This window comes from Microcaecilia unicolor, chromosome 6, assembly GCF_901765095.1.
Source record: "Microcaecilia unicolor chromosome 6, aMicUni1.1, whole genome shotgun sequence".
NCBI classification, from domain to species: Eukaryota; Metazoa; Chordata; class Amphibia; order Gymnophiona; family Siphonopidae; genus Microcaecilia; species Microcaecilia unicolor.
The window spans coordinates 297,480,086-297,624,264 of record NC_044036.1 but is presented as its reverse complement, the minus strand read 5'-3'; the positions used below and the strand labels follow the sequence as shown (position 1 = coordinate 297,624,264).

Sequence of the window (144,179 nt, the reverse complement as noted above, 5' to 3'; positions counted from 1 at the left end):
ATTGTAGTTTTACAAAACACACTGTGTTGGCAGAACAAGCAAAACGACCAAACATAAGCATAAACACAATAGGGATAGACTGCCACAATATCTGGTAAAGCTCTGTGAAGCTTTAAGTATTAGCCATGCAATGCTTACAATCACGTACTTTTTTTTTCATATCGCACAGAAGCAGCCCACACATCTTATTTTAAAAACAAAACGAAAAAAAACCTCCCACCCTAAGCTTTTAGAGCATACAGGGTATTCCATTGATATAGGAAAAAAACAAAACATCCTGATGCACTTACAGACTCCCACCAGCCCACCATTGTTTGAATTCAGGGAACACAGTGGTTCTGCCCCAGGGAAGGAGTTAGAAGCATCCTCCCAGAGACATGAATTCCACCTTTGGCTGCCTGTGGTATGGAGTGCTGATGCAGCTTCTAGCCCTACCTTCCCAATGAGGCCAATGGTTGCAGCTATGGAAGGGGTTGTTGGTGGAGAATTACCCAGTGAATCACAAGGAAGGGTGAAAACTAACTTGCAGTTAATGGTCATTAATACCAGCTATTCAAGGGACATTCTAGCTAGCCCAGTTTGGAGGTGATCTCAGGTAGTTGGGTTAACCAGTCATGAATGGGGAAAAATACTTGTTACACCAGGAGTTATCCAAATTCCAAATGGACTGCTATCACAACCCTTGAGATTTCTATTGCCAAACAATGGAGGCCTAACAGACCTGAACTGTCAAATCAAACCAGGATAACGTAATTATACAAATCTCCAACTGGATCACCAAAGTAGATGAGGAAAGCATGTTTGCTTACCTGTAACAGGGTTCTTCATAGGCAACAGGATAAAAATCAGAGTGTGTGTGTGTGTGTGTGTGGGGGGGCGGAGGAGAAAGAGGAGATATCCAATTGTGCTAACATAGACCAGCTCTCTCAGCAATTAGAAACACTAGTTTTTCTAAGCATGCGAGGAACTTCCTTTGTAACAATCATATTAGAAATCCCTTCAGTCATTCAGTCAACTGCAGAGCTTAGACATCAACTCTCAGGTGTATGTGAGTGTATTACATTAGAGGAGAAGTACAATTATGATCTCCTTATGTTAAGTGCTTTTCTCAAGTGAGTGACTGCAATATAAGACAAACCTTTTAGTACGGTATATGGGAAGGATTTGTGCTATCCTCATAGCAGGTACCATATTAGGTCAAGGTTGATCAGGCCTAGCATCCTGTCTCTGGCACTGGACAGTTCAAGCTAAAAAAAACCCCTAACCTGCTTAGCCTACCTTTATATGGAAGGCGTTCCATCTTTTATAATTTTGATTGCCCTTCTCTGTAAATTTCTCTAGTTCTAGTTTACCTTTTTTTGAGCTAGGACAGTTGCACCACAAATTGATAGAGGCAATAGACTGTTTTGGGTTTTTTTTTTCTGAAGAACTGATGAATTCTATTTGCCTTTCTGACCACCACCACACACAGGTCCCAAAAGTTCACTGTATTTGCTACAATGACTCCAAGTTCCTTTCCTGGGATTGACATTCCTAATACAGATCATGTACCTGTGTTTAACTTTGAATAATTTTCTGTCATCCTCATATTTAGTCACCTTACTCATTGCTTCTTTTTCCAGATCATTTATAACTACAATAGAAAGAGGCAGTTCAGACACAAATTTGTGAGGCTTCCACTATTTATATTTCTCCAGTGGAAGAGACTCACCATTTTGTCCTAATTTGTTTATTATCTTTTGGCCACTTCTCAATTCACAATAGGGCATTGCCTCCTATTCCAAAAAATTCTAAGGAATCTCTCAAGATTGGCTTTGTTGGTTATTAATATTGTCAAAAAAAATCCACGAGTCTGTTTGACTCTGCTTAACAAGCCACATCTGCCGATGTAACCAGTAACTGTTTTCCAGATTAGCGTCGACCCTGCACTAATATCAGATTCACCAGTCTAATTCCCTGAACACCCTTTTCTGAGCTTCTATTAGAAGCTTATTATTTTCTTACTAATTTTGCTTCAGATTTGATAGTTATCAGAATGGCTGTAACAGCACAACAAGGAATCTCTCTCTCTCTCTCTCTCTCAATTACTCAACCCCCAGGAGTATGTCTAAGTTGTCTCAGTTTGGCTAACCCTGGATTTTGTATAACTAGAAACAGCACTCTATGGTTTGCTTTTCTTTCTGTGGCAATAGGTTCCCTCTCCGTATTTTAAGGGAAGAAGCAATCTTTCTGGAAATGATTTTGGGGTTGTAGCTTTCTTCCTTTGAAGGATTCAATCAGGAACCTGGGGTGTTATAGGGCTTGGCTGTGTATAATGGAACTTTTTTGTGCAAGAAACACCATAAGGTGGAACTGAGGGTCAATGCATCTGTCAGTAAGTTTCCTATAAACAGATGTTTGTTGATGGCCATTGCTGTCAGAACTGTGACATCAAGAAAGTTGCCTCTTTCCATTTAGACTATTTTTAATCTAATTAAAGGACAAGATACATCATCATACCAACATCTGAACAGGTTATTCAGGTATTTATTAAAAAATGTCTCTTTCACTTTTGCCATACTATGCTGATATTCTGGTACCCAGGATAGATATCTTTACTCTGAAATGGCATAAGTCATGACAGAAAATTGTAAGCCACATTGAGCCTGCAAATAGGTGGGATATAAATGCAATAAATAAATAAAACCCACAATCTCTAGAAAGATGTCCCTGAAGTTCAAGTAGTTATGGGTTAGGATGTATTTCTGAAAGTGTGTTGGTGCTCCAGAGTTCTGTTTAGAAATTTGACCCACAGAGTCGTTATCTGCACAAGGCTCTTAAGGTCCAATTCTTCTGCATTATTTATATACAACAAGTTCCTCTAGAATGGGTACCTTTATAATTATAAAGGAGACACAAAATTCTAGCCCATGTTTCTGGTTCTATTGTCACTCTCTTCCTTTCTTCCATTTACAGCACGTATGCTTCCCTCACCCTCTACCAGCTTTCACCACTCACTCTTAGTTTACCAATTCTGCTTCATTATTACCACCCTTGCTACACTTACTTCATATTAGCAGACCTGCCACTACCTACATCTGGCTTAGCAAGAGACCTGGCAGAGTGTGAATATATGGGGAAGAAAAACAGAGTTAAAAAAGGGGGGCACTTAAATAATGACAGGAGGCTTATTTATGGGTGACAAAAGAGATGAATTCTCCCCACCCCAAACTATATTAAAAAAAATTTTTCAACAGAAGATAAGGAGCTGGGAACAGGGCTATAGGGGCAAATTCAGGTTGGAGGGGGACAAGCAAGCTGTCATGAGATCACACAGGATATTTGTGTTTTAAATTACTCTCATAACAAACCAGAGCTTAAAACAAGGGAGCAAACATACCTCAGAGGTATAGCTGCAGAGGGCAGTGTTTACAGGCAATTTCTTTTTGAAAAAGGTTAACAATATTCTGACATCTGAGGTATTATCTCAGGATACCTCTTATCACCAACAGAGCTAGCAACGTGTCTGTAAGCATGCTAACTGACAGGCTTTAAAATAAAGCAACAGGCACCAGAAAAGAACATGCTGCCTGGAACTACAAAAATGGGGCTAGATATACTAAACATTTTCATTAGACAAAAAAAAAAAAAAAAGTAAAGGGAAATCTATTAGTTTATGTAGCTCATAACCAGTACAACAGATAGCTCTCCTACCCCATTTAATCGGAGCTCACATCCTACAAGGCAGAACAGACAGCATGGTTCCAAAATTTAAAAAGAAATCTAAGCAGCACAATGATATAAGTTAAGAAGATTACTAAGATTTTTTTGGAAATGCTTCAGCAGTTGAGAGAAATATCTAGGTATTTGTGGTTTGCTTGGGAAAAAAACCAGTGCATGTATGTTGAGTGATGTGTTGGGGGTGGGGGGGGGGGGAGATTTGATCTGAGTAATGTTAATGCAGGTCAACAAACTTAACTCTGAGTTGTTAGCAGGAGTATGTTTGAAATGGTATTTATGGTATTTATTTACTTAAAATATTTAATTTATATCCCACATTATCCTAATAGATCAGGTTCAATGTGGCTAACAACTTATTGTCATTGACAGTACAAAAAGTGATGTGGGATAGTATACATTAAGTAATAATAAAGTAAATGAAGATTACAATATGTAAAATGGAAACAAATGCTAGATGCTAAAAAGGTAATTTATAGCATCCATTTATAATAACAATTAGACTAGAACTGAGAAGCTGAATTGTACAATTAGGTGTTTAAATTAATTATGATCATCTGTGAGAAACTGCTTAAACAGAAAGGCTGAAGTGAATGTGCCATACACAGAACAAGTTGGTATGGTAATGCAGTCGCAGCCTTGATCATGTTTCGAGCATTGTCTGTTCCAAGTGATGTTACTTTGTCTCGCAGGTTCCAATCATCTATCACCGAGATATCGTGATGTTCAACATTTTCCGATGTCGCTCACCGAAATTAAAAATTCCAAGCACAAATGACTGAAGAGTCCAATTCTTATCAATAAAGTGAGGGTAATCTCCCCTTCGTGCATGACTTTGGCAGAGTCTTTGGAAGGATGTTGAACCAGGTTTATTAGTCGATACCTTTCGTGAGCAACTTCTAGAGTAACTTGACAAATGCATTTCACTGACCTAAGAACTGACAGTCAACAATAGCGGAATATCAAAGTGCATCATTTCCTGCTACGTGGACTTACACAGATGTCAGTGAGTTTACTATTTGTTATCTCATTTATGTATAATTAGTTTATTTCATACCCATGTTCTCATTATTTGACTCCTCACTCTAATTCAGGTCATTTTAACACTGTAGTCTGACAGACAGTATTTCTTAGCATTCCTTGTCTGTTTTGGTTTACAAGAATCGATAGATACCTTTTAACATCACTAGGAATGAACACTGTTTCTTCATAATCTTTACCTCTCATTACATTATGCACAGTTACCAAAAACAAATAATAAAATCACTTTTCTCAATGCTGTATGTAATGAGTATGCTAAAAGTCTTGTTACACTGGTTACTTTACCTACTCTACCAAGACACACAAAAATCATTTCACCAATGCTTTTGAATTCATCTATAATATCCCTGTTATATACACCCCTAGGCACTATCCATATGGGTTACCTATCAGATACCAAAATAATTCATTTACTTTAGAATCTCAATACGTGGTTCATAATGCTCCAAGCATCACATTTCCCACTAAGTATCATAACAAAAAAACTTTCAAAAAAACTCATACAACAAATGCATACTTAAAGTCCCACTGTCAATTACTGATAAGCATTCCTACCTGCCCCTACCCATAGGTTATACCAATGCTCGCTAAGTTGTCAACAAAACCCAAATCATTAAATATTGGATAACTGAAGCTCAATTCGGTCTAGACCTTCTCTCCAAAACTTGGCAAAAGATGATCCAACCTGGATACTCTAAATCTTCATTTCCCCAGAGCCAAAAAGAGAGGAGGTGGCTTACCTATGCATTTTTTTTGCATCACGAACCCTAGCCAGTTGGACGGCTACTTCAGCTCAGCTCTTTTGCAACATTGAGGATTCAACAGACTGGATATTGACAATATTCTTTTGTTAGATGTTTTATCATAACTTTAGAGATTGACTAGACCCCTGAGGCAGGCCTTTGTGCTGAAACACGGCTGTGTCAGGTAGTTTTTCAGCTTTATTTTCAATAAAGATTCTTCAATATCCTCTTTGGACTCACCTCACTTTTTTGTTACACTGCTCATGGTTCCGTGAGGCATGCTCCTCCTTTGCTCTTGTCTTAGCTATTATAAATCTTTTCCTCCAGGTAAAAACTATTACTGAATTTCAATCCCCTAACCTAGAAATTGTTGCCAGCTCTAGAAGACGATTCCCTATCCAAATCTATCTGCCTCCTTTTACTCTATCATTCTCCCATTTGCTGGAACCTGTCCGAGGCTGAACGTACTGAATTTATATCAACATGTGTGTCAATAATGACAATATCATTATGATTGGAGATATCAACTTATATTTTGAAAATGAATGTCTTAATTCTCACTCTTCAATGGAATGTCCTCCCACATCAAAGGAAATCAGCTAGATTTATTAGCAACCAAATTTACAGACCTTATTAAACTTTCACATATCTGAACCACAATGGTCTATCCCCAATACCTTGGTCAGAACACAGCAGTCTTTCTTTCAAGCTAAACTAGAAAGAATTCACCCCTTCATCTAAGCCTACTAACACATCACATACTTCAAAACCAGAGGTAAAATTCACCCCTCAAACTTTTGGTCAAACGAACAATTTGGTAACTTACTTTACTCTAATCCATCTACTAATTTAATCTAATAATGGAATGACACTTGCAAAACTGTTCTTGATGAACTTGCACCAATTACAAACAAATCCTGGCCAAAAAAAGAAGTCTCTCTATGGTTTAACAAAGACCTACTAATGAAATGTAAATGTAGAAGAAAGAATTTGGATCAAAAACAAATCCAATGAACAATGGCGTAATTGGGAAAAACTCCTAAAATCATTCAAGAGCATGACTATCAAAGCAAAAACCACTTATTATTCAAAACTTATAGGCAAAGAAATAGTTCATCCACGAAAACTTACAGACTAGTAAACTACTACAAATGAACCCACTACAACAGCTGATCAACTGGTGTCATATTTCGAGCAGAAAATAACTAAAAATCAGGCAAGAACTAAATAACTCCCTAACATCAATAGATCATTTTCTTAATCTATATGATCCTTCACCACTACGATCCCAAGCAGACAGAATCTGGTTGGCCTTTCACCCACTTATAACTGATCAAGTCAAATGCACTCTTCACAAATACGCTAAATCACAATGCCTACTTGATAACTGCTCTAGTTACCTTCTCAAATCAGCCCCTAATTTTCTCATAAGCTATTTGCACTCAAATGTAACTTTAATTAATGCCATCTCAGGGCCTATTCCCATCTCAAAATGGCAACATTATTTTGACTCCCATACCGAAGAATACCCAAACCAGCCTAAGCGTAGTCTAAATACAAACCAGTGGCTTCAATCCCATTATTGCTAAAAGTAATGGAGAGGGATTAGTCACACTCCAACTAAAGGACCATCTCCAACTTCACTCCATTTTACATAGCTCACAATCCGGTTTTAGACCTTCTTACAGTACTGAAACTTCTCTCACCACCCTCCTAGCTAAATTTAGACAAAAACTTAGCTTTGGTAATATTAATATTCTAATTTGATATGTCCAATGCCTTTGACTCTGTTGATCATAATATCCTTCTAAACATCCTTGACCATTACAGAATCTGTGGAGCTGTGTTAAAATGGTTCTCAGGTTTCCTAATGTCTAGATCATATACCAAGTGAAGCAATCAGATACAATTTCATCAGCAGACCTAATTTCTCCTTCCACTACTTAGCTTCCCACTATTCCAGAACCTGTGGGAAGTTCAAAAGCAACCCTGGAGTGAGTGGGAGATCCTGGTGCTGCCACCCTGAGGACTGAAGCCCCAAAACTGGCTTCTGAGCATACCGCAACATCCACCCTGTAGTGCTTGGTAAAAGGTATGCAGTGTCAACCATGTCACCACCTTGCAAATATCTGCTGGTGAAAGTAATGTAGTCTCCACCCAGGATGTTGCTGTATGCCTCGTAGAATAAGCCTGCAAGGCCTGAGGAGCCTGCTTCCCCACAAGCAAATAAACTGACATGATAGTCTCCTTCAGCCACCTAGCAATTGTAGGCTTGAAAGCCATGAGGACAAGCCTCTGCTTACCAAAAGGCACAGTTTGTCCAATTTTCAAAACTCATTCGTGACTTCTGGATATTTAATGAGAACTCTATACACATCGAGAAGCCTCAAGAAAGAATTCTGAGTCTCTGCAAAAGGACAAAAGCTCAAAATTGGTTGAGATGAAATGCTGATAGCACTTTTGGAAGGAAGGAACCATATGCCTCCAAAAAGTGGCAAAAGGGATCCCAAGAGAGAGCCTGAAGCTCTGAAACCCTAAGTGCCGATGCAACAGCTACCATGAACCCTGTCTTTATCATAGGATCTTTCAAGGAGGCCATCCGGAGTGACTCAAAAAGAGGCTTCTGAACAGCCCAAGGAACTAAATTAAGGTTCCATTCTGGACATGGTGTGCAAGACAGAGGTGGGAAACGGCCCGCACCCCACAAGACATCAAACAATATCCAGAGACGTCTTTTGTAGTCAACTCCTGAAACAGGTCAAAGCCGCAACCTGAACTTTAGAGAACCCAACACCAATCTTTTCTGAAGACCTGCCTGGAGAAATGCTAGGATGTTCACGATCTGAGCAGAGAAGGGAGAACATCCATGCTCAAAACACCAGTCCTCTACACCCTCACATACACCATGGATGTAGAACATTTGCAAGCCTGAAGCAAGGTAGCAATGGCTGAATCAGAATAACCTTTTCATCTCAACTGAGCCCCTTTTAATAGCCTAGCCATAAAACCAAAGGGGCACAGATCGTTCATAAGCACCAGACTTATCTTCAAGTAGGCCGTGTACCTGCAGAAGACTGAGAGGATTCCATCTAGCAGTTGAATCAGGTCTACATACCATAGCCTTCACAGTATGTGAATTATTCGACCCCGGTACAATGCAATCCTTATCAACACAAGGCCTTCCATGGGCCAAGGAGAGAAGATATACAGTAGATGTGTCTGGCCAGGGCTGCAGTAGGGCATTGATCCCCATCAAGCCAAGTTCTTTCCAATGGCTGAAGAACTTGACCACTTTGGCATGCCATTTCGTTGCCATCAACTTCAGAAGCAGAGAATTCCATCAGTCCACCATCAGCTGAAAATCCTGGCTGAATAGTTCCCATTCTCCTGGGTGCAAGGTCTGCCTGCCAAGAAAGCTCACCTCCACAGTCAAGGACCCTGCAATGTGAGCTGCCAAAAAGTAGAGATGGCCACCTCCATTGCCACTGGATGGCTGCAGGTCCTGCCTTGCTTGTTGATATAAGTCACCACCATTGCTTATATCAGTGTTGGAGAAAACTCGGACCAGGGCCCCAACCAGTAAGGGAGCAAAGTTGCATAAGGCATACTGCACTGTAATGAGTTCTAAGCAATTTATGGACCACAGACTCCTGTCCCGTCCAGGTGCCCTGTGCCAGATGAAACTTGTAATAAGCTCCCAAACCAGTCTTCCTGGCGTTGGTTGTTCCCACCTCCCATTGTGTTATTGGAAAGGGAGCTCCAATTCTCAAATTCTTGGGCAACAACCACCACTGTATACTGTGTCTGGCTATCAGTGTCCAAGGAAGATGAAGGTCGTACTTCCGTTGCCAAGACTCCTGTAATGGTCGCGTATGAGCCCTTGTCCATGGTGCCATTACCATCACCGCTGTCACAGACCCCAGGACGGATGTAGTTCCAAACCGAGAAGACAGATCTGTTGAACCAGCTTCGACCTCCTGTGTTCTGTAAGGAACAGCCTCTCCTTTGCTATGTCTAACAGGACACCCAGGTACTCCAGTGCCTGTGATGAAGTTATATATTTGGATTTATTAACTGCCTTTATGAAGAGATTCACCCGAGGTGGTGTACAGAAAGTACAGTTTAACATAAAACTTACAATATTGTTAACAGTATAACAGTAAAAATGACCAAATACAATAAATAAGGTAAACTTGAGAACAGCATATTCAAACCTAATAACAGGACTACCATAAAACTATCAAATATAAACATATTTAACAGCAATGAAATTCAAATAACAGAGATATAATACAATGTCAGCATAATACTAATGAAACATCTAATAAACACACATTAGAATATTCAAATAGCATAGATATGATACTAATGCTTTTCCAAAATACAGCTTACCATGTAGCTGAGGGAACAAGTGCAGTTATATAGATGGGAACAAGATGGGTGGTATAGAGTCAGTCTGTCTCTCGAAATAGATTACCCAACCCGACAACGGCAGAATACAGACAACTCTGTCAGTTGCCGCCACACTATCCGAATAGGACGATGAAAAGATGAGCCAGTTGGAGATGAACTTTGATTTCATGGTCTGACGTGATTTTGGCCCACATCTCCCAAAACTCCTGAAGATGTCCTCCCACCAGAGGAAGAGAAGAGTTAACCAGCTTCACATCATTGTGAAGTTCTGGAGGCACTGGGTGCTCTAGCTGACAGAAGACTTTCTGTCCACACTAAAAGATTGGTGTGACTGAAAGTGGGACTTCTGATCATATTGCTGACGACCAGGCAGGTACCATCTACTGTCTAGAAATTAAGCGCCACCTGAAGATAGACAACCAGAGGCTTTCGGCTTATCCTCTGACAACTGTTGTGGCTTAGTTTCCTCCGGTTCTTTCACCAAGTTACTGAGAACTTCTCCAAATAATCACTTGCCCCGAAAGGGCAGTTAAACTAGATGTGACTGACACTGCATCCGCTGCCCAATGCTGCAAACAGAGCTGCCGACATTCTGTGACAGCTAAAGTCATACTGCAGGTCGTAACACATAACATGTCATAAATAGCATCTGCCAAGTAGGCCAACCCCACTTTCAGCTGAGCGTTATTGTGCCTATCTTGAGTCGCAGACTGTGATGCCACTTCGGGCATTCTCTTGCCACAAACGAGCTGCACACTCACTTGAAGGCCCAGAGGCCACTTCAAAGGCTTGTTTCAGTGAGTCTATCTTCCTATCCTGTAGATCTTTTAGGGCAATGCCTCCTTACCTCGGCAAGGTGGTGGTCTTGGTCACCACCGTAACAAAGGAGTCCACACTGGGAAGCTACAATTTTTTTTTTCTCCTCCAGAACCAATGGATAGAGGTGAGCAATAGCACTTCCCACTCTCAGTCCCATGTCCGGTGAGATCCATTCTGCCTTAATCAGGTCCTGAATGTCGAAGCAGAAGGCTATTCAACAGAAAGCACAGCCAGTGCCTCAGAAATAAGAGTACTTAGCTTCTCTTTAAGAAACCACCTCAGTACTTTTGGGTCATTCCCCTCCCTCTAACGGCTCCTTCAACAATGGCTTCTGTAAATAGACTGCGCCCAAATCAGATAGGGAGGGAGGGAGGAGCAGAGGGCCTCAATCTGCCCACTCCTGGAGATCTAAACGAGATCTCTTAGGAGCCGGACAGGTAGCAGGGAAAGAATACACCTTGCAGCAACTCTGACTGTCCCGGCTTCAGTAAATAAGCCTGGTGTAAGAGCAATATAAACTCCAGAGAAAACAGAGATCTCTATGCAGCTGAAAGCTCCGTCAGGCTCTGAGGTTGTAAAATGGCAACTGTGCTCTGTGAGTGATCAGACAGTATTCCTCACTGCCAGTTGGCCCTGATAAAATGGCGCCCGTTCCTGTGCTCTCCTGAATCAAACTGTGCACCAGCCCTGAAGGAGAGGCCAAAGTCCCTGGCATGTTTGGAATCTGCGCCAAATCCAAAGACATGCTGCTGCCGACCGATTCCCCCGCGTCCCGCTGAATTCCTGGCTTCCACGCACTGCAGCACTGACACTGGCCAGTGGGTCCCACAGCAGGAAAGCCACTTAACTGCCGCCGTATGATTTTTTTAAATATATTTTTTATATATACACATTTATTTTATGATGCATTATTATTACTCTATTTTTACTTTTATTAGGACACTAGCGTCACTTGTCTTCTTTCAGCACATATTTTTTTATTGTTCTTAAATTCTGGCATGTATAAATCTCACTTGCATTTTCCATTCACCTTGGTTGTGGTTTCAAACATACATTTTACCTGCCCTTTTCTTCCATTCACCTTGGTTGTGGTTTCAAACATACATTCTACCTGCCCTTTTCAGCACATTTTCATTCTTATTTGGATATTTTATTGATTCTTGGTCGGTGTTTCATATCTCATACACCCTTACACAAATGAAATTGCATGTGTGTTATTCAATTATATATATATATATATATATATATATATATATATATATAGCTTTTTCACCTTTTCTGTTACTCCTGCACTCGCACATCCTTTAGCACTGGTGTCCCTTTTAAGAATATTTGCTTGACATGACAATTTCACATTCATCCAACCTTTGTTTTGGTATATATTATGTTTATAAGGACTCCTAATGAAGGCATAGGCCGAAACACGGATCGTGTAGAGTCTATCCTTATGTGCAGCTTGCTGTTCTCTTTTAAAGTGCAGTTGTCAAGCAAAACATAAGTAATGCCATACTGGGAAAAGACCAAGGGTCCATCGAGCCCAGCATCCTGTCCACGACAGCGGCCAATCCAGGCCAAGGGCACCTGGCAAGCTTCCCAAACGTACAAACATTCTATACATGTTATTCCTGGAATTTTGGATTTTTCCAAGTCCGTTTAGTAGAGGTTTATGGACTTGCCCTTTAGGAAACCGTCCAACCCCTTTTTAAACTCTGCTAAGCTAACCGCCTTCACCACTTTCTCCGGCAACGAATTCCAGAGTTTAATTACGCGTTGGGTGAAGAAAATTTTTCTACGATTTGTTTTACATTTACTACACTGTAGTTTCATCGCATGCCCCCTAGTCCTAGTATTTTTGGAAAACGTGAACAGATGCTTCACATCCACCTGTTCCACTCCACTCATTATTTTATATACCTCTATCATGTCTCGCCTCAGCCGTCTCTTCTCCAAGCTGAATAGCCCTAGCCTCCTTAGTCTTTCTTCATAGGGAAGTCGTCCCATCCCCGCTATCATTTTAGTCGCCCTTCGCTGCACCTTTTCCAATTCTACTATATCTTTCTTGAGATGCTGCGACCAGAATTGAACACAATACTCAAGGTGTGGTCGCACCATGGAGCGATACAACGGCATTATAACATCCTCACACCTGTTTTCCATACCTTTCCTAATAATACCCAACATTCTATTTGCTTTCTTAGCCGCAGCAGCACACTGAGCAGAAGGTTTCAGTGTGTTATCGACGACGACACCCAGATCCCTTTCTTGGTCCGTAACTCCTAACGTGGAACCTTGCATGACGTAGCTATAATTCGGGTTCTTTTTTCCCACATGCATCACACCTTGCACTTGCTCACATTAAACGTCATCTGCCATTTAGCCGCCCAGTCTCCCAGTCTCGTAAGGTCCTCTTGTAATTTTTCACAATCCTGTCGCGATTTAATGACTTTGAATAACTTTGTGTCATCAGCAAATTTAATTACCTCGTTAGTTACTCCCATCTCTTAATCATTTATAAATATATTAAAAAGCAGCGGTCCTAGCACGGACCCCTGAGGAACCCCACTAACTACCCTTCTCCATTGTGAATACTGCCCATTTAACCCCACTCTCTCTGTTTCCTATCCTTCAACCAGTTTTTAATCCACAATAGGACATTTCCTCCTATCCCATGACCCTCCAATTTCCTCTTTAGCCTTTCATGAGGTACCTTGTCAAACGCCTTTTGAAAATCCAGATACACAAGGTAAAATTATGTATAATCATACCTGATAATTTTCTTTCCATTAATCATAGCTGATCAATCCATAGACTGGTGGGTTGTGTCCATCTACCAGCAGGTGGAGATAGAGAGCAAACTTTTGCCTCCCTATATGTGGTCATGTGCTGCCGGAAACTCCTCAGTATGTCGATATCAAAGCTCCATCCGCAGGACTCAGCACTTAGAGAATTACACCCACGAAGGGACACTCTGCCCAGCTCACCACCGCCGAAACGGGGGAGGGGAATTAACCCAGCTCATCCCCACACAAGTGGGGGAGGGGAATCCATCCAGCTCATCCCCGCAGAGCGGGGGAGGGACACCACACCCGCCGATGCGGGGGGATCTGGCTTATCCTGCAACCCGCAACCGCGGGAGGAGCTGACTGACCCTAACACCGCCGAAGCGGGAGGGGTACAAAGCTGCCCTACAGCCGCACGAAGCGGGAGGGAGTGCCGGCAGAATTTTAAGTCTCAATCCAGCCCCGTAAAACGGAGGGGAGAGGAATGCAGCAGCTCACTGTAACACAAACTCGTCTTAACTCTTGAAGAATCCAGTGAAAAAACTTGAACACGAAGTCTTTCTGAAGTAACTGAAGACTAAACTTGAACCTGAAATGCAACCAGAATAAAAACAGTACAGATATCTGGGAGGGGCTATGGATTGATCAGCTATGATTAATGGAAAGAAATTATCAGGTATGATTATACATAATTTTACCTTCCATATCATCAAGCTGATCAATCCATAGACTGGTGGGATGTACCGAAGCAGTACTCACCCAGGGCGGGACATTGAAATCCCTGACCTCAACACTGAAGCTCCAAACCGGGCCTCCGCCCGTGCAGCCACAGTCAAACGGTAATGCTTGGAGAATGTATGAGCCGAAGCCCAAGTTGCCGCCTTGCATATCTCTTCCAAGGAGACGGATCCGGCCTCTGCCATCGAGGCCGCCTGAGCTCTCGTGGAGTGAGCCTTCAGCTGGATAGGCGGCACCTTCCCCGCGGCCACATAAGCCGCTGCAATGGCTTCCTTGACCCATCTTGCCACTGTAGGCTTAGCAGCCTGCAGACCCTTATGAGGACCTGCAAACAGGACAAACAGATGATCCGATTTCCGGAAATCATTGGTCACTTCCAAGTATCTGATGATGACTCGTCTCACATCCAGATATTTAAGAGCAGAGTACTCCTCTGGGTAGTCTTCCCTACGAAAGGAAGGGAGACAGAGCTGCTGATTCACATGGAAGCGAGAAACAATCTTGGGCAGGAAGGAAGGCACTGTGCGAATAGTCACTCCTGCCTCAGTGAACTGCAGAAAAGGCTCTCGACATGAGAGCGCCTGGAGCTCGGAAACTCTTCTGGCTGAAGTGATAGCCACCAAAAAGACTGCTTTCAACGTCAGGTCTTTCAGAGATGCCCTCGACAAGGGTTCAAAAGGCGGCTTCTGCAATGCTCTTAGTACCAGGTTGAGATTCCACGCAGGCACCACTGAGTGCAGAGGAGGGCGCAGGTGATTAACTCCCTTGAGAAAGCGCACCACATCTGGCTGCGAAGCCAGGGAAGCACCCTTCAGGCGGCCCCTGAAGCAAGCCAGAGCCGCTACCTGGACTTTAAGGGAACTGAGCGACAGGCCTTTCTCCAGACCTTCTTGCAGGAACGCCAACACTGAAGAAATTGGAGCAGTGAAGGGAGAAAGGGAGCCTGCTTCACACCACGCTGCAAAGATACGCCAAACCCTGGCGTAAGCAGTAGAAGTAGAGCGCTTCCTCGCTCTCAGCATAGTGGCGATGACCTTGTCTGAGAAGCCCTTCTTCCTCAGACGCTGCCGCTCAATAGCCAGGCCGTAAGACCAAAGGGGGAGGGATCCTCCATCACCACGGGACCCTGATGTAACAGGCCCTGCTCCACTGACAGCCGCAGAGGATCGTTGACTGAGAGCCTGATCAAGTCCGCATACCAGGGACGCCTGGGCCAATCCGGACCCACCAGGATTACCCTGCCGGGATGCTTTGCCACCCGGTCTAGCACCCTGCCCAACATGGGCCAGGGCGGGAACACATAGAGAAGCTCTTGTGTCGGCCACTGTTGGAGAAGAGCATCTACTCCCAGGGATCAAGGGTCCCGTCCTCTGCTGAAAAAGCGCGGCACTTGGCAATTGGCCGATGATGCCATCAGATCTAGGCTCGGCTGGCCCCCGCGCTTCGTGATGTCCAAGAACGCCTGAGCAGATAGCTGCCACTCTCCGGGCTCCAAGGTATGGCGACTGAGAAAGTCCGCCTTGACATTCATGACTCCGGCAATGTGGGCCGCTGAAAGCTGCTCCAGGTTCACTTCCGCCCACTGGCAAAGATTCATAGCCTCCTTGGCTAGAGGGGCGCTCTTGGTACCTCCCTGGCGGTTGACATAGGCCACAGCCGTGGCATTGTCCGACAGGACCCGTACAGGCTTCAACACCAGTACCGGGATGAACTCCAAAAACGCCAACCGAATGGCTCTGAGTTCCAGGAGGTTGATAGACCACTTTGCCTCTGCAGGAGACCAGAGCCCCTGCGCTGTCCTTCCCAAGCAGTGGGCTCCCCAGCCCGACAACGAGGCGTCCGTCGTGACGACAATCCACTCTGGGGTCACCAGAGGCATTCCCGCAGACAACTTGTCTGTCTGCATCCACCAGCTCAGCGCCTTGCGCACTGCTGGGTCCAAGGGAAGGCGCACAGCATAATCCTCCGACATCGGAGTCCAGCGCTGCAGCAAAGAGTGTTGAAGCGGTCTCATATGAGCCCTGGCCCAGGGCACAACTTCCATCGTGGCCGTCATAGAGCCCAACAGCTGCACATAGTCCCAAGCCCGAAGGGGAGAGGCTACTAGGAACTGGTCCACCTGAGCCTGAAGTTTGACAATCCGATTGTCTGGGAGGAACACTCTGCCCACTTGGGTGTCGAATCGAACTCCCAGGTACTCCAGGGACTGAGTCGGGCGCAGCTGGCTCTTCTCCCAGTTGATGATCCATCCCAGGGAGCTCAAAAGAGCAACTACCCGGTCCACAGCTTTGCCGCACTCTGCATAAGAGGGGGCTCGGATCAACCAGTCGTCCAGATAAGGATGGACTTGTACCCCTTCCTTTCGTAGGAAGGCCGCGATGACCACCATTACTTTGGAAAAGGTCCGCGGAGCAGTAGCCAACCCGAAAGGGAGGGCTCTGAACTGGAAGTGTCGTCCCAGGACTGCAAAACGCAGAAAGCGTTGAGGAGGAGGCCAGATGGGAATATGCAGGTACGCTTCCTTGATGTCCAAGGATGCCAGGAACTCTCCTGCCTTCACTGCCGCTATAACAGAGCGGAGAGTCTCCATGCGAAAGTGCCGCACTTTCAAGGCCCGATTGACCCCTTTGAGGTCGAGGATAGGCCGGACAGAACCTCCTTTCTTTGGTACCACAAAGTAAATGGAGTAACGTCCCTTGCCAAGCTGACTTTCTGGCACTGGAACGACCGCGCCCAGGCGGATCAGATTGTCCAAGGTCTGCTGCACTGCCACAGCTTTGACCGGAGACTTGCAGGGAGAGAGTACAAACCCGTCTTTTAAGGGTCGGCAGAACTCTAGTTTGTAGCCGTCTCTGATGACTTCCAGCACCCACGCGTCTGAAGTTATTGTGGTCCACTCGCCCAGAAACGAGGACAGCCGTCCTCCAATCTGCACTGGGTCGTGGACCAAGACCCCGTCATTGGGTACGAGACCCTGGGGGAGGACCGGAGGGAGCACCTCCGGGACGGCGGTCTCTGCGAAAGGAATGCTGCTTGGGGGAGAAATTCCTCTTGAAGGAAGAGGGGGCAGAGGAACCCGACTTGCCCGGGCGGTACCGACGGGCTTCCTGCAACCGTCCTCTGGAGGTACCGGGACGAGTACTAGCCCGAGCCCTGACCTCTGGTAATTTCTTGCCCTTAGACGTGCCGAGATCGGTCACGATTTTGTCCAGCTCGACCCCAAAGAGCAGCTTGCCTTTAAAAGGCAACCTAGCCAGGCGGGATTTAGAGGCGTGGTCAGCAGACCAATGTTTCAGCCAAAGCCACCGCCGCGCAGAGATTGTCTGAGCCATGCCTTTCGCTGAGGCCCTCAAGACATCATACAGCAAGTCTGCCAAATAGGCTAAGCCCGATTCCAGAGCCGGCCAATCAGCCCTCAAGGAATGATCCGAGGGGGAAGCCCGCTGCACCATAGTCAGGCACGCTCTGGCCACATAGGAGCCGCAAACTGAGGCCTGCAAACTTAAAGCAGCCGCCTCAAAGGACGACCTTAAGGCCGCCTCCAATCTTCTGTCTTGGGCGTCCTTTAGGGCCGTGCCACCTTCCACCGGCAACGCCGTTTTCTTAGTCACCGCAGTGATTAAAGAATCCACGGTAGGCCACAGATAGGCCTCACGTTCACTCACAGCCAAAGGATAGAGGCGGGACATAGCCCTAGCCACTTTAAGGCTCGCTTCAGGGACATCCCATTGAGCCGAAATTAAGGTGTGCATGGCATCATGCACGTGGAAGGTTCTAGGCGGGCGCTTCGTCCCCAGCATAATGGCAGAGCCAACAGGGGCTGAGGGAGAGACGTCCTCCGGAGAGGAAATCTTCAAAGTGTCAATGGCCTGTAACAACAGGTTGGGCAAATCCTCTGGGCTAAAAAGCCGCGCTGCAGAGGGGTCATCCGCTCCATCCGAGCGGGGATCCGTCTCCTCCAAGGAATCCGCAAAGGACCGTTGGGAGACCTCAGACACGCTGCCCTCATCTACATCGGAGGAGACAAATTCCTCCAAGGCCTGGGAATCAACCCGAGGGCGTTTACCTCTGGGAACCTCAACCTCTTTACCAGACGAGGGAGCAGGGGCAGCGTTGTGCATGAGGAAGGCCTGATGCAGCAGCAAAACAAACTCGGGGGAGAAACCCCCCAGACTGTGCACTTCCGCAGTCTGGGCAACAGCCCTAGACGCACCCTCAACCGGCGCTCGCAATAGCGGGGGAGAGACATGCTGCGCATCCAAAATGGCGTCCGGCGCGAAACTCCGCGAAGGAGCCGCGCGGGAAGAACGGCTCTTAACTTTAGCCGCTTCTGTGCCGTCGCCCAAATTAAGGGCGTTCATGGCATTAATGTCTCCAACCTCAAGGGCGGCCCAAGAAGAAGCCGTCCGAGCCGCGTGGCCGGCCAAGATGGCGGAGGCGAGGAGCGGGGGATGGGCGTTTATGGCGGGAAAAACCGCCACGCCGGAGGAAGGACCGGGACATTCATCGGTCACAAAACTGTCACCCAACAAGGGCGAATCAGGCTTGAAGACCCCCGCATCCCCTCTAGAAGCGCTCAAGCGACCCGGGGAGCGACCCTTTGCACCCTCGCCCTCCGACGCCATATGCCACGAGGAGAAGAATCGGGGAACCCCCTGCCCGCTATAAAAAGGTAAAAATTACCTGCTGTCCGCTCCGAGTTGTAACGACCTGGTGTCCCAGTGAGTAGCTGCAATAGACGCTTAAAATAAACGTCGAAATAAACGCCTTTAAGGACGTTCAAAAATTTTTTTTTTTTTAACGGAGCCAGCGGGAGGGGGGAGAAAAGGAGGGACCTGGCACCACCAGGTTTGCACTTGCTCAAAAGAGCCCTCAACCCCAGGCACTCAACAAAACCTAAAAATTAGGCTTGGAGGCCTAGCCAGAGCTGCTGCTGTGTGTGACCACCACCTGCTGAGATAGAGAACATACAGGGGTTTCCGGCAGCACATGACCACATATAGGGAGGCAAAAGTTTGCTCTCTATCTCCACCTGCTGGTAGATGGACACAACCCACCAGTCTATGGATTGATCAGCTTGATGATATGGAATATCAACCGACTCCCCTTTGTCCACATGTTTGTTCACTCCTTCAAAGAATTGAAGTAAATTGGTCAGGCAAGATTTCCCCACACAAAAGCCGTGCTGACTTGGTCTCAGTAATCCATGTCCTCGGATGTGCTCTGTAATTTTGTTTTTAATAATAGCCTCTACCATTTTCCCCGGCACCGACGTCAGACTCACCGGTCTATAATTTCCCGGATCTCCCCTGGAGCCTTTTTAAAAAATGGGCGTTACATTGGCCACCCTCCAATCTTCCGGTACCAAGCTCGATTTTAAGGATAAGTTGCATATCACTAGCAGTAGCTCCACAAGCTCGTTTTTCAGTTCTATCAGTACTCTAGGATGAATACCATCCGGTCCAGGAGATTTGCTACTCTTCAGTTTGCCGAACTGCCCCATTACGTCCTCCAGGTTTACCGTGAAGTAAGTTTCTCCGACTCGTCCGCTTGAAATACCGTTTCCGACACCAGTATCCCACCCAAATCTTCCTCGGTGAAGACTGAAGCAAAGAATTCATTCAGTCTCTCCGCTACGTCTTTGTCTTCCTTGATCGCCCCTTTTACCCCTCGGTCATCCAGCGGCCCAACCGATTCTTTTGCCGGCTTCCTGCTTTTAATATACAGAAAAAAATTTTTACTATGTTTTTTTGCCTCTAATGCTATCTTTTTTTCGTACTCCCTCTTGGCCTTCTTAATCTGCGCCTTGCATTTGCTTTGACACTCCTTATGCTGTTTCTTGTTATTTTCAGACGGTTCCTTCTTCCATTTTCTGAAGGCGTTTCTTTTAGCCCTAATAGCTTCCTTCACCTCACTTTTCAACCAAGTCGGGTGTCTTTTGGACTTCCGTCTTTCTTTTCTAATTCGCGAAATATGTATGGCCTGGGCCTCCAGGATGGTATTTTTGAACAGCGTCCACGCCTGTTGTACAGTTTTTACTCTCTCAGTTGCCCCCCGAAGTTTTTTTTTTTACCGTTCTTCTCATTTTATCATAGTCTCCTTTTTTAAAGTTAAACGCTAACGTATTTGACTTTCTGTGTACAGTTACTTCAAGGTCGATGTCAAAACTGATCATATTATGGTCACTGTTATCAAACAATGGTGTATATATGAATAAATGATTTGGACTTATTCTGACTCATCCCACTGGTCATTCCCACCCTTTTCTTCAATGAATATCCATGTCAGAGATTTTCACAGAGTGGAGGTAGTGAATGCAAATTTTTCTCATACATATTCATTGGATATCCTGAAAATATGATTGGCTGGGTATGTCCAAAGGACCGGGGTTGAGAACGGCTGCCTTAGATACTGCCTCTGATACTTCACTCTTCAAACCTGCCTACAGGTTGGGGGTTTGTGGCTTCAGAAGAACAACGTTAATTCTACTAAAATCAAAGCATTACACTTTCCCTCTTTACAAGCTTCAGTTCCTCCCCCTCTCCCCAATAGATAAAACTATTACTTGGGGGAGGGGGGGGGGGGGGCCTTGAGTCTCCAACTTCACTTTCAAATAACTGATTCTTTGGTATGTAGCTTCTTCTGTGTGCTTCACTGTATACATTTAGTCAAACAGTATCTTTCAATCTCTCTTCTTTGTATACTCATTTGCTCCTTAGTGTTTCTCAGATTATTGCAATTCATTGCACAATGGCCTGCCGCTATGCTCTCTAAAGCGATTACAGATGGTCTACTCTAGTGTGGTCAAACTGCTAAACAATGCCCATCACTATGATTATGTGTCCCCGAACACTGGCTCCATATCTCTGCAAGTATCCTATATAATAATTCTCACCTCCAACGTTCTAACCTTGCTGCCTGTGTCCGTGGCTCCTTCGGAGTTGCTGAGCTAGGCTCCCTAGTCAGGCTGACGTCACTGTTGCAATTATGCTATGAACTTCAGAACCCGCGAAAAAAGAAAAAAACAAAAAACTTTCCATGCCTCACAGCTGATCCATGTCCAGCGACCCTCCTCTGGCAGCAGGGGAGGGTCAGCGCCAGCAGAGGACAGGCAAGACCGGGGATCTTTCCTGCCTGCCCCGAAGAATTCGCTACACAACCTGGGTGGCTGGAGGGGAGGCAGGTGAGAGAGAAGACCGTTGGACATGGGTGGCTGGGGGGGGCAGGGGGACAGGAGGGTCGCTGGACATGGGTGGCTGCAGGGGAAAGAGGAGGGTCGCTGGGCAGGGGAGAGAGGAGGGTCGCTGGGCATGGGTGGCTGCAGGGGGGCAGGGGAGAGAGGAGGGTCGCTGGACATGGGTGGCTGCAGGGGGGTCAGGGGGAGGGAGGGGGTGAGGGGGGTCCTGAGACCAGAGAGGTGAGGGTCCTCAGACCATAAAGGGGGGAAGGGGGTCCTGAGAGGGGGGGGGAACACACTCACTTCCTGTCTCTCACATACACTCTCTCTGACCCACACTGTCACACTATCTCTCTGTCACATCCAGACACTCTCTCACACACTCTCTCTCTCTCTCTCAAACATACACTCCGACGAAAACCTTGCTAGCGCCCCTTTCATTTCTGACAGAAATGGGCCTTTTTTACTAGTTAAATATAAAATACTGATACTAGTGCACAGGGTCCACTTTATAAGTACATAAGTACATAAGTAGTGCCATACTGGGAAAGACCAAAGGTCCATCTAGCCCAGCATCCTGTCACCGACAGTGGCCAATCCAGGTCAAGGGCACCTGGCACGCTCCCCAAACGTAAAAACATTCCAGACAAGTTATACCTAAAAATGCGGAATTTTTCCAAGTCCATTTAATAGCGGTCTATGGACTTGTCCTTTAGGAATCTATCTAACCCCTTTTTAAACTTCGTCAAGCTAACCGCCCGTACCACGTTCTCCGGCAACGAATTCCAGAGTCTAATTACACGTTGGGTGAAGAAACATTTTCTCCGATTCATTTTAAATTTACCACACTGTAGCTTCAACTCATGCCCTCTAGTCCTAGTATTTTTGGATAGCGTGAACAGTCGCTTCACATCCACCCGATCCATTCCACTCATTATTTTATACACTTCTATCATATCTCCCCTCAGCCGTCTCTTCTCCAAGCTAAAAAGCCCTAGCCTTCTCAGCCTCTCTTCATAGGAAAGTCGTCCCATCCCCACTATCATTTTCGTCGCCCTTCGCTGTACCTTTTCCAATTCTACTATATCTTTTTGAGATACGGAGACCAGTACTGAACACAATACTCCAGGTGCGGTCGCACCATGGAGCGATACAACGGCATTATAACATCCGCACACCTGGACTCCATACCCTTCCTAATAACACCCAACATTCTATTCGCTTTCCTAGCCGCAGCAGCACACTGAGCAGAAGGTTTCAGCGTATCATCGACGACGACACCCAGATCCCTTTCTTGATCCGTAACTCCTAACGCGGAACCTTGCAAGACGTAGCTATAATTCGGGTTCCTCTTACCCACATGCATCACTTTGCACTTGTCAACATTGAACTTCATCTGCCACTTGCACGCCCAATCTCCCAGTCTCGCAAGGTCCTCCTGTAATCGTTCACATTCCTCCTGCGACTTGACGACCCTGAATAATTTTGTGTCATCGGCGAATTTAATTACCTCACTAGTTATTCCCATCTCTAGGTCATTTATAAATACATTAAAAAGCAACGGACCCAGCACAGACCCCTGCGGCACCCCACTAACTACCCTCCTCCACTGAGAATACTGGCCACGCAATCCTACTCTCTGCTTCCTATCTTTCAACCAGTTCTTAATCCATAATAATACCCTACCTCCGATTCCATGACTCTGCAATTTCTTCAGGAGTCTTTCGTGCGGCACTTTGTCAAACGCCTTCTGAAAATCCAGATATACAATATCAACCGGCTCCCCATTGTCCACATGTTTGCTTACCCCCTCAAAAAAATGCATTAGATTGGCAAAAGTTCTTGTCATATATACCTCCTTGTTGTTTTTGTTCCTCGCAAGCTGAATTTTCCATTCTACCCTCTGCCTATATTCATTTGGATATTACTACGGTTCTGTTTTTTTTCCTACCTAGGGCCACACTTACGCAACAAACTCCCTGTGCTATAATGTCATATACAAAGCCCACGAAATTAAGACATGGCTTTTTCAACTGGCTTACCCAACTAGTGTACTGGGAATTCCCCCTGTACCTTTCCCTCTAACCACCCTTCTATCAAGTCATCACACTTTGCCCTCCCCTACTCTTCCCTTCCTCCTTTCTGCTCCTTTTTCACTAAAGCAAAGATACTTACCTGTAGCAGATATTCTCAGAGGACAGCAGGCTGATTGTTCTCACATGTGGGTCGACATCCACGTCGGCCCAGGAATCGGACAGCATTTTGCAAGCAAAATATTTAAAAAGTTTTGCCAGAGTCTTCTGGCGCTTGTGCAGCGCGCAGACTGATTTCCTGTCCATCACATGAACACGTTCCCTCAGTTAAATCAAAAAGCATAAAAGGAAGCAAATAACTCCAAAGGGGAGGTGGGCGGGTTTGTGAGATCAGCCTGCTGTCCTCGGAGAATACCTGCTACAGGTACGTATCTTCGCTTTCTCCGAGGACAAGCAGGCTGCTTGTTCTCACACGTAGGGTATCCCTAGCAACTAGGCTCACTCAAAACAACGAACATTGGTCAATTGGGCCTCGGAACAGTGAGGACATAACTTAGAATGACTTGAAACCATAAACAACTAACAGAGTACAGCCTGGAACAGAACAAAAATGGGTCTAGGGGGGTGGAGCTGGATTCTAAACCCCGAACATATTCTGCAGCACTGACTGCCCAAACTGACTGTCGTGTCAGGTATCCTGCTGAAGGCAGTACTGAGATGTTAATGTGTGGACTGATGACCATGTTGCAGCCTTGCAAATCTCCTCAATGGAGGCTGACTTTAAGCGAGTAACTGACACAGCCATGGCTCTAACATTATGAGCCGTGACATGGCCCTCCCGAGTCAGCCCAGCTTGGGCATAAGTGAAGGAAATGCAATCTGCTAGCCAATTTGAGATTGTGCGTTTTCTGATGGCGACTCCCCTCCTTTTGGGATCGAAAGAAACCAACAACTGGGCGGACTGTCTAAAGGGCTTTGTCCGCTCCGCTTGAGTTTCAGTAAAGTCTTTCCTACTAGAGGTATGGGAGGATACGCATACAGAAGGCCTGTCCCCCAATGTAGAGAAAGGCATCTGACACTAGTCTGTCGTGGGGTGCCCCACGCTCGGAAGATCTTGCGGACTATGCCAATGTTCAGTGACCACTCGTGAGGTTGCATTACCCTGCTCAACCTGTCGGCCAGACTGTTTACGCCTGCTAGATAAGTGGCTTGAAGTAACATGCCGTGATGGCGAGCCCAAAGCCACATCTGGACGGCTTCCTGACACAGAGGGAGAGATCTGGTGCTCCCCCCCCCCCCCCCCCCCCCCCCGGTTGTTTGTATAAAACATGGCATCCTGATTGTCTGTCTGAATTAAGATTATGAGGTTGGACAGCCGATCTCTAAAAACCTTTAGAGTGTTCCAGATCGCTCTTAATTCCAGAAGGTTGATCTGCAGACTTTTTTCCTGAAAGGACCAGGCTCCCCGAGTGTGGAGCCCATCTACATGAGCTCCCCACCCCAGGAGAGATGCATCCGTCGTTAGCACTTTTCGTGGCCGAGGAACTTGGAATGGTCGCCCCAAGGTCAAATTGGATCGAATCGTCCACCACTGAAGAGAATTACGAAAGTCGGTGGACAGCTAATTTACATCCTCTAGATCCTCCACACCTTAAAACCACTGGAAAGCTAGGGTCCCCGAGCTGATCTCATATGTAGACATGCCATGGGCGTGACATGAACTGTAGAGGCCATGTGCCCCAGAAGTCTCAACATCTTCCGAGCCGTGACCTGCTGAGATGCCCAAACCACGGACACCAGGGACAGAAGGTTGTCCGCCCTTGACTCGGGGAGATAAGCTCGAGCTGTCAGTGTTCAGCAGAGCTCCAATGAATTCCAATTTTTGGACTGGGGTGAGATGGAACTTGGGATAATTTATGATGAACCCCAGTAGCTCCAGCACCTAAATAGTCATTCACATGGACTCCAGAGCACCTTTCTTCGAGGTGCTCTTCACCAGCCAATCATCGAGATATGGAAACACATGCACTCCCAGTCTGCGTAGAGACGCTGCAATTATAGCTAGGCATGTTGTAAACACTCTGGGAGCAGATGCCAGGCCAAAAGGCAGTACATGGTACTGAAAGTGCTGTGTTTCCAGCTGAAATCGAAGATACTTCCTGTGAGCTGAAAGTAGCGAGGTGTGTGAAAGCATCCTTTAAGTCCAGAGAGCATAGCCAATCTTTTTCCTGAATCATGGGAAGAAGGGTAACTAGGGAAATCATCCTGAACTTTTCTTGGATAATAAATTTGTTCAGGGCCCTTAGGTCTAAGATGGGATGCATCCCCCCTGTTTTCTTTTGCACAAGGAAGTACCTGGAATAGAATCCCAGCCCTTCTTCCCCTGGTGGAACAGGTTCGACCGCTTGGGCCTGTAGAAGGGCGGAGAGTTCCTCTTCAAGTACCTGCTTGTGCTGGGAGCTGTAGGACTGAGCTCCCGGTGGGCAATTTGGAGGCTTGGATTCCAGATTGAGGGTGCATCCTAACCGGACAATTTGAAGAACCAACCGGTCACAGGTTATAGGAGGCCACCTTTGGTGAAAAAACATTAACCTCCCTCCAACCGGCAAGTCGTTCGGTACGGACACGTTTACTGAGGCTATGCTGAACTGGAGCAAGTCAAAAGCCCGTCCCTTGCTTTTGCTGGGGAGCCTGTGGCCTTAGGCGCACGCTGTTGACGAGAACAAGCGCGCTGGGATTGAGACTGGGCAGGCTGCCGAGAAGCAGGAGTGTACCTATGCCTAGCATAGGAATAGGGAGCACTCCTCTTCCCTCCAAAAAACCTCCTAGATGAGGAGGCAGTAGCAGAAGACGTCCGGCGGGAGAGAGAATCCATAGCATCATTCTGCTTTTTGATCTGGTCAACTAGATCCTCTACTTTCTCACCAAAAAGGTTATCCTCCCCCCCGGCAAGGAGCATCCGCTGCTGGACCGAATGATCCAGGTCAGAGTCTGCGCATCACTATACCTTGGGCAGCGATCCTGGATGCTACATCAAAAGTGTCGAATGTACCCCTGGCCAGAAATTTTTTACATGCCTTCTGCTGCCTGACCACCTGACGAAAAGGCTTGGCCAGATCTGTAGGGAGTGCATCAACCAAACTCGACAGTTGCCTCACCGAGTTCCACAAGTGGACGCTCGTGAAGAGCTGATATGTCTGGATCTTGGCAGCGAGCATAGCGGCCTGATACGCCTTCCTCCCAAAAGAATCCAAGGTTCTAGATTCTCTGCCTGGGTGCACTGAAACATAGTCCCTAGTGCTCTTGGCTCTTCTGAGGGCGGAGTCCATCACCATGGAATTGTGAGGTAGCTGAGACTTCATCAACCCAGGCTCACCGTGGATCTGATATTGGGATTCAGCTTTTTTCGGGATTAGACAGAGCGAACGACCAGTTTTGCATAAGGATTTCCTTCAGTACATTATGCAAAGGAGCCGTTGCAGCCTCTCTACGTGGAGAAGGATAATCCAGGACCTCGAGCATCTCAGCCCTGGGCTCATCCTCAACCTCCATAGGGAAGGGAATAGCCTCAGCCATTTCCCGGACAAATGAGGTAAAGGATAGACTCTCCAGAGGAGAAAGTCTCCTTTCCGGTGGAGGGGAATGTTCAGAGGGAATCCCATAGGACTAATCAGAAGAAAAGTACCTGGGATCTTCCTCTTCCTCCCACGAACGCTCATCTTTAGTATCGGACAAAACATCCCTCAGAGCAGTCCGAAACTGAGTCTGCCTCGACGCTGAGGAACGACGTCCTCGATGGTGGTGCCGAGAAGTCAACACCTGCCTGCACTCTGGTGAAGCTTCCTCCACTGACGTCTAAGGGGAGTCAACCTGGGTGGCAGCAGACACAGATGCCGCAGGCAGCACCGAGGTCGGAGGGCCAGATGCCGCTGCAGCAGATGGTACGGAAGGCACAAGCACTCCCGACACCGAAGTAGACTGGCTCAGCAATCCTTCCAGAAGCTCTGGAAGCAGGGCCCTGATGTGCTCGTCCAGAGCCGCCGTCAGACAAGGCTGCGGGGTCGGTAAAGGAGCCGGTGGCAGAATCTGTCGAGGCTTGGGAGCAGGTACCAGGCTGCCAGAAGACCGAAACATCGGCACCTCCTGAATAGAGGGGGTGCTGATTCTCTTGAAGCCCCGGAGCTCTCGACACCATATATCGAAGAACGATGACTGTGCTTCTTCGCCTTCGCTCAACGCCCATCATTGAGGCTCCTTGGTACCGAGGATGTGGAATCCTCACGCCTCCTAGAGGCCAGGTCCACCAAAGGTCGGTCCTGGGGGGCCTGCATAACAGGAGGCCTTGAGGCAGGTGGAGACCCACTCGATGCCTCACTGCTCTCAGCGCGAAATAGTCTTTCAGCAACCATTACCACCGCTACTGACGTCAATGCTTCCTTTGATGTCGACGCTGCCAACCTAGGTACCGGTGTCGATGACGAAGGACCGGACTGAGCCCCAAAATGTTTTTCTCGTTGGGCCTCTCAAGACGCTTGGGTCCGTTTCTTCATACAAAGACACAGACTACAAGCGGCTGGGCTATGGTCGGGCCCAAGGCACTGGATACACCAGGCATGGGTATCAGTACCTGAGATGGTCCAATTGCACCGAGTACAACATTTGAAGCCACTTGGAGTCTTCAATGACATGGAAGGAAAAACGGCTTCAGCGAAATCAAATGACGCAATTGTGCCTGTTAAAAGAAAAAGGCACAAAAATAAGGGAAAAGAAGCCGGCCGCGTCGAAAAAGAAAGGAAACTTCAAAAGGGGGAAAATCTAAGAAAAGTAAAGGAACTCTACTTTTTTTTTTTTTTTTTAAAGGAACGATAATAAAAGAAAAAAAAAAAATCGAAAACAAAAAACGAAGACTCTCTCCTGGGCGTGTGAGGAACAGCGAAACTCAACACCACACCTCAACGTGGAGAAAAAAAACAGCTGAGGGCACGCATTCACGTGACAGGCGGGAAATCAATCAGCGCATGTGCGGTGCCTGCACACCAGAAGACTCTGGCAAAACTTTTTTAATATTTTGAATGCAAAATGCCGTCCGATTCCTGGGCCGACGCAGACGTCGACCCACATGTGAGAACAAGCAGCCTGCTTGTCGTCAGAGAATTCCTATCTCTTCTCCGTTAATGTTATGGTTTGCTGTAAATTGCTCTGCTATGCAATTGGCTTTAAGGGTGGTACACCATATGTTTGTAACTAAATAAAAATAAATACTGTGATTCCATGTTTTTCAACATGAAAGAAAAAATAGCAGGAAAAATGTGTGCTTTCAAGAGCTTTGAATAGGAAATTAACAGTATTCTGATCTATGAGGATCTAGCACCAATGACTTTAACTTTTCAGTTGCCACAAAAGGATGACTGACATGACAAACTGTGAATGCCAAGAAACATAACAACCTTATCTATACTTCCTCAACTCTCTAAACCAAGCCCTGCTGGAAAGGTGCATATAGACAACCTCTGATTTTTGTTTCAACCAAATGTTTAACCAGCTTTTCAAGATCCTTTCCGAATGACTTACTTCTAAAAGGGAGCTTACTGAGTCGAATCAGCTAATTAAGCAACCACCACAGCTCAACATCTAAGCAGACATCTGAATTGGGTCAAAGAGCATCAACCAAATAAACTATCTTTCACTACAGCAGCCTAAGACAGACATCCTTCCTCATCTGAGGAACCTCCTAAGTTGCTCCCAACACAGGCATGCTCTAAACACACAGGCACTACAAGCAGCTACTTGAAGTCCAAGTGCTGAAATCTGAAAAACATGCATAAGTAGTTTCCAATTTCCTGTCCTGCAAGTTCTTTAATGCTGAACCTTCTTCCACAAGGATAGTAATCTTTTTGGTGACCACAGATACCAGTGCATTTATCTTAGGCTGTTTAAATCTACCCTTTCTCCTCAAGTATCAAAGGATATCGCTTCACCACAGCCCTGCCTACTGGTGATTTCCACTGAGCTGCAAAATGACTTGATTTGCCTAGTAAATCAAAAAAGCTCTGGAGGTTTTCTAAAGCCAAAGATGGGATTTCCCACTGAAGAAACCTCCTGAGCTAGAGAACAGAATACGTTAAATTTCCAAGGCTTTCACAACAACAAGTGGTAGGTTACCTCTTTCGAAGGTACCACAGAAGAATCACCACCACCTCCCACAGGAAGCTCATCTTCCTCCAGGGAAACTCTAAGGGAAATGAACATGGAAGTTATAGATCTAATAATTCTAAGGGAGCCCCAGAGAGCAGCAACCAGGAATCATTCTCCTCTAGTAGCTCCAAAAGACATCACTTGGACAAACTAAGATCTGTAGGAGTTATGGAAGTAGAAATATCCAGACCTCTTTGAGCTCCTTTTGACAACTTTTCCTCTGTGACTAAAACCCGCCGTTCCTCCACCTGTATGTCTGCCACCAAAACCAGTATGTCTAACTTAGGGAGAGAGGGGGAGCAGTGAAAACAGCACTGCGCTCAGCAATGGGAATAGTGGCTAACTTTTTCCACTAGTGTTGCCACCTTTTGCAAATTACCAAGAGCTAACCCAACTGAATCCAGCTGATAAGAGTATTAGACACTGTAAAATCGCCAAAGTAAACAGCAAATTGTGTCACTGATAACTCTATACTATTAAATAATACCACAGCTCATACAAGGTAGAACTGGCTGGTAGGTCTCTCCACTTGTCATACAATCAAACCCCAGCTGACCAGTTTTCTGAACCAGTGGAAGTCTTGCTGTTCCAAAGTAAAAAAATACAGCTGGTTATGTAGGGATGGGTGAGAGGAGAACTCAGACTCCTGAGTAACCCCTGACTTCTCTCCTTCTAATTTACGACTGGCAACCAGTTCTCCAACTGAACCAAACGCAAGTCTCATAGCCAAGTCCAGAAACTGCAAGGTTTCCTTTTTACCATTTGCAGGAGGCAGAGAAAATACTAATGACCTTATGCTGCATGGTGTCCTCATGGGGCAAATCACACAGAACTTTACTGCTGTCTCCATCTGCTGACAGAAAGGCTAAATCCACAAGTTCTGAATAACCTGACTACGATGAAAAGGAAACACTATATACATTTTCTGTGGAAGAATGCCACATTAATCTTGGAAAAAAAAAAACTCTCAGGTCTGTGTCCAGACCACAAGGTAGTGCCTGAAACTGCAAATTTTGTCATCTCTGATGGTATTCCCTGATGGGAACATAAGAATATACAGTTGTATACAAAGGTTTAGGCAAATCTGGTCAAAGTCAATGGTTTACTAAATGAACAAAAGCTAATAATCTCAACATGCTACAAAGTTAAACATCCAATGAATAAATGTGGCAGTTTACTCACAAATTAAGTAATATGGACCTCAGCAATGGAACTCATACCATCAAGGTTTGTCCACCAACCTTTTCATCGGTCCCTTCAATTTTGCTCTGATGTATAGCCTTCTCGCTCATATAAACTTTTTGAAATAGTCACTTATCTTAATGTTAGCAGCTTAGGGGAACAATACTCCAACATAAATCATTCAGGAAAGTGTGATTCACCAAGGAAACCCCCATTTAAACAACCAGATCCATCCTGCCGACACTATTACTCTCTCTCGCCAATATTGAGAGCAGGACGATATGGCTGTTATGCTTAAATGGGTGTTTCCTTGATAAAGCATTGAGGAAAACATAATTCATGTCGGAGTATTATTCCCCCAAGCCGATAACATTCAAAGTGACTAAATGTTTCAAAAATGTGAACGAGAAATCTATACGTAAGAGCAAAATTGATTTGTTAGGACTGATGAAGAGGTTTTGTGGATAAACCTTGACGGTATGAGTTTGTTTCATTGAGTTCCGCTGCTGAGGCCCCTATTATTCATATTTAATTTGTGAGTAAACTCAGGGGATATTGTTTGAGCTACAATTTATATAATTTTTTGCCTGAGTTAGTAAGTCTTCTTGACAAAGTTAAATATGACATCTTTCTATAACTTTTAATGCACTATAACTTTTAATGAACATGCACTCAACACATGGAAACATGTACAAAGAAAATACAAATATGCAATAAGATGGACCAAAAGATCTTGCTATAAAACCAAAATAGGGTTAGACTACAAAGACACGAAGAAATTATACCAATTCGTGAACAAACTATTAGATACCACCCGATCACAGCAACTAACACAGACATTCCATCCGCAGACAAACTTGCTAAGTACTTCTACGAAAAAATAGTAAACCTACGCAACAAGCTACCCAAAGACAACTCCGACATCAAAAACTTCCTTGATGAACTTGACCCATCTGTAGGAGAATACCCAGCTGACTGCATCTGGCTGAACTTAGCGAACCTGAGCGCTCGGGCTGTTGTGTCAGTGGTTAGGGGAGCGAACACCCACTGCAAACTAGATACCTGCTCCAACTACCTACTGAAATCCGTTCCTGAACGCTTCACAGAACATCTCACATTCCACCTAAACTACATGCTCCAGCAAGGTCTCTTCCTGAAGGAACATGGCAACATTCTACTCACCCCGATAGCAAGACACATCAAAAAAAGCAAATGAAATCACCGACCGGTAGCATCCATCCTGCTGTCAATCAAAATAATGGAAAGCATGGTGGTCCAAACAATTTACAGACTACATAGATAAATTCTCAATACTACATGAATCACAGTCAGGCTTTCGCCCTCTACACAGCACCAAAACAGTATTACTCACTCTCCTAGCCAAATTTAAGCAGCAAATAGCAACAGGTAACAATATCCTCCTCCTCCAATTCGACATGTCTAGTGCATTCGACATGGTAAACCATAACATATTAATGAGAGTACTCGACAAGCTTGGGATTGGAGGAAACCTACTCAAATGGCTTGAAGGTTTCCTAACCACAAGAACATACCAAGTAAATTCAAAATCAAGCATATCATCATCTTGGAAAGCAGACTGTGGAGTACCACAAGGATCACCACTATCACAGATCCTCTTCAACCTAATGATGACCCCACTAGCCAAGACATTATCCAACCATAGCCTTAACCCTTTCATCTATGCAGACGATGTTACTATATACATTCCTTACAGATCCACCTTGAAAGAAATCACCAATGAAATCAAGGTCGGCTTCAACATCATGGATGCATGAGCAAAGGCATTTCAACTTAAACAACAACGAAAAAACACATGTCTCATCCTCTCATCCCAATACAGCACGGACAACCCCACAACTATCAGCACCCTGGATCACACCCTCCCAGTCTCAGACAGCCTGAAAATCCTCGGTGTAACACTGGACCGCTAGAGAGCGAAGTTAAATCCACAACAAAAAGAATGTTCTTCACAATGTGGAAACTCAAACATGTGAAACAATTCTTCCCAAGGGAAATATTTCGCAACCTGATACAATCGATGGTTCTAAGTCATGCCATTGTAACGGAATCTATGCGGGATGCAAAGACCAAATCTCAAAAAAACTCCAGACCACACAAAACACGGCGTCAAGGCTCATCTTCGGAAAAACACGATTTGAAAGTACAACACCCCTACGTGAAAAACTGCACTGGCTCCCAATCAAATAACACATCGCCTTCAAAATTTGCACTATGGTTCACAAAATCATCTACGGCAAAGCACCAGGATATATGACAGACTTGATCGACCTACCAACCAGAAACACAACCGCATCAGCTCGTAAATACCTAAATCTCAACTTTCCAAACTGAAAAGGACTAAAGTACAAATCAACTTACGCCATCTAGTTTTTCCTACATCAGCACACAATTATGGAACGCTCTACCAAAAGCCGTGAAAACCATGTACAATCACCTCTAATTCAGGAAAAAACTAAAAACTCACCTGTTTCAAAAGACATACCCTCCTGACCCAACATAAATGCATGAACCTAGCGACAACATAACACATACAGTTCGTAATGATCATCAAGCAACTCCACCTGCTCTTGATTTCCTTCATGTGGTCCCGCCACATGAACCTTTTCCTACCACAACTTAACCTTCTAACTGTAATTGTTTACTCCGGAGTCAACCAACACCTCTCCAGCACCATGTAAGCCACATTGAGCCTGCAAATCGGTGGGAAAATGTGGGGTACAAATGCAATAAATAAATAAAGTTTTTGCGACTGCTTCCCCAGGTTACAAAACAAAATAGAAGCCAGAGAAAAACACACTTGTATTGGTGTGCACTGCAACTGTCAGTCTACCATATGGTACAGGTTGGGGGGGGGGGGGGAGATACTCTCTCATCACACTAAAGAGCAAGGAGGCTGCAAGGAGGGTCAACCAAACGTTGTTGGCTACTAGAGTCCCACCACCTGGTCACCTAGTCTGAGGGAATATCGGCACAGATGGTCATCACCAGGAGTCTCATCATCGGGTCTACTAGTCAGGAATCTCAACACCTGGTCTCAGTCTATATGAAGGAATACTGGCACAGATTGTCATTGCCAGGGTCCCACCACCTGGTCTCCTCGTCTATTTGAGGGAATATCAGCACAAATGGTCATCACCAGGGGCCTGGAGAAACTTAAGTCTCCTGTGCCAGTTCAGACATGTGCCAGCTGCTTAAGACGGAATACCGAGATTCTTCCTGTGTGCACAAGCACTGCAGAGGGCATGCAAGTGACTTTTGGTCTCTTGTCTTCATCTGTTACCAAGACAGCACATACTTATACAGTGGGGGAAATAAGTATTTGATCCCTTGCTGATTTTGTAAGTTTGCCCACTGACAAAGACATGAGCAGCCCATAATTGAAGGGTAGGTTATTGGTAACAGTGAGAGATAGCACATCACAAATTAAATCCGGAAAATCACATTGTGGAAAGTATATGAATTTATTTGCATTCTGCAGAGGGAAATAAGTATTTGATCCCCCACCAACCAGTAAGAGATCTGGCCCCTACAGACCAGGTAGATGCTCCAAATCAACTCGTTACCTGCATGACAGACAGCTGTCGGCAATGGTCACCTGTATGAAAGACACCTGTCCACAGACTCAGTGAATCAGTCAGACTCTAACCTCTACAAAATGGCCAAGAGCAAGGAGCTGTCTAAGGATGTCAGGGACAAGATCATACACCTGCACAAGGCTGGAATGGGCTACAAAACCATCAGTAAGACGCTGGGCGAGAAGGAGACAACTGTTGGTGCCATAGTAAGAAAATGGAAGAAGTACAAAATGACTGTCAATCGACAAAGATCTGGGGCTCCACGCAAAATCTCACCTCGTGGGGTATCCTTGATCATGAGGAAGGTTAGAAATCAGCCTACAACTACAAGGGGGGAACTTGTCAATGATCTCAAGGCAGCTGGGACCACTGTCACCACGAAAACCATTGGTAACACATTACGACATAACGGATTGCAATCCTGCAGTGCCCGCAAGGTCCCCCCTGCTCCGGAAGGCACATGTGACGGCCCGTCTGAAGTTTGCCAGTGAACACCTGGATGATGCCGAGAGTGATTGGGAGAAGGTGCTGTGGTCAGCTGAGACAAAAATTGAGCTCTTTGGCATGAACTCAACTCGCCATGTTTGGAGGAAGAGAAATGCTGCCTATGACCCAAAGAACACCATCCCCACTGTCAAGCATGGAGGTGGAAATGTTATGTTTTGGGGGTGTTTCTCTGCTAAGGGCACAGGACTACTTCACCACATCAATGGGAGAATGGATGGGGCCATGTACCGTACAATTCTGAGTGACAACCTCCTTCCCTCCGCCAGGGCCTTAAAAATGGGTCGTGGCTGGGTCTTCCAGCACGACAATGACCCAAAACATACAGCCAAGGCAACAAAGGAGTGGCTCAGGAAGAAGCACATTAGGGTCATGGAGTGGCCTAGCCAGTCACCAGACCTTAATCCCATTGAAAACTTATGGAGGGAGCTGAAGCTGCGAGTTGCCAAGCGACAGCCCAGAACTCTTAATGATTTAGAGATGATCTGCAAAGAGGAGTGGACCAAAATTCCTCCTGACATGTGTGCAAACCTCATCATCAACTACAGAAGACGTCTGACCGCTGTGCTTGCCAACAAGGGTTTTGCCACCAAGTATTAGGTCTTGTTTGCCAGAGGGATTAAATACTTATTTCCCTCTGCAGAATGCAAATAAATTCATATACTTTCCACAATGTGATTTTCCGGATTTAATTTGTGATGTGCTATCTCTCACTGTTACCAATAACCTACCCTTCAATTATGGGCTGCTCATGTCTTTGTCAGTGGGCAAACTTACAAAATCAGCAAGGGATCAAATACTTATTTCCCCCACTGTACATCGACTGGGCTGGCAAAATAATAAAAAGTGGAGTTTATCCATGTTTTGCAATGCTTGTCCATTACACAAGCTGTAAACTGAAATGTATTCAAAGGAAATAATAGTATGGATAACAAAAAAATATATTAAGAAAAAAAACAGCCTTACAGATAGTAGTTTTAACTGCATTGGCTGTTGGCTTGGTTTTACATTCTGACCAAAATTTGTCACTTGGAATGTTTCTGAAATTCAAAATCAAAATTTTTTTTCAGCTGTCAGGTTACAGTATTTTCTGATATTAACAAAATCAGATGGCTGAACAGGACACAATTTTTACTTAGAAGAACTGGGGCACAGCTGGCAGCTGATTTAAATTTTTTTTATTGAAGTTCCTTCCCTAACCTTCTCAGTTGATGGCTTTTTTTTTTTAACTGACAGAATGGCCACCAATACTCAGTTACCTGATTCTGGTCCAGTCAATGCTGATTAACCCACAATAATACAGATACTATGCAAGTTGTAGGGGTTTTTTTTTCCTAGAAAGTATATGGTTATTCTTCTTTGGTTTAATAGTATTTGATCCCCAAACCTGAAAGCTTGTCATTAGTTTAGAATTATTATTTTGCTCTTACTTTTCTCTTCTTATGGTGACCTAGATGTATCACTTGTCCGACATTCTGTAAATCTAGAAATAAGAATATCTTACCTATCAGAGGAGGAAAAAAGTTGACTAAAAACAAACCAATACACTATGGAAAAATGTGTATATCTGGCAGCTGTAAAAACTTCTTCAATATGTGCATCAACTTCCGGATACATCTTTCAGAGAAACAATATTAATACTTAGGGTATTTTTTTCTTTTTTTGTAGGGAAAAACATAAATTTACTTACACTGGAACATCAAGTTTGAACCTTACACGGTTAAGGATCATGCAGAATTGCTGGGTAATGGGAAAAGATATGACCATATCACCCTATACTTTAACTTATCACTAGATGCTCATACTACAAAGATTATAATTAAAGGTACCGACTCTAGCCCATAAAGTGTATTAGGGGCAGGGGCCACCAAGTTACTTGAATACTATAACCTTCCACTACACCCCAAATAGAGTATTTAGATGACTGCAAGACAATAGAATGATTATATGTCAATTAACAAGAGCTAGATGGGTGGGAGGGAGACCTGATGGTGGGTGCTGGGTGGGAGGGAGGCCTGCTGCTGCGTGCTGGGTGGGAGGGAGACCTGATGGTGGGTGCTGGGTGGGAGGCCTGGTGCTGCGTGGGAGGGAGGCCTGGTGCTGGGAGGTAGGGCAGGGGGGAGAGGAGGGCTGCTGGACATTTGTGGCTGGAGGGGAGAGGATGGTTGCTGGACATGGATGGAGGGCAAGAAATGAAGAAGAAAGGAGGAAAGTAAAGAAATCAATGGAAAGGAAGCCCTGGAAACGGAGTTAAGAGAACAGATAGAGAGCAGCAGAATCAGCGACTAGAACCAATATGGATAGAAAAACAAAATCACCAGACAACAAAGGTAGGAAAAATCATTTTATTTTCATTTTAGTGTTTGGAATATGTCGAATTGGAGAATTTACATCTGCTGTCTTATTTTGCACTGGGCATACTGGAGCTGTAACAGCTTACAGAAATGATTTATAATGGAAGAAAGTCATGTTATTTTTTTCTCCTACACTAGTATAATATTTTCAATGATGTCTGTTTATATGCGCCATGGCTGGTGTAAGGAGTGTGGCTATCATAGGGGTGGAGTCATATGTGGTGACCCCGCCCATAATGAGTACCGGCACTTTGCGATAAATAATTCGGTTTTGGGTTGCTGTTTGGGCATTCGGTCTCTAAAAGATTCGCCATCACTGCCCTATACTTTAACTTATCACTAGATGCTCATACTACAAAGATTATAATTAAAGGTACCGACTCTAGCCCATAAAGTGTATTAGGGGCAGGGGCCGCCAAGTTACTTGAATACTATGACCTTCCACTACACCCCAAATAGAGTATTTAGATCACTGCAAGACAATAGAATGATTATATTTCAATTAACAAGAGCTAGATGGGCCTCAACACGATTTTTTTTTTTTTTTTTTAGGTGGCACCTTACATGTGGAATAATTTAACACGTCATTTGTGCAGACGCACCTTCTTTTTTTAAGCATGCCTTTGAGGTTGAACTGGATAGTAGTAGGATATATTAGTAGGTCTGCAGACCATAAGCATTGTCGTAAAGAATAGGACTGTGGTAATGAGTGAATTCTTGATACGAGTGCTTGAGGCTTTCCTATTTTATTACTGGAGTTCTTTTAAATTTTTGTGTTTTATTTTTTAATATGCATTTTTGTAAAACGTTTTGTTTTGTAATAGTTAAGCAGTATTAAGTTTTAATAAACATAAGAAACATAATATGTATTTTTGGATGAAGAATATTAAATGCTTCATAAAAGACCATATACAACAGTTTTCTTTTTTAATACGTACATTTTCAATAACCTACGTTTCATGAATGAAATAATAAATATCAGAAGTACCTTGAACACGAATAAATTTATTGTAAAAGACGTATTCAGTACTAAACTTTTCAATGACAGACAATCTTGTAACAGAAAGATGCTTTATTTCTACTCCTGCTATATTGAGTAGGTATGAGTATTCTATTTGAAAATTTGGGATTTATGATAAACCTGGTTCACAAAACAAATACCAACAATAATTATGGTGTCTCAAAGTCCAAGAGTGAAATCTTGCAATTGAAAACTGTGCAAGCCATGTGTTCAGCTAATACTTGCTTCTCATTCTAAAATGTCTTGAAAAAAAAAAAGAAAAAAGGAAAAAAAAAAAAGACAGGGCCTAATTTTCCCAATGGCATCTAAAGCAAAACATTTTCCATTCTCTAGGATATCACACGAGTCCTGAAATTAATTTTATTAAAACCTTTAACTGAGACTTAAATATCTCTATAACACTACATCTTTCTTTCACCTCATTTTAAAGAAGATCTTCATTTTAAGCTGTCTTCCTGGATTCTTCTGTCAAAGACAGTCATCTTCTGTCACAAGACAGTCCTAAAATGCAAGATTTGGAGGAAAACAAGAAAATTAGACTATGTAAGAAATGTTTATACTGTCATTCTTTAAATTTAACTTAGACAGTGAAAACTGTCTCATTAACAAGGTATCTAGAAGAGACTTTATTTTATCTATGCTATAAATACTAATGTTCTACTTTAGAAAATGTTAACATTTTCATTCTAAGACTATCTGAGAAGAAAATTTTAGACTGGTACTTAAAAGATGCAAGACTCTTCATTGCCTTCTCATTCAGCACTAAGTCTTGCAAGAACTTTAATTACTGGATATTTAATTTTATTACAACCAGTTTCAAGAACTGGTGGAAAAAAAAGATAACAAGCACTATTTACTATGCCATATATTCCACTTCTGCTTGATAAGCCAGAATTTTGGATTATGTATATGACACATTTTGCAAACTACTAAGGTTGCATATCAGCCAGTATACTGTAAGCTATTATGGCTGACAGAAGATTCTCCTACACAGTAGGAAAAATTAAACACATACCTCTTAAAAGCTTGCAATGAATGTAACAAGGCGGTTATTATGGAGTATTTATTGCATTTAAAACTCTTTAAAGAAATCTAAGCCTGGACATCACTGCATTCCTATACACAGTTCAAAAAAAAATTCCATTCTGTTAACGTTACATTTACAGTTTCACACAATACACAAAAATCCTTAGCACTTTCTTGTAAACAAAATAATAAAATAAAATAAAGAATACACAAAAGCAAGCTTATAAGATTCAAGTTAACAGCATTCAAACATGGATGTGGGTAGAGAAAGGAGTACCTGGCATGAGTACCTGCTTAGTTTGACAGAATCCTTGATTTTTAATTTGACTTTTCATGGGCCGCTCACAACACCAACGCTGTGTGAGGTATGGTAGGCAGCTGCAATAATTCATAAACCCTACACTTCCATCAATCCAATGCTACTGGCTCTCGAGTTACAGAACAAACTGCATTAGAATGCAAGGCAATAAAGCAAAATACTAGAAACATCCTTAGCAAAGAAATACTAGCAGTACAAGTAAATAAAGCAAAAGTAGTCTAACATGTGCCTCAAAGTAATTAGTATTAAATTAAATGTTTCTGCCAATGTACGAATACATATGGACTTAAACAGAAAACAGTTCAACTTTTTACAATGAACAGCAAAATCCTTAAAGATGTTTAATAAATGCATTCACTTTATTGCATTATGAGTTACAGAGGCACACAAACGGAGGGTCAAGTCTGCTATGAATTAGCGTAGACAAAACAATGTACCTCAAAATGTTATGCAGGACTATCCTGCCTTTTCCATCAGATGACAGTTTTGTACGTCTTCTCAAAATTCCATCTTCATCTGTGTATACTTACGCTGCATTATCAAACCGTAATCAAAAAGCCCTAACTGTGGTGAAAAGTAATACACTTACCTCTACCTGATCTGAGGTCATATCAGATCAGTTTTAATTGGACTGAGTGTCACCTTCAGATTTAATGTCTTCACTGATTCCATTGATCTCATTATTTGGATCACTCTCCTTGGAATCAGCATTGGCCTCTTCATTCTGTTTTTCTCGACTACTGGATTTTCTGCTACTGCTGCTGCTGCTCTTCTTATCTTCTGAGCTCTTCTTTTCTAGAACGAAACAGGAGTCTCAATGGATTTCTTTAAAAAAAATACTATTAGAAATAATATTATAAAAGATTTACAGTAGCATAAAAACAAAATAAACAAGATTTCTAAAGTTTAAAAACTCACCTGTAAGCTAATACAATAGAGAAAATTATTAAGGTGAAATAACTCAAGGAACAAATGTCAAAAGGATGATTGCAATACCACTCGCAAAGATTATTAATAGAAGAGAGTTTAGAAGAAACTCATGACATTTGTTAAAAAAAAAAAAAAAAAACGTATAAAATATCTCTGAATGGGTAGAAAGAAGAAAATCTGAAAAAGCTCAAGGAAAATAAGTGCTTGAAAACTGAATGCAAATAAATAAAATGTGGGACAATGGATCTGGGTGGAGATCAACAGAATGGTACACAATATTGGTGGGGGAAGGGGTAGCAAAAATTGAACTGCATCTGTAAGGAGACCTCGCCCCCCCCCCCAGTCTTTAGCTGATATTTAACAATCTCAAAAATAGTGAAGCAGTATTATGAAGTGGTGGTCAGAGCTATATGGATGCTAGAGTATAGCATAACCAGCAGAAAAGGGAAGGCACCAAAAGGAAGAGTCTGATGCGCTGAGGAGAGATTAGAAACCCAACCTCTGTTCAAGGAAGGTCTGCTATCAACTGAAGCAGCAGTTTGAAACTGCAAAACGGTGGCCAGCATCAGGGAGTGTTAAATATAATGAGGAAAAAAGAAAGTTCCTATGGTCAGTGAGGGTTGCTGACGTGCAGGCATTGGGTGCAGCACGAATGTAAGTGTATATAAACTGAGGAGAATATATGTAACCTAAGCAAAGCAAAGTAAACATATATCTCTGTATTACTGCTGATTATACATATTGTGAGTATACTTTGCTTCCAGTATGATGTTCTCATACTGCCTCTGTCCAAGGGAGGACAGTTGAAAAAATAAAAATTATTGATTATTCTTCTTTATAATAGGTGTCAGTTTCTTTCTTTACACACATATAAGGTGTAAATAAACAGGAGACATATGCTTTTATTCAAGCTAAGTAGCAATATCACTTGTTTTTGACAATAGCCATGAGACTTGAATGCTACAGTAAATTTATTTTGATATATTTATAAAAACAAGGAAGGTTTTTTTTAAGCCAGTGATTAATCTACACATATACTACCTGTATATTTCTGAGGCTTTTTCCTTCCTAGTATAGAGATTTTTTTTGCGTATTTAAAATATTGATTTGCATTTACTGGATTTACTTCACTCCTCTCTGGGTGATGTAAGATAAATCTATGTACATTAGGTTTCCAAAGTAAACAATATTTATCGTATATTTATATATGTACCGCAGGTATCCTGAAAACCTGAGTGGCTGTGGAGTTTCCAAGAAAGGTCTGGGAAACCCTTCCCCAAAACATGAATTACATGGATTTTTTCAAACATCACTGCCATAGTTTAGAAGACTTAACTTCAACTCTGATTTTTCAACAAAACAGGTATTACTCAATAATAAACCAACCATTCTCCTTTGATTTTCTCTCCCGTTCTCTTTCTCTGCTTTTGCTCCTATGCTTATATGACCTTCCGTCTCTGCTTTTTGATCTTTTTCTATCCCGACTACGAGATCTGTATTTTCTTTCTGATCTATCATGGCTTCTGCTTCTTTGATGTTCTCTGCTCCTGGAAAATGAAAAAGAAATAGCCTTAATTATAAATAGAGCTCTGTTTAAAAACTAGTACTATTTAACTATATATAGAATTTCTTTACAAACTACTCTGGTCCACAAATGTAGATACGGCTTAGATGGGTCCACTGTTATTATAAACATATCCAAGCATTGGGAGGTCACGGGATGATGTGAGCCCAGACGGATGTGAACATCTGGAGTGCCTCTGGTTCACCCTCAGAATTTGCCTTAATCTTCTAACTCATATCTCATCTACCCCCAGAAATATAGCTTGAAGTAGTGGGAACATTTATGAACAAGGTTTTGATCCAACACAGTGAGCAGATGTTGGGCAAGTGGCAAAAACGAGACATTGGAAAAGCTTATGCTGCAGAGTCCAAAATGGTGAACCCTGCTTCTACATTACCAGCGCCGGCCTCTGCAATCCTAAGGGATATCACATCACCGATGTGGTAGTGAAAGCACAGGACTCACGATTAGCACAATTACTGGAATACCTTACCTCGGTTCAACATCTGTTGTCAGACCTGTCCAGATGAACGGGAGAGCTAGAGGTGGGGGGGTTTCAGATGTGGAGGACAGTGCACAGAGCAGCCAGCACGATTTAGCTCGGCAGCTTTGGGTTAAGGAGCAGGCAGCAAAAATTGATAGCAAAACCAGATCTCAGAGATAATCTCCGATTCGTAGGATTTCCCGAATCTCTCCCAGACCAACGTCTACATTTGGAACTGGAAAAGTGGCTGGCAGCCCAGTTTCGAGTTGCGCAAGGTGCACGGTTTTACCGCCTAGAGCATGTGCATCGTTTGGGCAGACACTGTGTTGGAGAGGTTCGTCAGCAACCAGTTATAGCTAAGTTCCACAGCTATCAACAAAAATCTACAATCTTGAAACTTTAAGTAGCATAGAGATGGTGTGAAATATGAAGATCATACTATTTATATCTTCCAAGATTACTCAGTTGCGCTTACCAAGTGGAGGTGAGCTTTCACACCTCTCTGCAATCAACTACTTGTGGCCCAGCTCGAAGTCCATGCGGAGGGCCATTAGCACTCATTTACTACAATGCAGGAAGCGCATGATTGGATCAACACCACAGTAACTAACATGGATGCCACACAGAGCTGATTCTTAACATCGGTATGACTGGAGGTTTTTGAACACTAAAATCCATACATTCCAGCCCTGTTAACTATAAATTCAAACTATAACTACTCAACTGTGAGCGTTCTTAGCAGAAGGATACTAGAAATGCTCTGTGGGGCATTAAAGGGAGCTTCAGTAGCATCATGACATGCCAAAGAGCTATGGGAGTGTTGGGCAAGGGTGAAAGGTTTAGGGGAAGGGCGACAAGAGGGTTGTTACTGGGCGGAAGGGGAGGTGGATAGTTGGGAGTGGAAGGATGGGGGAGGGAATGTTACTGTGGGTAAATTAAGCCTTACCTGATAATTTGCTTTCCTTTAGTCCCTCCGGACCGGCCCACAATGTGACTGATGGGTTGTGTATGCCTTCCGGCAGGTGGAGACTGAGAAAAAAAAACTGTGACTCTAGGAGCCAATAAGAGCTTTTGCCAGCCAGAGAAATATCCAGTAATAAAGTACCAAAGCAAAAGTAAAGGCACTGAAGAAATACATAACCTGTGCATCCAAAAACCTGAGCTGCCACTGGCACATTGCCAACATAGGGTGAGTGCCTCCAAACTTATCATGCACTTGCGTAATACAGCATTTAGTAAATCATTTTTTTTTTTAATACAGCAATAAACTAGCAACACAGCTCCAAACAAAGAAATCCCTTATAAGTTCTGAAAAAAGACAGATATCTGAAGGGAGGGATCTGGGCCGGTCCGGAGGGACTAAAGGAAAGCAAATTAGCAGGTAAGGCCTAATTTACCCTTCCCTAGCGTCCCTCCGGACCGGTCCAGAATGTGACTGATGGGAAGTAACAAAGCAGTGAAATTATAGGAGGGACCCTAGCAGCCACACAGTCAAGACGTGCGCTCCGAAAACAACCTGCCGACGACCGACATCCAAACAATAGTGCTTAGAAAAAGAATGCAAAGACGACCAGGTTGCTGCCCTACAAACGTCCTCTGGAGGCACCAGGCAACGCTCTGCTCAAGAGGGTGCCTGACCTCTTGTGGAATGAGCCTTAACATGCTCTGGAACAGGTTTCCCGGACAGAAGGTAAGCTGAGGCAATCATTTCTTTAAGCCAACTGGAAATAGTGGGCTTAGAGGCCATGAATCCTTTGCGCAAGCCTCCAATCAGAACAAACGATCCAAGCGCCAAAAGTCATCTGTAGACGATATAGTGCTTCAAGACCCGTTTTGATATCCAAACACTTCAAATGCCGCTGCTCCTCAGAACCGGAGAAAGAACCTAACACAGACAATATCACCGGCTGAGACACATGAAAACGAGTCACAACCGTGGGAAGAAAGGAAGGGACTGGCCGCAAGACTACTCAATCGGAACAGAACTCCAAAAACGATGATCTACATGACAGCGCCTGCAACTCTGAAACTCGCTTAGTCGAAGCAATGGCCAACTAAAAGACCGCCTTCAGAGTCAAATCCTTCAGAGTACAAGAGGACAAAGGCTCAACGGGAGGCTTAGTAAGAACCGACAGCACCAAATTCAGATCCTGAGGAAAAGAACATTGAGACGGGGGACGAAGATTAACTCCCCTCAAAAAACGAACCACATCCAGATGACTAGCCAGAGATCTCCCTTGGATACAAAGCCGCAATCTGCACTTTAAGAGAAGCTAAAACAAGACCTTTGTCAAATCCTCACTGCAAAAAATCAAAAATTTGTGGAACGGAGGTACGAAAAGGAGAAAGACTAGACTCCTTACACCACGCCTCAAAAATTCCCCAGGTACGCACATAATTCAACGAAGTAGAATGGCGATGAGAGCAAAGCATTGTAGCAATGACCTTAGCGGAATAACCTTAGTCAGCTTAGCCCTCTCAAGAGCCAGGCCTTAAGACAGAATCGATCCGGATCAACGACCAGACCCTGAGACAACAGATCTCGAGAGAGAGGAATCTTGAAGGGAACCTCTACGCCGAAGGTCTGCGTACCACGGCCTGCGAGGCCAATCCGGAGCCACTAAAATCAGACACCCAATGTGAGTCTCAAACTTCTGAAGAAGACGCCCTATCAGAGGCCAAGGAGGAAAAGCATACAATAGAACGTTGGCCAGGATTGAAGAACAGCGTCCATGCCCTGCGCTTTGGGATCTTTACGACGACTGAAGAACAGAGGAAGCTTTGCATTGGAGGTGGAGGCAAACAGATCCATCCTGGGAGACCCCCAACGATTGACCAGTAGCCAAAATGCCGCTTCGCTTAGCAACCACTCTCCGGGATCGAGGATGTGACGACTGAGAAAATCTGCCTGAACATTTAGCACCCCTGCTATGTGAGCCGAGACACAGCTACCAGATGGACCTCCGCCCACTGAAGCAGAAGTGACGCCTCTCGCTCCAGTGGCAGGCTCCTCGTCCCTCCTTGCCAATTTATATATGCTACCGCAGTTGCATTGTCCAACATCACTCAGACTGCCTGGCCCTCCAGAAGATGAAGGAACCTCTGGTTTCCAACAGTTTGATTGAAAAACACGTCTCTTGATGAGACCAGAGGCCCTGAGCAAACTGCCCCTGACAGTGAGCTACCCAGCTGTGGAGACTGGCATCTGTCGTCACCACAGTCCAGCTGGGCCGATCCAGAGGCATACCTTTGGACATATTGGCTCTCGGAGCCACCAACGAAGACTGGCCCGCACCTGGAGTGAGTGGCAATCTTTGATGAACAGAATCCGACTAGGACGACCACCTCGACAGAAGTGATCTCTGAAGAGGCCTTATGTGAGCCCTGGCCCAGTGCACCGCCTCGATTGTTGCCACCATAGACCCCAGAACCGGAAGATAGTCCCTTGCCGACAGACTCGAATACTGCAAGAACAGACGAATCAGTCTGTAACTTGATAACATGGGCCGACGGAAGAAACACGCAACCCTGCTTTGTGTCGAACAGGACCCCCAAATACTCCAATGACTGAGAAGGCTGAGGACGGCTGTTCTGTATTTTGACTACCCAACCTAGGGATTGTAAAAATTCCACCACTCGAGCCGTCACCTGAACACTCTCGAGGTAAGACTTTGCCCAGATCAACCAATTGTCTAAATAAGGATGGACTAAAATGCCTTCCGTTCTGACAGCCACTGCCACCACTACCATGACCCTGGTGAATGTACGAGGAGCAGTCGCAAGGCCAAAGGGAAGAGCCTGAAGCTGAAAATGGCGACCTAGGACCGCAAAATGAAGGAAACTTTGAGTGCAGGATGAATAGGAATGTGGAAATAGGCTTCTGTAAGATCGAGAGACGTCAGAAATTCCCCGTACCATACCGCAACAATGACGGACCACAAGGTCTCCATACGAAACGAGGGCACCTTCACGGCTCAATTGACCACCTTGAGATCTAAAATAGGTTGGATGTAGCCCTCTTTCTTGGGTACCAGAAAGTAAATGACGCTGCTCCGCTAAAGGAACCGTACAAATGGCTCGAAGATCCAGAAGTCTATTGACAGTATCACTGACGGCCCTGGCCTTGACGCAAGAACGGCAAGGAGACTGTAGGAAAGCATCTGACAAAGGATGAGCAAACTCTAATGCATACCCGTCTCGAATAACCTCTAAAACCCACTGGTCCGAAGTAATCTGGGCCCACCTCTCTTGAAACTGTGCCAACCGAGCACCCACTTGGACTAGAGGCTGGGCCCGCAAACCTTCATTGTCGAGAGCGGGAGGAGGAGGAGGAGGAGGAAAGGGAACTGCCCAGCTCTCGCCCTCCTCGAAAGGACTGAGTCCTCTGGGAAAATCTGGAGCGTTGACCCTGAAAACCTCTGCCTGGCCGAAAACGACGAAAATCACGGCCTCTAGCATGACCTGAAAAATTGCCAAGCCCAGAGCCTCTTGGAGGATCCTCCGGCATTCTCGGAACCTTAGCCTCACCCAGGCTGTGTACCAGCTTGTCTAATTCTTCTCCAAAAAGAAAAGAACCCTTAAAGGGAAATTAAAGGGAAATTTAATAAGCTTGGACTTAAGCCGCATCCGCCAACCAACCACACAGCCAAAGCGTACGACGGGCCGCTACAGAGAGAGCCAAAAAAGCTGAACCCATTTCTAGCTTGGCAACTTCAGTATCAATAGCTGAAAAATCATCTGAAGAACGGTCCAACACTCTCTCAGACCAGCGGAAACAAGCTCTCGCTACCAAGGACCCACAAATAGCAACCTGCACAGCCAGAGCAGAAACATCAAACGAATTCTTCAGCAAGGATTCAATACAGCGATCTTGGGGATTTTGCAGAGCCGTACCACCATCCACCGGGACAGTGTTTCGCTTGGTAACCGTGGAAACTACGGCATCCACTACTTGAGGGCGCAAAAGACCTTTATCCAAATCAGGAACCAGATAAAGTCTGGCCATAGATCTCGCCAGCCTAAAAGTAGAATCAGAAACTTTCCACTGAGCCTGGATAATATCTCTAATATCCTGATGCATAGGAAAAGACTTACCTGCTCTGCAAATGCCCTTAACCAGCAGATCCACCTTTCTAGGCTCAGGCACCTGGATATCCTGGTCATCAAAGCGCAAAGTAGAAGAAACCTGAGAGATAAGCTCCTGAAGATCATCCTTATAAAAATCCTTACTACCGAAGGATCATCTCCCACAGGTAGAGATTCCTCGCCATCTGCTGCCTGCTCCAGCTCCTCAGCAAAGTGCTCCTCAGGGAACCATACCTCCTCCTCTAAGGATGGCATCTACTACTACTTATCACTTCTATAGCGCTACAAGGCATACGCAGCGCTGTGCACCAAACATGAAAAGACAGTCCCTGCTCAAAGAGCTCACAATTTAAATAGGACAGGCAAACAGACAGAACTAAAAGGTAAGGGAATTAAAGAGGTGGGGATAAAAGGGGTACAGGGGAAGTGAGTAGTGGTTAGGAGTCAAAAGCAGCGTTAAAGAGGTGGGCTTTTAGCCTGGATTTGAAAACGGCCAAAGACGGGCGCTAGACGTACAGGCTCGAGAAGTCTATTCCAGGCTTGAGGTGCAGCGAGATAAAAGAAACGGAGTCTGGAATTAGCAGTAGAGGAGAATAGGACAGACAAGACAGATTTATCCACAGAAAGGAGTACCCGAGGGGGGGGGGGGGCGTAGGGAGAGACAAGAGGTACTGGGCAGCGGTAGAGTGAATGCACTTATAGGTCAGTAAGAAAAGTTTGAATTGAATGCGGAAACGGATAGGGAGCCAGTGAAGTGACTTGAGGAGAGGGCTAATGTGAGCATAGCGACTCTGGCAGAAAATGAGTCGTGCAGCAGAGTTTTGGACTGATTGAAGAGGAGAGAGATCCCCACCAACTTACTTAACACCATCTCTCCTACTGTAACTCCCCCCCCCCCATCTGTCATATCCTCAACCTCTCTCTCTCCACTGCAACTGTCCCCGACACCTTCAAGCATGCTGTAGTCACACCACTCCTCAAAAAACCATCACTTGACCTACCTGTCCCTCCAACTACCGCCCCATTTCCCTCCTACCCTTCCTCTCCAAGTTACTTGAATGCGCTCACAGCCGTTGACTTGATTTTCTCTCCTCTCATGCCATCCTCGATCCGCTTCAATCCGGCTTTCGCCCCTTACAGGGCGCTATCTAAAGTCTGCAATAATCTCTTCCTTGCCAAATCCAAAGGCCACTATTCCATCCTCATCCTCCTCGACCTATCTGCCGATTTTGACACTGTCAATCACAATTTACTTCTTGCCACACTGTCCTCATTTGGGTTCCAGGGCTCTGTCCTCTCCTGGTTCTCCTCTTATCTCTCCCACCGTACCTTCAGAGTACATTCTCATGATTCTTCCTCCACTCCCAACCCTCTCTCTGTTGGAGTTCCTCAGGGATCTGTCCTTGGACCCCTTCTTTTTTCAATCTACACCTCTTCCCTGGGCTCCCTGATCTCATCTCGTGGTTTCCAATATCATCTTTATGCTGACGACACCCAGCTTTATCTCTCCACACCAGACATCACTGCGGAAACCCAGGACAAAGTATCGGCCTACCTATCCGATATTGCTGCCTGGATGTCCAACCGCCACCTGAAACTGAACATGGCCAAGACCGAGCTTCTTGTCTTCCCACCCAAACCCACTTCTCCTCTCCCACCACTATCTCAGTTAACAACACCCTCATCCTCCCTGTCTCATCTGCCCGCAACCTCGGAGTCATCTTCGACTCCTCCCTCTCCTTCTCTGCGCATATCCAGCAGATAGCCAAGACCTGTCGCTTCTTCCTCTATAACATCAGCAAAATTCGCCCTTTCCTCTCTGAGCACACCACCCGAACTCTCATCCACTCTCTCATTACCTCTCGCCTTGACTACTGCAACCTACTCCTCACTGGCCTCCCACTTAGCCATCTATCCCCCCTTCAATCCGTTCAGAACTCTGCTGCACGTCTTATCTTCCGCCTGGACCGATATACTCATATCACCCCTCTCCTCAAGTCACTTCACTGGCTTCCGATCAGGTACCGCATACAGTTCAAGCTTCTCCTGCTAATCTAGAAATGCAACCAATCTGCAGCCCCTCCTTACCTCTCTACCCTCATCTCCCCTTACGTTCCTACCCGTAACCTCCGCTCTCAAGACAAATCACTCCTTTCAGTACCCTTCTCCACCACCGCCAACTCCAGGCTCTGCCCTTTCTGCCTCGCCTCACCCCCTGCTTGGAATAAACTCCCTGAGCCCATAAGCCAGGCCCCCTCCCTGCCCATCTTCAAATCCTTGCTCAAAGCCCACCCCTTCAATGTCGACTTCGGCACCTAACCACTATACCATTATTCAGGAAATCTAGACTGCCCCAACTTGACATTTCGTCCTTTAGATTGTAAGCTCCTTTCAGCAGGGACTGTCCGTCTTTGTTAAACTGTACAGCGCTGCGTAACCCTAGTAGCGCTCTAGAAATGTTAATCAGTAGTAGTCGATGGCTAAGTGGGAGGCCGGTGAGAAGCAGGTTGCAATAATCGAGGCGGGAGGTGATAAGAGTGTGGATAAGGGTTCTGGTAGAGTGCTCAGAAAAGAAGGGACAGATTTTGCTGATGTTATAGAGAAAGAAACGACAGGTTTTGGCAATCTGTTGAATGTGAGCAGAGAAGGAGAGAGAGGAGTCAAAGATGACCCCAAGGTTACGAGCTGACAAGACAGGGAGAATGAGAGTGCCATCCACAGAAATAGAGAAAGGGGGGGGGGGAGGAGAGGTGGGTTTAGTGGGAAAGATGAGCAGTTCGGTTTTGGCCATGTTAAGTTTCAGATGACGTTGAGACATTCAGGCAGCGATATCAGATAGGCAGGCTGATACATTGGTCTGGGGATGCTGGCATCTCCTGATCAGCAGAAAAAGAAAAAACCTGTTCTGCCTCCTCAGGGTGTCTAACTCGTTTTCTAGCCACAGAAGCACCCTCCAGAGATCTTTTCTCTGGAAAATTCACAGGAGCAGCTTTGTGGAGCAGAAAAGCTTGATACATCTTTACCACAAACTCCGGAAGAAAACGGGCATTTGAATAGCCGACATAGGCCCAGCAATGAGAGGAGCTTAAGGCGCAGCCAGCAATGAGGAATCCAACATGGTGGCGTTTCCCGCCGAAAATGATACCGGGAGCGAGGGAGACGCGACCGCTGGAAGAACGCCCTGAACCGGACCCCCCCCCCCACCCACCAACCGCACCGACAATTTCCTGGCTCCTGCACCCTGCTACTCCGCAGCGGTGCAGTATTTACACACCCCACTTGCGCCAAGACCCCGCTGCTGACAGACGGAGCAGCGGCGGAGTTTCTCCAACATCGCTAACAGCTGATCTCAAACCGAAAACAAAAGGCACAACTGAGAAAGGAGCTGCACTGCTCGTTTTAAAGGAACCGACTACAGCACAGCACTGAACAGCAAACGCAGGTCGGCTGGTTCTCTAGACTTTTAGTCTTAATGGCTGTCTGTCCCCACCTCAAAAGTTCTTCCCCTGAAGAGCTTGAGGAATCGATTTTTTTTTAAAATAAGAATTCTAGCAAGTAATGCAGACAGTAGCACCAAGGATCAGGGAGGGAAAGGGGGGAGGGACTTGGCCTCCCGAGTGTAACACCCCCGAGGCACCAAGAGACCCCCACGGACCTCTGCCTCAGAAAACCAGGTTGTTGTTTTTTTTTTTTTTTAAGATGCACAGGAATCAAGAAATATCAGACAAGAATAAAGAATAAAATAAATTAAGTATGAGACTGAAGGGCTCACCACTTTCCACCTGCTGGAGACTGAGATTACTTGATCTTTCTCTGACTGGCAAGGGCTCTTATTGGCTCCTAGAGTCACAGTTTTTTTTTCTCAGTCTCCTCCTGCTGGAAGGTGTACACAACTCATCAGTCACATTCTGGGCCGGTCCGGAGGGACGCTAAGGAAACATATGGGTTTTTTTTTCTCCTTAGGTGGCATTTTATAACTGGCAAGTACCCTGGATATGAATGGTTATAAATATGGAATATAATTTATTTCTCGGGGGGGGGGGGGGGGGGCATAACTGGCACCTTGAAGATGGATATCGCCCTGGCAGTGGCTGGGACATAGGGGCCTGTTTACAAGGTTTGTCACCTGCGAGTTGGGATCTCCTCCCCCATGAAATGTACAAAAATTCTACCAGCCCTGCAACGTCACCTTACAGACATTGCCTGTATTCAAGAAACTAAATTAAGTGATGCAGACCAATCTAAAATTAGAGAGGGGCTGGGTTAGTTCAGTGTATTATTCATCTGCGGTATATATAAGAAAGAGGGAGTAGCGGATTTGGTCCAGAACAACCTTTCATGTGACATCCGAGAAATTGGAAAAGATGATATCGGATGATAACATTGGCATGCAAATCACACACAGTGGCCAGACATTTCACTTAAGAGTTGTATATGCGCTCAATAACTATGACTATAAATTGGTACAAATGGAACTAGAGACTTGTACACACCTCTGATCCTGGTGGAAGACCTAAATACAGTACTGGACCCAGAGCTGGATCGCTGAACAGGGCACGCTGCACCATAAGAAAGGAGTGAGAGAATGGGGGTTTGATATCTATGTAACGCCCTCAATTTAGTCGCTGCGTATGCCTTGTAGCGCTATAGAAATGCTAAATAGTAGTAGTAGTAGACTGCTGCACCTGGGAGAAAGGGACTACACCCATCTCAAAGTACACAAGTATTGCCATACTGGGAAACACCAAAGGTCCATCAAGCCCATCACCATGTTTCCAACAGTGACCAATCCAGGTCACAAATACTTGGCAAGATCCCAAAAAAGTACAAAACATTTTATATGCTTATCCCAGAAATAAGCAGTGGAGTTTCCCCCAAGTCCATTTTAATAATGGTCTATGGACTTTTCCTTTAGGAAGCCGTCCAAACCTTTTTACAATCCCGCTAAGCTAACCGCTTTTACCACATTCTCTGGCAACAAATTCCAGAGTTTAATTACACGTTGAGTGAAGAAAAATTTCTCTGGTTCATTTTAAATTTACTACTTTGTAGCTTCATCGCATGCCCCCTAGTCCTAGCATTTTTGGAAAGAGTAACAGACGCTTCATGTCTACCCTTTCCACTCATTATTTTAAAGACCTCTATCATATCTTTCCCTCAGCCGTCTTTTCTCCAAGCTGAAGAGCCCCAGACGCTTTAGCCTTTCCTCATAGGGAAGTCGTCCAATCCCCTTTATCATTTTTGTTGCCCTTCTCTGCACCTTTCTAATTCCACTACATCTTTTTTGAGATGAGGTGAACAGAATTGAATACAATATTCAAGGTGCAGTCGCACCATGGAGCGATACAAAGGCATTATAATGTCCTCATTTTTGGTTTTCCATTATTTTCCTAATAATACCCAACATTCTATTTGCTTTCTTAGCCACCAAAGAACACTGAGCAGAAGGTTTCAACGTATCATCAACAAACGACATCTAGATCCCTTTCTTGGTCTAACGTGGAACCTTGCATGATGACGTAGGTATAATTTGGACTGCTCTTTCCCACATGCATCACTTTGCACTTGCTCACATTAAACGTCGTCTGCCATTTAGATGCCCCATCTCCCAGTCTAGTAAGGTCCTCTTGTAATTTTTCACAATCCTCTCGCAATTTATCAACTTTCAACAACTTTTGTGTCGTCAGCAAATTTAATTACCTCACTAGTCACTCCAATCTCTAGGTCATTTATAAATATGTTAAAAAGCAGCGGTCCCAGCACAGACCCCTGGGGAACCCCATTAACTACCCTTCTCCGTTGAGAATACTGACCATTTAATCCTACTCTCTGTTTTCTATCTTTTAACCAGTTTTTAATCCTCCTATCCCGTGACTTTTCAATTTCCTTTGGAGTCTTTCATGAGGTACTTTGTCAAACACCTTCTGAAAATCCAGATACACAATATCAACCGGTTCACCTTTATCCACATGTTTGTTCACCCCTTCAAAGAAATGCAATAAACTGGTGAGGCAAGATTTCCCTTCCCTAAATCCATGTCGGCTTTGTCTCATTAATCCATGCTTTTGAATATGCTCTGTAATTTTGTTGTTTATAATAGTCTCTACCATTTTGCCTGGCACCGACATCAGGCTCACTGGTCTATAATTTCCCGGGAATCTTTTTTTTTTATTATTATTATATCTTTATTAGGGTTCTCAATCATACAATATCAATAGGAAAACATTTCAACATAAACCAGCAGGAACATAAATACAACTACAGGTACAACCCATATTGTTCCTCTTCAGTTTAATCCACTAGAGCAACCACGTCATACCCTGTAGTCCCAGTACCCCAAAAAGGAGTCCCACAACTTGAGAAAACCCCCACATTTTTCCCCGTTTTGTAGAAACCCACAGATCTCCAATTAATGGGCAGGGAAGATGGGACTTAAAGTAGTTTAAAATGAACCCTAGTAGCTCGAGCACTCGAATAGTCCTCTGCAAGGACTCCTGAGCACCCTCCTCCGAGATGCTTTTCACCAACCAATCGATAGAATGCAGTACATGCCAGGGGTACCCTCTGTCCACGCTGCTTTTTGTGATTTAGAGCCACTTCTTTGCACGGTGCGATCAGATCCCGATATAATTGGCCTACCTTTGGAGGCAACTAGTTTAAAAATATTGGCTTAAGCAAATGACATTTTGCTTGCTCTGTCGATACCACAGACTTCTCTTACCCGCACTCGGAGTGTGACTGAAGAGTTTGGTTTCTTCTCAGGGCTTACCTTAAATCTTTCTAAAATTGGTGCTACTTCCATTACAAACCAACTGGAAAGGCGTGGTGGCTCTCCGGTGGGAGGAGGACAAGTTGAAATACTTGGGGGTGTGGCTATCCCGAGATCTGACTGCACTAGCAACAACGGTTAATGTTGCCCCCTTGTTGGAGACCACGGCGCTCAAGTTACAGATGTGGCACAATTACCTGAAGCACAGAGTCACCTCCTTAATTGCTGAACTGGATCGACAATTACATCCAGGTTACTGTTTATGGGAGGGGATAGACAGGGTGCATGGGCTGGGTTTACTAATTACTGGATGTAAAAGGCTGGATCTGTTGTATTGATCTGGTATTTTTCTTCTAATAAAAAGGACAAAAAAAAAAAAAAAATACAGTCACGTCAGATAAGCATATGCTCCGTTTAACTGCATGACGTACTTCGGTCCCGTTTTTGGCACCATCAATTTCTATGGGGACAAACTTCGGTTTAGCGCACCACTGATAAGTGCAAGATTCGCTTATATGCATGGTTCAAGACCGTTCCTCTGTAGGAAAGACTCCGCATAAGCGCGCGCATGGAATATGGAAGCCGATTGGTGTGTGACAACCAACGAGATTTCAAATTCACTGCCTTTAACTGCCACAAGAAGAATAAGCGAAAAAATGCTGTTAAGAGCGTGCACCGGAGTCGTCGTCGTCATCGCGGCGGAACTGTAAGACTTTAACACTGGCTGAACGAATAGAAGGTCTTAAAAAATTAGAAAACAAAGTCAAGCATCTATTCCTAAAGAATATTGTGTCAATCCCAGTCAAATTTCACGTGTCTTGAAGCAGAAAGACCAGCTTCTGGAAGACTGGCAAAACAATACAAATCCACAACGGAAACAAAAACAGGCAGGAAAAGCTCTTCTTCAGTGGTTTTCTCGAGTCAGGAGCAGACAGTTTCCTGTCAGTGGTCCACTGCTTATGGAGAAAGCTAACCAGCTAGCTGAAAGTCTTGGACTAACTGAATTCAAAGCCACTGTTGGATGGTTGGAAAGATGAAAGGAGAGGAACAATATAAAATTCAAGAAACAGCATGGTGAGAAACAAGACGCTGACGACTTTGGTGCTGAAAATTGGGTTGTTTCAGTTCTTCCTACCATCTTGAATGAGTTTGCACCTCGTGACATTTTCAATGCTGATGAAAATGGTCTCTACTGGCGAGCGATTCCTGATGGAACACTTGCATTCAAACATGTCGAAACTACTGGAGGTAAAACATCGAAGGACCGACTGACAATCCTCCTTTGCTGCAATATGGATGGGAGTGAGAACTTGGAACCCCTAGTCATTGGAAAGAGCAAACAGCCCCGTTGCTTCAAGAAAGTTGAGCGACTTCCTGTGTCATATGAGGCTAATGCAAATTCATGGATGACTGGGGCAATTTGGAAGCAGTGGCTAAAGAAGTTAGACACTAGAATGTGGGCACAAAAGCGTCAGATTTTGCTGCTTTGTGATAATTGTGCTGCACACAGGGATGACATCAGGCTGTCTAACGTCGAGGTGGTCTTCCTGCCACCAAACACTACCTCTCTGATCCAACCAATTTCAAACCACATTATTGGGCTCTTGTGCTACGTCGTCTGATGAGCGTTATGGATGACCAGATTGGCAAGGATAAACATGCTGTTGAACTGGCTCGTAATCTATCACTGTTGGATTCCCTACATATGCAGAAAGAAGCCTGGAATCATGTTACACAGGCAACCATTGTGAACTGCTACAAGCGGGCAAGCTTTGTTAAGGATGTGGAGGGGGATGCAGCTGTTGCAAACGTGTCAGATGAAGAGGTTATTGACATACCAGCCGGTGTTACTGAAGAGGAGTTCCAACGCTACGTAGCTGTTGCTTACGATCTACAAACAGCTGAAGACAGTACTGATGTCGAGATATGCGCCTACATGCAGGCAACAACGGCTGATGATGGAACAGATGAAGAAATGAGCAGCGAGGCACATGCTGATGAAATTCAACAACCTCCTCCTGTCATTTTCGCAAGAGCGCTGGAGCGTCAACACTGTGCAGGCCTATCTGGAGGCCACTGGATGTCAGTGATATGACAGTTTTTACCGTTTGGCAGATATAGTCTATGGAACTCACAGACCCAAGAGTGTACAGAGGACTATAACTGATTACTTAAAGTAAAGCCTAATGTCAGTTAACTGAGACTGTATACTGTATGTATAATAATAAACAGTACTGTACATATCCCAGACCCTCACAACGGTTGTGATTAAATTGTGAATCTGGTCAACTAGGAACAACTAGGAACCGTGGCAGAACTTAAAATAAATCTTGTGTGTGTATCTGGCTCCCTGGTCTTCTTTGGCAATTCCACAAATTCCAGAGGAGTGAGCAAATTTTGTGGCCCTTCCTGTGGCCACAGAATCATGGGATTTTAGGGGCCCTGATTAATAGTTTTGATTAAATTGTGAATCTGGTCAACTAGGAAGTGTGGCAGAACTTAAAATAAATCTTGTGTGTGTGTATATATATATATATATATATATATATATATATATATACACACACACAAGATTTATTTTAAGTTCTGCCACACTTCCTAGTTGTTCCTAGTTGACCAGATTCACAATTTAATCAAAACTATTAATCAGGGCCCCTAATATCCCATGATTCTGTGGCCACAGGAAGGGCCACAAAATCTGCTCACTCCTCTGGAATTTGTGGAATTGCCAAAGAAGACCAGGGAGCCAGATCAGATCTAGAAACAAAAGGAGAAAAGAAGAAAGAGACACAATATACTTCACAGGATAAAACAAAGAAAACTGGAGCAAAACTATAGGAAAACTATCTCTTCACTCATTTAAGAAAATTTGTGTGTGACGTGTTCAATATTCCAGACTCTTATGTGGCCTCCTTTTAAAAAGGTTTACTTTCTTCCTGGAAAAAAGAAGCCTGCCCTTACCGATACTTTGGATGTTTCAGAAATGCTTGAATCCTCAGATCTGCAGTTCCAGGAAAGGGCTACTCTTCTTGTTACTTTGGAATTTGACCAAGGCCTAACCTCAATTTTGCTTCTATACAATAGTTTCTTATGCAGGAATTTGATATCAATTTTTCATCCCAGATCAATTACAAACTTTTATGGATTTGAAGAAGCTGAAGATTTCACAGCCTTTTCAGGTCTCACAAAGGGTGGGATAGGAAAATCAGAGGTGTTTTAATATTAAGCTTTCTCTTTTTTATTTAGCTACTTTATGGACCACTCACCCCCAGGGGTGGTTATTTATTTTATGTTTAATTTCTTCTTTAAATTTTACTTTTGTTACCCTCTTTTGTTTCTGGCACAAGTGGATACTTGTATAATTTTCTAAAAGCTTGTAAATGTAAAAAAAAAAAAAAATACAATTACATAAAAACAAATAAAAACCAACAAAATAAACTAAACTGTAGTCCCCTATTATACTGGTTGAAAGTCTGTCCATACTCTGTATGTTTGATAGAGGTGAAAGAATTCCTGTATAGGAATCTGAACAATCCAGCTTTAGTTTTCCAACAGCAGGTGTACGAGTACCCTAGGGCCCGATATATTTATTGCAATTCCGTTCATAGGCAGCGCTTCTACAGTTTAAGTCCTGGGAGTTAGAGTTGTTGTGGTGTATAATAAGTTTACTATTTAGGTTCCGAGTATCTATCTGCAAGGTTTTGCATTATTTTGTGAGTGTTTTTGGTAACTGAAATCACCCAGTATTATAGTGCTGGAAGTTTGCTGGCAGCAAACACCAAAGTCAGGTGGCCTGACTGAGACATCTCTGAGTCCAGACATGCGAATACCTCCACCTGGGCTGGTAGAAGATCATCTACCCTTGATGTTGCGGACTCAGGAATTCCCAAATCCATTAAGTTGCATGTCCGTACAGACCAAGTCCCATTGAAATTAAGCTATTTCTATAAGCTAATAATAACATGATAGTATGCTTTATGGTTTTATTTTATATACTGCCTTTTGTAAACTTTCATATTCTATCAAACCTACTAAATGTGCATGCTTCCTGTTTATCTACAGTACCTGCTTCGTCGACGCTCCTGACTTCTTGATGTTTTATAGTCATGCGTCCGACTGCTCCTCTTGTCAGAAGACGTTCTACTCGAGTGTCTACTCCTTGAGCGACTTCTTTTACGTCTCTCTCTTTCACGGGCTCTTTCCTTTTCTTTTTCTTTTTCCTTTTCCTGCTCTTGACGTCGTTTCTTTTCTTTCTCTTCTCTTTCACGCTCTCTCTCTTTTTCTTCTCGTTCCTCCTTTTCTTTTTTTGACCTGTCATCACGATCAGGTTCTTCAGTTCTTTTTCTTAGCTTTTCCTTCAAATAAATACGTAAAAGATAAAGCGTTAAGACTTAACATTGCTATAAGAAAACAGCTGTGTACCAGTCAGTACACAACTAGTACATAGAAAATATAACCAGTAGTGCTTACAAACCTACCACACTGAAATCAATCCTAACCAAGGCTCTTTGCTACTTTGTCCTGTACCTTACCTTCCCCTAAACAGAATTCAAGTTTCAAGTTTAATGGTACTTGATATACCACCACTTAGAGAACCTTCAGAACGGTTTACACGACACATATAATACCGTAAGAAAGTACATCATATCACAGGAAAGAGAAATAGAAGAGTACTGAGTAGCAATGCATTAAGCTGACCAGCTGGTGGGTGCAAAGACAATAGGCTCAAGGGTTGTAGGCATCATTACATAAGAAAGTGTGAAGAAACAGTGTGTTTTAAGCCTGTAAAACGTATTAGATATTTTCCTGCTTTAATTACTTCTAGAAGTGTATTTCTCCTATTTGGCCAGTAGGTGGTGTTTCTTTGCTATAAAGCTGTTACAGAACAAGCAGGAAGCAAGCAGCAGTATACATTTAAATCTTGACTGGGCTCTAATTGGCCCAAGAGCTCATTTCCTTTGGAGTGTACTGGTTTTGATTCCAGTCTTAGCCAGAGAGAAAAAGAGAGACAGATATCTTTGATGAGGCTCTGTGAACTGTTTCATATCCTGATCTTCCCAGGTACTGTTTAGACAGTATACAAATGTTTAGTTGGTGTGATAATTGAGTTACTTGTTACTGTTTGCACATTTTTTGTTCACTGTTCAATTTTTCATGGCAATAAATGTTTATTGCCTCTGCCTGTCTGGGCTGATAAAGAATCCTGGTGGTTTGTGTGTTGGGTCTGTGAGTGCTTTCTAGGAACTATGGGACCACTAGGAGTGTGACCCCAGTAACCTAGAAATCACTGGGGATAATTTGAGAGCGGGAGACTTGCCCAGAGGAGAGTTGTGACCCAGTCGGTGGGAGGAGGGTGCTAGTGTAGAGCACAAGTGGCAGGTGCAGGCGGACCTGAGTTTTATTTAGATTTTTTTGCTGGAGATAGAGCCTCTAAGTGGCCACAGGGTAACCCCCGGTGAGTGGCTAAGCATTTTGTAACAGACCTTTGTCCCTTTTTTGGTGGCAGCATGGTGGGATTGTCAGGCTCAGTGTGTGGCGTGAGGGTCACCATCTACTGGGTGGTTCAGAGTCATTATCTGTAAACTCCAGACACAGAGCACAGTGAACAAGTGCAGCAGTAACAGGGTTCCTTTCCTGTTCAGTCTTCTTTTGGTAGTGTTAGATTAGCAGTGTGCTGATAGCGACTGGAAGCAGCCAGCGGACACCAGAGATGCCTGACCTAACACAAGAGCAACTGGGTGACCCAGATGTTTCTTGACAGACCTCGCCCTTCATTCCCTGTTACTGCTGCACTTGTTCACTGAGCTCCATGCCTGGAGGTTACAGAAGGTTTTTAGGCCAGATTTAAATTTTATAAAGGATTTTTCTAAGCATAGCATAGTAGGAAGGGCATTCCACAGTGTGGGGACAGACACACTGAAGTTTCAGGTACAAATAAAGCCAAAACGAATAGAGTGGAAGAATGGGATCACTACGCAGTTGCTCTGGGAGGAGCAAAGCACTCGAGGAAGATGCACAGAACTCCAGCGCTAATCCCTACAGCACTGGAAAATGCTGGTTCTCACGAGAAACAAACAGCAACCGATGCTCAACACTAACAGCATGCAAATTATATGCATGCTGTTAGTGTTGAGCATTGGTCAGTAAACGGGTTGGAACATCCCTGGCACTTGCCAGTGAACTGGTGGGGAGAGGAGCTCCTGATGTGCTTAAATGTCATGGGCTCAAATCTCCCCCTCCTCCAAACAGTAGGAATAGGACATTTTGCTCTCCAGAAGCAGGGAAACAGCAGCCTCTTCTTCTACCAGACCCATCACAATGCTAAACCAGTGCCTGATCTTCAGGAAGATGCAAAAAAGCAGCCGACAGAACTCTTGCCTTCCCTTTAGCAGTCACTGGAGGCACTTCTGACAGGTGCAACAGCACAGCTTTCTGCCTTTCTGTCCTCGCTTTCATGCTCCAGCAGAAATCCTAGGCAGAGAGGGCTGTAGAAGGCACCCTGCCCTAATAACTAAAACCTAAAGACAGCTCTGGAGCAATTGGTAGATTTTAGTCTTTAGGGCAGAGGTTTTCCATATGTGGTCTGTGTATCGCATGGAATCACTAATGAGTTTATTTTAATACTAATGAGCTCATTAGCATGGAACTTTCAGTCAATGCTTCTGTGCATGGTAAAGCAGTGGCCAAAAGCCTCTGTGCATTAGCTGCACAAAAACATTTTATTTAGACTGAATAAAAAACAGTCTAAACGAAACATTGCAAGAACGATAACCTGGCTAAAACCAGTCTAAATGAAACACTGCATGCACGGTAACCTTTGATATCTCCATCTAGATGGGAAGTAGAGAATATAAAAAAGACAAAGAAAGCAGAACACCTGAGTAGTACACCTTGCATATTTTCAAAGCACTTAGCCTTCCAAAGTTCCATAGGTTTCTATGGAACTTTGGAAGGCTAAGTGCTTTGAAAATGAGCCCCCTTATGTACCAATGATAATAATTTGAAAGAAATTCTGTGGTAAAGACTGGGATCCAGTGCTCTTCTTGGAGGAGCAAAGTGATCACATTTTCTGGATCCTGTGATTAGTTTGATTGCAGAATTTTGTACAATTTGGAGATGGCGGATGTCTTGAATTTAAATACTATGAAGCAGTGAGTTGCAATAATCTAGCTATGTTATAAAAAAGGCATGAGTATGCATGCATAAGGCAGATTTATCAACAGAGATGCCCCAAGTCCATAAACCGCTACTAAATGGACTTGGGAAAAATCCACAATTCCAGGAATAACATGTATAGAATGTTTGTACGTTTGGGAAGCTTGCTAGGTGCCCTTGGCCTGGATTGGCCGCTGTCGAGGACAGGATGCTGGGCTCGATGGACCCTTGGTCTTTTCCCAGTATGGCATTACTTATGTACTTATGAATGGAATAAAATTGTTTGATGGGTCACTCTCTGTAGCCTAAGCCTTGAGATTTTTCAGGGTTTAGTTTAAGTTTGTGAGCAAGAAGCCAGATATTTTAGTAAGAACACCCCAGGTGAGCTTTAGTATGAGCGGCACATTTTAACTTGTGAACTGACTGATCGTATGCCTTGTAGCGCTATAGAAATGATAAATAGTAGTAGTAGCTGAAACAACGTTTCAATTAAAATAACTGGACTGAACTCGTGTAATAGGCTTACCGCTTTTATATCGCTAGGTGCCTGGGGCGCTTCAGTACTGATTTGATAAGGTAATCTTTCAGACTATTAATGCAGGCCATCTAGCCGAAACACAGCCCATGTCAAGTGAACATTTATAATAAATGACATTTAAGAACTTTTGCTGTACTGTTTTGATGTTGCCTCCACTGTTTCCTTTTTCAAACTTTTAAGAATAGGCATGAAAGACTTGTTTACATCTGAATTTGAATTCATGAAATCTACAACTCAAGACTCATAAAAGCTAGCAAAATAAGAAAAAACAGGCACACCACGATTATAGTTTAAATATCTCCTACAAGTTTATATCTGTATTATACTAATAGATGGATGGGCCCACTGGCTTATTTGTGCCCTAGAAAGCACTGTATACCATCCTGTCTGGATTTCCATTATTCACCTTTATTTCATGCGCATTTTTTTTCAGTGGTGGTTTCTCTTTCTTTTCTCCCTCCACCCCCAACAGTAACCAAGTGTAACACCAGGTCAAATGAAGCTAATTATCCCTGTGAAAATTTATGCTGAAAACATGGAAGCCAAGTACTCAGGCCAAGCCATTCTGGACTTTTCTTCTACACTGATTAATATATTTGGAGTGGAGGAGTGGGCCAGTGGTTAGAGCACTGGTCTTGACATCCAGAGGTGGCCGGTTCACATCCCACTGCTGCTCCTTGTGACCTTGGGCAAGTCACTTAACCCTCCATTGCCTCAGGTACAAACAGACTGTGAGCCCTCCAGGGACAGAGAAACACCCATTGTACCTGAATGTAACTCACCTTGAACTACTACTGAAAAAGGTGTGAGCAAATTCTAAATAAATATTTGATATTAAAAAAAAGAAAAATAGACAGAACCTTACTTTTAATTCCTCTACCGTTGCTTTAATTTTAGCATAACCCATGTGTTGCTTTCCCATTAAGTGGTCATCCACCCTTGACTGTGCATCTCCAACAATCAAAAAAGCTCCACAAACTTCACAGACTTCCATTTGTTTCTCCTGTGCCGCAAAGCTCTCAATTGTCTGAAAGAACAATGTTTTATTGTTAATAGCATGTTTTTAGATTTTGTTTCATAGCCACCAAACACACTATTATGATAGAGACAAGCACCAAGAGCCTCAATTATGTGTCTAAATTTACAAGTCTATTTTCAGATGAAAATAGGCACATAAATCCCACTTAAACCACAACATTTATGGTGTCCAGAACAGGAAGTCAGCATTCAACTCTTAATTTCGGAGTTACCATATGTCCGGGTTTACCCGCACATGTCTTTTTGAGGACACCGAAGGGTGTCCAGGCGGGTCTTGCCAGCGTGCCCGGGTTTGCAAGCAGGCTGGCTTGCAGAAAGGCTTTCAGGCAGGCCTCAGATTGTTCTCCCCTCTCCTTCCATACAGAGCCCTCTTTCCTGCCCGGGGCTGCTGCAGACCGCTTGCTGATGGCACTGCTTCAAAATGACTTGCCAAGAGTTCCAGTGGCGGTCTCACGAGACTTCCACAGAAGTCTTGCGAGGTCACTGCAGGAACTCTCAACAGCCATTCTGAAGTAGCGATGGGCAGGAAAGAGGGAGCTCTTTCAAGCCCTGAAGAGGCCAATAAGGACGGGAGGGGAGGTGATGGGATGTGGAGTTAAGCGGGTAAGTGGAGGGAGGGAAGGAGCTGCAAATAAAGATGGGTGGTGGAGGCTGGTTAAAACATTGGGGGGGGGGGGGGGGAGACATACATTAGGAGGGGGAAGTGGGAGGGAAAAAGAGGGAAATACATGGAAGGGGATAGAGAGGAGAGGGGGATATGCTGCTTATAGATGGAAGAGAAAAGAAAGGGGGACATGCTCATTAAATGTACATGTCTAAGCATTTCACGAGCATGTCATGTTCATTTGGTATTTAGCAAGGAAGAACATGCATCTCTGTTAATTTACCAGTATTTTCGCTGCTCACAGAATCTGGCTTTCTTGGTGGGGGGGGGGGGGGGGGGGTCGTGACACTGTGGCAAGGAGGCAGGGGTGTGGTGTGGGCATGGCCTGGGCATGACAGGGGGCAGGATGAATTTCATTTTGTGTTCTTTTTTTGTCACAGCAAATATGGTATCCCTACGTCAACTGACATCTCCTGGCCATACTCTCTTTTTAGGGCCCTAAATTTACGTGCCTTGCAAATTAAGGATCCTATCCAGGAGCTCAGATAGGCATCTGGATATTTCAAATTGATTGCTCTAAGTCTTAAAGTTAGGTACTGGATCTTTAAGGAGGGGGTGGGGGGACGGTCTATATATCAACATGTGCTTTCAGGTCCAAACACACCATGACACAAAATTCAAGATCAAAGGAGACCCTTACCAGATGCTCCTTAATTATGTGCTCCTTCTACTGATCAGCAAATTATGCATAACTGTACTTGAACTTAAAAGGTCAAGGAGGACTGTAGAATAACACTTCCACTAGAAATTTCAGAATTGGCTGGACTAACTTTTTTTTTTGTTAATCCAGCTAAGGACTTGAACTCATGACCTTCTGTATGCAAGTACAGGATACATATCACCTGAGCTGTAGTGCCAGCTGCTATACTGTATTAGAGAGACATTTTCATTTCATGACTCAGTTCTGATGGAGAAATGCTCTTATCTGTAAGAATAATGCCTTTAAACCTTGTGAAGGGCAAAGTAGAAAGAACGGCAGAACTTGACTTATAATAAAGTTTGCACCCTTGAAATCAGAATAGTTAAGACATGTACTTTGGTGTAATTTTTGAAACTACTGATAAAAGTTAGTGGTATTCAATATTTCTAAACTTATTAGAGACTATATAACCAGGCAAGGGTAAAGTTGCTCACACGTGTCACGTGTTCTCAAAATATAGCAGGATATTAGTCCTTACACATGGGTGCTGTCACCTGATGAAGCTCCTTATAAAGAAAATGGAGTAAACAAAGCTGCAAAAGCCCCAGAGCCCTCTACAACAGTGCTGCGTCTAAGTACAAGGCTTCCTGTGTCTGTGATGTCGCACAGCACAGCCTTAATTCTGTACAAATATTTAAAGAAGAAACAGAAGCAGCTTGGCTTCACAAGGACTAATATTCTATTGTCAACAGAGACAATCTCACAGGTAAGCAACTATGCTTTCTCAGTGCAGAAACTTCTAGTCCTCAATGTGAATATCTAGATACAAGTTGCCTTTAACAAAAAAAGGGGAATGTGTGTTGGGGGGGGGGGGGGGGGGGGGGGTCAATGGACAACAAACAGTATGTATTTGCTTAACAGGTCATCTTGTAAAAATTTAAAAAGTAAAAAAAATGCCTGCCAAATGCAACTAATGATCTCCAAGGGAGATGGGAGTTAGATTATAAATCCCACAGATTCAGTAGCATAGACTGACCAAACCTATTGTCACATCAGGAGTTTCTCCAACCATAAATGAAAAGAAACCCACAAACATTATACACAATTATCTCCCACATGCACACAGCCCACACCCTGAACACCCAGACCAAAACGTACCAAAGCCACTGCCATGATGTCCTATATAATACTTCTGAGGGCAGTCCATACCCAAAATTTAAAAATTCTGCATATGATTAAAATATCTCAAACTATTACTCAAAAAGTTTATTGTTGGAAAGTGGCTGTTAGAAGTGGTGAGCAGGTCAGTGTTTCTAACAACTTCCCTCTGTTTCTGGACCATGATGGTCAAGAGGAAGAGATCAAGAGCTGGACTATCCACTAGCACCAACACTGACCCAACCTTCAGTCCACAGTTTATAAGATTTCTCAGGAGGGCAACAGAGTACAGCAGTGGTTTGGTCGCAGTCTCACATTCAGAGACAGCAGTGGCATGACCCAGAAGCAACTCTAAGCCTAGAACATCGTATTTTATATCTGTCTCCAACAGCTATTCCCACTGCTTGTAGGTAGTCTTCAAATGCAGGGAGCAGCACTTGCAAATAAGCCAAATAAAGGGGCAAGTGGAGCAAATCTGGAAGCACTGGCTCCCATGTTGCCAAGATTCCAGGTAGCAATATTCCCTGAAAGCCCCAATGCTATGATAGAGAGCAGGGAGGTGACTGAGGAGCAGCAAGCAGGAATAAATTTGATGTCATTGGGATCTCCTGCAGCCTGTGAATTGTTAAAAACAGGAGAATGCAGTCACCCAGAACTTTGCAGGCTAGTGGAAATTTGTTAGTAAAGCTCGAGGTGGACTGAATTACTACCCTGGAAAAGCCTGTTACTAGTAGACTAAATAACCTGGTGAGCTTTATTTTGGAGGCATATAGTAAGGGTCAGGAACATCTGCTCCAGTCTCATACTGTACAGTTGGCGAGTAGAATAACTTATGCTAGAAAAATATTGGCTGTTAAAGACACTTTATTGGCCACCCATGCCCCTTTGAAGCTCAAGACCAAAGGCATTTGAACATGAGATTCTTGAATTTTCTTTGCACATCTGTAGTCTCACCCCTGGAACTAGGTAGTAGTACTGTTCGGAAATTAAATTTTTTAAAAATCATCTCCAATGCATTTCCTGTATCTTCCAAAAATGAAGAGTGACGGTGCAGCTGGCTAAGTGGGTGAAGGGGTATTTTTAATAAATAATGTGATTCTAGAACAGCTGAAAGAGGAGGAGAAAGAAAAATGAAGGTAGATAAAGAACATATGGCCTATCTAATCTGCCCACTCATCCCTTCTTCTCACTTACAGATTCCTACATACTTGTCCCATGCTTTCTTGAATTCAGATACAGTTCTGTCTTCACCAGGAGGAAGTTACACAAATTCACCACCCTTTCTTTGAAGAAGTATTTCCCTCAGGTTACTTTTGAGTCTATCTCCTTTCACCTTTATCCTATGTTCCCTCATTCCAGAGCTTCCTTTCAACTGAAAGACTTGCCTCCTGTGCATTTAAGCTACATAGGTATTTTAAAGTGTCTATCATATCTCCCGCTTTTTTCCATAAACATCCTAGTCCCCATTTTGGAATTTGAACTCAACTGAACCTTGAAATTGTTGTTTCACTGAACTATTTTGGGCAAACACATAGGTTAAGAAGATCTGCTTAGCATTCTGTGCATAAATTTACTTGCATTTTCCATGTATTTACTGAAAGTTTCGTATCAAAGATTTATTTTTGTAGCCCAGCTTAGAGGTTTTATGAATGCCACAGCATCACTGAAAGAGTGGAGGTCTGGCTCTATTGTACACCAAAAAGGACAATGAGCAGCATTAAAGGCTCCTTCCCCCTTTACATAAACATATTTTTATATTACCAAGCTGAACCACTAAAACAGTTTGTGCTATATACCTTGTTCAGAATTCAAACTGAACTGGATTCAACTTGTGTACCTTCTCTAGATAATCCCTTAACTGTACTGTAACACTAGCCTCAATGTTTTTTTACCACTGAGGAATTTGAAACCTATCAATAATTGAAACAAATGAAGACTTGAAGCATTTTTACTCTTTGCCATGAGTTTTAAAATACTGCTGGCATGTCCCACATCGCTAGTGATTTAACAGGACATTTTTCAAAAATGTAAAACTTTCAACAGATAAAGATTTTTAATAAACAGGTTAGGCATGGATCAATCTCATTACTGTTAGCAAATTTAACAAACACTATTGCAACATGAGGTGAAAAGATCCACTTAAAGTATCCCTATTTTTGGAAGAGCTTGGTCAATATACCCCATGTCCAGGGACTACTTGTCTGGTTGCAGCACTTGACAATCTGTCTGCTAACAGATTCTGGTTTCCTGTTAAACTGTTTTCAAGAAAACTCTTATGATGATTGCTAGATCCCAGATTTTTACCATCTCTCTGCATAAGAATAGTGATCTCTATGCTGCTTGTTAACAAAAAGTCAGTCTGTGCTGGCGCTGTCTTGCCTTATAGAAGCAGACTGTATAAAGTTCTAATTAACCGATATGGAGCAACTTCAATTTCATACCATAAGCCTTTGGTGTATCTGACTTCAAGATAAGCCCCCTCCTCTTTGCCAAATAAAACTATAGTCAATATGCAGTTAAGATGCAGTTTGTGGAACGGAAGGTCTTTAAGAAGACTGGATTACAGTACATTTCTATACAGGCCTCTGTTCTATAAAACTATCAACCTAGAAAAATGGAAACCATACCGAATATCATCTTTGCCCTTATTTTACAATGGAAGTTTTCTGTACAGAAATAACGAAGTAACTACAGTTCAAATTTCATACAGTGACTGTAACTTAATCATTTTTCCATGTAAGGTTATTCAAGCGTTCTAATACGATACAATAAATCTAACAGAAAATGCTTACTTACTGAAGTCGTGGATCTGAGCAGTTCTCGCTCCTCTTTAAGCTGTTCAACCAGTTTCATCATTCCTTGGGCTTCTTCCACCTTTCCTTCAGAACCCAGTTCTTCAATCTATAAAAAATATAAGCACCACATGCAAACGTTTTAGTAAATGGGCTGGCAGCCAAATCTTTTTTATATTAAGGGGTACAAGACAGAGCTGCCCTTTATCCCCCCTGTTGTTGGTCCCCATAGTTTTAAGGTAGCAGCTTTCGCAGATGACATCCTGGTCCATCTTACTACTCCTAACCAATCTTTAGAAGCTTTGGTGGAACTAATTAAGGAATAAGTGAATGATACATACCTGTAGCAGGTGTTCTCCGAGGACAGCAGGCTGATTGTTCTCACGACTGGGGTGACGTCCGCGGTAGCCCCCACCAACCGGAAAAAGCTTTGCGGGCGGTCCGCACGCAGGGCACGCCCACCGCGCATGCACGGCCGTTTTCCCGCCCGTGCGCGACCGTTCCCGCCAGTTGAATGACAAGCAAAAAGATGAAAACGCAACTCCAAAGGGGAGGAGGGAGGGTAGGTGAGAACAATCAGCCTGCTGTCCTCGGAGAACACCTGCTACAGGTATGTATCATTCACTTTCTCTGAGGACAAGCAGGCTGCTTGTTCTCACGACTGGGGTATCCCTAGCTCTCAGGCTCACTCAAAACAAGAACCCAGGTCAATTGAACCTCGCAACGGCGAGGATACAACAGAAAATTGACCTACGAAGAACTACTAACTGAGAGTGCAGCCTGACCAGAATAAATTCGGGTCCTGGAGGGTGGAGTTGGATTTACACCCCAAACAGATTCTGCAGCACCGACTGCCCCATGTCGCGTCGGGTATCCTGCTGGAGGCAGTAATGTGATGTGAATGTGTGGACAGATGACCACGTCGCAGCCTTGCAGATCTCTTCAATAGTGGCCGACTTCAAGTGGGCCACTGACGCTGCCATGGCTCTAACACTATGAGCCGTGACATGACCCTCAAGAGCCAGCCCAGCCTGGGCGTAAGTGAAGGAAATGCAATCTGCTAGCCAATTGGAGATGGTGCGTTTCCCGACAGCGACCCCTAGCCTGTTAGGGTCGAAAGAAACAAACAATTGGGCGGACTGTCTGTGGGGCTGTGTCCGCTCCAAGTAGAAGGCCAATGCTCTCTTGCAGTCCAATGTGTGCAACTGACGTTCAGCAGGGCGGGTATGCGGCCTGGGGAAGAATGTTGGCAAGACAATTGACTGGTTAAGATGGAACTCCGACACCACCTTCGGCAGGAACTTTGGGTGGGTGCGGAGCACTACTCTGTTGTGATGAAATTTGGTATACGGAGCATGAGCTACCAGGGCTTGAAGCTCACTGACCCTACGAGCTGAAGTAACTGCCACCAAGAAAATGACCTTCCAGGTCAAGTACTTCAGATGGCAGGTATTCAGTGGCTCAAAAGGAGGTTTCATCAGCTGGGTGAGGACGACGTTGAGATCCCATGACACTGTAGGAGGCTTGATAGGGGGCTTTGACAAAAGCAAGCCTCTCATGAATCGAACGACTAAAGGCTCTCCAGAGATGGCTTTACCTTCCACACGATAATGGTAAGCACTAATCGCACTAAGGTGATTCCTTACGGAGTTGGTCTTGAGGCCAGACTCTGATAAGTGCAGAAGGTATTCAAGCAGGTTCTGTGCAGGGCAAGAACGAGGTTCTAGGGCCTTGCTCGCACACCAAACGACAAACCTCCTCCACTTGAAAAAGTAACTCTTTTTAGTGGAATCCTTCCTAGAGGCAAGCAAGACACGGGAGACACCCTCAGACAGACCCAACGCAGTGAAGTCTACGCCCTCAACATCCAGGCCGTGAGAGCCAGGGACTGAAGGTTGGGGTGCAGCAACGCTCCGTCGTTCTGCGAAATGAGAGTCGGAAAACACTCCAATCTCCACGGTTCTTCTGAGGACAACTCCAGAAGAAGAGGGAACCAGATCCGACGGGGCCAAAAGGGCGCTATCAGAATCATGGTGCCGCGGTCTTGCTTGAGCTTCAGTAAGGTCTTCCCCACCAAAGGTATGGGAGGATAAGCATACAGGAGGCCGGTCCCCCAATGAAGGAGAAAGGCGTCCGACGCTAGTCTGCCGTGTGTCTGAAGTCTGGAACAGAACAGAGGCAGCTTGTGGTTGGTCTGAGAGGCGAAAAGGTCCACCGAGGGGGTGCCCCACTCTCGGAAGATCTTGCGTACCACTCTGGAATGGAGCGACCACTCGTGCGGTTGCATGACTCTGCTCAGTCTGTCGGCCAGACTGTTGTTTACGCCTGCCAGGTATGTGGCTTGGAGGAGCATGCCGAACTGGCAAGCCCAACTCCACATCCCGACGGCTTCCTGGCACAGGGGGCGAGATCCGGTGCCCCCCTGCTTGTTGACGTAATACATTGCAACCTGATTGTCTGTCCGAATTTGGATAATTTGGCAGAACAGCTGATCTCTGAAAGCCTTCAGTGCGTTCCAGATCGCTCGGAGCTCCAGGAGGTTGATCTGCAGATCCTTTTCCTGGAGGGACCACAGACCCTGGGTGTGGAGTCCATCGACATGAGCTCCCCACCCCAGGCGAGATGCATCCGTCGTCAGCACTTTCGTGGGCTGTGGAATTTGGAATGGACGTCCCAGGGTCAAATTGGCCCGAATGGTCCACCAGAGCAGTGAAGTGCGGCAACTGGTGGAGAGGCGGATGACATCTTCTAGATTCCCGGTGGCTTGAAACCACTGGGAAGCTAGGGTCCATTGAGCAGATCTCATGTGAAGACGAGCCATGGGAGTCACATGGACTGTGGAGGCCATATGACCCAGAAGTCTCAACATCTGCCGAGCTGTGACCTGCTGAGACGCTCTGGTCTGCGAAGCCAGGGACAGGAGGTTGGTGGCCCTCGCTTCGGGAAGGAAGGCCTGAGCCGCCTGGGTAGCCAGCAGAGCTCCTATGAATTCCAGAGACTGGGTTGGCTGGAGATGGGACTTTGGGTAATTTATCACAAACCCCAGCAGCTCCAGGAGTTGAATAGTGCACTGCATGGACCGGAGGGCTCCTGCCTCCGAGGTGTTCTTGACCAGCCAATCGTCGAGATATGGGAACATGTGCACTACCAGCTTGCGTAGATACGCCGCCACCACCACGAGGCACTTTGTAAACATCCGTGGGGCAGAGGCGAGCCCAAAGGGCAGCACACAATACTGAAAGTGCCGTGCGCCCAGGCGGAATCTGAGATACTGCCTGTGAGCTGGCAGTATTGGGATGTGAGTGTATGCGTCCTTTAAATCCAGGGAACATAGCCAATCGTTTTTCTGAATCATTGGCAGAAGGGTGCCCAAGGAAAGCATCCTGAACTTTTCTTTGACCAGGAATTTGTTCAGGTCTAGGATGGGACGCATCCCCCCTGTTTTCTTTTCCACAAGGAAGTACCTGGAATAGAATCCCTGCCCTTCCTGCCCGGGTGGTACGGGCTCGACCGCATTGGCGCTGAGAAGGGCGGAGAGTTCCTCTGCAAGTACCTGCTTGTGATGGGAGCTGAAGGATTGAGCTCCCGGAGGACAATTTGGTGGAAGGGAGGCCAAATTTAGGGCGTATCCGCACCGCACTATTTGGAGAACCCACTGGTCGGAGGTTATGAGAGGCCACCGTTGGTGAAAAAATTTTAACCTCCCTCCGACCGGCAGATCATCCGGCACGGACACTTTGAGGGCGGCTATGTTCCCGTGGATCCAGTCAAAAGCCCGTCCCTTGCTTTTGCTGTGGAAGCGCAGGGGGCTGCTTAGGCGCACGCTGTTGACGAGAATGAGCGCGCTGGGGCTGTCCTTGTGCCTGTCGAGGCCTTCGGGCCGGCTGGGTGTACCTACGCTTGGCAAAAGCATAGGGCGCAGCCTGCCGGGCCCGGGAAAAACGTCCACCTGCAGAGGTGGATGCTGAAGGCGCCCGGTGGGAGAGCTTGTCGAGGGCGGTTTCCCGCTGATGCAGTTGGTCCACCAGCTGCTCGACCTTCTCGCCAAAAATATTATCCCCCCGGCAAGGGACGTTGGCCAGTCTCTGCTGGGTGCGGTTGTCCAGGTCAGAGGCACGCAGCCATGAGAGCCTGCGTATCACTATACCTTGGGCCGCAGCACGAGATGCCACGTCACAGGTGTCATAGATACCCCTGGACAGGAATTTTCTGCACGCCTTCAGCTGCCTGACCACCTCCTGATAAGGCCTGGACTGCTCCGGCGGGAGCTTATCAACCAGGTCCGCCAGTTGCTTCACAGTGTTCCGCATGTGTATGCTCGTGTAGAGCTGGTAAGATTGGATGCGGGTCACGAGCATGGAAGATTGGTAGGCCTTCCTCCCAAACGAGTCCAGAGTGCGAGACTCCCGCCCCGGGGGCGCCGAGGCGGTATCCCTCGAACTCCGTGCCCTCTTGAGAGCAGACTCCACGACCGCCGAGTCATGGGGCAATTGGGGCCGCATTAACTCTGGGTCCGAGTGGATTCTGTACTGGGACTCTGCTTTCTTGGGAATGGTGGGATTAGATAATGGTCTCATCCAGTTCCGAAGCAGTGTCTCTTTGAGGACATTGTGCAACGGTACCGTGGAGGACTCTCTAGGTGGTGATGGATAGTCGAGGACCTCGAGCATCTCAGCCCTCGGCTCATCCACAGAGACCACGGGGAAGGGAATGCATATAGACATATCCCTAACAAAGGAGGCAAAGGAGAGGCTCTCAGGAGGTGAGAGCTTCCTCTCCGGCAAAGGCGTGGGGTCAGAGGGAAGGCCCACAGACTCCTCTGAGGAGAAATATCTGGGGTCCTCCTCTTCCCCCCACGAGGCCTCTTCCTCGGTATCGGACATAAGCTCATGTAGCTGAGTCCTTAACCGGGCCCGGCTCGACGTCGAGGCACCGAGGCCTCGGTGTCGTCGAGCGGTGGACTCTCGCGCCGGCGGGGACGAAGCTCCCTCCATCGACGTCGACTCCACCTGCGTGGCGGTCAAGACTGGCGCCGCAAGCGGCGGTGGTGTCGAAGGCCTCGGCACCGGGCTAGAGCTCGTCGGCGCCACAGTCAACGGCGCCGGGGGTGCTTGGCGCATCAGCCCTTCCAGGATCCCCGGAAGGATGGCTCGGAGGCACTCGTCCAGGCCCGCTGTCGGGAAAGACGGGGGGTCGGTAGAGGCGTCGGTGCCGGAAGCTGCTCGGGTCCAGGAGACTGCACCGAAGTGCTGGGACCCTGACGCGTCGGTACCTCCACTACCGAGGGGGACCTCTCCTCTCGACGTGGACGCTTCGGCGTCGACTCCTCTCCGGCACCGAGGGCCGTGCGCACCGATGGGGACCGATGACTGTGCTTTTTCTGTTTTTTGCGGTGCCCGTCATCGGCGCCCGGTGGAACAGAGGAGGAGGATGTCGATCCCCCTCGGTCTCGAGGGGCCGGGTCGGACAGGGTTCGGTCCCGAGGGCCATGAGCAGAGGGAGTGACCGGGGCCGATTGCCCACGCGGCCTCTCACCCCTACCGTCACCGGAGGACCGGCGGGCCGACGGGACCTGTACTCCTGGGGTCGATGCCATCGGTGTCGATTTCGCGGACACCGATACTGGTACCGAAGAACCGGCCGTCGATACCGTCGAGGTCGATGTCGAGGGGCCGGCGCAAGTTCCAAAAAGACGGTCCCGAAGAACTTGCCTCGCAACCTGAGTCCGTTTCCGGAGACCAAGACACAAAGAACACGACTTGATATTGTGCTCCGGCCCGAGGCACTGGAGGCACCAAGCGTGGGTGTCGGTCTGCAAGATAGGCCGGCCGCACCGACCACACTTCTTAAATCCACTCGGGACCTTCGAGGACATCGACGGAAAAATCGCGTCGGCGAAGTTAAAGTCGTCGATGGTGGTGGTAAATCACACCTCGAAAAATAATCGACCGCGCGGCCACAAGGCCGCAACGCGACGCCCCCGCTAGAAAACGAGGGAAAATAGCGCGCGTGCTCTCTTTTTTTTTTTAAATGAAAAAGGAAAAACTGGAGCGCGCGGCAACAGAAACAAAAAATAAACGAATTCGCGAACAACGCGACGGTTTTCCGGGGCTGACTAAGAGAGAGCGGCAGACGCACGACTCTCTCCAGGCGCGGAAAAGAAAAGACTGGCGGGAACGGTCGCGCACAGGCGGGAAGACGGCCACGCATGCGCGGTGGGCGTGCCCTGCGTGCGGACCGCCCGCGAAGCTTTTTCCGGTTGGTGGGGGCTGCCGCGGATGTCACCCCAGTCGTGAGAACAAGCAGCCTGCTTGTCCTCAGAGAACGGTGATTACGCAGGCTTCCGTCTTAAATTGGAAAAATCAGAAGCCATTTCCTCTTCAGAGCAGGTTTTTTCCCTGTTCTCCTTGAAGTGGGCAAGGGTCAAATATAAATATCTAGTAATACGAGTGGCAATGGATGTATCTTCTCTCTCCGACTTTAAATGTTTATCAATTATTGATAAGCACACAGCCTCTGTCATTAATGGGGTGGATTAGTCTGATACGTATGATCATTTTGTCTCAATGGCTCTACCTCATTCAGACTCTCCCCTTTACCAGCTACGTAGTGACCTCTGAAACCAAAATAAATCCTTTGCAAAATTTTGCTGGTGCCTTAAAAAGCCAAAATTGAAATTTCCTCTGCTACTGGTGAGCTGGGGGGGAGGATGGCTTAACTTGCGTTTATACAACCAGGCATGCCTCTCTTAAGCCACATTACAGATTGGATGTATAGGAAGTTACGCTTTACTATCCTAGAAGTGGAGCAGTCCTATTATGTACCACATTACTTTCTTTCTTTACTGCATAGTACTGGCTCTCAAGTGCCTTGACAGTTCAGCAAGGGATTATTATTGACCCCTTATGGGCAGTCTGGAGGGATCTAGTGAGGAGTCTTGGAAGCAATCCATTGGTGACAGTTCAGATCACATTACAAGGGAATGTGACCTTAAGACCAGGATTGGACAATAATGCCTTTATGAATTGGGAGCGTCAAGGAGTGACTAGATTGGAACATCTGTTAGATGGGGGGGGGGGGGGGGGGGGGGGGGACTCTTATTTCCTATGAGGCACTCCAGCAGAAAATTGGAGAGGGATGGGGTATTGCCAGGTCAAACATTATGTGGCATCACTGGATGTGGACCTGTTTCAGTTGCAAATGGGGGTGAAAGTTAGAGCCTTCTTTGAGGCCATCTCAGAGAGGAAACAGTATCTCAGGAGTGCATAAGACTCTGGTCCAAATGGAACCACCTAAAGATCTGTGGGATATACGGGAGCGGTGGGCATCTAGACAAGATTTTAGATAGTGCTGGGGAGGAGCCGGCCATCTTGGTACAAGTTGGTACCAACGACGTAGGAAAATGTGGAAGAGAGGTTCTGGAAGCCAAATTTAGGCTTTTAGGAAGGAAGCTCAAATCCAGATCCTCTAGGGTAGCATTTTCTGAAATACTACCTGTTCCACGCGCAGGGCCCAAGCAACAGGTAAAGATTCGGACTCTCAATGCGTGGATGAGACGATGGTGCGGGGATGAGGGTTTTGGATTTGTCAGGAACTGGGCAGCATTCTGGGGAAGGGAGAGCCTATTCTGATCTGATGGGCTTCACCTTAACCAGAGTGGGACCAGGCTGCTGGCGTCAACATTTAACAAGGAACTAGAACAGCTTTTAAACTAGAAACGGGAGGGGGGGGGGGGGGGGAGGCCGACAGTCGCTCAAAAGCGCATGGTTCAGGATAGGGTATCTTTTGAGGATATCACCCAAACAGGGAAGAATAAGTTCCTTGTAAGTAAGGATGTCAAAGAAACCGTAGTGGAGTAGATGGCCTTAAGCATAGGCGCCCTGTATGAGAGGCTTGGGGAGGCTAAGCCTCCCCAGCCCAACCGCTGCCCCCACCCCGCGAGCTGCAGGCTTCCCCGCTCCCCAGCCAGGTCGCCAATCATCTCCCGTCTGCCCTCAGCTGCCCGATAGCCCTCGTTTCCTTCCTGCCCTCGCCCTACCTTTAAATATTGTATTTTTCCTCGGTCGGGCAGCAACGGCATTGCAAGCAGCAGTAGGCTCCAGCCTTCCCTCGCATGGCTCCGCCCTCTTCTGACGTATTTCCTGTATCAGCGAGGGCGGAACCATGCGAGGGAGCCGGGGTGGAAAATTGTCTTTGAAGAAAAGAGCGTGAGAGCTGCCTAACCCCCAACAGGTTAGTGGTGGTTTGTTAAACGTATTCACACAGGAAAGGAGGCACAAAAGTTTCCAAAGGAATGTCCTCACCACATCCGTGGAAGAGCCCCGGGTGGTAGGGGAATATCGGTCCTGAAGTAAGTGACGCATAGGGCTGTTGTGCCACATGGTCTGCAGTGATTATTTACCTGTGTTGGATCTCGGAACCTAGTTATTTGTAATATAGTATATGATAACAGGTAAAGGTTGGTTGGGTTGTCCAGTCTGCCCAGTTGAGATGCTTCATCTGGTTTCCTAGCACATTAAATAAGGGTCCGGACCTAGATGATGAGCTTGTAAACTTCTCCTTTGAAAACCAACACTAGTTCACGTAATTCTTATCAGTGCTCTTTAAATTGTTGTCCTCCGTTTTCTGCCTTCGTGTTCAAATTCTCTGTTCACCGTTGGGTAGGCGGCCCCAGTCTTCTTGTTGGGTTTTATGCAAATATCACTGTTAACCCGATGTCTTTTACCATTTAGTCTCTTAAGAATCTTCTAAATAGATTTACTCTGAACCGTAGAAAAATTGAAATTCTAGGCGTTTGCTGTAGGTTTTATTCCCCCTTATTGACTCGGAAAGGGAACAACAATTTATTGTTTATGACGTAAAAAAATGGGGGCACTTTATTGGTAATTGTTTCACACTTGTGTATATAGCAGTGGTTCCTAGGCCTAGTTCTGGAGGCACCCCGGCCGGTCAGATTTTCATGATATCCACTATGATTATTCTTGAAAGAGATTTGCATGCAGTGGAGGCAATGCATGTAGATCTCTCTCATGATTATTCGTGGCCGCCTTCAAAATCCGGGCTAAAGGCCTACCTGTTTGATGCTGCTTTTAATTCCTAACTTGTCACCTGCTCGTAACCTTTATCTGGTCTTCCTCTCTTCAATAGTCCCTTCCCCATATGTCCTATCTTTCTGTCCTACCCTTATCCCTTATTTGTCCTGTCCTGATTTTGATTGTAAGCTCTTTTGAGCAGGGACTGTCTTTTCTTCATGTTAAATTGTGAAGCGCTGCGTACGACTGGTAGCGCTATAGAAATGATTTATAGTAGTAGTAGGAAGGCTGAAGCCTGCTGCTGCTTGCAATGCCGCACTGCCCGCTTCAGGAAAATTACAATATTTTAAGGTAGGGCAAGAGCAGGAAGGAAACGAGGGCTATCGGGCAGCTGAGGGCAGACGGGAGATGATTGACGACCTGGGGAGCGGGGGATCGGGGGGGGGGGGGGGCTGGAAGAAGGCAGGAAATGGCTGGCAGATGGGAGATGGTTGACATGGGCTGCTGGTGGGGGGGAGGCTGGAAAGAGATGGTTAACATGAGTGGATGGAGGGGAGGGCGGGGGGAGAGGAGGGTTGCTGGACATGGGTGGATGGAGAGGATAGGAGGGTTGCTGGACATGGGTGGATGGAGGGGAGGGGAGGGGAGGGAAGAGTGAGGAAGGAGATGAGATGAGGGAAAAGGAAGAGAGAAAAACTGCACATGGAGGAAGAAAATAGACAGTCAAGTCTATGGAGGACCCAGCTTTTACTTACGGATGTAGGGCAAGAAATGAAGAAGAAAGACGGAAAGGAAGCCCTGGAAACGGAGTTAAGAGGACAGATAGCAGCAGAATCAGATACTGGGCCAGCATGATCAGAAAAACAAAGTCACCAGACAACAAAGGTAGAAAAGATCATTTTTTTTTCATTATAGTGTTTGGAATATGTCCACTTTGAGAATTAGGTGCTCAACATTAAAAGTTTATATTTACTTATTTATGGCATTTTATCCCACACTAAACATGAATTAGGGTGTTTTGTGGCTCTACATGTATCATGATATATGATCCCTTGTTTCATATTGTTGACAGTCTTCATTTTCCGTATGGGTGGTATATTGGTGTATTAGGTTCTGCCCAGTGTAATATTTATGGTACAGTAAGGTTCTGAGTGTGTTTTTGCACAAAGTTGTGCATAGTGTTTGGCAGTTGAGCGATTGTGGTTAGTATCTGCTTTGAGCAGCACTTTATTCTTTGACATATGATACATATCTAATATCTAAATTTAATAAAAGGTATTGTGACTTATTTTTATTTTTTCTGTGTGTTATCAGTCAATTATGGATTTAAGCTCCACCCCGCCCCCTTTAGCCTCCCCAAACAGTTGGGCCACCGACCGCCTATGGCCTTAAGTAAAATTAATAATAACCAGACACAGGATAACATATTAATAATGCCATGTATTAAACGGGATATAAAACTGAGCAACAAGCATGCATTGAAATGTCTATACACAAATGCAAGGAGCCCGAGACATAAGATGAGAGAGCTGGAATGCATTGCACACAATGAAAAATTGGATATTATAGGCATCACGGAGACCTGGTGGAAGGAAGATAACCAGTGGGACACAGTCATACCGGGCTACAAATTATATCGTAGTGATAGGGTAGATAAGATTGGAGGAGGGGTAGCACTGTATATTAATGAGAACCTTGACTCAGATAGGCTGCAAATATTGCAGGATACAAAACCCCTATTGGAATCTTTGTGGATCGAAATTCCACGTGAAAAGAGGAAAAAAATAGTGATAGGAGTGTACTACTCTCCGCCTGGCCAGGACAAGCGGACGGATGCAGCAATGTCAAAGGAAATTAGGGAAGCGAATAAAATGGGCAATGTAATAATAATGGGTGATTTCAATTATCCGGATATAGACTGAGTTAATGTAACATCGGTACACGCCAAAGAGATAAAATTTCTTGATGAAATCAAGGACAGCTTCACGGAACAGCTGATTCAGGAGCAGACAAGAGAAGGAAAAATACTAGACTTAGTACTTAGTGGAGCTCATGATCTAGTGTGGGGGTAACGGTGTGAGGGCCGCTTGATAACTGTGATCACAATATGATCAGTCTTGAAATTGGCTTTGAAGGAAGTGAACTTTGGAAATCAAATACACTAGCATTTAACTTTAGAAAAGGTGATTACGATAAAATGAGAAAAACAGTGAAAAAAAGAGAGACTAAAAGGAGCAGCTCGCAAGGTAAAAAACTTGCATCAGGCATGAATGCTGTTCAGAAACACCATCCTAGAGGTACAGGACAAATATAGTCCGTGTATTAGAAAAAGAGGAAAAAGACCAAACGTCAGCCGGCGTGGCTAAGCAGTAAGGTAAAGGAAGCCATTATAGCCAAAAAACAAACCTTCAGAAAATGGAGAAGAGAACCGACTGAAAATAATAAGATAAAACATACGGAATGCCAAGCCAAATGCAAAGCGGAGATAAGGAGGGCTAAAAAGGACTTTGAAAAAAAGTTAGCATCAGAAGCGAAAATACATAGTAAAAAAATTTTTTTAGATACATTAAAAGCAGGAAGCCAGCTAAAGAATCGGTTGGGCCGCTGGACGAAAGTAGTGTTAAAGGGGCGATCAGGGAAGACAAAGCCGTAGCGGAGAAATTAAATGAATTCTTTGCTTTGGTGTTCACCGAGGATTTGGGAGGGATACCGGTGTCGGAAAGGGTATTTGAAGCAGGCGAGTTGGAGAAACTAAACGAATTCACTGTAAACTTGGAGGATGTAATGGGTCAGTTCTGCAAACTGAAGAGTAGTAAACCACCAGGACCAGATGGTATTCATCCCAGAGTATTAAAAGAACTGAAGAATGAACTTGTAGAGCTACTGTTAGCAATATAAAATCTATCCCTAAAATCAGGTGTGGTACTGGAAGACTGGAGGGTAGCCAATGTTACGCCGATTTTTAAAAAGGGTTCCAGAGGAGATCCGGGAAATTATAGACCGGTGAGTCTGACGTCGGTACCAGGCAAAATGTTAGAGGCTATTATTAAGAATAAAATTAGAGCACATACAAAAACATGGGCTGATGAGACAAAGTCAGCACGGATTTAGTGAAAGAAAGTCTTGCCTCACCAATCTATTGCATTTTTTTGAGGGGGTGAACAAACATGTGGACAATGGGGAGCCACTGGATATTGTGTATCTGGATTTTCAAAAGGCGTTTGACAAACTGCCTCATGAAAGACTCCAGAGGAAACTGGAGAGTCATGGGATCGGAGGTAGGATATTACTATGGATTAAGAACTGGTTGAAAGACAGGAAGCAGAGAGTAGGACTGAATGGTCAGTATTCTCAGTGGAGAAGGGTAGTTAGTGGGGTCTCGCAGGGGTCTGTGCTGGGACCGCTGTTTTTTAATATATTTATAAATGACCTAGAGATGGGAGTAACTGGTGAGGTAATTAAATTCGCAGATGACACAAAACTATTCAGGGTCGTCAAGTCGCAGGAGTGTGAAAGATTACAGGAGGACCTCGCGAGACTGGGGGATTCGGCGTCCAAGTGGCAGATGAAGTTCAATGTTGCCAAGTGCAAAGTGATGCATGTGGGTAAAAGGAACCCAAATTACAGCTATGTCATGCAAGGTTTCACGTTAGGAGTCACAGACCTAGAAAGGGATCTGGAAGTCATCGTTGATAAGACGTTAAAAACTTCTGCTCAGTGTGCTGTGGCGGCAAAGAAAGCGCACAGAATGTTGAGTATTATTAGGAAAGGGATGGAAAACAAACACGAGGATGCTATAATGCCGCTGTATCGGTTCATGGTGCAACCGCACCTCGAATAGTGTGTCCAATTCTGGTCGCCGTATCTCAAAAAAGATATAAAGGAATTAGAGAAGGTGCAGAGAAGGGCGACGAAAATGATAAAGGGAATGGAACGACTTCACTATGAGGAAAGGCTGAGAAGGTTAGGGCTCTTCAGCTTGGAGAAAAGGCGGCTGAGGGGTGATATGATAGAAGTCTACAAGATAATGAGCGGAATAGATTCCCACTTCAGGCACAGGCAGCTCCTTGTGACTCTGGGCAAGTCACTTAACCCTCCATTGCCCCCATGTAAGCCGCATTGAGCCTGCCATGAGTGGGAAAGCGCGGGGTACAAATGTAAAAAAAAAAAAAGCGTTTGTTTACACTTTCAAACAACAACAAAACCAGGGGACACAAGATGAAGCTAGAATATGGTAGACTTAAAACAAATAGGAGAAAGTTTTTCTTTACTCAGCATGTAGTTAGACTCTGGAACTTGTTGCCGGAAAATGCAGTGACAGCAGCTGGCCTTTCGGAATTTAAAAGCCTGGATTGGCCACTGTCAGAGACAGGATGCTGTGCTTGATGGACCCTTGGTCTTTTCCCAGTATGGCGGTGCTTATGTACTTATGTATGACTTGGGGAGGGACCTTTCTGGCAGGAATAGGATTATTAACATTGGGAGAGTACATGCACTTGTATGCTTGGCTGCAAGAGATACTGTCGGATATTCCTCAGAGCATATTGTGCTCAAACACAGCTATACCAAGCGGGTGGCATACAATCACCTCTTTCTGCTAAGTGCACAGTGGGAGATAACACCTTTATTCATGCTTTTTGGAGTTGCACACTGATAGAGGTTTTGCGGTGAGCTGGGGACCTATTTTTGTACTGCCTTGGGTCAGAATGGAATCGGTTCTATTGACAAAATGTTATTGGATAAACCAGGAGCTTTTCTGGTTTGTTCCAGAGGGGTGAGCCTGCTTCTTAGGAAATTGTGTCTAGTAGCCAGGAAGTGTATTACGCAATACTGATTTCACAGGATCCACCCAATTTCTGGCACTGGTAAAACAAGATTCATTTCCAAGGTATGTGGGAGGACCATGATGCTAGAGGGTCACTAAAGCACAAGAAAAGATTTTTACAACTGGAATCCATATTTTCAAACATTATATCTTCGGGGGCGTAGTCTGATACTCTCTGAATGTAATGGGCTATCTGATCACATTAACCTGGGAAGATGAGCAGGATTGGGGACTGCTCTCTTTAACTGCTACATGACGGTGACGTGTGAAATCGTAGCCTTCTTCCTTTGGCAGTGGGGAAACAGTACAAGACACAGGCTCTCTGCACATAAAGACACAGACTTTACATGTTGGAGGAGGGTGGCTTGGCCGACCACGCATTGTTTTAGCACCAGCACACCAGGGGAATGGGGGTAGCTTTTCTCTGTTTAAAAGAACCAATACTCGATGTATTATTCTACTTAATAAAAAATGTTTCAAAAAATATATAAGTAAGCTTCTCTCTAAACAACGAACATGATGCGATTATTTCATATCTAATGATCCTCACCTGCTGAAGAAGTCCATCAATTTTGTCAGTCAACACTTGAATCTTCTCCTCATTTTTTCCAGCAGGTCCAGCTGCTTGCTAAATATATATTAAAACACACACACGTTAACATTTTTTTCAGATCCTATTAAAAAAAAAAAGTTTTACTTCACAAAATTACAGCAAGGTTATGAACACATGCTCCAAAACAGACAAGGTAAGGGAATTAAACTTTACCAACCCAAATGAGTCGAGAAAATACTGGATCGTTCCAGGGGGCACCACCACTTAATAATGGTGATGTAACTAGCAGAACTTGTTTTTTAATCTCTACCTCCATCTGCTGATGGGAGGGAATAACACCCCGCTTGTGCAAAACAGTGGAGCTGATGCTAAAGAACAGTTTTGAGTAAGGAGACAATGTGTTGAATAGACAGTTAATCATACTGCACCTAACCTCAGTCTTATAACATCCTCTCCCTCCCCCCCCCCTCCAAAACATCCTTAAAAAAATGAGAAAATTATTTACAACTTGTTTCCGTTACTTAACAGCAATGAATAAATAAATGAACTAGCTTTAATAGTTTAGTTATCTACAATACACCCACATGCCAGAGACATCTCACACTGGCTCTCCTAGTTTCATAATTCAGTTGACCATATTCTGACAAGCCACTCTTCTAGTCACAAAGCACACAATTAAAACTGTTCTACAAATTCATGTAATGCACCGTGAGATCCATATTTCTAAAGGTATGTCCAATTAACTTTTGCTGTTAGCTGTACAAATACTAACTGCTCAAGTTCTGCATGCTCTCTCACCAGCACTCTAATTTTGTCTAGGCAAAAACCGGCCTGGAAAAAAATTATCATCTAGCCCAGGGAGGCAGAACTGGGCACATTCCTAATATATGGTTCATTGAGGACAGTTGGCAATGATATTTGAAGTGGCATTGGGAGGGGATAGATTCACTGGTTCAACCTTGGCCCATGCCAGATCTCCTGTATTTCTTCCTCCCATGGCCCTTGTTGGGCAGGGTTAGTCAGAAAGTAGAGAGTTATCAGCTTTTAGCTTGGTAGATCCAGAGTGGGTGGCCAAAGAGACAGTGGTGTGAAGATCTTGGAAGACTGTTGGTAGAGTGTTCTTTTCTGCTTTCCAGCAGGGGACTTCTTTTAGTTTGAGGCTTGATTCTGATGCAGGGTGCAACTCAATTTGCCTTTCAGCATGGCTATTGAAAGGGCAAGGTTGTGCAAGACAGATTATTCTTCTTCACTTCCCAAGTTGTAAAGCCTGAAGTATAAATCAATATACGCATCAGGTTTTTCTTACATATGCACACAGCTCTGGAATTCTCTACCAAAACACCTGAAATCTACGAATAATCATCTAGAATTCCGAAAAAAAAACCCTAAAAACTCAACTGTTCAAGAAGGCATACCCCACAGTATCTGACATACACAGAATAATGAAATATGGCATTTTAATCAGGAAGCGGACAGTTTTCAACCCCGACGCATGATCACACCCTAACATTTTGTTTGAACCACCCCAACCTATTTACCGATACTTCTTTACTGTACTTGTCACTGTAATAGTACCCCTATACTGTATTTGTTCACACCAGAGTCTGTAACCATCTCTCCGGAACTATGTAAGCCACTTTGAGCCTACTACTAAGTGGGAAAAGGAGGGTTACAAATGTAAAGCGAATGCTACATACCTGTAGAAGGTATTCTCCGAGGACAGCAGGCTGATTGTTCTCACTGATGGGTGATGTCCACAGCAGCCCCTCCAATCGGAATCTTCACTAGCAAAAGCCTTTGCTAGCCCTCGCGCGCCGATGCGCATGCGCGGCCGTCTTCCCGCCCGAAACCGGCTCGTGCCGGCCAGTCTCATATGTAGCAAGACAAAGACTAGGGAAGACACAACTCCAAAGGGGAGGCGGGCGGGTTTGTGAGAACAATCAGCCTGCTGTCCTCGGAGAATACCTTCTACAGGTATGTAGCATTCGCTTTCTCCGAGGACAAGCAGGCTGCTTGTTCTCACTGATGGGGTATCCCTAGCCCCCAGGCTCACTCAAAACAAAAACCATGGTCAATTGGGCCTCGCAACGGCGAGGACATAACTGAGATTGACCTAAAAAAATTTACCAACTAACTGAGAGTGCAGCCTGGAACAGAACAAACATGGGCCTAGGGGGGTGGAGTTGGATTCTAAACCCCGAACAGATTCTGAAGCACTGACTGCCCGAACCGACTGTCGCGTCGGGTATCCTGCTGCAGGCAGTAATGAGATGTGAATGTGTGGACAGATGACCACGTTGCAGCTTTGCAAATCTCTTCAATAGTGGCTGACTTCAAGTGGGCTACCGACGCTGCCATGGCTCTAACATTATGAGCCGTGACATGACCCTCAAGAGCCAGCCCGGCCTGGGCGTAAGTGAAGGAAATGCAATCTGCTAGCCAATTGGATATGGTGCGTTTTCCTACAGCCACTCCCCTCCTGTTGGGATCAAAAGAAACAAACAATTGGGCGGACTGTCTGTTGGGCTGTGTCCGCTCCAGATAGAAGGCCAATGCTCTCTTGCAGTCCAATGTGTGCAGCTGACGTTCAGCAGGGCAGGAATGAGGACGGGGAAAGAATGTTGGCAAGACAATTGACTGGTTCAGATGGAACTCCGACACAACCTTTGGCAAGAACTTAGGGTGAGTGCGGAGGACTACTCTGTTATGATGAAATTTGGTGTAAGGGGCCTGGGCTACCAGGGCCTGAAGCTCACTGACTCTACGAGCTGAAGTAACTGCCACCAAGAAATGACCTTCCAGGTCAAGTACTTCAGATGGCAGGAATCCAGTGGCTCAAAAGGAGGTTCATCAGCTGGGTGAGAACGACATTGAGATCCCATGACACTGTAGGAGGCTTGACAGGGGGCTTTGACAAAAGCAAACCTCTCATGAAGCGAACAACTAAAGGCTGTCCTGAGATCGGCTTACCTTCCACACAGTAATGGTATGCACTGATTGCACTAAGGTGAACCCTTACAGAGTTGGTCTTGAGACCAGACTCAGACAAGTGCAGAAGGTATTCAAGCAGGGTCTGTGTAGGACAAGAGCGAGGGTCTAGGGCCTTGCTGTCACACCAGACGGCAAAACCTCCTCCATAGAAAGAAGTAACCCCTCTTAGTGGAATCTTTCCTGGAAGCAAGCAAGATACGGGAGACACCCTCTGACAGACCCAAAGAGGCAAAGTCTACGCTCTCAACATCCAGGCCGTGAGAGCCAGAGACTGGAGGTTGGGATGCAGAAGCGCCCCTTCGTCCTGTGTGATGAGGGTCGGAAAACACTCCAATCTCCACGGTTCTTCGGAGGACAACTCCAGAAGAAGAGGGAACCAGATCTGACGCGGCCAAAAAGGAGCAATCAGAATCATGGTGCCTCGGTCTTGCTTGAGTTTCAACAAAGTCTTCCCCACTAGAGGTATGGGAGGATAAGCATACAGCAGACCCTCCCCCCAATCCAGGAGGAAGGCATCCGATGCCAGTCTGCCGTGGGCCTGAAGCCTGGAACAGAACTGAGGGACTTTGTGGTTGGCTCGAGATGCGAAGAGGTCTACCAAGGGGGTGCCCCACACCTGGAAGATCTGTCGCACTACACGGGAATTGAGCGACCACTCGTGAGGTTGCATAATCCTGCTCAACCTGTCGGCCAGACTGTTGTTTACGCCTGCCAGATATGTGGCTTGGAGCACCATGCCGTGACGGCGAGCCCAGAGCCACATGCTGAGGGCTTCCTGACACAGGGGGCGAGATCCGGTGCCCCCCTGCTTGTTGACGTAATACATGGCAACCTGGTTGTCTGTCTGAATTTGGATAATTTGGTGGGACAGCCGATCTCTGAAAGCCTTCAGAGCGTTCCAGATCGCTTGTAACTCCAGAAGATTGATCTGCAGATCGTGTTCCTGGAGGGACCAGCTTCCTTGGGTGTGAAGCCCATCGACATGAGCTCCCCACCCCAGGAGAGACGCATCCGTGGTCAGCACTTTTTGTGGCTGAGGAATTTGGAAAGGACGTCCCAGAGTCAAATTGGACCAAATCGTCCACCAATACAGGGATTTGAGAAAACTCGTGGACAGGTGGATCACGTCTTCTAGATCCCCAGCAGCCTGAAACCACTGGGAAGCTAGGGTCCATTGGGCAGATCTCATGTGAAGGCGGGCCATGGGAGTCACATGAACTGTGGAGGCCATGTGGCCCAGCAATCTCAACATCTGCCACGCTGTGATCTGCTGTGACGCTCGCACCCGTGAGACGAGGGACAACAAGTTGTTGGCTCTCGCCTCTGGGAGATAGGCTCGAGCCGTCCGAGAATCCAGCAGAGCTCCTATGAATTCGAGTTTCTGCACTGGGAGAAGATGGGACTTTGGATAATTTATCACAAACCCCAGTAGCTCCAGGAGGCGAATAGTCATCTGCATGGACTGCAGGGCTCCTGCCTCGGATGTGTTCTTCACCAGCCAATCGTTGAGATATGGGAACACGTGCACCCCCAGCCTGCGAAGTGCCGCTGCTACTACAGCCAAGCACTTTGTGAACACCCTGGGCGCAGAGGCGAGCCCAAAGGGTAGCACACAGTACTGGAAGTGACGTGTGCCCAGCTGAAATCGCAGATACTGTCTGTGAGCTGGCAGTATCGGGATGTGTGTGTAGGCATCCTTCAAGTCCAGAGAGCATAGCCAATCGTTTTCCTGAATCATGGGAAGAAGGGTGCCCAGGGAAAGCATCCTGAACTTTTCTTTGACCAGATATTTGTTCAGGGCCCTTAGGTCTAGGATGGGACGCATCCCCCCTGTTTTCTTTTCCACAAGGAAGTACCTGGAATAGAATCCCAGCCCTTCTTGCCCGGATGGCACGGGCTCGACCGCATTGGCGCTGAGAAGGGCGGAGAGTTCCTCTGCAAGTACCTGCTTGTGCTGGAAGCTGTAAGACTGAGCTCCCAGTGGACAATTTGGAGGTTTTGAGGCCAAATTGAGGGTGTATCCTTGCCGGACTATTTGGAGAACCCACTGATCGGAGGTTATGAGAGGCCACCTTTGGTGAAAAGCTTTCAACCTCCCTCCGACTGGCAGGTCGCCCGGCACTGACACTTGGATGTCGGCTATGCTCTGCTGGAGCCAGTCAAAAGCTCGTCCCTTGCTTTTGCTGGGGAGCCGAGGGGCCTTGCTGAGGCGCACGCTGCTGACGAGAGCGAGCGCGCTGGGGCTTAGCCTGGGCCGCAGGCTGTCGGGAAGGAGGATTGTACCTACGCTTACCAGAAGAGTAGGGAACAGTCTTCCTTCCCACGAAAAATCTTCTACCTGTAGAGGTAGAGGCTGAAGGCTGCCGGCGGGAGAACTTGTCGAAAGCAGTGTCCCGCTGGTGGAGCTGCTCTACCACCTGCTCGACTTTTTCTCCAAAAATGTTATCCGCACGGCAAGGCGAGTCCGCAATCCGCTGCTGGATTCTATTCTCCAGGTCGGAGGCACGCAGCCATGAGAGTCTGCGCATCACCACACCTTGAGCAGCGGCCCTGGACGCAACATCAAAGGTGTCATACACCCCTCTGGCCAGGAATTTTCTGCACGCCTTCAGCTGCCTGACCACCTCCTGAAATGGCTTGGCTTGCTCAGGGGGGAGCGCATCCACCAAGCCCGCCAACTGCCGCATATTGTTCCGCATGTGTATGCTCGTGTAGAGCTGGTAAGACTGAATTTTGGCCACGAGCATAGAAGAATGGTAGGCCTTCCTCCCAAAGGAGTCCAAGGTTCTACAGTCCTTGCCCGGGGGCGCCGAAGCATGCTCCCTAGAACTCTTGGCCTTCTTTAGGGCCAAATCCACAACTCCAGAGTCGTGAGGCAACTGAGTGTGCATCAGCTCTGGGTCCCCATGGATCCGGTACTGGGACTCAATCTTCTTGGGAATGTGGGGGTTAGTTAAAGGCTTGGTCCAGTTCGCCAGCAATGTCTTTTTTAGGACATGATGCATGGGTACTGTGGACGCTTCCTTAGGTGGAGAAGGATAGTCCAGGAGCTCAAACATTTCAGCCCTGGGCTCGTCCTCCACAACCACCGGGAAGGGGATGGCCGTAGACATCTCCCGGACAAAGGAAGCGAAAGACAGACTCTCGGGAGGAGAAAGCTGTCTTTCAGGAGAGGGAGTGGGATCAGAAGGAAGACCCTCAGACTCCTCGTCAGAGAAATATCTGATGTCTCCTTCGTCTTCCCACGAGGCCTCACCCTCGGTGTCAGACACAAGTTCACGAACCTGTGTCTGCAACCGTGCCCGGCTCGACTCCGTGGAACCACGGCCACGGTGGGGGCGTCGAGAGGTAGACTCCCTCGCCCGCACCGGCAAAGCTCCCTCCGCCGACGTAGTCGGGAGCCTTCCAGGGAGGCGACCGCAGTCGGTACCACACGCGGCACCGACGCCGGAGACCTCACCCCGGGCGATGGACCAGCCGGCGCCACGCTCGACAGTACCGGTGGCGCAAGCACCCCCGGTACCGTAGGGGTAGGGCGCAACAGCTCTCCCAGGATCTCTGGGAGAACGGCCCGGAGGCTCTCATTCAGAGCGGCTGCAGAAAAAGGAATGGAGGTCGATGCAGGCGTCGATGTCAGAGTCTGTTCCGGGCGTGGAGGCTGTTCCGGGCTGTCCAGAGTGGAGCGCATCGACACCTCTTGGACAGAGGGTGAGCGGTCCTCTCGGTGCCGATGCCTGCTGGGTGCCGACTCCCTTGGCGACCCAGAGCTCTCGGTGCCGACACGGGAAGGGGACCGGTGTCGATGCTTCTTCGACTTCTTGCGAAGCATGTCACCGGAGCTTCCCGGCACCGACGAGGAGGACGTAGAATCCAGCCGTCTCTTCCTCGGGGCCGAGGCCGAAGAAGGTCGGTCTCGGGGGGGGGGGGGGGGGGGGGGCTGTACCGCAGGAGCCCTCAGGGTAGGGGGAGACCCACCCGAAGGCTCACCGCCACCAGCAGGGGAATGGACAGCCCTCATCTGCACTCCAGACGAAGCACCACAGTCCGACATCAGCAGACGAGGTCCCGGTACCACCGACGTCGATACAGTCGTCCGATGTCTCAGCGCCGATGCAGAGGGCCGATGCCTCGATGCACTGGCAGCCGAGGATGAAGGTCTGGACGCTGAAGACGTCGATGCACTCGATACCCCCGGTGCCGATGCCGACGAAGAGCCCGAGAACAAAATGTTCCACTGGGCTAACCTCGCTGCCTGAGTCCGCTTTTGTAAAAGGGAACACAGACTACAGGCCTGAGGGCGGTGCCCAGCCCCCAGACACTGAAGACACGACGCGTGCCTGTCAGTGAGCGAGATTACCCGGGCGCACTGGGTGCACTTCTTGAAGCCGCTGGAAGGCTTCGATGTCATGGGCGGAAAAATCACGCCGGCGAGATCAAAACTCGAAATGGTGAAAATTGGCACCACAAAAATAGGGAGAAGAAAATTTCGACCGAGGCCTAACTGAGGCCTACCCCGACGACGAAAGAAAACTTACCGGGGCGAAAAGCTCGAAATACGGGAAGGAAAAAAAAACCAAACAGGCTCTTCCCGAACACTTTTTAAACTTCCTGAGAAGAAACGAGTCGAAAACGATGCGCGAGGCCAACTTTCCGGGGCACGAATGGCGAAACACAACCGTACCGAGCGCGGACAAAAGAAGACTGGCCAGCATGAGCCGGGTTCGGGCGGGAAGACGGCCGCGCATGCGCGGTGCGCATCGGCACGCGAGGGCTAGCAAAGGCTTTTGCTAGTGAAGATTCCGATTGGAGGGGCTGCCGTGGACGTCACCCATCAGTGAGAACAAGCAGCCTGCTTGTCCTCGGCGAACAAATAAATAAATAAAATAAAATATTTAAGGCTAGCCAATCAGAGCTACTCAGAAGTAATCCTGGCCATCCAAATGGCAGACCTAAAATTAATGAGACAGCTCTCCAACATTGTCACCTTGAAGGACCTTTGTAGAAGTGTGTGTGGCAATCTAGTGTGAAAGTGTGGAAAAGGAACTCATTAAGAAGCTTGATACTAACAACATAGGCCTAAATAAGAACAATAGCTTCGGGGCCCACTGCAGGTGTGAATGAGTTCATTCTTAAACCTTCCTGTTTTGATTTCTCTCACCCACCACAATGGTCTGCTAGATAAATTATGAGTCAGTCCCTCTTTACACCCTTCCCTATACTTTTCCTTGCTTCCTCTATATTTTACTCTCCCCCCCCCCCCCCCCCCCAAATCTATCTAAATGTACGTCTACTCACCTCCTGAGCTACACTTCATACATCTGACAAAGTGGACTCTTTTCTCTAAGGCTCATGCCATTGGTCTATAAAGGTGCCATATTCAGCTCTAATGCATTTGGGTGGAATCCTATATAGTAATTTGCACCTCAGTCTGGATGCCTGGGTTCGTAACACAGTTCCCATTGGTCTGCCCTGGGGATGATGTCACAGGGTGGACCAGTGGGAAGTGAGAGGGAAGGGAACCCAGCACCAGCAACCGGGGGAGAGTACAGAATCGCCCCTACGAGTTCCATGCCCCCCTACCTCCCTCCCTCCTTTCACTCCTGTCCGAGTTCCATGGCGCCCCTCTCCTCCGAGTTCCACCGCCCCGAGCCTCCCTCCCTCTCTGTGGCCTCAGAGTGCAAGCAGGACGTGTGCGGCTGCCCCTCCGCTTCGTAAGTGACTGCTGTTCTTTAAAACGTTTTACCTCCTGGTCCGACGGCAACAGTGAAGTCGAGCAGGCACGGCATGGCGCTCCACACTGCTTTCACTTCTGTTTCAGCTGTGCCTCTGGTCCCGCCCTCATTTCCTGTTTGCGGAAGGGCGGGATTTGAATTTGAGAAGGTAAATTCAGGGCAGCTATGAGCTCAACATCTAAGCTGTCAGCATTAAACCCTGAAGTTGGGATAGAGTCCCTTGAATAGGCATGATCAACTCTAGAAAAATCTCCAGCATTATAGGTTTTGGATAGAGAGCACTAATAGGAGAGGAAATCACATCTGTCCAAGCCGGTATAATGCTATCAGTAATGAGAGCTTCTGCTCTCCTTGAATGGGGGGGGGGGGGGGGGGGTGACTTGGTTTTACAGAAACTGGTAGCCAAGTATACATTAAGTCCTACTGCCATGCTACAGACAATGTGTCATGAGCTATCACATGCTTTCTTATAGTACTGGAACAGAATATGGGACAAATTGTTAAGGCTTAACTCTGACCCCTACTTTCTTCACTGCAGACTCCACTATGATTGACTGGTATTACAACTGAACTTTGTTAGACCTGTTACACCCAGTTTATTGGAAGTGAGAGGATTTTATCATAATTTAGATTGCCTCTAATTACTACTAGTACTAATCATTTCTATAGAGCTACTAGACATACGCAGCACTGTACACATTATATACTACTACTAATCATTTCTATAGAGCTACTAGACATACGCAGCACTGTACACATTATATACAGGTATTTTCTCTGGCGAGGGCTCACAGTCTAAGATTTTTCTGTACCTGACAACGAACTAGCACAATAGCTATCTCCTTTTTTTACACAAAGCTCTGTATATGTCTCCCTAACAAAAACTGCTTCTTGCAGGGTAGGAGAAGGGTGTGGAGATTAACATTTCTCCTTCAGACCTTAGGATACAGAAGCCGAGAATCTTCACAGAAATGACCCAAGTTAGCTAAGTAAGACACTCCTGTTAAAAAAAAAAGTGTTCAGAAATATATATATATATATATATATATATATATATATATATATATATTCTGAACACTTTTTTATAAATATAAAAATAAATGAGAAAGGGGGGGATCATTTCTCCTTCAGAGCTTAGGATAGAGACACCAAGAATCTTCACAAAAATGACCCAAGTTAAATACAGAAAGAGAGAGAGACTTATCTCACAGAAACATAGAAAATGACAGCAGATAAAAAAAACCCAAAAACATATGGTCTATCCAGTCTCCCCATCCATACCTTGTAATTATCACTTCTTCCCCGTTAGAGATCCTATATGCTTGTCCCATGTTTTAATGAATTCAGCTACTGTCTCCTCCACCAGGAGGCTGTTCTATGCATCCACCACTCTTTCCATAAAGAAACATTTCCTTATATTCCCTAAGATTACTCCCCTTTCACCTTCACACTATTACCCTTCTTTCCAGACCTTCCTTCCAATTGAAAGAGACTTACCTCTTGTGCATATGTCACAAGAGGTATTTATTTAAAGGTCTATCATATTTATCATCTCCCATCTTTCTTCTAAAGTATACATATTGAGATCTTTAAGTCTGTTCACATATGCTTTATGATGAAGACACTAACCATTTTAGTTGCCACCTTTCGCTGTCTTCTGGACTGACTCCATCCTATTTCTTTTTGAAGGTTTGGTCTCCAGAAGTGTACACAGTACTATGAACAGGGTCTCACCAGAGATGTACACAAACACTATCTCCTGCTTTTTCCTACTGGCCATTCCTCTCCCTATACACCCAACCATCCTTCTGGCTTTTGTAGTCGCATTTTCTACCTATTTGGCCACCTTAAGATCATCAGCTACAATCACCTCCAAGTTCCACTCTGTGCACAAAAGCACGTCACCAATCTTTTGGATTTTTGCAGCCCAAACGCCCGACCCTGAATTTTTCACAAAGAGGCAGACAAAGAAAGCCTGAGAGATTAAAGCAAAAGTACCAAATCTTATTTCTCTAGAACATACTGAGCGATGATGAGTGGTCCTTTTCCAAGAGAAGGTGATGTTGAAGGATGCATGTCCTTGTAATAATTTTTCATGACATTTTCAAACATATGTACTAAGAACACTGAAGATTAGTCTATAACGATCCCTGTTGAATGCACAAAGGGAAGGGGGAGTCAGGCTCCAGTATCATGATCGGATGCTGCAATAGAGAGCTGCTAGGTGTAGAATAAAATGAGTGTAGACAAGGATGAAGAGGCTATACTTTGAAGATGTTCCGTGCCATTTCTTTGCCTCAAGATCACTTGGTTTCTTAGGTTCCACCTTTTTTTTTTTTTTTTTTTAAGGATCTCTTTTGGCTTTAACAAATCTTTCACCACACTATTTAGCCACCCTCACAGTCCCTTATTCTCCCTTTGACCTTTTTCAATTTTGTGGAATACATTTTATCAACCGTACAGCCAGCAGTCCTTTGAAGCCCTATCCTAATAACCAGCGGTAGCGGAATTCAAGCATGCGTGGGATAAACATAAAGGAATCCTGTGCAGAAGGAATGGATCCTCAGAAGCTTAGCCGAGATTGGGAGGCAGGGCTGGTGTTTGGGTGGTGGGGCTAGTTCTGGGCAAGACTTCTACAGTCTGTGTCCTGAAAATGGGGCTAGTTCTGGGCAAGACTTCTACGGTCTGTGTCCTGAAAATGGCAGATACAAATCAAGGTAAGGTATACACAAGAAGTAGCACATATGAATTTATCTTGTTGGGCAGACTAGATGGACCGTGCAGGTCTTTTTCTGCCGTCATCTACTATGTTACTATGTACAGCCAGCAGTCCATTTTTTTTTTGGGGGGGGGGGGGGGGGTGGAGTAGACTGGAGAGAGCATGCATTTCCTCTTCCTCCTCCCCCAGGTTAAAAATCCTACCTTTGCTAGCATGGATGCCAAAGACCTGCCAACCAAAGATCTGCTGCCCAAGCTACACACACCCTCATGCTGGTTTAAGAGCAAGAAGTTGGTAACAAGCTTGCGGCTGCTGACGTCAACACTGGACTCCTTAAATATTGCCATCCTACTATCATCATTTTTAATAACTCATGTCAATAAATTGGGTACCGTGAAAAAAAGGAAAACAAAAAACAAAACACACACACTTCCACTAGCTATCCTTTGTCATGTTTTCCAATATGCACCTTATGTCAATACTTTCATTTAATGCCATAAATCTTAAAATAGACTTCTGATATTTCCATGTATACAATCAAATACTTTTTTTTACAACCCACTTATTTCTGCTAGATCATGATACAGAAATACACAATGAAAAACTCTCAGGTATCTCCCCATGTAGAGTCTTAAAGACCAAACAACCCAGCTTAAACTTGACGCACATCTCAACGGAAAGCCAATGTAAATCCACAAACACAAGGAGTCACATAATATCTGGACTTCCCATATATCAATCTCACAACTGTATTGTGCACCAAAGCCTCTTCGTAAGTTTTACTGAAACGCCACTGTAAAGAGAATTACAGTAATCTGAGGCAAAACAGTAAATTGAATAGCTATTGTGAAACATGGCCCAAGTCAGCAACAGATCCTCTGTGGGGTCAGAATAACCCTTGCAAAGAAAAGTTATGAATATTTACAAAACTACATTACTGTAATTTTGAAGTCTTTTTACAAATATACAGTAATAAAGTAATTTGGATAAATGCTTACGAGATAATATAAATGAAATAAATATAAACGAGAATTAGATCTATAATGACACTGGTGAGTCATGAGTGGTGACTGCTCATGTGAAAGATATTTTTGCTGCATATGAAGGAGTACCAGCGCTGAGCTTTTATTTTTTTATAATCATATGATTTCTCCCACTGGAATTTTGACCTTGTAAAGTGTGATTCCTCTTGTAATGCCATGCTGCTGAATGTCAGCAGTGTACTGTCAAAGCAGTGAAGCGCCGATAAGGCCACTGAATGCCGCAGCTGTGAAGCCCAGGAGGCATCTGCAACAATGAAGAGGAGACTGCCGTAACTGTGAAGTCACAGGGGCACTTGCAATTCCGAAGATGAGACTGCTGCAGCAGTGAAGCCCAGGAGGTGTCTGCACCTCCAAAGAGACCACCACCTATCACGAAAACACCTAGCCATCTGCCTGGTGTTACCCCGCGGCCACTTAGCGGCTCTATCCCCAGCACAGCTCAGGTCTGCATGCACCTGCTACTTGTGCTTTACACTAGCAACCTCCTCCCACTGACTGGGTCACAACCCGCCTCTGGGCCAGTCTTCCGCTCTCAAATTATCCCCAGTGAATTCTAGGTTACTGCAGCCACACTCCCAGTGGTCCCACAGTTCCCAGAAAGCATTCACAGACTCAACACACATACCACCAGGATTCTTTATCAGTCCAGACATACAGGGAGAACAATTATGTTTATTCTCTTAAAAAATATTGAACAGTGGAACAAAACAGTGCAATTGGCAAACAATAACAGGTAACTGAAATAAGGATTAATTGTAACATTAACTAAATACTTGCATACTTCCTAGAAAGTACCTGGGGAGATCAGGACATATACCGTGTTTCCCCCGAAAATAGGACATCCCCTAGTAGAGGTCTTGCTGCAATTGTAAAATATAAGGCCTCCTCCAAAAGTAAGACCTAGCAAAGTTTTATTCTTTTAAAGCAGGGCCGCCGAGAGCCAGACAAGGTCGCCCCCCCCCCTCCACCCGCCCTCCGTCGCTCCCAGAAGTTGGAACTAACCTTAAACGCCTCCTTTCACCAAGTTTGCACTCGCAGCAGGGCAGACCTCTCCTTCCTTCCGTGTCCCGCCCTCGCCTGACGTAACATAACGTCTGCGAGGGCGGGGCACAGAAGGAAGGAGGGGTCTGCCCTGCTGCTGCGAGTGCGAACTTGGTGAAAGGAGGCGTTTAAGGTTAGTTCCAACTTCCGGGAACGACGAAGGGCGGGCCCGGCAACCTCGGGTGGTGGTAGGGGGGGCGACCTTGTCCGGCTCTCGGCGGCCCTGCTTTAAAAGGAAAAAAAAAAAAAAAAAAAAAACTTTGCTAGGTCTTACTTTTGGTGAAAGGAGGCGTTTAAGGTTAGTTCCAATTTCTGGGAGCGACGGAGGGCGGGGGGGGGGGGGGGGGGGCGGCGACTCCGATGTTTCCCCGAAAAATAAGACATCCCCTGAAAATAAGACCTAGCGTGTCTTGGGGAGCAAAAATTAATATAAGACAGTGTCTTATTTTGGGGGAAACACGGTATCTGTTCACAGAGCTTCAGTAAAAGAGATCTCTTTCTCCTTCTGTCAGGCTGAAACTGAAACAGCCAGCCACTGTGGGGTAATTTCAAAACTACAGGCCAATCAGAGCCCAGAACAGTCAGGTTACATCACTACAGGCACTTCCTATTATCTGTGCAACTCCGCAGAGGAGACTGCTGCAGGTGTGAAGCCCAGGAGATGTCTACAACCTCAAAGAGGAGACCACCACAGCCGTGAAGCCCAGAAGTCTGCAACTCCGAAGCGGAGACTACCCGCAGCTGTGAAGCTCGAGAGGCGCCCATAACTCCGAAGAGGAAACTGCCACAGGTGTGAGGTCCCGGACACAACTGCGCAAGAGTAGCCTGTTGGGTCTGAGGGGTCCAGAAGACGTTCGCTCATCAGAAGCAGGGAGACTGCTGCAGCAGTGAAACCCCAGGAGCATCCGCAACTCCAAAGGGAGGAGACTGCAATGTCCAGGAGGCACCCGCAACCCCAAAAGAGGGAGACAGGCAGCTGTAAAATTGGTAAGGTTTCTGCCACTCAGAAGAAGAGACACTGCTGTTCCCGGGAAACCAGGAGGCGGCCGCAACCCCCAAGAGAGAACACAGCTGAACATGCCAAGAGCCTCAACAGAAAAACGCCCCTGGGGTGGGGGGAATATTGAAGTCTGCCTTGCGGACAAGAAGTTGCTACAGCAGAGAAACACAGAAAAAGAATGTCCTCATAACGGCGGCTACTGCCACCATCCCAAAGTATAGAATAGGACTGCAACACAAAGGCAGAGAGGCTACCGTGCCTCTGAAGAAAAGAAACCCCTGCAAGGGAGGAAAAGGACATCTGAAGCTCCACACCCACCAGAGAAATGCCACGACACGGAGAAGACCAAAGTGGAGACAAGACCACAAGAAGCCGGAGCCCCTGGGTGACTACCGCGGCCCAATAAAGCGACTGCAGAAACAAAACAAGAGAAAGCACCGGCCTCTGCCGTGGCCCGAAGAGAGGAGAATGGAACAGAGCAAGGGGCCAAAGGTGCCCGCAGTCCAAACCTCTAGGACATGAACAGCGCCCTAGGAATCCAAACCAAGTGACAACAAGAGCCAAGCAGCTCAGCATCCACGGCCATTGAGGGACTCATTCCAAATGAGCTCTTTTTAAATTATTAAAAAAAAAAAAAAAAAAAAAATCAGAAGAAACTAGAGACAAGCTCCAAGGAGTGCCTCAGATCCACCTCTGGCCCAGAACAAAGAAAGGAAGGTAGGTAAAAAGGGCAGGGACCCCTGCACCACCGGGACTGATCCAGCGTCAACCCAGCACTGCTAAAGGCAGGGGAGCCACAAACAGTAGGGAGTGGCTGCTCAGCCATTGCTCCGTGACCCACGCTGCAGTGCCACTCACTTTTTTTTTTTTTGTGCAACAAACTAAAAGGTCCTTGCTGCATCATCCAGCGCCCAGGAGGCAAACAGCTGACCCTGTAAGCGCTCGCCAGGCAAGCAAACATCACACTTTTTTTTTTTTTTTTTAATTGAAAACAGCCACGAGCACTTCCAAGTGGGGTATGAAGGATGGGGACCCCCAGCCCCAGCCCACTTTCACCCGACACCCCTCTCACCTCACAGCCCCCACGACTGGGGGCTGTCCTGGAGCTGACATGAGTATAGTCCTGCACTGCCCACGTCTCAGTAAGCTGCAGCGAGAAGAGAGCTGAAAACAGTCTGCCTTCTGTTCCTTTTCCTCCTCCTCTTTTTTTTTTTTTTTTTTTTTTTAAGAGCTTTAAAGTTGTCAGACAGCACTAGAGAGCAGATAGAAAGTCAGAGCACGTAGGGATCCACGGGGACAGGGATCTGGCACCACTGGGAAACCAGCTGACCAACTGGACCAGGAAATCATGTCCATCCACCTGCTGGAAATAGAAAACTTAGAACTGAGCTGTCCCATATATACTCAGCCAGCCAGCCCAGTTTTCCAGTATTTTCTATCTCTACCTGCTGGTCAATGGACATAACTACCCACACGTTCTGGAATAGTGAGAAGTAACGTAATGGGAAGATACTATATGACAAACGTTAGTGATGCCCTACCCATATGGGGACACGCCACTGATGCATGTGCAATCATGCGAACCATTTATATGATATGGAGGGGCATAACTGAACGGCACCGGCCATCTCCGGAGCCGGCTGCACAAGTGGGCGGAGCTGGCCATCTTTTTCTTCATTAATACAGTTGGGCCCGGCCAAATGTCAGAGATCGCCAGGTTTGAGATGGCCGGCATCAGTTTTCGGCCATAATGGAAAATAATGCCGGCGATCTCAAACCCGGCCAAATCCAAGGCAATTGGTCGTGGAAGGAGCCAGCATTTGTAGTGCACTGGTCCCCCTGACATGCCAGGACACCAATTGGGCACCCTAGGGGGCACTTCTAAAAATTAAAAAATAAAAATAGCTCCCAGGTGCATAGCTCCCTTACCTTGGGTGCTGAGCCCCCCAAATCCCCCCCCCCCCAAAACCCACTCCCCACAACTCTACACCATTACCATAACCCTTATGGGTGAAGGGGGGGGGACCTACATGTGGGTACAGTGGGTTTTGGGGTTTTTTGGAGGACTCCCATTTACCACCACAAGTGTAACAGGTGGGGGGAGGGGGGGGGGCCTGGGTCCACCTGCCTGAAGTGCACTGCACCCACTAAAAACTGCTCCAGGGACCTGCATACTGCTGTCATGGAGCTGAGTATGACATTTCAGGCTGGCATAGAGGCTGGCGAAAAATTGTTTAAAAAATTTTTTTTTTGGGTGGGAGGGGGTTGGTGACCACTGGGGGAGTAAGGGGAGGTCATCCCCTATTCCCTCCGGTGGTCATTTAGTGAGTTGGTGCTCCTTTTTGAAGCTTGGTTGTGAAAAAAAAAAAAAAGGAACCAAGTACAGCCGGCGAAATGCTCTACAAGCCTGGCTTTTTTTTTTCATTACTGGGTGAAGCCAGCCATCCCATGAGCACGCCCCCGTCCCGCCTTCACTACCCTGACACGCCCCCTTGATGTTTTGTCGGCTCTACGACGGAAAGCAGTTGAACCCGGCCAAAATCTGCTTTCGATTATATCGATTTGGCCGGGTTCAGGAGATCGCCGGCCATCTCTCGATTTGTGTCAAAGATGGCCGGCAATCACTTTCGAAAATGAGCTGGATAGTAAACTTGACTTTACAGAAAAAAGAAAACAACTATTGCGCAAAAAGGGGCTGAAAGTATTTTTTATACTGTTACAGAACAGTTGTGTATTTTGAACTATGACTAGATAAGGAGAGAGATACCCTTAATGATAATTTGTACTAGATTGGATTTAATAAACCTCTAATCTTAATCTATCCAACTATGTTTGTAACTCTTGAGCCAGAAGGGTCTCCTGGACCAACTGAAACCATGTACACGCTACTTACACCAGAAGCCTGCTGACTCTGCGACAGTGCCAAACGAGCATGGCCTCTTCGGATTCGACGCTCTACTTCTGCAAGTAAGCTCTGTAAGTATCGAAGAAAGTCTCTTTCATATCCAACTTTCATGAAGCGAGAGCTCTTCTCATATCTAATACAAAAAATATATACATAAAATAAGTATACACATACATATATACCAAGACAAAATTCTAGAGAATCAGATGCTATAACTTCATGTATGGAGATGGTCCAAAAGACTAGAAAATCTTCCATTTTTTACAATTGCAATAGCATGTAAACTGTATCTCTATTGTTCCTGTTTTAACAGATGCTGGTATTGGCAGTATTAAAGTATTTTAAGATAAAGAAACATAAAAATATCCTATTTCCACAAGAAGAGATCAATGTTATTCTCCTAGTATTGTGAGATTACAGCACTTTCAAATGATGAAACCTGCATACACACCCTGTCTCTCCAGAAGAAACAAGTTTACTACTTAGCTTTCTTTTACAATGTCTATAAAAAAAAGATAGAGAATACGATAATCTAGAATTTGATTTTCAGAAATTTAAAGTAAAGCAAAATTAATTATCTGCAATCTGGATTCTCTGAGGAGAGGTTATGCAGTCATAATACATGGATACCATTTGATGGAGCTTTCCAAAGCAATAACCTGCGCAAGCACAATGTTCCCACATCTAGAACATTGCATGGGGCCACCTCAGTTCTTTGTAAAGTCAAATCCTAGAAAAGGCAGGTGGCGTGGTGACTATGTTGTTGTTTTGTCCCACCTGTGGAAATGTGCTGATCGTAGAAGAAGGGCAGAAGTGTTATCGGTTTGCCTGCAATACCTGCCCCTATGTACACAATGTGACACGCAAGGTAACAAGTAGGAAATATCAGTGCAGTATTTAGAGTTATATGGATTTTTTAACAAGCTCCTTGCTGGGGTTCATGGGCATTTTGAACAGCTAGATTAAATATGTATTAGTGAGTCTGCTCTATCAGTGCTTTATGGTATGTAAAAGGGGTATGAGTGTGTATGAAGGAATAATATACTAAGGTAGTATGTTTTGTAAGTAGTAAACAACAAAAAAATAATAAAGGGTTTTCTAATGTAGTATAACTGACAGTGTGATTTAAACTGAAAAAAAAAGGAGAGGAATGAAAAAGAATGTTTGCACCAAACTATTATTTTTAATGAAATTAAAACAGCCATATGAAAAAGCCTGTAAAACAAAGTGGACAAAAACATGGGGCCAAATGAGATCCATCCCAGGATACTAAGGTAGCTCAAAGGGATTCTTGTAGGTCCTCAAAGACTTAATAAATCCTTGGAGATGAGAGAGAGACAAACAGATATGGTCCTTCTTCACAAAACAGAGAACAAATGGGAAACTACAGGCCAGTAAGCCTTACTTCGGTGGTTGGAAAAGTAGTGGAGGCACTGCTGAAGGAAAAGAAAGTGGATTTCCTGGAATCCAATGCATTACAAGATCTGAAGCTATATTATTTTAACCAAAAGAAACATGCAAAATGAATCCAACTAATTTCTTTGACTGGGTGACCAGAAAATTGGATCAAAAGCATGCCAGATATAGTCTATTTGGATTTCAGCAAAGCCTTTGACACAAGTTCTTCATAGGAGACTCACGAATAAACTGAGCAGGCTGAAATCAGGACTAAAAGTGGTAAACTAGATTGAAAACTGACTGGCAGAGGGTGATTGTAAATGAAATTTGCTCAGAAGACAGGGAAGTAGTGGAGTGCCTCAAGGATCAGTACTGCGGCCCCATTCAGTTGCAAGTGGCATTGCCAAAGGGTTAGAAGGAAATGCTTGCCTTTTTGCGGACGACAGAAAAAGTTTCAACGGAGTGGACATTACAAGAAGTGATCTACATAAGTCAGGAGAACAGTCTAATGTTTTGCTTTTAAAATTTAATGCAAAGAAGTTGAGGGATGCATTTGGGAAGTAGAAATCCAAAGCAGCTTGTTTGTTGGGGGGGGGGGGGGGGGGGGCAAGAGGCTAATATGCAGGGACTAGGAGCGGGACCTTGGGGTGATATTATCTAAGTATCAAAAGGTGAAGAAAACAATGTGACAAGGTGGTGGCCATGGCCAAGATGATATTAGGCTGCATAGCAAGAGGCATAACCAGCAGAAGAAAGGTGGTGTTAATGCCCTTGTACAAATCAGTGAGGCCCTATCTGGAGTAGTGTGTTCAGTTTTGGAGCCTGTGTGTTGCTAAGTACATTAAAAAAAAAAAAAAAAAAAAAAAAAGACTTAAGCAGTTCAGTAGAGGGCAAAAAAAATGGTATGGGGTTTGTGCCAAAAGATGTATGAGAAGACACTTGAAATGTATATCCTAGAATAAAAGGTGGAACAGGGGAGATATGATACAAATGTTTAAAATACTTGAATGGTATTGATAAATCCTAATCCTAACAAATAAATAAATAAATAAATATAAAAACAAATCTTTTCCAGAGACAGGTAAGCAGAACTGGACAACATGAATTGAGACTGCAGGATGGTAGGAAATACTTTTTCTTACAGAGGTTGGTTGATGTCTAGAATGCTCTCCCAGTGAAGATAAAACACGGAATTAAAAAATATGTAGGATAAACACAGAAGATTCAAATACAGAAGATGGAACACAACAACTCAAATGGCCTCATGGCTGTTGATGTGTTATGATGGGAGGACTGATGTTTAGACAGCATCTACATTATTTGGGAAGTAAAGCTAATGTCAGGCAGATTTCTAATATCCACATCCCAAAACTGACAAAATTAAATTCAATTTCGGTCTTGTAAGATTCAGTGCAGTTTACAATATTAGTGGAACAATTATTATATTTTTTATAAGTAGGCTAATGGGTGAATACCACAGATATGATGTTATAGAGTGCTGTTATAGACGTTTCAAATTCGATATTTCTAAAGTTTATTTGGGGATCAGTGAGTAATACACAGCAGTCTTTGGTGCAAGGGTCTTTAGGAAGAAGGTTTTTAGCTTCTTTCGGAAGCTGAGGAAGTTATTCTCTGTTCTGACAGCCAGAGGGAATGAGTTCCATAATGTGATCCCTGCCACTGAGAAAAGCGAGTTGCAGAGCGAATTCCCTTGTGAAATGCTGGGGCTAGGATCAGTTGTTCTTTTAGTCTGTTGGAGTGAACAATGAAAACAGATGAGATGCTGATTAGGAGTATAGAGGCAGTACCCTGAAGAATCTGAAGACAGGCAGCCTTAAACTTGGTTCTTTTAGCTACTGGTAGCCAGTGTAGTTTTGCAAGGTAGGTTGACACACTGGTGTATCTGTTCAGTTTGAAGATTAGTCTTGAAGCTGTGTTCTGTATGACCTGTAGTTTTATTTTGTTTTTGCGCCTAATGCCAAGAAACAGGGCATTGCAGTAGGAAAAGCATTTGTACCAGTATTGCAAAAGCTTTTTGATCAAAGAATGACCTAACTAGACGAAGCTGTCTCATTTTAAACATTTTCTTCTTCCATAGCTGGTTGATATGGGATATGATCAATAGGGAAGAATCAAGGATGACACCAAGCACTCTTGCTTCCAATTCAACTGGAAAGGTGGTGTTTGGTAGTGTTATTGAAGATGGGAACTCAGTTCCTTGATTCCAGAACCAGAGATATTTAGTCTTTTGGGTATTCAAATTCAGTTTGTTTACTAGGGCTCAGGTCTGGATAGAGTTCATCCCAATTGTTACAATCGGATAGGGTCTTGGTGCGAGGATGTCAGAGGCAGGAGGTGCATGATGTCATCCGTATACGATAATAGTAGTTCTCCTGATCCAAGGTGAATAGAGCTAAGGGAAGACATGAAGAAGTTAACAGGATGGGAGAGAGCGGGGGCCCTTGGGGAATCCCGCATTTCGGAATCCAATATTTAAAAAGGTTATTGTTTTGTTTAACTAAGTGGCTATGGTTTGACAGGAATTCATTGAATCATTTGAGGACCTGGCCGGTAATTCCAATCTAATCCAGACAGTCTAGTAGCATTACATGATCCACTACATTGAATGTTGCTGAGATATCAAACTTAAGTAGAAGCACCTGATCCCCCCTTGCATAGGTATTGATTGACATACGCTGTTAGCACTAAGAGCAGGGTTTCAGTGCTGTGTATGAATCTGAATCCAGATTGGAACTGCTGTAGTGTGGAGAATGTGTCCAGATATTTGGATAATTGCTTTACTTACATATGATTTAAGCATTTTTGTAAAGAGTGGTATGTTCACCACTGAGCAATAATTTACAGTGGAGGCTGAATCTAACCCTGATCCCTTTAAAAGTGGTGCGAGGACGATTTTGCCCATATCTGAATGAGAGCCAGAATCCCATTCAGGCAGTCTGTTTGCCAATAAACTACTTCTGTTGGGTAGTTTGGAACAGGATTTCTGGATAATGGTCTAGGAAGCAATGAGAGTGTGAACATTTCAGTAGTAGTGATTTTACATCTGCCGTTGATAGTGGTTAGAATGATTGCCACATAGTTGGTTTGCTTTAATACCCCAACTTGAATCTAGAGTAGAGATGACCCCCCCCCCCCCCCCCCAGTCATAGGCTTTTAAGTTCTTTTCGCTTTGTTTGGATAGGTCATCTCCAATATGATTGACCTTGTTTTCAAAGTAGTCATCTAGGCTTTGAGCGGAGGGGCGTGTTTGTTCCTCTCTATCAGAAGAGTGGATGCAGTTAGGCTCCTAAGGTGAATATATATATATATTGTTTTAATTGCCAAGGGTGTCCTGGCCCACTAGGCTGCTGCAGTATTTTCAATTGGAATTGGTTACTTTTTGTTTGTAGTGGCGAAATGAGATTTTCCATTTGGATCCATCATTGGTAGCTTTGCTTTTTCTCCATTTCTTTTAGAGTTTTCTGCATTTTTGTTTAAGTTGTGATAGCTCTTCTGAGAACCATGGTGATTTTCAAGATGCTATAACTTTTTTGGTAGTTATTGGAGCTATTTTGTCCAGCAGTATTTTGACTTTGATATCAGAGACAAATTTTACTGATTCTTCTAAGGGGCTTTCAGGGAGAAGGGCGTTTTTTAGTTTGTTCCAGAAGCTGGATTCATCGATTTTCCCTCTGGTTCAAAAGGCAGGTATTAATGGTAAAGTCCAGTTGGAAATGGTCAGACCATGGTATTGGCTTCCATGTGGTAGAACCAATTAGGTTGGTGGGATGGGAAGTAAGGAAATCTAAAGTGTGGCCTAGCTCACAGGTTAGACCTCCCCCATGTATATCAAGTTCAGTTGTTCATAAGTACATAAGTATTGCCATACTGGGAAAGACCTAAGGTCCATCAAACCCAGCATCCTGTTTCCATCAGTGGCCAATCCAGGTCACAAATACTTGGCAAGATCCCAAAAAAGCACAAAACATTTTATACTGCTTATCCCAGAAATAGTGGATTTTCCCCAAGTCCATTTAATAATGGTCTTTGGACTTTTCCTTTAGGAAGCCATCCAAATCTTTTTTAAACTCCGCTAAGCTAACCGCCTTTACCAGATTCTCTGGCAATGAATTCCAGAGTTTAATTACACTTTGAGTGAAGAAAAATTCTCAGATGTGTTTTAAATTTACTACATTATAGCTTCATCGCATGCCCCTAGTCCTAGTATTTTTGGAAAGCGTAAACAGACGCTTCACATCTACCTGTTCAACTCCACTCATTTTATAGACCTCTATTATATGTCCCCTCAGCCGCCTTTTCTACAAGCTGAAGAGGCCTAGCCGCTTTAGCCTTTCCTCATAGGGAAGTCGTCCCATCCCCTTTATCATTTTCGTCGCCCTTCTCTGCACCTTTTCTAATTCCACTATATCTTTTTGAGATGCGGCGACCAGAACTGAACACAATACTCGAGGTGCGGTTGCACCATGGAGCAATACAAAGGCATTATAACATCCTCATTTTTGTTTTCCATTCCTTTCCTAATACCACCTATTTGCTTTCTTAGCCGCCAAAGCACACTGAGCAGAAGGTTTCAACGTATCATCAATGACGACAACTAGATCCCTTTCTTGGTCCGTGACTCCTAACGTGGAACCTTGCATGACGTAGCTATAATTCGAGTTCCTCTTTCCCACATGCATCACACTTTGCACTTGCTCACATTAAACGTCTTCTGCCATTTAGACGTCCAGTCTCCCAGTCTCGTAAGGTCCTCTTGTAATTTTTCACAATCCTCCCGCGATTTAACGACTTTGAATAACTTTGTGTCATCAGCAAATTTAATCACCTCACTAGTTACTCCCATCTCTAGGTCATTTATAAATATGTTAAAAAGCAGTGGTCCCAGCACAGCTCCCCTGGGGAACCTCACTAACTACCCTTCTCCACTGAGAATACTGACCATTTAACCCTACTCTCTGTTTTCTTTTAACCAGTTTTTAATCCACAACAGAACACTACCTCCTATCCCATGACTCTCCAATTTCCTCGGGAGTCTTTCATGAAGTACTTTGTCAAACGCCTTCTGAAAATCCAGATACACAATATCAACCAGCTCACCTTTATCCACGTTTGTTCACCCCTTCAAAGAAATGTAATAGATTGGTGAGGCAATTTCCCTTCACTAAATCCATGTTGACTCTCTCATTAATCTATGCTTTTGAATATGCTCTGTAATTTTGTTCTTAATAATGGTCTCTACCATTTTGCCCCGCAGCAACGTCAGACTCACCGGTCTATAATTTCCCGGATCTCCTTTGGAACCTTTTTTAAAGGTTCTCAGGAATGATTTAAAGTTATGTGCAATGGCATCTCCATCATTCTCTAGATGTAGGTTTAGATCTCCCAGGACAACTACCTTTGGAAATTGGGACATCGCAGACAAAATTATCTTCATTATGGTAGGTTCAGCCTTAGTCCAGGGTCCTGGTGAACGGTAGATAAGGAGTAGAGCAATGATTGGCACCTTTGTTGTCATGGCGTATACATATCATGTATTCCAGTTCTGGGAGCACTCCTGTATTAAACTAATGATATGTGTAAAAAGCTCTTAAAAATGAGTGCTAGACCTCCTCCTTTTTGATTTAGTCTTGGAGAATGGAGAATGTCATATCCGGGTTGGTATAGATGGGATAGTATCGAACTACTGACTTCTGTGAGCAACGTTTCAGAAATAAATAAAAGACCTACATCGGATTATTCTAACAGTTCCCTTATTAGTAAGACTCTGTTCACCATAGATCTTGCATTGATATAGATTGCTGGTGCAGAGGTTCACTGGGCGCTGTAGTCTGAGGATGATGGTTGTTTGGTCAGGTTGTCTTTCCCATCCTTCTGATTTAAGGGAGTGCTATGATTCCTGGCTGCAGTTGTTTCTCCCTTCCGCCAATTCTGTTTTCTTCAAGCTGGTGGTGAAGTCAGATATGCTGTCTCAGGTGGCTTCTCTCTCTCAAGTGCCCCTCTTCCTTGCCCTATCAGGGATAGCAGGTTGGATTTCAGTCATCAGCCACTTGGTATGATGTAGGTAGGTGGCCGGGTGACCTCCAGGGAGGAACAGGATGGGTTCCCGAATGGTCCAGTGCTCTGGGGAAGGTGTAACCAGAGGTCCAGCAATGCTCTGGCTTCGATCCCCGAAGCAGATATCCTGGGGGGGGGCAGTGCCACTCCCGTGCCGTGCCCTGGTCAGTGGCTGGCATGAACACCCATGGAGATCCCAGGGCACAGTACTGCTCTGGTGCTGCTCCAGTATGAGGAGTGTTGGTAGCAGGAGTGGTTGTCAGTGGAGGTCCTGCATAGTCTGATGAAAGTTGGTCGCCGGAGTGGCCCCAGAGGAGAGCAGGATGGGTTCCGGAGTGGTCCACTGCTCTGGGGTCGGTGTAGCCCGAAGCACAGCTACGTTCCAGCTCAGATCCCCGAAGCAGATATCCCAGGAGGCAGTGCCTTTCCAGCGCCATGCCATGCGCAGTTCGGTGGCTGGCATGGACACCAATAGAAATCCCAGGGTACAGTGCTGTTCCGGCGCTGCTTCTGTGCAAGGCAGCGTGTCAGGCAGCCGGTTTGGTCGTCGTCGGAGGTCCCGTGCGCAGCTCAGTGCTGTTTCGGAGCCTTTCTGGTGTGGTGGAGAGCGTCAGGCGTGAGTTGGCAGCTGGCAAGTTCATCAGCTGAGGTCCTGAAGTCACACTGCTCCGACATGAGACAGTTCGGCAGTCGTTGTGGTCACTGGAGGTGAGAACCAATGTGCTTCCAGGCAGTGTCTCAGGTACCCCAATTCCTGGCCTCTTGTCGCTCTGGTTCCACCTCCGGGTTCAGGGGCTGTGGCAGAGTTGGTTTCCTTCAGGCCTAGGGCCCGGAGCTCCAGCAGGTGTCTCAATCGGTTGCCATCTTGTCCGCAGATACATCAGGATCAAGTATACATTCTTTTAGACATTCATATCATATCCTATAAATGCAGTTGATGTGCATTAGTGATTAAATGTGGTAGGACAACAATATTGTTCGTTAAATCATGTACTGAAGATAAATGTGACTATGCTGCGACCATAATAAAACCACTGTTCAGACTATTAGCATTGTGTTGTGGTATTGTGTTCCAAGATGGCACGATATATAACTGCCTATATGTGGATGGGCATGGTGACAAATTGGAGTGGCAGGTGCCTTGTTGGGCAGACTGGATGGACCATGAAGGTCTTCATCTGCAGTAATTTACTACGTTAAAGGCTAGCCTCAAGTGGACCACTGACACTGCCAAAGCTTAAGATACTGTGGCCTCTCCTCGAGTTAAGCCTGCTTGGGAATAAGCAAGAGAGATGCAATTGGCAATATAAAGGCTTTTTTTTTTTTTAATAGAAGATGTTGAAAGACAATGTTAGAAAAACATACAGATGGAGAGCTTCATTTTCACATCTGTGTCACAGTGGAAAAAAACAAAGCTGAGGAAATGACAGTGGCATGTGAGAAGGGTGCACATGATCAGATCTTTGCAGTAGTTCTGAACTCTGGGAGAACTGTTGCATCCCAATGGTGTCATGCACTTATGTGCCTAGCTCAATCTTGTTTGGTGATAGAGAATGTGCAAGGCACATCTTGCTTTGCAATAGAACCTTAGCCTCCTACCTGGAGTGGACTAAAATCCTTAGGAGGGCCACACTTGTTTCTTTAGACCCTATAAGGGTAAATTAGGCCTTACCTGCTAATTTGCTTTCCTTTAGTCTCTCTGGACCGGCCCAGAATGTGACTGATGGGTTGCGTACGCCTTCCAGCAGGTGGAGACTGAGAAAAAAATCTGTGACTCTAGTGAGCCAATAAGAGCCCTTGCCAGCTAGAGAAAGATCCAGTAATAAAGTACCAAAGCAGAAGTAAAGCCATAAAAGAACTACAGAACCTGTGCATCCAAAACCTGAGCAGCCACCAGCACATTGTCAACAAAGGGTGAGTGCCTGTAAAACTATTATGGTCCTTCAAAGAGGACATTTCAGCAAACCAGAAAACATTTCTTTTGTACTCTTTTTTTTTTTTTTTTTTTTAATAGAGAAATAAACAAGCAACACAGCTCCAAAAAAAAACTCTGAACTACTGATCAAAACACAGATACTTGAAGGGAGGGATCTGGGCCGGTCCAGAGGACTAAAGGAAAGCAAATTAGCAGGTAAGGCCTAATTTACCTTTCCTTAGCGTCCCTCCAGATCGGCCCAGAATGTGACTGATGGGAAGTAACAAAGCAGTGAAATTATGGGAGCAGCCCTGCCGACAAAACGCGCGCTCTAAAAGCAACCTGACGCCGACTGAGGACGTCTAAACGGTAGTGCTTAGAAAAAGAATGCAAAGACGACCAGGTTGCCGCTCTACAAATGTTCTCTGGAGGCACCAGACAACGCTCTGCCCAAGAGGCAGCCTGGCCTCTTGTAGAATTAGCCTTAACAAGCTCTTGAACAGGTTTCGCCGACAGAAGATAAGCTGAAGCAAAGCAATCATTTCTTTAAGCCATCAAGAAATAGTGGGCTTAGGGGTCATGAACCCCTTGCACGCACCTCCAATAAGAACAAACAAACGATCAGATCGCCGGATGTCCTCGGTAGACTTAACATAGTGTTTCAACACCCGTTTGACATCCAAACACTGCCACTGCTCCTCTGAGCCGGAAAAAGAACCTAACACAGGAAATACTACCGGTTGAGAAACATGAAACCAAGATACTACCTTGGGGAGAAAGGAAGGAACAGGCCGCAACACCACACGATCGGAACAGAACTCCAAAAATGGTGATCTACACGACAACGCCTGCAACTCCGAGACTCGCCTGGCCGAAGCAACGGCCACCAAAAACGCTGTCTTCAGAGTCAAGTCCTTCAGAGTACAGGACGACAAAGGCTTGAAGGGAGGCTTAATAAGAACCGTAAGCACCAAATTCAGATCCCAACGAGGAAAAGAACATTGCGAGGGAGATTAACCCCCCCTCAAAAACGGACCACATCCGGATGACTGGCTAGAGACTTCCCCTGGATACGACCACGAAAACAAGACAAAGCCACAATCTGCACCTTAAGAGAAGCCAAAGCAAGACCTTTGTCAAAGCCCCACTGCAAAAAAATCCAAAATTTGTGGAACCGAAGCACTAAAAGGAGATAAACCAAACTCCTTACACCAGTCCTCAAATATCCTCCAAGTGCGCACGTAATTCAAAGAGGTAGAATGACGACGAGAGCGAAGCATAGTAGCAATGACCTGAGCGGAGTAACCTTTCTTAATCAGCTTAGCCCTTTCAAGAGCCAGGCCGTAAGACAGAATCGATCAGGATCGGGATGAACGACCGGACCCTGCGACAGAAGATCTTGCGTGATTGGAAGTCTGAAGGGAAGATCCACCAGAAGACGTCAAAGGTCGGCGTACCACGGCCTTCGAGGCCAATCCGGTGCCACCAAAATCAGACATCCCTTGTGCGTCTCGACCTTCTGAAGAAGACGCCATATCAGAGGCCATGGAGGAAAAGCATACACTAGACCGGCTGGCCAAGGCTGAAGAAAAGCGTCCACGCCCTGCGCTTTTGGATCCTTGCGACAACTGAAGAACAGAGGAAGTTTTGCATTGCTGGCGGAGGCAAACGGATCCATCCTGGGAGACCCCCAACGAACGACCAGCAGCCAAAATGCCATTTCACTTAGCGACCACTCTCCGGGATCGAGCACGTGACTGAGAAAATCTGCCTGAACATTTAGGACCCCTGCTACGTGAGCCACCGACAGAGCCATCAAATGGACCTCTGCCCATTGAAGTAGCAGCGACGCCTCTCGCTCCAACGGCAGGCTCCTCGTCCCTCCTTGCCGATTGATATAAGCCACCGCCGTGGCATTGTCTGACATTACTCGTACTGCTCGGCCTCTCAAAAGATGAAGAAACCTCTGGAGCGCCAAACGAATCACTCTGGTCTCTAACAGGTTGATTGAAAATAATGTCTCCTGATGAGACCAGAGACCCTGAGCAAACTGCCCCAGACAGTGAGCTCCCCAGCCTTGGAGACTGGCATCTGTTGTCACCACCGTCCAACTGGGCTGATCTAGAGGCATACCTTTGGTCAAATTGGCCTCCCGAAGCCACCATCGTAGACTGGTCTTCACTTGCAACGAAAGTGTTAATCCTTGATGAAGCGAATCCTTCTGGGACGACCATCTCGACAGAAGCGACCTTTGAAGAGGCCTCATGTGAGCCCAGGCCCAGGGCACTGCCTCGATAGCTGCCGCCATTAATCCCAAAATCTGTAGATAATCTCTTGCTGATGGACTCGAATTCTGCAAGAAGAGACTAATCTGGGCCTGCAACTTGAAGACCCGAGCTGGCGGAAGAAACACGCGGCCCAGCTTTGTGTCGAACCAGACTCCCAGATGCTCTATCGCCTGCGAAGGCTGAAGGCAGCTTTTCTGCACATTGACTACCCAACCTAGGGACTGCAAGAATTCTACCACCCGAGCCGTTACACGAACACTCTCGTGGTAAGACTTCGCCCTGATCAACCAATCGTCTAAGTAAGGATGAACTAAAATGCCTTTCATCCTGAGAGCCGCAGCTACAACTACCATGACCTTGGTAAACGTACAAGGAACCCTCACAAGCCTGAAAGGAAGAGCCTGAAACTGAAAATGGCGGCCTAGGACTGCAAAACGAAGGGAACGCTGATGCGCAGGATGAATAGGAATGTGGAAATAGGCTTCTGTAAGATCAAGAGAAGTCAGAAACTCCCCAGGCCGCACCGCAACAATGACGGACTGTAACGTTTCCATAAGAAAAGAGGGCACCTTGAGGGCCTGATTGACCGCCTTCAGATCTAAAATCGGACGGAACGAACCCTCTTTCTCGGGCACCAGAAAGTAAATGGAGTAACGGCCTTGACACCTTTCCTCCCACGGGACTGGACAAATCTCTCGAAGGTCCAGAAGTCTGTGAAGAGTAGTTCTGACAACTCTGGCCTTGATGCGGGAACGGCAAGGGGATTCTATAAAAGCATCTGACAAAGGGTGAGCGAACTCTAATGCGCGCCCGTCTCAAATAACCTCTAGTACCCACTGATCTGAAGTAATCTGGGCCCACTTCTCTTGAAATTGCGCCGAGTGCCCTCTTGGACTAGAGGCTGGGCCCGCACACCTTCATTGTTGAGAGCGGGAGGAAAGGGAACTCCCTGCCTCTTGACCTCCCCAACGACCTCCACGAAAGGTCAGAGTCCTTTGGAAATATCTGGAGCGTTGCCCCTGAAAAACTCTACTTGGCCGAAATCAACAAAAATCATGGCCTCTACCCCCCAAGCCGAGAAAGTACCACAACCAAGACCTCTTGGACGATCCTCCGGCAACCTCGTAACCTTGGCCTCCCCCAGGCTATTCACCAGCTTTCTAACTCTTCTCCAAACGGAAAGGAGCCCTTAAAGGAAAATTTACTGCGCTCAGACTTAGAGGCTGCTTCCACTGACCAACCACGCAGCCAAAGTGTGCGACGAGCCGCCACCGACAGAGGCATAGACTTAGAAGCAGCCCGAAGCAAATCATAAAGAGCATCTGCTAAAAAGGCTGAACCCATTTCCAGCTTAGCCACTTCATGATCAATAGCAGAAAGATCATCAGAAGAGCGGTCCAACACCTTCTCTGACCAGCGGAAACAGGCTCTCGCTACCAAGGACCCACAAATTGCAGCCTGCACTGTCAGAGCTGAAACATCAAAGGAATTCTTCAACAAAGATTCAATACGGCGATCCTGGGGATCTCGCAGAGCCATACCCCCATCCACCGGGACAGTGTTTCGCTTAGTAACAGCTGAAAACACTGCATCCACTATGGGGGGACGCAAAAGGTCTTTATCTAAATCAAGAACCGGATAAAGCCTGCCCATAGACCTAGCAAGCCGAAAGCAGAATCAGGAAACTCCCACTGAGCCTGAATAATATCCCTAATGTCCTGATGCATAGGAAAGGACTTACCTGCCCTGCGAATACCCTTGACCAGCAAATCAACCTTTCTGGGCTCTGACACTTGAAGATCCTGATCATCAAAGCATAAAGTAGAAGAAACCATAGAAATGAGCTCCTGAAGATCATCTTTATGGAAAATCCTGACCACTGAAGGATCATCCCCAACAGAAAGAGAATCCACACCTTCTGCTGTCTGGTCAAGCTCCTCAGCACACCACTCCTCAGGAAAAAATGCCTCCTCTTCTAAGGAGGGCATATCCTGGTCATGAGCACAAAACAAATCCTGCTCAGCTTCCTCAGAAAGTCTGCACCGTTTGTGAGCTACAGAGGCTCCCTCCAGAGACCGCCTACCAGGAGGATCCACAAGCGCAGCCTTATGTAGAAGAAAAGTCTGATACATCTGTACCATGAATTCAGGAGGAAAACCTCCTTCCCCCACTGAGAAAACTGGATTTTGCAGTGTAGGAACAGGCCCAGCAGTAAGAGAGGCCTGCGAAACAACCGGTGGAATGGCATTCAAAATGGCGCCGTTTACCGCCGAAATCGGCACTCAAGGAGACGCGACCGGTACCATAACATCGGACTCGCCCCCACCCCCCCGACGGCACCGCCAATTTAACGGTCGCTGCACCCTGGTCCTCCACAGCGGTGCAGTACCGACACACACCAGCTGCCCTTAAACCCTGTCGCTGACAAACCAAACAACAACGGAGTTTCTCTGACATAGCTACAGAAATAAATAAAAAAACAGCTGATCCCTTAACAGCTGATTGCTCCGACACAAACCACTCTGGAGCTGCCCTGCTCGCTATTACTACTTACACACGGCTCTGCCTAGACAGCAGACCCGGAGGCTCGCTCTTTGACTTTTTTTTTTTTTTTTAATTAGTAGCTGCCTCTCCCACCTCTAAAAGCTGTCCTCCTCGAGGGGCCTGAGGTAAATTGTATATTGCTTTAAAAGCAAACAAGGCTAGCAAAGACAAATTAGTCAGCACTCAGGGAGGATAGGGGGGGAGGGACTTGGCCTTTCGAGTGTAGCACCCGCGAAGCTCTGAGGGACCCCCCAAGGGTTTCAGCCTTCAAAGAGCAGGGTTTTTTTTTTGTTTGTTTTTTTTAAATGCACAGGGACAGAGAAGAAAATTACACCAACACTGAAAACTGAATTAAAAGAGAGAGAAAAGAATAGAAAAGTCTGAGACTGAAGGGCTCACCACCTTCCACCTGCTGGAGACTGAGATTACTGGATCTTTCTCTAGCTGGTAAGGGCTCTTATTGGCTTGCTAGAGTCACAGATTTTTTTCTCAGTCTCCACCTGCTGGAAGGAGTACACAACCCATCAGTCACATTCTGGGCAGGTCCAGAGGGACGCTAAGGAAACCTGGGATTGCTCTAGCCTAGTACACACAATTTGTTTTCATTTCATTCTGTCCCTACCCGCACTGTGAAAGAAAGTTACAGAATTTCAACACCCACTCAAAATGCCTAATCTGTCTGGGCTCTTACCATAATTTATTTTTAATTTATAGAATTTCTGTTCTTCACAATCCAGTTCCATGAGCCAGAAAAGACTGCCTGAACCACTGCTGCCATTACTATAAAACAGAAAAAAAGCTTTTGCTTGCCCAGAAAGATCAGAAAAAGGAAGCATCTGCTTAATACCTGCTGACTCTGCATTTGCCTTCAAGAATCTAGCTGTAAAGATCTTCCAAACTGGCACATATCTCATTCAAGGTTTCCAGGGCCAAAGTGCTATTGTCTTCTGGACAACTGCACAAGCCTGATGTGAAGGAAGCTTCTAAGATTCTTCCAAAGTGCTAGAAAGGTACAGATACATCAGTGTGAATGCCCTGCAAAGAGATTCTTAAGTGCAGACCTCCACAGCCATATCCTGTGTTATCTATGCCATCTAATGGGCTCTGCCACAAAAGCACTGATAAACCTCATCCTGTGTCAATGCAGTCACAGTGCAATGGATCACGGGCCAGCAACATAATAAACAGTTAAACACATATAAGTTACGATCATATATAGATTGCTTCCCTACTTTCCCCCTTAATTACTATGCCTGCATGTTGACTTGCACATAGGTCTCCCCATCTATCCTGAGGTCCAGCATTTCCCTTCCCTCTCCACACAGGCTTGTTATAGCAGCTCTCCTTCCCCTATCTCACCTGGGGTCTCCGCTGGTCCCATAGGCAGCAGCCGCAAACATAGTGTCCCCATCCCTTCATACCTGTTCCAGCGCTCCAAAGCGGTTTCTGCGACGGCGCAGGGCCTTCCTGTACAGGCCTGCACTCAGGCGCACTGCCGCATCCCGCCCTCTGCCTGACAGGAAATACATCATAGGAACTCCGTTTCTTTTTTCAGCAATGGCCTAATCGTCACAATCTTAAGTGATGCAGGCATGGAACCTGTACTAAGTGACATGTTAACAAGTACAGTTAGGGTGGGAACAATTTTATTGCCTAGATAACTCAATATAATCGACTAACAAAAAGATTTCATTACAGTGAGCTACTTTAAAATAGCTGCTACATCAGAATCAACCACCAATGCAAAGATGTCCCTTTATTATACAGTTCCTCCCCCTTTACCTCACAATCTACATTAGGTAACGTAGCCAATTGTTGTCCTAGATTTATCATTTTAGTGCTTTAAAAAGTCACCAAAAACTTTCACAAACAACCCCATGGACCTATTCTCAAAGGCAATAGTGAATTGTATTAAAAGGTTCTTTCACTCTATTAACAGCAGCAGTTTTCATCTAAAATACCTATTTCTAGACTCCTCAAACTGCCACATAGTCTGCTGATAGTATCTTATAAGAATTTTATAAGACCTGAGGAAATCTGTTTTCAATCATCTTCAGCACCAAATCTGGAGGGTCTAACAGGACTCTATGCCATAAAGAAGACCAGTGGCCTGATGATAAGATGACTGCAGTTTCCACCAGCAGGAAGCCATCAGAGGATGGACCCACCAACAATTCAGTAGCCGTAGAGCTTGGACTAGACTCCTGCCTGTCAACTCAGCTGCAGGCAGTGCTACCACATCTCCATCACAAGCAGAACAGAAGAGCATGACGCACTGCTGAGCCATAATGCGCTACACAGAGCACACAGACAACCATGTACAAGCACGCCAGACTCAGCCCAGCAGGCTTGTGCTACAAGATTTCTGCATTCCCCAAACTGTCCTCTTCAGATCCTGACTGCTCCTCTTTCTGTATAACTGTAGCCTTTATTTTACACTCTTAATTGAAGACCAGAACCAAGTAAAGAAGTACTGAGCTTTTCTGGGATCTTGCCAGGTATTTGTGACCTGGATTGGCCACTGTTGGAAACAAAATACTGGGCTTGATGGACCTTTAGTCTGTCCCAGTGTGACAATACTTATGTACTTAAGTGGGGGAGAAGGGTGAAGAGATGGACAGAGAACTCTAGACACCACCACACAACAGACATCTAAACTCCCCTCTACTTACTGCCCCTCCCCTCCAAAGAAGAGGGCCACTAGGACCACACCACTACCACTCTGGTCCAGCAAAAGAGATCCATAGGCCTGACCCCTAGAGCAAGGTACTCCCCTCAAGATCAATCAATGGATACAGCCGTGGCCTGATTCCTGAGAGCTGTCACCAGGTACTGGGCACAACATACAAGATGTGAGCCATAAACCTAGGCTGCTGCATCAACCCAGACTGTAATTATCTGATGGAAGCAACGAAGACGGGAAAATTAGGTTCTTACCTTGGTAATTTTCTTTCCTTTAGTCATAGCAGATGAAGCCATTACGTATGGGTTGTGTCCATCAACCAGCAGGGGGAGATAGAGAGCACTCAACTTTTCACAGTGCCTCATGGCCAGCTAGCTCCACTGCCTATTCAGTATTTGAAGCTTCCAAAGCAGTATGGCAAACCGCAATGGGAATAACATGAACTTTCCTCACAGCGAACGATGGCCCCTTAACAAGGGCATGAACTCAAAAAAGGAGGGAATTAACTCATCCTCCTGGAGGGAATAAACTCGTCCTCCACTTTGTATAAACGGAGGGAATACTTGCATCCTCCTGGAGGGAATAAACTCATCCTCCTATAACTGTAACAAGAATCCTGAAGACTGTTTTCCGACTCCCCAGGGAAGGAATATAACTTCAGGAAACAACAGCAGCACCTGAAATCAGAATCACTGCAATACAGACAATCATACAGGGAGGGCTCATGGCTTCATCTGCTATGACTAAAGGAAAGAAAATTACCAAGGTAAGAACCTAATTTTCCCTTCCTTGTCATCAAGTAGATGAAGCCATTACGTATGGGATGTAACAAAGCAATCCCTAAATAGGGTGGGAACAAGCCACACCACGCGTTAGCACCTGTGCTCCAAAACGCGCATCCCTCCTGGCAGCCACATCCAGCCTGTAATGTCGGGCGAAAGAGAGCTTAGAAGCCCATGTTGCAGCACTGCAAATCTCCTGAAGAGATAGTGCTCCAGTTTCTGCCCAGGAAGAGGAAATCGCTCCTGTGGAGTGTGCCTTAAAGGCTGCAGGCGGAGCCCGGCCAGACAGCAGATATGCTGAAAAGATTCTTTGAGCCAACGGGCAAGTGGCTTTAGACGCTGAAGACCCTCTGCGAGGAACCTCTGCAAACAGCACAAAAAGATGATCAGAGGTCCTGAAAGAATTTGTAATTCGCAGATACTGCAACAGAGTCCTGCGCACATCCAAAAGGTGCAACTGCCCAAATGAATCTGGAAACTCCTCCTCAACAAAGGAGGGAAGAAAAACAGGCTGGTTTAGGTGAAACGCTGAAACCACCTTAGGCATGAAGAAAGGCACGATCCGAACTGTGACCCCTGACTCTGAGAATTGCATAAAAGGGTATCTACAGGACAGCGCCTGGAGCTCTGACACTGGCCTCGTTGAGGAAATGCTCACTAAAAAGACGGCCTTCAGTGTCAAATCTTTCTCTGAAGCACGCCGAAACGGTTCAAAGGGAGCCCCTTGAAGGGCCTTCAATACTAACCCCAGGTTCCAAGCTGAACAAGGTGCCCGCAAGGGAGGACGGAGCCAAAGCACCCCTCTAAGAAACCGTGCCACATCTGGATGAGCAGCTAAGGACACGCCTTCAACCTTGCCATGCAAGAAGGCCAATGCTGCCACTTGAACCCGCAGGGAATTATAGGCCAAGCCTTTGTGTACACTATCCTGCAAAAAGTCCAGAATCGGCGAGACAGGAGCCTGCAACGGAGAAAAGCGCTCTTGAAACACACCAGACTTCAAACTGGTGCCAAATCCTGGCATAAGCCACGGAAGTGGAGCGCTTACGGGCCTGCAAGAGAGTGGAAATTACCTTATTTGAGTAGCCTTTGTCTCTCAATTGCGCCCTCTCAATCGCCAAGCCATAAGACCAAAACGGCAGGCGTCCTCCATGGCCACCGGACCCTGTGACAACAGGTGCGGAACCAGAGGTAATGGAAAAGGAGCCTCCAACAACATCTGTCGGAGGTCCGCATACCAAGGCCTCCTGGGCCAATCCGGGGCGATGAGCACCACTTCTCCTGGATGCAGCCGAATCCGCAGGAGCACTCGCCCTATCAAGGGCCACGGAGGGAAGACATACAGCAAGCCCAGGGGCCAGGATTGAGCCAAGTCATCCAACTCGGCAGAGCGAGGATCCCCCCATCTGCTGAAGAAGCACGGGACTTTGGCATTGGAACTGGTCGCCATAAGATCCATCACTGGCTTGCCCCATTTGGCACATATCTGCAAGAATACATCGTCTGCTAGTTCCCACTCCGCTGGATTGATCTGATGCCTGCTTAGATAGTCGGCTTGCACGTTGCTCTGACCTGCAATGTGAGCTGCTGACAGGGACTGTAGATGCAGCTCGGCCCAGTGGCAAATTTGTTCGGCCTGCGTGGCTAGAGCTCTGCACTGAGTTCCGCCTTGTCGATTTATGTAGGCCACTGCTGTCGTGTTGTCCGACATCACTCAGACAGCCAATCCTTCCAGGGTCACTTGAAAGGCAAAAGCCAGAAACACCGCTTTCAACTTCAGGCGGTTGATAGACCACTCCGACTCGTCGGGCGTCCACAGACCCTGGGCATGCTTCCCCTGGCAATGTGCGCCCCAGCCCTTCAGGCTGGCATCTGTCACCACCAGGCACCAATCGGGGAGCACCAGTGGCATTCCCCGCCGCAACATGCTGTCCGAGAGCCACCACTCCTTACTGAGGCGAGCCGCAGGGAGCCAAGAAAGTCTGCACTGATAATCCTGAGATACTGGAGACCATCGTTGAAGTAGAGAATACTGTAGAGGTCTCAGGTGCACTCTCGCCCATGGCAACACTTCCAAGGTGGCCGTCATCGATCCCAACAGCTGGACAATGTCCCAAGCTCACGGGCGGGGCATCCTCAGGAGCAGACAGACCTGATTCTGAAGCTTGCACCGCCTTTGCTCGGGAAGAAACACATAGCCTGAGGCTGTGTCAAACCTGGCCCCCAAATATTCTAGAGATTGCGAGGGGGTCAGGTAACTTTTGGCCATATTGACGACCCAGCCCAGAGATTGAAGGACTGAAACCACTTTGGTTGTAGTTAGATGACTCTCTTTTTCTGAGTCTGCTCTGATGAGCCAGTCGTCTAGGTACGGGTGAACCCGGATACCCTCTCGCCTGAGAAAAGCAGCAACTACCACCATTACCTTGGAGAAGGTTCGGGGAGCTGTGGCGAGGCCAAAAGGCAAGGCTCAAAACTGGAAATGTTTTCCTAACACCGCAAACCTCAGAAACTTCTGGTGCGGGGGCCAAATTGGTATGTGCAAGTAAGCTTCTTTCAGGTCCAGAGACATGAGAAACTCTCCTGGCTATACCGCCGCAATGACGGAGCGCAGGGTTTCCATGCGAAAATGCCGCACTCTTAAGGACTTGTTCAGCTCTTTTAAGTCCAGGATCGGACGAAAAGACCCGCCTTTTCGCTGCACCACAAAGTAAATGGAGTAGCGGCCTAGACCTTGTTCGGCGGGAGGCACCGAGGCATAGCCCCTATCTGGCACAGACTGTACAAAGTCTCCTCTACCGCCACCCGTTTGGCGGCAGAACCGCATCGGGACTCCACAAATACGTCTCTCACCGGGGCACGAATTCTATTCGGTATCCGTCTCTGATCAGGTCCAAGACCCACTGATCTGCGAAGATTTTGGCCCACTCCTCGAAAAAGAGGGAAAGTCTTCCTCCGATGACAGGAAACTAGGAGGGGGCCGGCGCATCATCATTGAGAGGGTCGCCCCTGAACTCCAGGCCGAGAACCGGCAGCTGCGGAACGTTTGTCCGAGCAAAAGGAGTTTCTCTGCTGAAAGCGGGCACGAGAAGTGAACCCAGCAGCACACCCCGGGCGGTATCTTCTAGCTTCACGGAAGCGAGGTAAGAGGAGCGGGCCGCCTGACCCTTACAGGAAGGATTCGGCCTATCTTCGGGCAAGCGCTGAGGTTTAGAATCCCCCAGGCCTTTAACAATGTTTTCCAGCTCCTCACCAAACAGAAGGCCTTGAAAGGGCAACTTCACCAACCTTTGCTTATAGGCCATGTCCGCCGCCCAATGTTGTAGCCAAAGAGTGCGGCGAGCCGCCACTGCTACAGCCATTTGTTTAGCCGAAGCTCTGACCATATCATAAAGGGCGTCAGCCAAAAAGGACAAGGCCGACTCCATCTGCGGAGCCACTTCAGATAAGGTCTCCGCTCCATCACCGGGCTGTTCCATTGCCTGCTGTAACCAAGCCAGGCAGGCTCTAGCAGCATAACAACTGCATGCAGACGCCCGAATAGTGAGACCTGCCAAATCAAAGGACTGCTTCAGAGCTGAATCAAGCCTGCGGTCTTGAATATCCTTCAGGGCAACACCTCCTTCAACAGGGAGGGTAGTTTTCTTTGTCACAGCCGTGACCAGGGCATCCACTTTAGGCATTGCAAAGCGAGCCAAATGTTCTGAAGATCCCTGTGGAAGAGCTCTTTTAAGCATGTATGCCTTATGCAGTATTAAAACAAAATCAGAGGAGAAAACCACTCCCTGACTGCCCGGATCCTGCCCAGGGCTATCAGCTCTATTATTAGCCTCACTCAGAGGACCCCCCTCCCCCCGGATTCAGGGCTCTCCGTCGCAACGGAGGCCGCGCCATGTGGAAAATCAAAAATGGTGTCCGCTGTCAGGTCAGAGCGCGAAAGATCGCCGCTCGCCATGCTCGGGCCGGCTCTACCATCTGTACAGCACGATTTACAGAGCCCCGCTGCTGATTTGCGCTTGCCACAGTTAGAACAGCGCTATACAGTCTCCGCAGCCATCGCCGAAAACGGCGGTAAAATTCAAAATGGCGGTTCACGCCAAAAACGTCCCGATCGCGGGCCCACCCCGGAGGAATTAGAAAACACTCTTACCTCACTAGACCGAGTATCACAGCTCCAGTCCTGCAGAAGAATCTCAAGAAAAAAACCTCTTTTCCAAGATCGCTGCGCGACGCAAATTTTTTTTTTTTTTTTTTTTTAACGCTGTGAGGAAAGCAGAGGCAAAAAGAGGTAAATAAAAACACTCCGGAGGCTCAGATAAGTGGGAAAGGCAGGGAAAGGCGAACCAATGTGCCTGCATCCACTGAGTGGGAAAGGACAGGGAAAAAAGCAAGCTAATATGTCCACATCCACGGGGGCATGGGTAAGGCAGAGAAAGGGCTGACCTATGTGCCTTCAAAGTGAAGCTGCTATAGCCTCTAACACCCCGGCTAACAACTGGCAAGCCAGGAGCCACCCCCAGGCAGATTTTTGATGGAGCTCAAAGAAGCTGCAGCCACCCTGCTTGGGGAGATAGAGAATACTGAAGAGGCAGTGGAGCTAGCTGGCCATGAGGCACTGTGAAAAGTCGAGTGCTATCTCCCCCTGCTGGTTGATGGACACAACCCATACGTAATGGCTTCATCTGCTTGATGACAAGGAATGGGAAGTTCTAAGTGCACCAATCCTTATACTGGTGATGTCATCACTAGGCATTAAGTGCTCTTTGCCTTCACCTGCTGGTAGGGGCACATAACACACTGGTCTCAGGACAAAAAGGAAGGTGGGCCCTGGACTGGTCTGGCAAGATTAAAGCAAAGGATATTAGCAAGTAAGACCAAACTCCCCTTTCTTTTTCATCCTGCTAGACCAGTACAGACCAACAGGATGTACAAAAGCTGTACCTCTCTGGGCACGAGGAAGATAGGACTCCCTCTATCAATGTTCTGCCAAAAGCACAGTCTTCTCTGGCTGAGATATCAATCCTGTAGTGTTTCACAAAGGGAAAGCAACAACCACCATGTCATGACCTTGTAGATATCCTCCGGAGTGAATACCCAGGCCTCCACCCAGGATGTCACTTGTCAAATGAGCTTGGAGACCTTTCAGAACTACTTTATTGCTGAGAGTATATGATGCTTTAATTGCACACACCAAACAGGATTTCAAAGTTGCCTCCCCTCTGCACAGCCCACCAAACCAAACAGTCTTTCAGATTTCTTGAAGACAGCATCACCATTCTTGAATTAGCCTCCAAATCAACAGGGATCAGCCATGCAGAGTTGAACAAGAATCTCATCCTTGCAGAGAAAAGCTACCACCACAACCAATGAACTCGGAAAAGGTTAATGATATTATCACTAGGCCAAAAGGAGGGCCTTGAACTGAAAGAAGAATGTAGAAGCTCAGGTAATTTACTTATTTATTCATGACTGCTTGCAGCAGTCCCAGATAACGATCTTGCTAAGGCTTACTGCTACACCCAGGGAAATCAGAAATACTACAGGGCAGACCAAAAAGATAACCAACCACAATGTCTAAACCCATACATGTGGACCCCTCAGAGAAACACCGACCCACTATCAAATCCAGAATGGCATGGGATGTGCCTCATTTCTTGGGCACCAAAGTAGATGGAGTAATGCCTCCAGCACTATTAACTGGTAGGTATAGATTGTAAGCTCTTCTGAGCAGGGACTGTCCTTATTTGTTAATTTGTACAGCGCTGCGTAACCCTAGTAGCGCTCTAGAAATGTTAAGTAGTAGTAGTAGTAGTATACCATCCAGTTTAATCAACCGCTGCAGTGTGACCTCCACATTCTCTCTCTTGAGATCTTAACCACAAAGGTGAACCATAAAACATCTAAACCCAGCTCTGTGAACTCCAGGACACAGCCCTGTTCAGGTTGGAAGTGATGCCCACTCCACAAATGGAGTCTCACTCCTATCTGATCCTTCAAGGAGAGGGCCACTGGAGCACCTTTAGGGTGGAGGAAAAGGAAGATATGCAGACATCTGACTACCCCGCTCCACAAAAGGGCTCCCTGACCCTTTGCCATGGAGGGATCCGCCCCAATTCTTGGACTATGACTGGTTTCCAAGACTGCTGATTGAAGACCCTGGCTTGTCCTCCAGGATCCTCTGTGGTCTAACCTCTCCAAGTACTTGACTAGCTTGTCTAAATTCTCTCCAAATAAGCATTTTTTGAAAGGGAATTAAGCTCAAACAAACCATAGAGGCAGAATCTATTGATCAATGTCTAAGCCAAAATGGACAGCTACAACTCAGTCCACCAAGTGAGAAAAGATACAGATCAGATCAAATAGGACATCAGTCAAAAATGCTGCATTAGACTCCAAGCTAAGTGACTGACAAGAACAGCATTACAGTTCTGGCCATAAAACCTCTGCAATCCACATATTTTTCATAGCCCACAGTCTGCTCACCAAGTGCCAAAGGCTTGCTTAAGGAGAAGTTCCATTTTTCTGTTGTGGGGGTTCTTAAGGGTCAAATCCCCTTCCACAGGAATTGTGGTCATCTTCGTCACAGCTATAACCAAGACACTGACCTTGGGAACCAAGAAGATCTAATCTAGATCCTCCAGAGAAACACAGAAAAATGTAGACAAAAAGACCATATGGCCTATCCAGTCTGCCCAGACATGCCATCTACTCTCCCTATCACTCCCTTAGAGATCCTATGTACTTGTCGCAAATTCTCTTGAATTCAGATACAGTTTTTGTCACCATAACTTCCACCAGGAGGCCATTCCACAAATTCAACACCTTTTCCATGAAGAAGTATTTCCTCAGGATACTTCTAAACCTATCCCCTTTCACCTTCATCTTATGCCCCTTCTTTCCAGAACTTCCTATCAACTGAAAAAGACTCACATCCTGTGCATTTATAACGCATAGGTATTTAAATATCTCTATAACATTTCCCCTCTCCCGCCTTTCTTCTAAAGTAAACATATTGAGATCTTTAAGTTTGTCCCCATACATTTTATGATGTATGGGGACCTTCAACTCAGTCAATACCATCTACGTGAGTGCTATGGGAAGCAGAAAGGCTTTGGAAGGTTGACACAGCCCTCTTAAGGTGGGATCCACATCTGAGGTATCTTCCCGCATTGAAGCTAAAATGTAACATGCTAAGGCCACATGGCAATGAAAGAAGACAACTCCTCATACCTTAAGAGAAGTATCATTTGAGAATCATCTGCCCCTTCTGGAGGGAGTCCTCCAGTTCGAGGGAGAGCCTTGCTAAGGGGAATTTTCAGCATCTCCTTCCTCCTTGTCCCAGGTTGCCTACAAGGCTGATGCAGGTATGGGATTAGAACCCTTCCATCCACCAATACACTGAAGAATATGAGCTGCTGGGGTGCCCAGGAGAGAATCGCAAGCCAGAAATGGTGCCAGTAGATGTGTGCTGCAGACACTGACATACTAAGTGGTGGTGGTAGAGAAATAAGAGCCTTTGGAGCATACATTTGCCACAAATTAAGGGTGGGTGGGTGGGAGAAGAATGCATAAACACTATCCTAAACGACAGGCACCTCAAGGGCAAGGAGCACTAGGCAAACTCAGACGATCACCTATTGAAAACTCCACCACGTGGCCCCCAGGATCTACAGAACAGGATCAGCCTGGAAGGTTCATCACTGCAATAGACCACAAAAACTCTGGCATGCTGTACCAGTTCAAACATGTGCCTCTGGAGAAGGTGAACTACTGAGAGGCCTCCTGACTGAACCAGCCCTTATAGGAGTGACACCAGCCAAATCTTGTTCTCTCTCCATCTGCTGGTAAGATATCATACATTCTCATCTAGACCAATATGGAAGTCAGTAAGAAAGTTTTCTTCCTGGTCAATTTTCTTAAGAAAATTACATTGTCAGTTATCTTTAGTTAGAGATCTATAATCTTTCTTCTTTAATTCACCTACTCTTCTTCCTTCCCACATCACTGAACCATTCAAGATAGAGCAAATTTTAAACAAAAAAAAAAAACTAGTTGTCTCATCTTCTCCCTTTATTTTCTCAACTGTCGCCATTTTCTGCTTCTCTATTTCCTCTGACTCTAATGGTATTCATGCTGTTCTATCCCAATGCTTTCCGGTAGCTCTCTCTGAACCATCCTATTACTGCTTCTTCTCTAAATACTACACTTCATGATTCTCTTATCATTACAAGCCCCTTCTTCCCTCAACCCTGAGCTGCAAGTTGTTTACAACGCCATGAGATTCACAAAGCTTAGGACCACTGATTTCATTCCTTATACTTCTTAGCTAATGCTCTTGTTTTCTTCACCCCCTATTCTTGCTCTTGTTCTTTCAACAAATATTTTGACGACTTTTGGGATTTTTTTTTTTTTTAAGCTGTTGGGTTTGCTGGTTGATTTTATAATTTTTATATTGAGAGCCTTACAATTTATTTTATTTAACTTAGGCCAATATTAATTTAATGTAGACCGATATTAATTTAATGTACATTTTTGTTCTCTCTCTTAGAACGTTAATATCTATCTTCGCAAATTATACTAAAATATTTCTGCTCATTTCCATTATCATCATCTTCCTCTCATTCTCTAATTCTCCAAAAATTATGGCTCTTCTTCAGTCTTTCTTCATTTCCCTCAACCAGCAAAGTCTCAAGATTGGATATATTCCTAGGAACAGACAAAGTCTGTGGTGCTCTTACAACAGCTCATATTTCCTTAAGTAACCTTACTACATGTCTTTCACTATCATACTTAGTATATTCCTCTTCTGGAATGTTTCCTTCAGCATTCAATGCAATTATTAAATTGCAAAGCCTCAGAAAAACCTTTAGTCCTTTCACTTGATTGATTTCTCTGCTCTTGTTACTACTTATGTTGACTATACTCTTAGGCACATACAGCACTGTACAGATACAAATAAAAGATTGCCCATGCACTGTACAGTTTACATTCTCAAACATTTGGAATGAGCCATATACCATCAACCTCTGAATTTGAGGATAGCTACTTTTGATCCTTATGAGCTGACTTTCACTTTTCTTCCTGTACAAAAATTCTGTCCTACACATTTGACTTCAAGATTCTTCACCTATCCTTATTCTCTTTGAACTGTCTATTCAATTTAACACACCATGGATGATGTCATTCTTGTTAAGCTATGAACCACAGGTAGTTCTAGTTTAGCTCTAGAGAAGTAATCATCTCACCAACTGCTCTTTTTAGGTCCTTGTAAATAAACAGTCTCACCAACGACTCACCATCTGTTGATACTCCTTACAATTTAATTTTCAATCTTCAGTTTCTGTTCTCTCATTTTTGCACTATATTTGCACACAACTATCATCTCCACAAATATATGTGAACCCTGTTCCTTCTCTATCTTTCAATGCCTCTTTAGTGTATGCCTTTTCTAATGCTTATTGTATCAAAAAATGTCCGCCACTCTTCCCCAAAAGTTTAAATGACCAGCTCTTACTTACATTTCTTCTATTGATATAATTCTGCTCCCTTTCTCAGATTTAGTTCAAAACCTGGCCATCATTTAAGATCCCTTTTCCCTTGGACCTCCAGGCTTTGCTCTCATCTATCACCTTTACAGCTGTAAAATCCAGTCTGCCCTTTTCTGATGTCTGCTAGACACTTTACCCTGCTTTTTTAATCTTGCTTAGATTATAACAGCTTATTTTCTGATCTTCCTAAACTTTTCTTTTATAAATTCCTCATGGTTCATACTTCTCCTGAACTACCAAACAGCACTATACTAAAAACCCATATATTTACTGTTAAATCCTTATACAGCTGATTTTCCTATACCTCTCCATTTTTGTCTTCTGTATTATCTTTGCACTTCCTACGGTACTCTTCCTACTGTTTTATATAACCACAAGTCTATTCTTGGATTCAAAATGCTTCATCTTTCCCATTTTTATAAAATGATCTCAAAATGCCTCCAGTTTCTGTAACTGGAACACGCTACTTTGTTTTGCATAGATTCTTAAATGTTTCCTTGGTTTTCTTTCACTTTGGCGCACAAGACAGCTTGTAGATTATCTAGTACTATGTAAGGCACCCTACTAAAAGCATCAAATAAACTGAAAGGAATAATATTCCATCATCTTGAGCACAAAGTCTGGTGAACTGCCTTCATAAAATTATCAGCCAAGTCCTGTTATGTGGGAGAAATGTAACCATGTATGCACAATGAACATTTCATAAAAAAGCAACAATTCCAGAAAAATTCTGAAATCATCAACATATACTTACTGCTTGCGTAGATTTTCATCATGAATCTTTTCACAAGGACCTAAAAGTAAATTTAAGAAACTTTGAACTATTATATAAAAAAAATGTGTGAAAGTTGGGAATACAAGGCACTGTCATACTTTTCTAGACCACCACAAAGTTTAGTTTATTTAAAAACTTGATTAACCACCTTTCAAGTTCTACTTCAAGCTAGTGTGCAAATCCTATTCTGAAAACACCAATCTACTTATTACTCAGTTCTTGTTTCCTTTTTGGATTTTTAACAACTATAAGTACATAAGTAATGCCATACTGGGAAAAGACCAAGGGTCCATCGAGCCCAGCATCTTGTCCACGACAGCGGCCAATCCAGGCCAAGGTCACCTGGCAAGCTTCCCAAATGTACAAACATTCTATACATGTTATTCCTGGAATTTTGGATTTTTCCAAGTCCGTTTAGTAGCGGTTTATGGACTACTTTGTTAAGGATCAGTGTCTGACCGACATTTCCCTCACTTCAAGCATTGCAATTAGGAATGCTTGATCAAGGAACAATGAACACCTAAAACAGCAAACAGCCCATAAACTGAAGCACTCCCACCTTGGGCTCCCCTGAAGGTGGCACATATGTTACCCATTAGGGGATACTAGAACTATCAGATCCCTTGGATAAACCTATACAGTCACAGCTGAACGGCTCACCTTGGCTCCTGACGACTGCCACTGCTCTGTTCCCCTGCTGTCCACTGAACAGAGCAACAGAAAAGTGATACAACTCTTATGCACACAAGCATACAGGGCCACAAAACAACTCACATTTGAAACCCATGGCTACCATCTTAGGGAAGGAGACTAGGCTTAGGCATTGCTGTGAAGCTCAAGAACAGATGCATACAAAGGAACACTGAGGAACTCTTGGAGGTTGGTTGGCCCGCCCTAGAGGTCTATCCTAAAGACTTGAAACCTGCTATACTACCAAAACCAAAAAGGAGAGATCCCTCCAATGCCCCCAATATCCATCTGTACCTGAATATACATCACTTCAATAGTTTCAGGAGATATAGGCAATTAAATAAATTAATAAAAATCTAAGGATTTCCCATGGGTGAATGGGACAGTGGTAGGACCCTCTGAGGAAAATTTGCCACATTATGAAAGGTCACTATAACGCTCCCTGACCTATCACAATGCAACCGAACCATAGGAATACACAAGGTCAGAGCCTGAGTAGATCTTCCCTGTGAACACTTCCAGGTACTTCATGAGTGGCTCTCAACATTTTTCGCCAGGATACACCTGATGCTCATATACGTGGCACACTGCATACATAACTCTCATGGACCTGTGCACTAATAAAGTATGGCAATTCTTATGAATTAAAAGTAAATATGCTCTGCATCCACAAACACCCTATCTCCCACCAACAACAGACACAGATCATAACTAGCACATTTTCTCCAACACTTTTTCCAATACAAAAATAAATAAAATTATGATTCTCATGTCATTGTAATAGCAACATAAATCTCTCCACTACCAAGCACATAAAATACAGAACCTGAAAAATATTCTAACTCAAAATACATGTATAAAAATCTACTATACAATAGCACTAATTCCTATGACTCAAACAACATGAACCTTATCTAAGAACAGGCATCACTTCCTTAGGGTTAGAAGGGAGAGGGAGCAGGAAAATGCTGGACCATAGGGGTAGGAGAGAGAGAAAGGGGATGCTGGATCATAGGGGTGGAGAAGAGAGGACTTGGAGATGCTGGGCTGCAGGGGTGTGTGAAGGGGGAGAAAAGTGAGACATTTGCTATGGTGGAACCATATGGGAGAGCCCATTGGTATTCTCAAGGTAATGAGTGAGAGGAGGATGGCAAGTACAGAGGATAGAGGTGTAGTGAGAGAAGGGAGTATACGGCCAGGGAAGGAGCGAGTCATGAGAGCTAGGGAGAGTCAGGATAGAAGGGGATGGAGTGGAGGAGTGGCCTAGTGGTTAGAGTGGTGGACTTTGGTCCTGGGGAACTGGGTTCGATTCCCACTGCAGGCACAGGCAGCTCCTTGTGACTCTGGGCAAGTCACTTAACCCTCCATTGCCCCAGGTACAAATAAGTACCTAAGCCGCATTGAGCCTGCCATGAGTGGGAAAAACGTGGGGTACAAAAAAAAAAAAAAAAGTTACAAGGGGCCCTAGAACACCAGTACACCTACTACAGAGTTCTACACAGAAACTACATAGAAACAAAATACCACACCTCAATCACACGCAAAACACAAAATACAGAACAAGGGATCACAAATTCTGGTACAGAGTTGTATACAAACTACAAACAAAATTCCATACCTCAATCACATGCAAAACACAGACAAATTCTCACCAAGTACAGAATAAGGGATCACAAATTAGAAATAAAGACAAAAATTGAACTGGGAACCCCAAGAAGTCAAACTAGGCATGTAATACAGCATAGGAGAAACAATTTCTACTGAATAATACAAAGACATCCGTGTTGCACATTTCCTAAAGCTAACATATTCCAGCTAATAAATTCAAAATAAAACACTTTTCTACCTTTGTTGTCTGGGTATTTTATTTTTTGAAGCATGTTGGTCCCAATTTCTCTTTTCTGCTTTTCAGTCTGTCTTGTACTCTCTTTCCAGTGGAGCTATCCCCATTTGTCCTTTTGCCCACTTTCCTCTTATCTTCTTCCATGTCCCTCAATACATTTGTGTCTGACACATTTCTTCTCTCTCTTCTGTCTGCCTACTCAGATTTTACCCTCACTCTTCAGTCCTCCAGCTATATTTCACTTACCTATTAACTTTCCATTCCCTTTTATCCCTTTTCTACAGCTGTCCCACCCTCACATAAACAGGAAGTTGTGTCAGAGAGGCAGGACAACTGCAGAGGGAAGGCTCAGGGTCAACCCAGGTGGTTCGCTATGATGCCGCTGGCAATGAAGAGGTAAGGTTTTGCCACTGGGAGGTCTAGAAAAGAAGAGGCACTGGAGGGGAAGCTGTGGTCAGGTGAGGTTCTGGATCTACAGCGAGAGAGGAGGGAATGAAAGGGCAGAGAGACCAGGCTTAAATAAATGCTGCTCTGTGTGCTGACCCCATGACACACAAGATGAGAAACGCTATACTAGACCAACCATTCACAAGCCTAGCACCGTTGGTTAAATGAAAGGCTCAACCAGGCACCTAACTTGACCCTAAGACTGGGCCTAACATGGAATTAACAGCCAACAAGAATCTTGGGAGACCCAAGCCATGTCCAAGGACTAAGTTCCCTAAGGTTGCCAAGCACTGCAAGAAGTCTAAATCTCTGGCCAGTAGTAGGCCCTCCTCTATGGATAACAACCCAGGAAATATGTGAACCTCCCCAAGCCAAAGCAGACCCATGCTGCTGTACTAGAAATCACTCCTCCAACTGAACAATCCAGTTTCCAAGCATCTTAAGGCGACACAACAGCTGATTACTGACCAATCCTAACACTTCTCCTAACCTGAAAGGTCAACTTAGGGGAGAGATACAAAACCCAAGAAACCATATACAGCCCCCAATGATCAAAGCAGAATGACGTGGAATGAGAGACCTGGACATTGGGAGTGAGGATGTGCATCTCAGACATCCAAAGCTGCAAACGCATGTTCTGCTTAGGAGTATTCAGAAGCTAGGAAAATACCTTACTATCAATTCTTTGAAGGAGTGAACAAACATGTGGACAAAGGGGAGTCGGTTGATATTGTGTATCTGGATTTTCAAAAGGCGTTTGACAAGGTACCTCATGAAAGGCTACAGAGGAAATTGGAGGGTCATGGGATAGGAGGAAATGTCCTATTGTGGATTAAAAACTGGTTGAAGGATAGGAAACAGAGAGTGGGGTTAAATGGGCAGTATTCACAATGGAGAAGGGTAGTTAGTGGGGTTCCTCAGGGGTCCGTGCTAGGATCGCTGCTTTTTAATATATTTATAAATGATTTAGAGATGGGAGTAACTAGCGAGGTAATTAAATTTGCTGATGACACAAAGTTATTCAAAGTCGTTAAATCACGACAGGATTGTGAAAAATTACAAGAGGACCTTACGAGACTGGGAGACTGGGCGGCTAAATGGCAGATGATGTTTAATGTGAGCAAGTGCAAGGTGATGCATGTGGGAAAAAAGAACCCGAATTATAGCTACGTCATGCAAGGTTCCACATTAGGAGTTACGGACCAAGAAAGGGATCTGGGTGTCGTCGTCGATAACACACTGAAACCTTCTGCTCAGTGTGCTGCTGCGGCTAAGAAAGCGAATAGAATGTTGGGTATTATTAGGAAAGGTATGGAAAACAGGTGTGAGGATGTTATAATGCCGTTGTATCGCTCCATGGTGCGACCGCACCTTGAGTATTGTGTTCATTTCTGGTCGCCGCATCTCAAGAAAGATATAGTAGAATTGGAAAAGGTGCAGCGAAGGGCGACTAAAATGATAGCGGGGATGGGACGACTTCCCTATGAAGAAAGACTAAGGAGGCTAGGGCTATACAGCTTGGAGAAGAGACGGCTGAGGGGAGACATGATAGAGGTATATAAAATGAGTGGAGTGGAACAAGTGGATGTGAAGCGTCTGTTCATGCTTTCCAAAAATACTAGGACTAGGGGGCATGCGATGAAACTACAGTGTAGTAAATTTAAAACAAATCGGAGAAAATTTTTCTTCACCCAACGTGTAATTAAACTCTGGAATTCATTGCCGGAGAAAGTGGTGAAGGCGGTTAGCTTAGCAGAGTTTAAAAAGGGGTTGGACGGTTTCCTAAAGGACAAGTCCATAAACCGCTACTAAACGGACTTGGAAAAATCCAAAATTCCAGGAATAACATGTATAGAATGTTTGTACGTTTGGGAAGCTTGCCAGGTGCCCTTGGCCTGGATTGGCCGCTGTCGTGGACAGGATGCTGGGCTCGATGGACCCTTGGTCTTTTCACAGTATGGCATTACTTATGTACTTATATCTAAACTGCCAATGAGGCCATATGCTCATATTTAAGACACATCTGTTCCTTACCATCCCTTTACCTTTGTGAAGCTCTGGAGGCATTGGGTGCTGTAGATGACTAAGAGGATGACTTCCTGTCCACATGAAAGGAAGATTGGCGTGCCTGAAAGCGGGACTTCTGATCACACTTGCTGAGGACCAGACCATCTCGAAATGGAGAGCCCCCTGAAAACGGGTGACCAGAGGATTTCGGCTTATCCTCTGGCAACCGCTATAACGTAGTTTCCCCCAGTTCCTTCACCAAGTTACCGAGATCTTCTCCAAATAGCCACTTGCCCCAAAAGAGTAGTTCAACTAGATTTGACTTTGATGCTGCATCTGCTGATGAATGCAACAACCAGAGTTGCTGAAGTGCCATGACAGCCAAAGACATACTGTGGGCAGTAACATCTTACATGTCATAAATAGCATCTGCCAAGTAGGCAGCTGGGTGTTATGGTGTCCACCTTGTGTTGCATGCAGACAGCTGATACCACTTCAGAAATGCTCTACCCACAAACTAGCTGTACACTGTCGCTTGAAGGTCTAAAGACACCACTTCAAAGGCTTATTTCAGCGAGCCTCCTAGCATCCTACCCTATGGGTCATTTAGGGCAATGCCCCATCCTGGGCAGCTGTAGTTTCTCTTTCTCCTCCAGAACCAATGGGTACAGGCAAGCCATGGCTCTTCCCACTCTCAGTCCCACATCCGGTGAGACCCAATCTGCTGTAACTAGGTCTTGAATGTTTGGATGATCGGGAAGGTCTTAGAGAGACCTACAAACCCATTCATAATCAATGAAGATGGAACTCCCGATGCTGTAGCATAAGGCTTCTCAATGGAAAGCACTAGCAATGCCTCAAAAATAAGTTTACTGAGTTCCTCTTTAAGAAACAACCTTGGTACTTTTCGGGTCATCCCCCTCCTTAGGAGGTAACTCTCCCTCCTCCAATGGCTCCTTCAATGATGGCTCCTCTGAATATATTGAGGCCACGTCAGATAAGGAGGGACAAGCACAGACAACCAGGAGTGGACAGATGAGGCAAAACAGGATCTCTTAGGAGCCTGAGGGGCAATGGGGCAAGAAACGGAAGCACCCTGCAGCAACTCTGTCCCTGCTTCAGTAAATAGGCCTGGCATAACAGCAATAGAAACTACAGAGAAAACAAAGATCCCAATGCAGCTGAATGCTCTGTTGGGCCCTAAGGTTGTAAAATGGCAGCTGTGCTCCACACACTATCAGACAGAGGCTGTTCTTCACTGCCAGTCAGCCCCAACAAAATGGCGCCTGCTCCCACACTCTCCTGCATCAAACTACACAGCCACATCCCCAGAGCTTGGATGCTATGCCAAAGCCAAATATGTGCTGCCACTGACATTTCCTCCACCTCCCGGAAGATTCACTTACACACACAACACCTCGACACCAGCTGGTGGGTCTCACGGTGGGAAAACTGCTCGACTGCCTCCGCAAGAGTCACCATTTGCCCCAACTGGCACAAGCGCATCACAATGAAATCCTAAGTGGTGAATCAGGATCCCTTCCCTGCACCAAGCAGAACTTGCAGCCTTCCAAGTGGTTCCCGAGTGAAACTTTTGTTAGACTTACCATTGCTGGCTGCTCCCCAAAACTCAGTCTCCACAAGTGTTACCCCAGATGAGAAAATCAGGACCAATACTCTGTCCCACGCTCTCCAATAAACCTCTTTCCTTCTCCTTTTTTCTAAAGAAATTGTTGTGCTGGAAAAGGAGAGCTCCACAGGAAACAGGAAAGAGGTGAAGGGAGGGAAGAAGTAAATTCACGGGGCACCAGACACTAAGACATTCAGATATGACGGCAGACCCAAGCCACCTGCAAAACTCAACTGGGGACCAGGAGCAAATCACTCAGAATCAGATGCTGAAAAAAGTGTGGCCATCCACCTGCTGGAGATAGAAAACACTGAGGAGCTGGACAGGATGCCAAGAGAGAACTACATAATAGAAAGTGCTCGAGACCTCAGTGGCCACCCATTGTCACAGTCGAAGTCATATGTGAGCCACCACCACCAACTCAACAGAAAACAGAGGTGGTCAAGGTGATAAAGCACAGTCACCAGAGAAGCTACACCCAACTCAACTGCACCACTTCCAGGGTCTCCAACCAGTGCTGTACCCAATGTAAGAGGGCACAAGTCATATAGCCCCTGCACATGGAGGCTTGGATCTTGATTGGTGAGGTGGCAAAATTCTGCTTGAGGAATTGCTCCACCTTCTTGTCATGGCCATCTTTCAGCACCAAACCCCCTTCAACCAGAATAATCCTCTTCTTGGTCAGCAGCTTGACCAGAGCATCCACCTTAAGGATATGATAGAGTCTATCCAGCTCCTTCCGCAGCAACAAGTAGAGACTGCTGAAGAATATCGTGCCCCAAAGATAGCCTCCAGTGTCTCCCATTTGGCTGGGGCCATCTGGGACCAGTGTCTCCCATTTAGGTGGGGCCATCTGGGACCAGTGTCTCCAATTTAGGTGGGACCATCTGGGACAGGGCCCTATGAAGCAGGAAGGTGGCCTCTGGAATTGTTGCATGGGGGACAGAAATTTCACTTATCCCCAATGGAATCTAACCTATACCCACCTGTACCCGTAAAGATTCATTCCATCCCCTCCTGTCAATGCTATTTTGTACTTGCTCGCAGCCCTCTGTTTCCTCTCATCCCCAACAGCCTCCCAAGGTTTTCTGGATGTATTCATTATTCAACCAATGAGTGTTCTGAGCCTCAGTCTGGTGTTCCAGCTGCCTCTCTGGGAATTCCAAGCTTCATTATGGTGCTGACTGCCTCTCTCCGTACGTTCCAAGTCTCATTCTGGTGCTTCAATTGCCTCTTTGAGTGCATTCCAATCCTCATTCTGGAGTCACCCGAAATTTTGACTAGGCTCCCATGGGTATCCCATGGTAACTTCTTCCATCCCATGGGAATCCCGCAGTCCCCATTCCTGTGCAGCTCTTTACTCCAGAAGCCCTCAACTTAAGGCCTCTGCCTAGGTTGCAGCCAAGATTAGCAGGGCATCAGTCAGAGTCAACAAACTGACTAAGCTCTTCTGAATAACCAGACAACTGGAGAATCTCCTTTCTTCTGTGAAAGGTCCTCCATGTCCAGGGAGGCAACCTCCCATGGAGCATCTTCGAAGCCCTCTTCATCTGACCCCCACGTGTCTCCATGAAGAGACTGTGATATCCCCCTTCTCACTCAGGGTGACCTGGTTCTCAATATGCAGACCATATGCAAATTAGTGTGCTACCCCTTCTCGCTCAGGGTGACCTGGTTCCCACTAAGCAAATTAAACAGGTCTCACCAACTGCATATTTCTCAGGCAACTCTTTATTCCAGCCCCTGGGCACACTTCTAGCTGAATATTTTATACATTCATAGGTCTTCACACTGAGCCTCCCCACACAGATACATGGGCTCAGTACTACATCAATACTCTGGGGACTCTCAACCCCAGGCTTTACAGCCTGCTTCTCTCAGTACTTTGAACATACAGTCCTGGGCACACAGTCCTTTCTTCTTTGGACACACAGTCCTTCCTTCTTTGAATACACAGTTCCTATAAGTACTGGGGACACGCAGTCAAACACTAATGCTTTAGGGACTTCTTACCCCAGGATTTCCAGCCTGCTGATCTCCTTTGGACACACAGTCCACCACAAGTCCATAGGGTTAACCAGTATCTTCCAGGGGGCTCTCTCTTCTTCTGCTGCCAGCTCACTTCTCTTCCTTTCACAACTCAGGTGGGGTATAAAGTGGTTAATTAGCTACACAGGACCCAGCCTATAACCTCCTCCACCTGTGGACATCCCAGGGCTCTCCCCGGTCCTAGCAACCTCCACCTATTCTCCTACTAGCGCCCTCTAGTAGCCTCGCCGGGTAGGACAGCCTCATACTTATCACAAGACGCATGTGGGATTAGGTCTTGATCTGTGTCCAAATCCTTGCTGTGCAGCTGAAGCCTCTTGGGGCTGCAGGACAGGGCACCAAAACCAAACTCTCCCCACCCTTTCCCATAATAAGAACCCTCCAAATTAAAAAAAAAAAAAAAAAACCACAATAAACCAATATCCACTCCAAGCTTCCACATACCTCCCACCATCTCCCAACAAAATAAAAAAACACTTTTGTCTAGAATCAGTCTTTATAATCCATACAATGAACCACAGCCACATTACCTCTGGCACACCACATCTCTGGCATGCCCTCCTCCTCTTCAGCCCCAGTACCCCAATGATAGCACCAGGATGGGGCCAGGAGGAAATACTGAGAAACAAAGCGAGAGCACAGAATAGCTGACAACTCTGCCAACCTTGGAAAAAAGTTGCAGGAGGGTCCCAAAGCTAGTCATGGCAAGTAAGAGTCACAAAGTCACTGGGTCTCTGCCCCAATCATCCACAACAGCTGCGGTCTTTCCCCACCCAAGACCATAAAAACATCTGGAGAAGGATAAGATAGAACCAAGAGTGACCGCCCCAATCATCCACAACAGCTGCGGTCTTTCCCCACCCAAGACCATAAAAACATCTGGAGAAGGATAGGATAGAACCAAGAGTGACTGACATACATAATCATTAACTGAAAAAAAATCTCCAAGCAGTAGTAACCTGCAGGTTCTCAAGGGACTACAAGAGAAACTAATTTATAGAAACACTCAGCTGAAATAGATTTCATTACTTTATACGATTCCAGTAAGAAAGAAAACAAACTCACCCAGATCAGAACGTGTATTTGTAAACAATTCAGCCGGACAAAATCCACACAGGTAATACTTGCACACCTGGAAATGAAAGAGGCATACAAATTAGAAGGCCGATGTTTTAACAAAAAAATAAAAATAAAATGGTCCAATGCATCATATTAATAACCTTATATAGGTCTCATGTTCTGTAAAGACCTGATTTTCATTGTTTATGTTTATTACCAGCCTTGCTATACTATAATTTAAAGCAGTTTACAATCACTGTAATCACAATAAGCAGAAAGAGAACAAATGAAAAGGAGATAGCCAGCCAGAGAACCACTATTTTCCAGAGCACAACAGGTAACATCAATTCCCAATTGCCTGCTGGAAAAAAAAAAGTTTCAAGGGCCACCATGACTTTACGTAAAGATGTCTCTAAATCAGTGGTTCCCAAACCTGGTCCTGGAGGCACACCTACCAGTCAGGTTTTCAGGATTTCCTCAATGAATTCATGAGAGAGATTTGCATGCACTGCATTTCATTGCTTGCAAATCTCTCGTGAATATTCATTGGGGCTATCTTGAAAACCTGACTGGCTTGGGTGCCTCCAGGATCAGGTTTGGGAACCACTGCTCTAAATGAAGATATTTAGGCAGGGCATTCCACGGCAAAGCAGCAAGGACACTGGAATATTAAACAGCTAAAAGCAACCTTACTAAAATTTTCATTAGAATTTTAGTCACCTCTCTCCCCACAGCAGTCAAAGTAATTAATGCCCTCGACTATAAAATAAAACTAGTTTGGAAATTATGAGAGAGAATTTGTGTCACTTAAAGAGGCGTTTTGTATGAACACAAAGAAGAGAGAGGAACATCTCTGAATGGTTAAAAACTTTACCACCTTTGGTTTAAACCAAAGAAGCACTTCTGAAGTGTTTGATATAGCTCCGTTTTTTTGGACAGAACTGTGAGTAATGATGATACAGCTCCGATTTATTGCAGTGAAGAGAATATGAGCAATTGAAGCTTCAGTTTTGAAAAGTTTGATGTGAAGTGCGGTAACACAAGGAACGTTTGAATACCTGTTGAGCTGCTATGAAGATTGCTTGATTGAAGTTAAGATCTGGGACCTCTCTCTAAAGTAATATAGACTAGAACTCCAATTTTGACTCCTTATGTAAAGGTGTGATCAGATGTGCAATGAGTATGTTAGTTGTAAGTCATGATTATATGTATTAGTACAGCAAAATATGTGATATTTTAAGAAGGTTATATGTGTATGAAGTAATTTAATAAAGATTGTTTTGCAACAGTAGTTTGTGGTAATACAATTATATGAGATCTTACCCTAATATTATTGTTGTATAGTATAAGGTATGATACGTATATTTGATCATGATTTGTCCTTGCCATTTTCAGGGACAAACCGCAGAAGTCTGCCCAGCACTGGCCACGTTCTTCTGTTATGGAAGCTGAATTTGTCCAAACAAGATCACGGCACAGGCCGTAGAAGTCTGCCCAGCACTGGCTTCTCTTCCCAATGACTGGTGTTGCCATTTAATCACCAGTAAGCTTGTTTGGTTCCATGCCTTCTATACAGGATTCCTTTGTGTTTAACCCATGCCTCTTTGAATTCCATTACCATTTTCATCTCCACCACCTCCCGCGGGAGAGCATTCCAGGTATCTAACGCCTTCTCTTTGAAAAAGTACTTCCTGACATTTTTCCTGAGTCGACCCCCTCCGCAACCTCAGTTCATGTCCTCTAGTTCTATCATCTTCCTGTCTCTGGAAAAAGTTCGTTTGTAAACTAATACCTTTCAAATATTTGAATGTTGGTATCATATCACCCTTGTCGCTCCTTTTCTCCAGAAAGGAGCATAATTTAGGAAAAACAGAATACATTGAAAAATGTGAAAAATATTAAAATACAATAAACCTACAAAAAATTTTAACTCAAGTTCTTATTAAATAGCCATGTTTTAAATAAGCCAAAAGGCTGAGGGGGCTCAGCTCCTAATCACCCCTTGATCCAGAGACTTCCTGTTGAGATAGTCTACTTGAAAACTTTATCCATTCCTTGGTGACAAGTATGGGTCAACATGATGGCTGCAAGGTCAAGTTGAGCCCAGCTGCACAGCCAGCTGATCTCTTGCACCACCGCAGTACACTGGTTCCTCCCTGTTGTTTTACATATGCTATTCAGACTGCCTTTCGTAGTAGGAGGAAATGTTGTAAGGCCAAGCAGATGGCTGTTGCTTCCAAACACCTGAAGGTACAAAGCGTCTCGAAACTGACCATCAACCTTGTGTGACCCATCCCAGGCAATATGCTCCCCAGTGTCCCAGGCTTTCATCAGAGAATCCAGGTATAATGAGAGATCCTGTCAATCCATCTGCTTTCTGAAGGACACATAGTGAAAGCCAGAACCTCATTTCTAGGATTTGTGAGACCACCAAGACATATGTCATCTTTAATTCCATACACTCCAGTATACACTCTATGTTCCTTGAGAGACCACAGACTGTTATTGCTTGTAAACCGTCCTGAGCTTTTCAATGTTAGGTATATAAAAATTGGTTATTATTACTACTAATACCACTCACTGGCCACACTGTACCCTAGGGAGATAAATAAGGCTGTAAACAATCCTGCTTGCATCAGTCTAATTTGTACCATTTGCTGGTGATAGAGAAACACTAACAAGTTCCAAGCCGCACCATTCCTTATATTAGTGATGTAACTGAAGAGTTCAGTTCTGTCTCCATTTGCTGGCAGGAAAACATAAGCCAAAGGTTTGGACTGGGCTAGCAGGGGAAAAAAAAAAAGGAAAACTGTTTCATCTATTGGGAATTTGGAAGAGTGAGTGGATAAGCCAAATACACAGCAACGGAATGGAGTTGGTACCTAGTATCTGGGGCAGTGAGCCGAGAACCAAGAAAAACAGTATTAAAATTCTATTTCTCCAACTGACCTCAGACAGTTAACCTTATAGTTTAGGGATAACCAAACAGTCTGCAACCCAGTTGGATTTTCATAAATAAAGTGCATAATGTATTTGTATACAGTGATGGCTGTGTTTGGAAATATTTCATGAACATTCCCCTGAGGAAATCCTAAAAACTAGAATGGGTTGTGACTCTTGAGAACCAAGTTTAAGCATATCTGCTCCATTGCCCTGTGTGTAAACTGAGATTTTATGCCCAAGAGGGCTTACAAATACGTCTGGATCTCACACTGGGAAAAGCAATTAAATCTAAAATCCAAATTATGCACATTTTTCTAATGCTGTTGAAAGTTCCTACTGATTAAGGTGCTGAAGGTCATCAAAAAAGATCCGAGGCCTTTCAACACTGATTACCTGAAAGTTAACAAACCGTCTTTGGTAATAACCTATTAGAGCAGTTGGTCTACTGCTAAGTATACATCCCAGCAGCCAACTGTAGAAAAACATAACCACTTAAAAGGACGCCCTTCTCTTTTGGTTCTCAATCATTCTGGGTAAACAGAAACTCATATTTCCAAACCAGGCTTTAAGCAAAATCAATGAGAAACCAAGCGTACTTGAAATGGAATTAATGGGGGGGGGGGGGGGGGGAGAGCAAAACATCTTTAAAATGTTTGTACTATAGCCTGTCCTGCAGGCGTGTTTCCGTAAAAACATGGCGAGTTCAAAGAAACGGTACCACAACATATACACAAGAAAAGTGTTACACGCTGCTGAAAAAATGCCAGTTTTAGAAAAACGGGTCACGCTATTAGGCAGAAAGGCCAGCATGAGGGCCACGGGCCACCCTTGTCATTTTTTTTTAAATATATACACAAATAAACAAAGTTGGCGAGAGCCCCTCACTAAAACTCGTAACGCATCGCATCAACAGTAAACTAAAGTAACCACGTCTGCAAGGAAACGAAAATCATTGACGAACAAAAACAGAGATCGTTAAATGGTGAAGAAAAGGTAAAAACCAAAACGAGGAGCCTTAAGTTTTCTCCTAAACACACACAGTTTTTCTTTCTGCTTTATGCACGGCAGTGTACGCCGTCCCATCGCTCGGGGACGAAGGTACTCACACTCTCATGGTCCCAGCGAACATTGCTCCGTTTCTCGTCCGGTGCCAGGTTCCGGTCCCTGCCCATGAGCTCATCAAGTAGCTGTGCCGCGGATAACATCGTGTAATCCGCGTCCGGCCTCCCAGACTAAACACTACCGCAACCCGTGCCACCGCTCTTCTTCTGTCTCCGCTTTTACGAATTCCCAAAATCGAGCCAAACGTGGCCGAACACCACAATCACGAATTCACCGTTCCCGCGTTCAGGCCGCAGGCTTCTCGCCTTCTGTTTCTCTCACCACCATCACCAACTTCCCAATACGCATGCGCCTCCCCCTGCTGCACTGTCCGTTCGCACATACGCCACTGGGGCCTGTAGCGTTGCGCATGCGTCGCCCAGCTACGTTATTTAGTGTTTGTTTGTTACTTACTTATTGCGCATGCGTCTTTTTCTCCTCTCCGAGTCCCCAGCGCATCTCAGAGTCTGTACCGAAGGAAGGTTAGATAGATTTTTACCTGTTTCCCTAAACATAGGCGTGCGCGTGCGGAATGGATGTAGTCGGGTGCGGACTTTTACTGAGAGGTGTACCTATTATATGGTAGTGCTCAATAGTGTAGGGAGAAATTTCACCAAGTGGGGGTGTGGAGCGCATTAAAATTTTCCATTACCCTGAATACAGGGAAATGGGACTTGATATACCTTTTTTTTCAAAGCGGTTTACATCTAATTCAGGTACTTATTTTGTACCAGAAGCAATGGAGAGTTACGTGATTTGCCCAGTGGGAATCGAACTCACTTTCCTAGGATCAAAGTCCACTGCACTAACCACTAGGCTACTCCTCCGCTCTAAAGTGGAACATCAGCGGGGAACGGCTACGAAATCGGGGTTGGGGGGGGGGGGGTTGCCGTTTGTACTTACAGCTGAGCTTCTAGTGGGTTATATTTATTAACATCCTATATAATAATTTGCACCTCCAATGTTCCATGTCTGGCTGCCTGGTTCGTAACATCTGACGTCAGCCAGCCTCCAGCGTTCCATTCCCCTTCAGAGGGCAGAACAGTGAGAGGGAAAGGAACGCTGGAGGCGAGCTGATGTCAGGAGGGATGTTACGAACGGAACGGAAGCCAGCGCCAGCCAGACAGAGAAAGAGTAGTTACTCACCTGTAACAGGTGTTCTCCGAAGACAGCAGGCAATATATTCTCACTGATGGGTGACGTCACGTCGGCCCGGAGGACTTTCCAGCAAAGTCCATGACAAAGTCTAAAATGTCCCCCGTCGCGCGGGCGGATGCAGTGCGCATGCGCGCGTCCACTTTCCCGCCCGCCGCGCGGGCACATTCCTCAGTTAATTACAAGAATTAGAGGAATACAACTCCAAAGGGGAGGTGGGAGGGTTGTGAGAATATATTGCCTGCTGTCTTCGGAGAACACCTGTTACAGGTGAGTAACTACTCTTTCTCCAAAGACAAGCAGGCCAATATTCTCACTGATGGGGTATCCCTAGCCCCCAGGCTCACTCAACACAACAAAGAATGGTCAATTGGGTCCCGCAACGGCGAGGACAAAAAACAAAATTGACCTGAAACCAAATTCAACTAACTGAGAGTGCAGCCTGGAACAGAATAAACATGGGCCTAGGGGGGTGGAGTTGGATTCTAAACCCCAAACAGACTCTGCAGCACCGACTGCCCAAACCGACTGTCGCGTCGGCTATGCTGCTGAAGGCAGTAATGTGATGTGAATGTGTGGATCGAAGCCCACGTCGCAGCTTTGCAAATCTCTTCTATGGTGGCTGACTTTAGATGAGCCACCGACGCAGCCATGGCTCTAACATTATGAGCCGTGACATGACCGTCCAAAGTCAGCCCGGCTTGGGCGTAAGAGAAGGAAATGCAATCTGCTAGCCAATTAGAGATGGTGCGTTTTCCGACAGCAACTCCCCTCTTGTTGGGATTAAAAGAAACAAACAGATGGGCGGACTTTCTGAAGGGGCGCGTCCGCTCCACGTAACAGGCCAGTGCTCTTTTACAGTCCAAAGTGTGCAACTTGCTTTCGCCCGGGCTCAAGTGAGGAGGGGGAA

General features: G+C 45.5%; 1 protein-coding gene across 1 annotated transcript; it reads right to left on the bottom strand.

The window, feature by feature from the left end:
- Positions 1-38,298: 38,298 nt before the first annotated feature.
- Positions 38,299-142,432, bottom strand: LUC7L3 (LUC7 like 3 pre-mRNA splicing factor). Its single transcript, XM_030207979.1, has 11 exons — positions 142,120-142,432; positions 138,077-138,143; positions 128,325-128,364; positions 100,326-100,470; positions 82,904-82,981; positions 68,501-68,605; positions 63,070-63,231; positions 58,577-58,866; positions 41,996-42,156; positions 40,269-40,474; positions 38,299-38,835 (listed from the first exon to the last, which is right to left on the bottom strand). Exons 1-10 carry the CDS (start codon positions 142,216-142,218, stop codon positions 40,302-40,304), a joined length of 1,320 nt encoding a protein of 439 aa, XP_030063839.1. The 5' UTR covers positions 142,219-142,432; the 3' UTR covers positions 38,299-38,835; positions 40,269-40,301.
- Between the last annotated feature and the right edge of the window lie 1,747 nt (positions 142,433-144,179).

Bases quoted from the DNA above. Each gene is read 5' to 3' on its own strand.
- LUC7L3 (XM_030207979.1), bottom strand. From the start codon at position 142,218: ATGTTATCCGCGGCACAGCTACTTGATGAGCTCATGGGCAGGGACCGG. The intron at 138,144-142,119 runs GTGAGTACCTTC...TTTCATTTCCAG, and splicing joins TTCGCTGGGACCATGAGAGT to GTGTGCAAGTATTACCTGTG. The intron at 68,606-82,903 runs GTGAGGATCATT...TATTTTTTATAG, and splicing joins TTGATGGACTTCTTCAGCAG to ATTGAAGAACTGGGTTCTGA.